A 117,814-nucleotide genomic window follows, 5' to 3' on the forward strand; every position below is an offset into this window, starting at 1 on the left:
GAAAGAGTTTTAAACTGAAAGAGGCTTCATTTAAACTAGATTTTATGAAGAAATTCCTCACAATGAGTGTGTTGGGACACTGGAGCAGGTTGCCCAGAGAAGCTGTGGATGACCCATCCCCGGAGCAACCGGTGTATCTAGTGAAAGATGTCCCTGCGTGTGACAGGGGTTTGGAACTGAAGATGGTCTTTAAGGCTCTTTCCAACTCAAAACATTCTATAGTGCCTTGATTACTCATAGGTAGGTAGACTGGAGAAATTGAGGGCTCAGAAGCTCCAAGCCAATGCACAGAACAGAGAAGAAAAGTAACGGGTTACAGCAGTGCAGGTCCTACCAAAAGCCTGTGGAGGAGCCTTCTGATTTAGCATCATCTGTTGCTGAAATAAATTATTTCATGATTATCTGATTTCTCCTGCATCCAGAAAATTCCTGGCTTTGTTGCAAATTGTTAATTAAAAAAAAAAATTACCTGGTTATTTAAGTCAAAAAGAATATCAGTGTTTATTAACATAAGGCTTATGTATCTGGGTGACCTTCCTGTTTGATGGCTTCCTTTTCTGCATTATAGTCCCACAGCCTGTGGGATTCCTGTGTCCTGCTGGAGTACTTCTGTCCATTGGAGTGTGGAAGGCGTTCAGCTCTCACCATTATTTTCAAGTCCCTGAGTCATCTGAGTCCTTTTTTTACTGGTAACCACCCATGGCTATTACGGGATGTGTGTGAACACTCCCTCTCTCCCACAGTCACAATCCTTCCTGGTTGTTCCCCTGATCTCTGCACAAGCTCACACCCAGACGAGCACATAAATGTCCACATGCACCACAGTGATATCTGATGTTGTCATGGCGGCCTCTCAGACCTTGCTGCTTATGTGTGCTGAGAGACAGAAGTAAATTTAGGCCATGTCTTTCCTCTCCTCCCCTTTTTTACAAGGATTAATAAATAGCTGAATTCTTGGCTTGACTTTTGTTCTGTTCTTAGGTCTTGCTTCAGTACATAACGATAATTTCCTGCTGAACTGCTTCTGCTGCACTTTGCCTGTTTCACTTCCCTTCCAAAAGAAGTGACTGCAGAGTAAATACCGGACCAGAACAGTGTGACTCCAGCCAGGGTTAAATCTGACCACAGAGCCTTGTGATTTTACCCAGCTTCTGATTTCAACAGCAATGGCTTCCAGTTTTGATCTAAAGTATGTTTACTGTGAGGAGAGCACTCAAGTTTTCAGCTGCGAATTCTCAACAATATGCAAAGAAGAAGATAACCTGTGCAAACTATCTACTCTTCTGAGCTGCAAAACTGTGAGAGAAGGGTAATACTACATTCAGAGTGGTTTGCCCTTGCTTTTTCAGGTCCTCATTTTATTACGAGGACTGGAAAACCACTTTGTATGTGTGAGAGAGCTCAGCATAATAACAATGGAAATGACATATTATTATTTCTGTGCTGGAAGTGGTGCTGCCTGTGGCTCGGTGAAAGTGTGGAGCTCTCTTTCCTCCAAAGCTTTAATAAAATCAGGAGGGAAGAAGAGCAACAGCTTGTTGCATTACTCACTGAGTTGTGGGTTTGGTTGGAGGGTTATGTAAGGGCATGTTTGCATACAGCCAAGGTGCATCATGCAGACACCCCCGAACAAAAACACCCCAATGTATGCCTCTGGCCAGAAACCCCCAAAGGCTGTTTGCTAGCCAAACAATTTGCAGCAGGAGCACGTGGCATACATACCAGCATGCCAGCTGCCCCAGGTGAAGGGTTTGCATCAAAGAGAAACAGCTGGAGCTGTGACACCCCAAGCCTGGGCTGATGGGGACAGAGCCCCTGGCAGTTCACAGGCCCTGGGCCAAGGGGAGCAGCTGCACCTCTGCTGCTGGGGGCTCCTGCACACAGCAGATGCAAACCCACTGCTTTGTGCCCGGCTCCCACAGGTGTAAATGGCTGCACAGAGACCCGGAGCTGGGGCCTGGAGGCGGAGGAGAGTTATTGCAGTGAGATGAAGGGCAAAGAGAACAGCAGCTTCAGCACAGCCAGGCAGGCAACAGAGCTTCTGCCAGGGCCAGGTGAGGACACACCTCCAGGCTTGTCATCCCCATCCCAAAACACACCACTGGGAGTCTCACTGCTGTCACAACAAATGGCCTTTAGGAGGGACTCAAAGAAAAGACAGCAGTGGCTTTACCTTCATCTTTTTTGGGGGATTGTATTTGGTGTGCGGACAGCATGGAAGAACACATGAAGTTACCTGCAGAAAAGCAAATATTACCATGACTTGGGCTGGTGCTGCTGGAGCTGTGGAAAGACAGACGCAAGGTGCTGAGATGGAGACATGAATAAGAAGGGCTGAGAAATGAAGAGTTTAAATAAAAGCCTGAATCTGAAATATGTGTAGAGGAAGCAGCTTTTGAGAGGGGTAGGATGGTCAAACCAAGTAGGAAAGCAAGAGGTACAGACTGGGAGGAGATGATGGGAGGGCCACAGTGACAGAGGTCACAAACAAACTTCATGGAAGTATCACAAACAAGATCTTTCTGAAGAAGAAGGTGCTGTGTTACAGACTAAGCATATTGAGATCCTAGGAAGAGACACAATTTCACAGACCATTATCAGAAATGCTCACTCTGCAAACTTCAGCTTTAACTGGGAAAAAATCAATTGCTGTATGATTGCAGACTTATTTACAGACTCTTTGATTACTGAACTATATTCAGATGTTTAACCTGTAGTAGGAAACATTGTGTTAGAAAACTTAAAAAAGACTTAGAGTTGAAGTAGAGGCTTTTTAATTTTTGACAAAAGTAGCAGGTGTTCTACTTCTCCAATTACTTTTCTGATAATTAGAAATTCATTTTTGAGTAGCATACTCTCATTTTTTCATAGTTCCCCAATTAGAGAGAGGGGGGGAAAAAACATTTTGCCATAATCTCCTTAATGAAATGCAGTCACCAAACTTTCAACATGTCAGCTATTGGGCAGGAGTGACAAACTCTACAATAGGTATTTCACATAACTGATCATACAGTAGGCCATATTCAGAAGGAAAAATTACAGTACAGGAGACACAGCCCTCCAAAAAACACCCCAAACCTCCTGACATTTTTTATTGCAATTTTAAGATCAGTTTTGGAGGATACCTTTCTTAATCAAATACTATTGCCTTTAAAGATTAGTGATCACAGCCTAATCATGCTGCACTTAGCTTAATTTGCTTTGCTATGGTCTCATTAAATTCTTTCTTTTGGTCAGAAACCCTGCCATGGCCTGGCAGAGAAACAGGAAATTTCTTCTCTGTGTTGGAGGATTGTGACTGCTCTTTCATTTTAACACACAGACTGGAGGGTGCTGCAGCAAATTACATGTGGGTCACCCCTTCTTTCCTATGTAAGGAGCTCACAACCCCTCAGAACACTTTGTCAGCTGGACAACTGGGACAAAAGGGAGAAAAATAATCCTTGTGTCAAAAATGTCTCAGATTGCCATTCTATCAGTTAGATTTAATGTTTAATTTTAGGTTACCTGAAACCTCAATGGCAACAATTCCTACAACTGATTGTTGAGGCTGCTTTTGTCCCATCTCAGCTTGTGCTAGATTCAGCATTTGGTGGTCAAGAAGAGACTTTCCTGAATTGCTACTCTCCTTTGTGCTGAGAAAGTGCACTTAAGGAACAACCTAGCAACATTACATGTTATTTGATCTGGAATCTGTGAACCAGAGTAAAGCACAAGCAATAAATAGTAGAGGTTTTGCACTATTGTTTTGCTGGCAGATGAGAAGTGTAAAAATTGCTTTCCTCACCAAAGTTTGGAAGTCCATTAAAAAGTTGTAAGCAGATATTTCACGATCATCCCTACACCTGCAGGAGTATGCAGAGAGATGTGGTACCTTGCAGTCTCACCTGGGTCCATGGAATGTGTCTCCTCACACAGATGGTGAGCAATAAGGAGTATTTTAATTGCTGGATGAGCTACTGGCAGGGATTAGATCTAACTAGACACCTCTAGTGCTGTCTCACACTTCACCTGCAGCTGAACTGAACTAAGAAGAAAGTCAGACTCTTTCCTATCTTTGGTATCTTCCAAGGAAACCTATTTGCATCCTGCACCAGAAAGGCATGAACTGGCTTTCAGAGGTAAGACCCACAAGCACATGTGCAGAGTCAGTAGAACAGGCAGAACTACACCTTTAGCAGTATACCTTAAAACAGTTGACTTTACCCAGTGGCGCAGCCATGGCTTTTGGTAGTGTACCTGTGTTCTGGACATGCAGGGCAATGCACTCACATGTCTTTCCATTTTCTGTACAAGCCATTGTATTTCAGAGACACTCATTTAGAGGAAATCTGTACATGTTGGCAAGGAACTACTTCTGCCAGTAAAGCCAATTTGCTCCTCTAAATGGAGCAAATGGAGCATAGGTTCTCTGTGCTTGAGATGGATTGCCTGAGAACTTTGTTGGCAAACTTATCAGATGAGGATTCTATGGGAAAACCTCCCTTTGGGTGAATGGGTCATGATTTTAAAGAAGAGTACTAAAGAATACTTAAGACGTTTTTGTACCACTAAACCCCTCATTATTTACTATTCGGGACCATTTTTTCTTGAAGAATTTAACTGCATAATATTTGCTGCTAACGCTGGACTCCCATTTTAATTCAAGTATTTAATGAAAATTTCCTCCATGATTATTTGCTCATTAATGCAGGTAAGTTCTAAAAGATTTTTTGTTTGTTTGTTCTTGATGCATTTACTAAAACTGGACTCACATGCTTTTATCAACTTTTGAATTGCAATAGTTTGGAGAGAACACACTGTTAACTTGAACTTTGCAACATTTGACTGTGAGCTTTACATATTATACCAATAGTAGTTTGATTAATTGGTTTCTACCTGCAGCAAAACTCTCTTAGGGAATGAATGTGGATTTGCTTAGGTAAAACCTGTGAGATTTTTCTATACTTGAAAAAGAATACAATTAGATTTACAATTGTTAAGAAGGACAAACTGCTTTCAAAAAGTATAGGTAATATCACAGAAAAAAGGCAGCATAGTGGGTACCCAGCTCTGAATAAATCTTTTCAAAAGATTAGAATTTAGAAGAATGAAGAAGAATTCTTAATTAAGAATTGCTAAGAATTAATTAAGAATAATTTTTTTTTAAATTACAAAGAATTATGGAAATCAATTTCTTTCACTATTTTTGAGCTCCAATATTATTTATTCTTTAAAAATTTAACTTACAGGACATCTAATCTACTGTTGGGGACTTGAACTAGCCTAGATGAAGATCTTCTGTCTACTCATCAGTTACAGATGTTAATTGGGGTGAGGGTCATGATACTAATCAGTTGCACAAATGACCTACATGTGGAAACAAATAGATGAATAATATTTCCAGGTCACAACCAGTAGTAAATATTGCTCTATTAAATATTTACATATACAGATGGAACATTGCTTGTTTGTTTTGGGATTTTGGTTGGTTGGTTGGTTGGTTGGGCTTTTGCACGCCAGAAAAAAACAAAAAAACAAAACAAAACCCACCACCAAAGACTCCTGCATTTGAACAAAAGGGATTGAAGAGAGAAGCAAAACTTTTTTTCTATTTCATGACAATGCTAGCAGGAATTACTACTTTAAAAAAAATCTGCTGGTGTGTGCTTCCTGTTCCAGTTTGTTTAGTCACAAGTCTGAATTAGATCTCTCTGTTGGTTGGTTTCGTTTACTATAAACAGGTCTTGTGCTTTGTTTCAATACATCAAAGTCCTTAGCCAGGCACAGACAGGTAAGGTAAAAGGGGGTAAGAAAGTTTACAGTCTTGCTTCATTGTTTCTCTAAGCGTTCCAGACAATGGTCAGGGGATCACACGGAGTTTAAAAGAAGGCTTGGTCGCTGTTTTTCTGTCTATGTAAACTGGTTTCTCTTTTGTTCCTTTTCTAGAAACCACATGTAACTTTAGGTCAGAAAAGTGTAAAATGTGGCACTTCTTAAACCAGCGTTACCGCTGCCCTGGGGTAACTCGATCAGGCAAAGGTGCAGGCTCCTCTCCCTGCTGTGCTGATGCCCGCTGCCGTCCTTCAGGTGAGTACCAGAGGTTTATTTTCTTTTCAAATATCCATCCACCTGAAGGAGGCAGACGGCTGAGAAGGGTATTTTCTCACGACTGACACTGCCAAAAAAAAAAAAAAAACGACTCACTGGTTTAGCCCTTTAGAGATAAATGCGAATCACTCCATCCCACAGTATTTTTAGTAAAGCTGCTCTAAAAGTTTGCTTCAAGCCCTTGCATCTCTCAAGGTTTTCTTCTCTGGTTTTGGGGGGTTTGACTTTTTTTTGGGGGGGGTTTGTTTGTTTTTTGTTTGGTTTTTGTTGTTGTTGTTTTGTTTTTGGTTTTGGGGTTTGGGTTGGGTTTTTTGTTTGTTTGTTGGGGGAGGGGTTTGCTGTTGGTGTTTTGGGGGGTTTTTGTTTGTTTGGTTTGTTTGTTTTTTTTTAATCTGCCCTCTTAAAACAACAGGAATGCTGGCTGGCCCTCAGCCAGCCAGAACTCAGCAAGCAGGGTAAAATTTCAGTTCAGATTTACGGGAAGGTGTTGGGAGTAAAAATCTGGTTTGGTGAGTTTAAGGCAGGGAGTAGTCCGGAGACAACCTTGCTACTGTGAGTGTGGAGAGAAAGAGAGGAGGGGGGGGAGGAGGATAATAAAAACCACCCAGGCTGGAGATTAGAGACCAATTTTTCCCCTGTCCGAGTTTCAGTGCGTGTTGCTGAGCTCCTGCAGCCTTATCGAGTTTGCAGGCAGAAAGCCGGGTCTGGGGGTGCAAGAGCTGCGCGGTGCCGGCAAAGAGCTCAGCTCAGCGCCCTGGAATGTGCGGCTTAGGGCAGGGGCGGCCAGGGGCTTTGGCTTAGCTGGTACTAATTGCAAGTTTTAGTGCTCAAAAATTCTGGTTAAAAAAAAAAAACCAAAACAAAAACCAAAAAAAAAAAATCCGAGCAAAGAAGCAAAGAGCCAAGAGAGGGGGTTAAGACTGGGAGAGCTGTTGCTCCAAGCAGCAGTGCAAGGAGTTGCTCAACTCTCACTTAGCAGCGCGGTAGGAAGGACAATGCATTAAGGTCGCTACCCCAAAACGCCGCCGCTGCTGCGAATGGTGCTGGGCGCTGAGGTGGGCTCCAGGTAGGTACCGCCGCTTCTCGGTTTGCTCTGCGCTTCATCCGTCCTTAGCTGTGAATTGGATTGTACTTACTCCTCTGTGATTGGGTTGACAATGTAAACGACCAGAAGTTCACTCAGAAAATACATTTTAAAGTATTTTTACGGGGGAAAGGCAAATGGAGACAACTGCAGAGGTTTTCGGTGGAGTTTTGGTGACTCTTTCCAATTGACAGATTTCTGGTGATTCTGAAGAAAGATGACAGGCGAGAGGCACACGCAGGTACTAAGAAAGGACAGATTGAGAAGTGATTTGCAAGATCTGAGAGTTTTAATTTAAAATATGTGTTTCTCCAAGTCAAAGATAAAGCACAGCGTGACTTGCCTAATGTCTTTGGAGTCAATTTCGGAAGTAGTGTTTCGTTTTATGGCTGTTTTTTCTTTTTGAACGCTTAAAATGCTGTAATTTGTACAGACCACAGAGCCGTGGCACAAGTGACAGGGAGGTGACAAGAGGGCTCTGAGTCTGCTGTCTGCCAATCTGTTATAGACATTAGCATAAGAATGGGACCTTATCTGTGAAAAGTTTCTGAAGACCATTTAGAACACATGTATCCATCAGGAGATCAGGCATCTTCTTCACGCTGAGATATGCGTGAGTAGATGAGAAATACTAGGGCTCATGTTAAAAGAAGCAGCAGATTTTAAAGTTTTTTTAGAGGTAAGGCTGCACAGCTCATTTCTTCTCAGGAACTTGAAATAAAACTTTGAGCTAAAGCCAATCTATTGTAATGGATAAAGATGGGCTGGGACCTTACAGGTCGCAAAATCCCTACCAAATTTTATCGGCTCAACTGGGCTGACCTGGCAGAAGGCAGGAGCAGCATCAGACGGGGTTGAAATGAGCCGCCCGAGGCTAACGCAAGCTGAGTATCGGTGCCCTGATGTGTCTCCCAGACTGTGCAGTTGATAATTTGGACAAGCCTGCAATTACTCCCTCCCGGTGCGGCCGAGCTGCCGTGGTGCGAGGGGAGCCGCGCGTTCCGCACGGCGGCGGGGGCGGAGGGCAGCGCGGACTGCGCGCCCGCGGAGCTGCCAGGCCGGGGCAGAGGTCGCCCGCGGTGTTAAGCGGAGCCTGGCGTAGAGCTGGGAAACTGGGAGGCAGCGTGCGCTCTCGGAGAGGAGGGGGAGATAACGCCAGGAATGGGCCGCTGCTGGTGTCCGGCAGGCTCGAAGCTAACAGACTGCTGGCTGCGAGATAAACCAAGAGACAAACACTCCTCCTGCACATTCGTTCTCCCTCCCGCCACTCCCCTGCATATTCCCGTCCTGAGAGAGGTTGTTCTCCGGGCTTGTTTCAGAGCTGTGCATCCTGCCGAGAGCTGAGGGCAGCTGTTCCCACCTCTCCTCGTAGCCTGGGGAGAGCCCAGCACCCTCTTCTGCTTTTGGGGTCTGACCTCTTCTGAGACACAGGCTCCGGGCCCTCAGTGATGTTAAGGAAATATTTGGAGGTTTTGGACTGGCGTGTAAATAGGGTTGCTAATAATTTCTGAGGGTCCCTGCTGCAGCTGATGATGCAAAATCTTTCTTTAACGTTTTAGAAAATAAAAGAACGTGCTGCCTTCAATACAACAGATTTTTTAAAACTCGAAAACATTGTAATAAAAATATTTAATATAGGCAGTGGAGATGGTAGAGTCTTCAGGGAATACTGCTTCTATGTCAGTTTGGTCTGAACCCTTGATCTTGCGTAGCCCTCACCTGGCCGGCTTCAGCAAAGCTGGCACCGGGGTCTGCTTTTGCAGCTTCCCACGTTTTGGAGTCTTGGCCTCCTCCACATGGCAGAGCCCCCTCATTTTGCTACCACTCTATGAAATGCTACACCATCTTCTGTGAAAGCTGTGGGAGCATCTGACAGCTAGAGAAGACCAGGGGTTACCCTGGAGTGGTGTGAGAGTACCTGTTGGATTACCATAGGGGCCCACTGCACTTCTAGGGTGACAAACTCCAGCAGAGGTGACACCACATTTATGGGTGAAACAAAACGGTGATCTTGGCTTTTTCATTCAAATGGCCCTGATCACTTGTGTGTAGTTTCCTGAACCAATATTGCTGTGATTTATTGAGAAATTTAGCAGGGGCAAGTATGCGCTCTTTGTGAAGAAACATGGGCAGATCCTGTTCTTGTTTAAAAAAAAGTCAATGATGAACACAAAGGTGAACATAAAGTTCAGGTTTGCTTTGTAGCAAGGAAGCAGATCTAACATAAAGAGTTTAAAGAGACCATCTCCATGCTTGTGCATATAGTTGCCTCTCTTGTCATGAAGTGGAAATCTCCAAATTACTGATGACTTAAACCAACAAATCCTTCCTTATATTGTAGTCACTTTGAAATTTGTTTCATAAGGGGATTTTTAGGTGTAATTTTCAAGTTCGTAAAATGGATCCCGTGAACAGGATATTTTTGTCTGCTCCCTTAGCAGAGGGAAGGACTCTGACCTTTATCTTTCCATTATGAGGCCTAAAATAATATTTCTTTCTGCTGTAGGAATTTTTTTTCAATAAAATGCTTCTGGGTACACCTAGCTCTTGCCAAGATCAGGAACATCTCAGTAGCCTTGCTGAGACAATGCAGGCATTGTATAGCTATGGCTGGTAGGGCTTTGGTGACACAGTAAACTCAACAGAGAAAAGCAACTTTTTAGTAACTGCAGAGCTGACTACCTGATACTTGAGGGCATTTTTGTCCTTTCCAGGCCTTCATTTGCCCTGATCCCAAGTAAGATTTTATTTGAAAAGAAGAAAGAGGTTTCTGATATTTTTAAAGTGTGTTTTACAAAATATGCTTAGAGTTTGGATATTATCTTTTGCTTAGGTAGGTCATAAAGCTGAGACTGAGTCAGCACAGATGGGCTTATTTGCCATGAGATGGAAAGAAATTACAAAGGCATGAGAATCCTCTACCAATAATAATGCGACAACAGTAACTTTCATGTATTTTCAAAGGGAGAACAGCTTAACCAGCCTCCAACAACTGAGAGGCTTTCTATCTTATTTGCCAATGGGAGAGCCATTGGAAGGTTTACTCTGGAAAAGCAGCACCCCAAATGATGTAGCTCAGAGTTTGCTTTCGTGTTTTGGCCTTTTGAGTACCCAATGGATGGGCTGGAGCTGCGCCGTAGAAATAAACTGAGGTACTGCTTCTGCCTTTTTGTCTTTTACCAGAGAAACTTAGCTCCACCACAAGTCAGGGTGTAGGCTGAGTTTCAGCAAGTTGAGTTCCCAGTAACATTCAAGATGTCATTTATGATTGCTGTGTCACAGAGCTGGGATTCCTGACCTGGGTGTTTCTGCTGCGGGGACCTGCTCACACAGGTGGAGCGGAAGGGCTGCCACTGCCATGTGGGGTTTGTGCACAAAATAGCTGCTGAGAGGCAAGGGATGGGATGGATGCAGGTGGAGCACAAGGAAATGGTGAGGGGTCAGCTGGGTACAGAGCCAGAGCAGCATGCCAGCAGGCTGGCTGCTGTTGGGCTACCTCAGCAGCAAGGGAGAGACTTTAGAAAGAATTTAGGAGAGGTGAGCAAAGTTCCTCTGCAGCTGTGATCAGGGAGGCAGTCCCAGTGAGGAATCATGAAGGAAAACAGAAGGGCATATGATGAGAAGCATAAAGTAGGTGTTCATAAGCTGCAAAAGACACCTGGTTGTACTATTCAGCTCTGCCTGCCTAGGCAAGTATTGTGCATAAGGACCTTCTATTTTATTTGTTAGAAGATGGAAAGAGGATCAACAGGAGCACAGAAAATGAGTGGCACATTCAAAGCTATGAAAATGACTCTTGAAATAATATTTGGAAGGTAAAACAGTGGATCAAGATTGTAGATCAACAGTGGATCAAATTACGACAGGGCAAAAAGGAATGAAACCATTAATGAGCTAATGTGAGGGTGAGACTCCAGGGAAGCATTTAGGTTTTGAGGGCAGATAGAATAGCCAATGTCTTTGACATGCACACAGAAAGCATCAACAGGTCTTAGCTGTACCTTGAAAGAAAGGCTGCCCAAATAAAAATTGTGCCCTGCCTGCAAACAGAGCAGTAATGGTCACTGTGGAAAGGAGAGAAAAGAAACTTTGGGTATTCCTTGAGAGGGGGGCAGTATTAGAGGCTCTGCTTTATCCACACATAGCTGGAAGTGATGGCTGGGTTTTCAGCAGACAGTGTTTCAACCTTTCTAGCAGAAGAGAAACAACTGAGGGGTGTTGGTTGGGCTGGATATTATAGGGAAGAAAATCGAAGAGAATTGAAATGTAGGGAGAATTTTGCAATTTAACTTGGTATAGAGGTAAGGGCTAAAAGCAAAAGAGAGGTCATGAGGGTTGATGGAATGGAAATTGCAAAAAGGCTGAATAGTGGACATAATGGGGGAGGCTAGTGGGTGGTGCTGAATGGGACCACTTGTGGTTTAGTGCAGGAAAAACCCAGCAGTAGATAGCCTCTGGACAGTGCATGCCAAATAAACAGTCTTTTTTAATGAGGAAAAGAAAAGGATCGGGGCAGAAGAGGAACAGAATTGTTAAAATGGACGTAGCATGACAGAGAGTGATATGGGTCATCAGCATAAATCAGCAGCAATAAGAAGAGAAAAATGGGGAATCAAAACCCAAGGAGGAAGGTGATGGACTTGGGTGAAGGGGAGGCGTTTGCAGGGCTCAGAAGAGAAGGGAAGGGAGAAAATGACAAATGAACAATCCTTGAAAAGAGGAGGAGGAGGAAGAGGTGGAGGAGGAAGGAGACAGGGGAGGAAAAGGTCAGTTCACTGAGTCTGATCCCCAAATGGGATCAGAAAAGCTGAGACAGAGGTGCTTTATTAGGGTTTGAAAGCTATGCTCAAGATTTCAGGACCTGTAAGGGTGGAATTATGAAGAGACTGTGGCTAATGGGTCTTTAACGCTGGAAGTTGTGCTGGGGTGACAAGCAGAGGGTATGAGGTGTGAGCAGTATGCAGGGTGCAACCGTGGGAGCTCTTGTGGCTGGGGAGGGAGGAAGAGCCGGCGTGGGGAAAAAAGCATGAAAGGCAAGGAGGGAAGATGGAGTAAAACACGATCATGCACGCAGGGACATGTCCTCTAGATGTTTTTGCAACAAAAGAGCACGTTCAACTCACCTCAATTAAATATTAACATTATTACCATGACTTAAGGCCATGTTTCTGGCAGTAAAATTTCTGTTGACTGTATGCTGAAATTTCACCAGAGTTCATACACTACTATCCACATCCTAATGTGAGTGTTAGTCCTCACAAGAAGCATTTCACTGTCATTAGCATTTTCATTAAAGGTAGCACTAATACGGTGCTGGAGGCTCACAGGAGCATAGTCACAGGTAAGGCTGCAAGCAGACCTAAACTTAATTGGCGAATGCGTTCAAACTTTTGGGACTGCACTATAATCTATGGCTCTTGAAGATGGATTCTGCCTTTAGCTTCTTGGCCTCATGAAGTTGGCAAGAAAAGACACAACTTATCTGACATACTGAGTGCACACTTTTGGTGAACATGGAGGTGCCTCTGGCTGGGTCAAGGAGATCTGAACGTGCTTGCTATTGCTGCCATTTGTGGTGTCTTAGTCAGTGTTTACAAAGTAAATGGGATGAGTAGATGATACTGACAAAGTTGTCTGCTCACCCTAAGCACCCAGGCCAAGGGTGGCTGCAGATGTACCCAGCAGCCTTGCACAACCCCAGGGCCCAGATGCAAGCTTCAACCTGGGCAGGGCTCAAACAGGCCACAGTTGTCCTGCACGGAAGGAAAAAATGTGATTTTCATAGAGGATAATTGTATTGAGCAACAATAAACAAAAAGGCTTTTACATGCTTCTTCCACATACTGGAGTCCCGAGTCTCAACTTACCAATGTGAGTCACAGGTCAGACTGTACGTGTACAGAATAAATCTTCCTAAGCACCACAGGGGTGGCAAGAGGTATCTGGGATGTCAGCACAGTGCCCTTCCTTCCATGGTGTGTGATCAGTGGGAAGAGGGTCTGAGACAGCTCTGGAACACAGCTGTGTCTGTGCTGCTCTGCCCCTCTCTGCCTTGTCAACTGGGAGCCCTTCCTGATATTTTAAGGTCTGTTCTATGACCTGCGTTTCACCACATGTGTTTGCAGGTCTTTGCTGGAGGTGGTGAGGTGTCTTCCCGTGGTCACTATTTCTCTTGGAAAGCTCTGGTTTTCTGCAGGGAGTTGTCTGCAAGCTTACACTTTTGGCAAGCAGCAAGACTGGTGAACAATTTTAGTTTTTACTGTTTGCTAACCTTATGAGTCTAAGTAAGAAAATTCCTGTGCAAATTCCTGCACAAATTCCTGGCCATTCCCATGGCCACCTGCCTCGGGGGAAGTTTATCAGGTACACTGTCTGGTTGATATACAGGGCACTGTATAAATCCTACAGCTCTGAGGAATGTGGAATGAACTGCCAGAAGCCCTGAGTAAATACAGCAAGTATTGCTAAACCAGAGGCACTGGTGGTCTTGTCTGTTGGCTTTTGCATCAGAATGAGAAAAGCCCAGGGCAAGCATTTTGCTTACAGAAGAGTTTCGGGGCTTTTTCCCCCTCCTCTATCTAGAGCATTATCTGGAGTTTCAACAGTGGCTTTTTGATTCCTGTCATCTCCCAAAGATGGGTTTATGGTGGTGTGCCAGTGGGAAGAGAGGCACCTTTAAAAAAACTCAGGGATTTGAGAGGTATTAACAATGATTCTGCTAGTCCCTGGGCTGTGGGGCTGCTGAGAGCAGGTTGTGGTGTCCATCTCATTGGCCTTTACCAAGGAGACTGAAATCTGAGTCAAATCCTAGCATTTCCATCTGTAGATCACTGAGGTTTTGGGTTGTTTGTGTGTTTTTAAAAGGAAAATATAGTATTTATATTTGTATATTTGTACTTTTATACAAACAGCATGTGCACTAGACGTATCAACACAAATCAGTCTCAGTGCTGGATTTTCTACTCCTAAAGCACTGTCAGTTACCATTTTTATCTCTGTTTCAGGAAGATGATCTTATGGGATCATTTTGCCCACTGTGTCATATTTTTTTTTCTCCTCTGTATGCCAGAAATACACTCTTGAGGAGTGCCACAAGAGATGAGCTGTAAAGATTATACTACAAATATAAAAGTGGTGAAGCATGAAGCATCTCTGCCTCTGTATTTTCCAACAGATACAGCAGGGTGTTTTTTTCTAAATAAATAAGTTGTGTAAAAAAATACAGGTTATCCAAAGGAAGTTTAAGCAAAATTACTGACAGTGAGGTCTACTTTCCCATGGTCAGTGTAAGAAACTTAATTTTATGGAAAATGCCGTGCATCTGTAAGCCTGGAAAGGTAAGTTCTCAATAAAACTTCATAATGGTAATAGTGAAAATCAGTTAAAGACCTCAACTCTCTGTGCATGCTGCCAGTACACAAGACATGGACTGAAGGAGGGGGTTTGTAAGCTGGGGTATCTTTGGATGTACCTTCATGTTTTTAATACATAGGCAACTAACTGTGTGCTCTCTTTTTTGCTGTACTCCAAAGCAATCACAAAGGATCCTGCTGCAGTTTGGGAGCTGTAATTGTGTTGGAATTGTGGATACAAGGTTACCTGTCCCCTGTGCCCCAGGAATACTCACAAATGGGTCAGACAAACCCTTTGCAGAGCTGAGGCTGGTGCAAAGAGGATTAGATAAATTTGTAGTTGTTGTTGCTGCTATGCAAGTTTCTTTCAGAGTTCTGTGTTCCAAGCTGGCTCACTGCTTTCCCATCTTCAGAGGTTCTGGCACTGGTGGCAGTTTCTGGGTCTCCATGCTCTCTGCATGCTCTGTGTCAGTCAGCGAGTCTGGCACTGTGGCCAGGGATCCTGGCACAGGATATGTGCTCTGAACTGGCTTGTGTGTACCCTGGTGCCCCACGGACCGCCCACTCTGCATCCTTGCAAACACTAGACAGCTGGGTGTAAGGTGTTGGAACCATGGAAAAGCAAAAGGGGTGATCCCCCTCTGGCCAACATCAGGATCTTTGAATGACAGGCAAGGTGGATGAACCAGACTTTCCTTTTCACTGCTTTTCTACATTGTTTGAATGTGGGTTTCAGCCACAGTACCAAGACACAGAGAGGGCTTAGCTTCTGCCTGAGCTCTGATGAGGGGACAGAGTGTCTCTAAATCAAGCACTGTAACATGAACAGTGTGAGATGAACATAATTTTGTTCGTCCTTCTGTAGATCCAAACCACTTATATCACATTTCCTCTTCATCTAATCTTATCTGTTTTGTGTTGCAATCCTTGCTGTGCTTCCCTATTTCCAAACCAAAGCACAATCTTTCTGAAAAAAAAATAAATCTGAAAGCTGCTGCCATTTTGAAACGTGGCCTTTTTCAAACAAAGAACATCAGGTGGTATTTGACACATTGGTTCATTAATCCTTACCTGGAAAGGAACTGATGCCAAAATCATTGCATTCTTAAAGCTCCTGCAAATGTCAATCACTATTAAATAAAGGTTTCTTCTGAGTTCACAAGTACTATTGTACACGTATGTGCAACAGGGTGTAGAACAAGCCAGGCAAGAAGCAAAAAGTATACAAATGACTGGTTTTGCAGGAAAAGCACCAGTATAAAACTTAGGAAACCTGGGTTCACCTCCTTGCCTTGCCATAGAAAATAACACACATGAGTTAACAACGGTACAATCCAGTGGTTTTTGTGGATATCTGTCTTGTGCTTGCTGTTCTCTGCTGGTATAGCTGAACATCCCACCAGGTTGTGAGGTCTGCTATGGCCACACTGTGGGGAACTTCAGCAAATCTCGGGAATTTTTCTGTGTTTGGTTATGCCTTCGTTTTGATAGGGTTGGGTTGTTGTGCTGTGCGAGTCCTGGGGAAGGATGAGGGAAGGTGCCAGTCCCAGCTGGACACTAACCCAAACATCTGGCAGCCCCTGGGCTCCTGGCCTCAGCTCCCCTTTCTTCAGTCCCACAGCCCTGGGGTGAGGGGGACTCCATGGAGCACTGCAATGGCTCGGGCTGCCAAGGGATGGGAAGGGGGCACTGCCAGCATTTCATGATCCAGCTCTGTCCCTGTGAAGTGAGAGCAAGGTCCTGCTGATGGAGCAGTGAGCAGCACCTGCTGTGAAACTCCAGGGACAGAGGAGAGCCGGGAGTCCCCAGGATGCTGGTGGGACAAGTCCCAGGTTTCTGCTTCAGATCACTGGTTTTGGAAAAGCAGTTTGAAATGTACTGCTAAAGGGCCTGTAGCTTTAGTGTTGATGAGTAGATATAACTGTTGTAGCCCACTCTAGAACTCTGTGGAAAAAGTGTCCACACAATATAACCTACAGAGATCTGGTACTGTAACTGCTCCAAGTGCATGACATTTACCATCCAAAAGTTTCCATTGTACAAGCAGATGTAAAAGGAAGAAGACAGAGCAACTCTGGTTAATAAGAACGTCCTTCATTTTCTATTAGGAAACCATGTTTATTTGTTCATGATTTTGCAAAGGTTTGCATTGCATGGCAAGATACCTGAGGCCTGTGAATTGTTCTGCATTTACCTGTATAGAGACCCAAGAGTCACTTAGCCTAAAAGTGTTTGACAATTTCTGAAAATCAAAACCAGAGAATTTGCTTTTTTTCAAACTTTGCAACTTCTTCCTAAGGTTTCCTAAGTACTTGACCTCAAGCAGGGAAGTAGCTCTTGTGGAGGGGTCAAAGCAGGATGTGAACCTTGAAAACTGAGTTTCCATGTGTTTACTGGAAACTTCAACTTTTAACGTCCAAGTCCCCGAACCCACTGTTGACACTGCCTATGCTCTGAGAAAACTTGAGTCAGAGTTCTAGCATGAGCCTGCTGGGCTCTCTGCCCTGTGTTCAAGAGCAGCTATAGGGCATCTAAAGATAAAGAAAGCAAAGAAACAGGTACTGGGCCATGGGGCTCCTAAAGAACAGGCTGAACCTAGTGGGAAGGGAAGAGGGAGAAGAGAGACAAAGAGGCAGGAGAGAGAAGAGCACTGTCTGCCTTGAAAAGCTGATGCAGAGTCAGAAGGCTGATGGAAAAGGGGATTTGATAACTCAGAAATGACTGGGAAGAGGTGGCTGGGCAGGGAGACAGCACATTTGGGAGCAAAGTCTGACATGGGGGGGCTGCACTCAGAGCCAGCCAGGCAGGGGTTCTCAGGGCTAGAGACAACGACAGGAGGAAGGAAATGTGGGAGTTTGAGGCACTGCTATTGGGCAAGGGCAGGAGCAGAAGAAAGGGCAAGTCATCCAAGGTGACTGGATGCAGCCCAAGCCAAAGCACTTTGGGATGTGAATTCAAGGGTTTTCACCACTCCAACTTTCCCTCAAGAAGCTGTAAGGAGTCCCACACTCATGCCTCTTCTTTCTCTGCTGCTGCCCTGCCTTTGTCATTTACTGTTCCTTTGTGAAACAGAAGTCCAAGCAGTAAATATCATGTGCTACCCCTCTGGTGACACATGCATCAGTAGGATGCCTCATGATGGAATTTGGGGTTGGGTTTCAGTTTGCATTAAAAAAAAACAGGGAACCTTAGGAAACCATGCACAGCTATATCCTGCTCATAAAAATGTGAAGTGCCAGATTTATAGTCTGCACAATACTAGTTTGCCTTCTGTTATGTATATTATTATAGTATGATCATGGCTTTTTGATACATTCAGTGCTGATGAGGTTTTTTGAAGGAGCCTTGCCATATGCCATCCATAAAAATGAGGGTGGACAATAAACTTTGAATATTTAAATTTTTTTTGTCCTGCTGTTTGGGATGTAAATGGTTCATGCTCTTGAATTCCTTTGCTCTGAAGAGAGATTTATTACTCTTTGGCTTTTTAGTAGTGCTCATTACTATAACATTTAAATACTTACAAACAGTAATGAGATAATCTGCAAAACAACCATTTGATATTTATTTACTAAAAAATAGGGATACAAGATATAAATGAAGAAGTTTGCCATAGTTTTGATTATACAGGTTTAGGATGCTAGGGCCAGGCACAGGTGAACTTGCTTAGATAAAGGTCATCTTCACTGAACAGTGTTCTTAAGGGTAAACAAGCTCTAGCTATAGGCTTGTGTCAAGCTAAGAGGTTGTTTTGGATGGTCACAAATACAGGTACACAAATAAGTTGATGTGTTATTTCCATGTTTTCAAAATTGTGCAATCACTTTTTTTTTTCTTTAGAGTGGAATTTTATTTAGAAAATATCACCAAATTTAATGATATAAATGGGGTAAAGAGTTCAGAAATTTAATATTTGCCTCAAGGCAAAACAAATTGTCCTCTTTTCTTGTTTTATTTGTACTTCAGCTACTAGTATAAGTCAGTCACCCTGCTCACCTCATGACTCTACTTTCCAGAAAACTTAGTTTTGCTTAAGATCCACATTTGCAAAATGCATTTCCCAAACAGTTCCCTCACAGCTCTAAGTGCTTCTGCAAGCAAATTGCAGTCCAGAAAATGTTCCCATCTGGAAACAAGGAACATGCCACTGGTCACCAGCTGTACAAAGCTTGGTTTAAATGACTTGTCCAGTGATACACAAGATCCATGTGCAGACCAAAGGGAGGAAGCTGTAATCAAGAGCCTCTTTATTTGCCTTAGCCGTGGATTCCCCTTTCCTGCAGTGCATCAGGTGCTGTCACCTCTGTTGTCTCTGGCAGAATGTTGGGGACAGCAGCCACTGTTGGTGTCTGAGCCCAGCTTCTCTGCAGGAGCAAGGCCACCTTCTCTACTGCATGTCAAGCAAAGGAGGCCCCTGTCTGCCATGAGGGTCCAGAGCAGTGTGAGATCAAATTTGCAGGTTCCAAACATGAGGTGCTCCAGGGGAGCAGCACATTGCACCACTCACCCACCCATGCACACATCTGCATATCCACCCAGACCCAGGCTGGCACCTTCACTTGGTGAAACATGGGAGTGAGGGCAATGGTACCTGGCACTTGTCAGGCTGGAGGGTACCCAAGGAAAGCCCTGCAATGCTTTTGTCCCTCTTGGGCTGTAGAGCTGTGTTGGGTACACCAGAAATAAGTGGCTGGGGTGGGGAGATGCCAGCCCCCTGCCACTGCCTAGTCAGGGATCTGTGGGGCCAGAAGGAGAACTCACAGGTAGAGACATCCTCATCACCAATGGTTGATTAGGTATTGGGCTGGGAAGGGGAGAGCCTGGGTTGTCATTTCTGTGCCATGGCCCCTTTCTGTGTTTTATCCCCATCCTCCATGTTGTGGTAAAAGAGGGAGGAGTGAACCATGGTTTCTCATGATGGGAGTCAGTCACAGTCTGAATTGTGCTGACTTAGGGGCTGGTTTGAGGATGCAGTGGTCCCACATTGGGACCATGCATCCCTGTTGGTCAGCTGGACATCTGATGAGACTGGCCAAGCAGGACAGTGACCAAAACCTTGCAGGGCAAGCCTCTTTTGCTGACAGCATTGCAGCTGAAAAAACAGATGAAAACATAAATGAGGCTGGTGTCCTCTACATAGTAAGAAAAGATAGGGGGGTAAAGAAGGAAGACATACAGTGCACAGTGTGCTGAGGACTGGGATATTACCCATGCTAGGTGTACTAGGGTTAGACATTCCCTTGCTTAGGAAATATGTTCAGCATGGCTCTGGCCACCACAGTGCACCTCTTCTACAGATCTGTTTATTAAAGTGTCCTGTAAAGTGGCAGAAGTCAAATGTAGCAATTCACCCTGTGCTGTTGTGATATTTTACTCTCCTTTTCCTGGTGGATAAGAGTTTCAAGTGATAGCTGCCTGAAGTTAAGCTGTTTTCAGGAGAGGAACAGGAGATTGGTCAGAGGCTGAGGTGATGGGACTGTGCACTCAGGGCTGCCCACCACACAGGGCTGTGTTTCTCCTTTGCACTTTGCCTTCAGGCAGCCTAGGGCTGAGGCACAGCTATACAATGGGGCTGCTTTCCCTCCCATACCAAAAGCAACTGTGACTCAAGAAAGGTGCAGGATCAAAACCTGAATGCATTACATTTCCTAAACAGTGCATATTGGCAAAGCTTTTGTTCTTTTTCAAGCAGAAATGGACAACTGAGAAACACTTGTTGCACTGGGTGCTGCAGATAGCAGAGGAAAAATATCCCTTGATCAACCAGCTTGAAATGCAGGATCAGAAATGAAGCACACAGAGCAATCTCCCTAATTCATAGCAAATGGCGAAGATAAGGATGAAAACTCCTGTTCCGGGGTGGGCTGCAACACAGCAGATTATGCTACAGCCTTCATTGAGCAAACCTGAGGTGTGAACATGTTTGTGGAAACTATTGGGTGAATGATTCACAAAGAGAGAAAAGGACCTCCCAAAAAAATAGAAGAGCATGCACCTCGAATAGGGGACAAAGCAATGATACTCCTCTCCTAATCCATGGTGGTAGCAGTACATTCCCTTTCATGCACCTGTGCTCATGCTTATCTGCACTTTCTCTGTTCTTCTGCAAGGCCACAGGCTCTGAGGAGGACCTGCAATACCTGGTGATTGCTTTATAACACAATAGCTTTTGAACAGATGCAGGACTGACATTATCATTTAATGTCTGTCCATTCCTCTGTTCATTTTATAGAGCAACCACAGAGAATGCAAACCACCCTTCTTTTTATCTCCAAAGCTTTTTTATCAGGTCTGTAGGCTGGCCCAGCTGTGTTGGCCAGATCATATTTAGCTCCTTCTTCTCTGTGTGCTTCACCTCTGCTTTCTCACACTGACAGTGCTAGGGGCCATACCTGACCACCATACTAGGAAACATTCTCTGTCTACTGGCCAGATTTCACCTGTCTAGGCTGTATGTGAAGTGTACTGATACAACAAACAGGGAAAGCACAGCCTGAGTTTTGTGTGAGCCAAGGCAGCTTGCAGGAGTGACCATCAAGCAGGTCACAGCCACCTGGGCTAGTAAGGAGAGCCTGTGTCTGCACAGGTAGTGCCCACTTATTTGAAACTGGTGAAAATCAGCATGTGGCTTTCTGGCTTTCAAAGCTAAATTGCTGTCAAACCCCCTGGAGATAGCATACATTATTACTGTAGTACTTGAGTGGGGTGAGTTTGTTTGGTTTTTTTTTTTCCTTTGTATTCCCTCTCTATTCAGACTTTGATTTAATATTCCTTCTCTCCCTCTGATTTGGTCACTTTGTGTCTTAGAGCTTAGAGATTTCCTGCCCATATATTGAAAGTTTTTAATGAAGAATTTCAGCAACACTCAGAGTTACCAGTAAAAGCCCTCTGCAGATTTTGACAGAAGGAGTTATATGAAATTACTTCTAATCTCTTTATCCTTGTCACACCACTCTGCTATGCAGTAATACACCAAAGAATTTCCAGAAAGCAGAGGTTGGCAACTTACAATACCTACTCACTTGGTTGAAAAAATAATTAATAAAGGAATTGGGATGTGAATTCAATCTGCTGCTTTGTTCGCTGAGGGACAAAGGAGGGGAAAATTGGGAAAAGAAGACTGGAAAAAGTAAATGTTTTCCCAGTTTAATTTTTTTTCTAATAAAAACTTGAGGCCAAGCAAGCCATTTCCCTCAAAAGTTTAGATCATGTTCTGAAAGTTAAAAAAATGAAGTGTTTTGGTTGACTTTATCATGGCAGCTATCAGTGGCATGTGGTTAATCCCTGTGGCAAAGCAGAGTGTAGAGTGGCAAGGCTGCAAGACAAATAACAGTATGTCCTTGAGTGCACCAGTTCTGTGCCTGACAGGTTTTCATTTTTCGCCCCTGTTGCATAACGCTGGCACGCACACCCGGCACGCAGAGTGTGAAACTGGCTGAGCAGGGCTTGGTCCTGCTGCCATTCAAGTCAAGGCCAGAACTCTTCCAGTTCTCAGCAGAGGCAAGGTCACGGAATGTGCTGGAGCTGACAGCAGCCCAATGGGGAAGCCAGGCAGCAATACTTTGGAATGGGTCAGCTGTCTCCTACTCTAGTCCGATCTTACCTGCACTTGTGTTAGGACTCAGCATTTGAAATCCCATGACAACTAATGGCTTCCATTGTTTGTTTTCTCGGATTTATTTCCTTGAAAATAAAACCAAGAAAAATAGGGGAAAAATCCTGAGTATTATTTCCTCCTGAAATACACACCTACAGAAAACAACATATTGGTTTTCTTGTAGTCTGTGTTTGTCAATCTTAGCCAAGCATTGTGTGTAGGTGTAATGTGATTTAAAAAAATAAGATGAAATGTGGGTGGGACTGAAAATGCAGTTGCTATTATTCATCTGTTTATGCCATCATACACGTGTGATCAGGCTGTGATCTTGTGCAGCAGCCTAGGAACCTATGGATTGCTTGAATCATCTTCTGTAAAAGAGCCAGGAGGTTTGTTATTTAATACTTCTACTAGATCAGCAAGATCTGTATATACTACATTTGTATTTCATAGCTACAGCCAGCCTCAGCCCACACATGTGATGAAACATCAGCATAGAAATCCATACCCGTGCTTTTTTCTTTACAATATGCAGGCTCATCAGGATTCCAGCTAGGATAAAAATATGTGTAAACAGCTTACATATTTAGCAAAAATGAAGATTTTGTAAAAATAAAACAATCTGGGGCAAGTTTGCAAAACCGACTATCTGTATAAAAATTAAAATTCCAAGGAAAATATTTCCAGTTTTCAATTGTGAGCACTTTATGTGAAATGGAAGGAACTTCTAAAGTGCTGGGGAAAAAATTAAACTGAAATAGACTTTTTATTTGGTTGAGAAAAGCAAGTAAAAAGAATTTTTCTTATTGCTGTTTCTGGGGTCAACTTGTGATATTAAAAAAAAATTAAGGTCGTTTCTACACCTTTAGTTTTGCTGCACCTCCTCAGAAGGAGTAAAAATGTGGCACTGGCACTTGCTTGCCAAGCCATCCTCAGCTGGGTAGAGCAGGCAGTTTTTCCATGGGAGTCCAGTCCTTAATGCTCCTTCAACTCTGTGGAAACTTACCTGTGACGTATGCAGACCATCCAAAAATCTTAGGTACAGATCCCTTATCACGTTTTTGCAGGCTCAACCACATTCCTGCTTCCACAGAGAGCAGTTCTTCTAGCTGCAGGCAGTACAAACTTGCAGTGCTAATTATTTGATCATCCGCCTCAGTATTTCCAGATGTAAAAGATTTCTTTATTTTACTTGTTAAATAAGGAGTTTGGTTTTCTATCTCTGTTCCCCATTAGCTACATCTCTGCTAGTAAATCAGATGTGCCCAGAATTGCTCTCTGGCACAGGGGCTGGCTGCCTCCAGAGGAGGATGCTGTGTCACCTGTCAAAACCCAATGGCTGCAACACCCACGCTGTGTGTAAGGTACAATGCAGAGCTCACCCTAAGCCTCAGTCTGTGCCTGGGAGAGTGATGATCTGCCCTCTGGTTTGGGCAACTGGTATTTAAATGACATGGGTCCAAAGTGTGTCAGCTGTTCTGGACCTTAAAAGGTGCAATTGGTTTCCATTCCAGCACCTAAGAATACTCACTGACATGGTTTGACTTCACTTACTTCTGTGGAGGTAGTTCTTACATCTCTCCCTTCCTCATTGGCACTGATCAGCTCAACAGCCTTCTTTCAGAGGCTCCAAAATCAGGTGAATACTTATTATGTCCCCAAGCAAAGTATTTGCATTCAAATAAAAGTATAATTAGTGCTAGCAGCTTTAGCAGGTGTTCTAGAATGAGGCTGCTAGGAGAGAATGAAGCCATCAAGATAAAAACCTGGGATCCATGGGATGTCTGCCCAGGAAGGAGTGAAACAAGGCAAAATGACAGGTAGCAGCAGATGCTGATGGAGAGGGCTGCTGGCTGCTGCTGAACTGAACAGTTTCACTGGGAATAAAGTCAAGAATTTCTAAGCAAGCATAAGACATGAGTCTATTTGCAGAGGGGGAGAAGGAGGAGTCTGGAGGCACTAATGGCCTGGATTTTGTGGGGTTTTTTAGGTTTTTGGTTTATTTTTTTTTTTTCTTTTTTTTTTTTTTTGTAGGGAGGAAACAAATTCAGCACAAATATGCTGTGGATCAAAGTTCAATTTTCCCTAACCTATTCTTACTGGGGATGCAATTGCAAGCAGAGCCCTACTGGAAGTAGAAAACAGTTGACTTCTGATTCCTATGAAAATGTAAAAGAAGCTGATTCTTTTTAACTGAGACCCCCCTGAAAGGACAGGGTAGAAAGTCTTTAAGAGGCACTGACTTCCCAGCTGGTCAGTACAACAGTGAGACTCATCCAGTTTCTCAGTGCAGTAGAAGACAATCTTTCTGACCAAAGTGTGGAATTGAGTTGTGCTTAGCCAGCTTCTGGGGCTATTTATATATACCTGTTTAGTCAATGAGCTATAGTAGTAAACCTATGGAATAATAGAAAGTACCTACATGTCCTTTGCAAGAAGAATACAGGAGATCATGACTAATTTTTACTAAAGCTGGTTTTGCCATCTCTATGTAGAATAAATATATTGCCCTGTTACATGGCAATATTCAAGGAAGCACTTTTTCTGATGGGATATACCTGTCATCTGAGACTTCTGTTTCACCTATTCATTTTGTTATCCACTCCTTCACCCGCACACAGTGGGGTAGCATTTTTAAGAATTAACAGCAGCAACTTTGTTTTCTCAGTTATGTCTAGTTTAACTAACATCTAATCTTCTTAGCTCTTATACCCTCACAAACAGGGGTTTGTTTGGCTAAAAACTTTTAATTAGCCCAATCACATGGAGCAGGTATTTAACAACCCCAAGGCAAGCCCATTTCAGACATCAGAAGTGTCTCACCACCAGATTGGGAGAGCTAATTCTAGGAGCCTTTTGCTGCAGGCTGCAGAACTTGAATAACAGGGTTGGTGAGTGGCTGGCACCCAGTTTTTCTACATAAGTGGGCAGCATTCTTTAATGGCAATTTGCTGGCTCCAAACAGCATTTCATGATCCTTCAGTAACCCCTCATCTCTGCTCTCCCTCCAAAGCAGCCCCTCAGTTTGTGCTTGCACAAGTCAAGCCAGCCCTGAAGAAAGGCAGGGATCTTCTCACGGGATGGTTAAGACCTGTGAAGACCTGGCAGGTTATTGGAACACATAAACACATAGACTGACTGACTGAGCATAGAACCTGCTGAACTTTTGATCTTAGTAATTTGAATCCAGGAGAAACATGGCATGAGCAGTACACGAGCCCCAACCCAGGAAGCACAGGGTCACTGCTGCAGGGCTAGACAAGGCTGGGGGGAGAATGCTGATGCCAACAGGACCTGGGCCTGTGGTGAAATCAGTGAGAAAAGGAGTGGCTATCACAAAGCAGAATTGATACTTGTGAAAAAGCAGGAATAAATGCTTGCATAATATGCTAAATGTGCAATTACTAACTTGAGACTAGTTCTGCCACAGAGCCAGGGCCCTGGCTGTGCAAAGCCCACCCATGGGCCCACCCATAAATGATTCTCAGGTCCAAGCTGTTTCTCCAGCAGCCTCTTTCAGAGGGGTCCCGGGGGCTATGTGAAGTGTTTAAGAGTGCTCCTCCAGCAGGTCCTTGGGGAAACCAGAGCAATATTGTGATCATTGAGAATGGAGGGAAAGACCATGAGTGGTGACTCACAGGGGTATCACTTCACTGCACTTTTACAGCAGTATTGTCTTCCTCTGCTGTGTCTGCTGCCACTGTGGTGTTTTGGAATCACCTGTGTCAGTAAAAGTGATGCTGATCAAGTCACCCCCATTGAGTGTGCTGCCATGGAGTTATTTCTGATTTATACTATCATCTTAAATTTGCTTTGGAAAATCGCTAAACATAAGTAAAGAAGTGAGAAAAAATATCAGCATCTTCTGTTTAAAGTTGTGGAGATGTAAGCTTTCTATATCCACCACTTTCAGCCCTGAGTTTGCAATATCATGAGAGCTTTCCTAGGCATTAGCTTTAATTGATCATCAATTAACCTGAGGTATTTGATACATTTGTCCCACCACTCTGCACATATTCATTCCCAACTCCAGCTGCTGTTTTTCAGGATGGGGAGCCCTGCCTGCCCTCTCCTGCCTCAGCAGAGGGGAAGATGTCTGGAAGGTCTGCATAGAGAGCAGGGCAGGATATGCTTTTGGGATGCTTCACAGATCTGTGAGGAATATGACTGGCCAAGCTGCTTTTTACAGATGTGGTTTTGATGAGCTGCCCTTGCTGTAAATAATTAAAAATGCCCTCCTGGCCCAGTGTGGGAGGTAAACCAGGTAGCCATATGGTGCACATGTAAACACGGGGTACCCGCTTTAAACATATTTGCTTGTGTTCTAGCTAGACATAAAATCAAATTTTTAAAGCAAATTATTCTGGTGAATGCATGTAAAATCAATTGAAGGTATCTTGCCTGAACAAGATCTGCTTGATCAGGCAGGATTTCCATTCCAGCCCACTTACTGAGAGAAGTTAAAATAGCAAAAACATAGAGCATTAGAAATCATTCCTCAGGAAGCCAGCTTTTAAAGAAGTCTGCTGACTGAGCTCATGAATTTTTTACTTTCAGAAGGCAACTGAAAATCTTACTCAGTAGCAACCCATGCAAATATTTGCAGGAAGCAATAAATATATGAGTGCTTGCAGTGCTGATGACCATTAAAAGTTCTGGTTTCTGGCTTACTTACAACTAACTGAAAGCAAACCATAAGGCAAATTAAAATGTGGCAGAATGATGTGATGGAAGGGAAACATGATGTCAGGCAATACAATGAAAAGCTACTGAGGGCACCTAAGTAATGAGGGGATCTTACCTATAATATCCAAAACTTAATACACTAGGTAAAGCAAAATCTTTGGTACTTTGCAAAGTACCAAAGATGAGAGCAATTCAGCACTCACACTCTGGCAATTAAATATTTGAGACCAGTGGCCCACACCAAGCTTTGCGTGGCTGTTGTGCTCAGCACGCTCAATGTCCAGCAAGTGGGTAAGGGCTGAAGTTTTGCCACAAGGATGTGCTGACATCCTGGGCAATAAGAACATTTTAGTAAATTCCCCAATCCCTTGGAAAAAAGCAGCCAAAACACATGTGATAGTCAGCCTCTGGCTGAGTAGGCTCAGGCTCAGGCAGAGATCACCACGGGGGTTCTTTGATTCAGGTCTATAAAATCCAGGGTGGTGTGAAGTGGGTGGTTTGGGGTGAGCTGTTCACATTCTCTCCCAATGCAAGAGGTAGTGACTGTTAGACAAAGATCTAGGAGCCATTTTCAGAATAAAAGGAGATATTTCTTCATGCAGCAAATACTGGATTTTTGAAACTCTTTATTTAAGATTATGACAGTTGCAGCAATTTTTTTCAGACACTCAAGGGAAGATTGGGCAACTACTTGGAAGAGAGGTCCACCACTGGGCAATCTAGACCAGGCTGGAGGAGACCCCTGAGCTGAAAATGGTTGGAGGCTGGGAGACAACTTGCAGAAAAGACCAATTACGTTCATCTTATTGTTGCTATTTTCCAGGGGTCAATTTTTGGCACTGCTGCAGACAGGTTACTGGCCTACATGAGCCCCAACAATCTGAAATAGTAACACTGTTCTTAATTTTTATTTTAATTGTGAGCCAATTGTATATCAGTTTTCTGATGTTAGATTAATTTAAGGTGCTCTGACTTCCCATCTATGCCTGAGCTGGAGGGGAGAGCACTGCAGGGAGCAGTGGTGCCACAATACCTCTGGGAAGCAGACCATTCTGTCAGCTACACCATAGGTATAGGGTATTCTGGGAAGCAGACCATTCTGTCAGCTACACCATCTGGCCATAGGTACCAGATGCATGGGGAGACATAGCAGTAGGGCTCAGTGGCAAGGGCAGCATTGCATGATAGTGTATTTTGTCTGAGGTCCAGTAAATTGCAGGCTATGCTTTGTGAAGCCATGTGCTATAGTGCTCCCATTATTTACACTAGGATGGTTTTTTAACCCTGTTAAACCAGCCTGACAAGATTGCCCTAGGCAAGAGGACCTTCTCTGTCTCTTCTGTTCCACTTTGTCCCTCTTTTTGTGCATAGGAAGACTCAGAACTGAGATCTATGCTTTCTTTTATGAAACTAAAATAATTTTTAAAAGTTTGTGGATTAACAAATGACCCCAAGTTCTTCCTTTGTCCTCCAAATAAGTAAAACATGGGTCACAGCAATACAGCAAAACTTGGATTGACCTTGTACTTGAGAATATATAGCAGGAAACATACTCAGTAGTTTAAATGAACTTGCTTATCTTCAGACCACCAGAAAAAAAAGTATTATTTATCCCCCTCTCTTATACAGCGGTAGGATAAGCACTTAGTTAAAAACATCAGTGCAATTCCATTGCCTTAAAGTCTAAAGCTGTGAGGAGGGGAAGCTCTGACAAGCTGTTTCTGGCCCGCTGTGTTTTGTGGGTTTATCATCTGAGTGACAATGTGGCAAAGTACATGCAATATGTGTTATGAAAAAAAGCCCCACTCTGATACTCCTATAGCTTAGTAATGGTAAAAATTATTTAAAGAAATATTCTAAACTTTAAAAAATATAATAAATATTTTTATTTACAAATACTTTTTCAAAAAGGAATACTGCAGGTTTTGCACACATATATACACAAAATCGTGAGAATTGTGTCAAATGCGTGCAGAGATGCATGTAGTCATAAGCTGTGAGCTTTTCTGTTGGGCTGCAGTGAGCTAAGGCATGTTTTCACATGGGCTTTTTTTGAGATATGTACATATCTTTACTGCCTGGAATACAGGCTTTTATAAAAGTTTTATAAGTGGTATATGCATTATTTAAGGTTTTATATAAGCATTAATTGCTATAGTGCTTCTAGGTTTTGTTTCAGAGGGGATAAAGCAACTTATTCCTGATATTAGTCACATTGCTTGAAGCTCTGCTGTGAACCCCTCTGAAACAGGAACTCTACCTTGACTCTAGTGGAACTGTGCTAATTTGTTTAAATGAAGAATGCAGACTCATTAGGTTAAAAGAAGTTGATCTGATATCCCAGGGATGTCAGTGGGTTCTGACTTACACATGAATTTTCATGACTGAGCATGGTATTTTTCTTTAGGTTAGAAATGCAGACATTTAGCTTGGATATTCCTTCAGCATCTTATTTACAAGGCAAAAAGGACACAGGTTTCTAAAGAATGTCCAAAATATGATAGGGCTGAATCCTCTTTTTCAGTGACTGCCATAGTCCCACCCTTTCCTTCTTCACTCAACTGGAATGAAATCAATAGAAAATTTATTTTCTAGAAACCAGTTTCCCAGGAATGTGTTTTTAATGAGGCTATGAGAATTCTTTTCACCTTCTCTGGAACATAATTTATCTTCTTTCCTTCCTTGCATATACTACTTCACATAGGTCTACAGGTGGCAAGGGAGGGATTTTAGCAGAGCTAAGAAAATACAGCCCCTTGCCTCCATTTCCAATTATCATATAGAAGGAACAGGGATGGAGTGAATTTTGTTTTAATACTAGCAATTCCTTGGTGCACCTCTGGGCTTATAAATCCATCTCTCCTTTGCTTCTCTCCTCAGAGATGCAGCATCACAGGTGAGAGATCTGCACAGCAAAGGAGATACACACTACCATTTTATTTACTGTTCCTTAACAAATCAAGCAATCAGCAAGATGCTAACACCCAAAACATTGACTAACACACTGATGAGAATGAAGTTTCAACAAGGCTTACTCCATTTTAGTTCAAAGGCTCACTAAATGCCCTGCCACACAGGCTGATTCACAGTCTGGAATTTCAGGCTCATACACAGTGTGATCCCACAAGCTTATATTCATCGATGCCATGCCTTCTTCATGTTTTTACTGGGTTTAGCGTTGCAAGAAAATAAAGAATTTCACTCATTATTTACTTAACCACAAGCAAATGAAATTATATTCAACCTATCAATAAAGTGACATCAGTAAGGAACAAGAAATGGGCTCAGCAACTTGGGTTCAATCAATAACTGAACCCTGGCATCCACTGTAATAACATCTAAGTGTCAAATGTACATGTGAAGAATAGCAGCAAATCCAAAAGGTGTATTTTTTTCCTCCCTCTGTGCTTCTATTTGTTTATTTATATTGTCTGAGTTGCCCTCACTTGTTTGTGCCAAGGAGTGAGGGTGTTCCAACATGCATTGCCATCACTCCTGAGAGCAGCCTCCGGTGAAGAAACACCTTCACCTTTGTCCTGGGTGTGCTGGGGTTACACCTCAGCCCAGGCGGGCAGCAGGCACTCCCCAGCCCTGGCTGCTCTCCCAGCCTCCTCGTGGCCATGCTGGGAGGGAATGCCAGGCTGGGGGGAGGATCCCAGGACATCTGCCTGGTGGCAGGCTTGCAGGTCCAGCTCTGGAAGGTGCCCCAGCCTGGAAGTCAGCTTGAGAGAGGAGTGAGGCTGTCAGAGCTCAGCTGGGAGGGCAGGCTCACACCAGCTATGTGCCATATCTCTGCAAAAGATGTTGCATTGGCAATTCTTACCTGGGCTGAAACAGGCCCAATGTCTAGCAGGAGACAATATATTTCTTCTAATGAAGCAAGTATAAGTGGCAAACAGGAAATATTTAGCAGCCTTGGCTGGCCCTGGACAAAACACAGCAGAGTCATTGCCCTTTTTTGTGCTGGACTCGTTCTTGTTCTCTGCAGTTCTTTGCTTTTGAAAAGTCTGGTGTCCCCACTGACAGCCCAAGCAATGAGTGAAGGTATGGAAAAGCTTTTCATGATCTGGAACCACTTTCAATTTTAATAATTAAATATATGACAGCATTCTGACTTTTCCTGTGATGAATGGTGCTTGCTGCTGGTATGTTTTGTCTGGAGACACTACTGCCCTTTAATAGGAAGAAAAATCTTTAGAGGTGGCCAAGACAGTTGGTTTCCCATCCCTACATTTTTAACCAGTATCTGACTAATGTGTGAGATCAGGCAAATGGCTATCCTATCACTCAAAATGGTCACAGTAGGCTTAGTGAAACCAAGTATTATTTTTAAATTTCTGACTTTAATCATTCCAATGTTCTCCTTCAAAGCTGACTGTATGTCAAAGGAGGTGAAAGCATCATGTGAAGAATGAGTGAGCAGGGATTCCTTCAAGGGAAAGGCTAAGGAAATGTACACTGTTAAGAGGATTTGAAAGCCCACAAGAACATAGGTGTAACATGAAATACCAATTATCACTGCAGAATACTGCCAATCAAGTTTCAAACTACCAATCAAGTTTCAGTCGAGACTCAGGTGATAAATTGTAAAAAAAAAAAAGTAAAGTGATCAATCATGAAAACACCCTACTAACAGGTTTGTAGCACTGGGACAGGACACTAACAGTTTGGGTTCAGAATTTGGTATTTTGATGGTGATAAATTGAGTGACTTAGACTCTGCCTAGAAACCTTTTCTAAGGTATCATCAATGACCTTTCTCATAAACTGGTGATGCTTGGAGTCTTGGTAATCATTAAATACAATTCATCATCTCCCTTCACAGTGGTCCATGATATCCATTTAGGACTCCTTGTATGTTATTTCTGAATGGCTGTTTTCATACATCTACTCTGTTGTTTAAAAAACAGGAAAAAAATGTAGCTTTCCATGACTGATGTTCAGTACCATAAAAATGACCCAGCTAGGGGTCCACAACATAGGCAAAATTTCAGTGCTCTTCAAAGTCCTTATGGAACAAATGGAGTTGTGTTGAATCAAATGAAGTACTTTCAAGTGTTTAAGTCCTCACTGCTCAGGGGACTGTTTTGAAGACAAAAAGTGCACTCTCAGCACATTTGCAGATGGTGCCAAGCTGGGATGCAATGCCATCCCTGGGGACCAAGAAGTGGGTCCAGAGGAACCTCACGAGGCACAAGGCTGAGTGCAAGTGCTGCACCTGGGTAAGGGAAGCCCCTGGCATCAAGACAGGCTGGGGGATGAAGAAATTGAGAATGGCTCTGTGGAGAAGGACATGGGGGTGCTGGTGGATGAGAGGCTGCACGTGAGCTTGTTATACGAGGCAATGTCCTCTCAAAGACCAGTAAGCCAACCACAGGCTGGGCTGTATCAGGAGAAATGTGGCCAACAGGCCAAGGGAGGTGATTCTCCCTCTCCACCCCTGTGAAACCACACCTGGAGTGCTGCATTCAGTTCTGGAGGTCTCAGCACATGAAGGACATGGACCTGTTGGAGCAAGTCCAGAGGAAGGCCATGAAGATGATCAGAGGGTTGGATCACCTCTCCTATGAGGAAAATCTGAGTTCAGGTTGTTCAGCCAGGAGAAGAAATGGCTCTGGGGAGGTCTTATAGCACCTTCCAGTACTAAAGGGAGAAAGATGGGGACAGCTCTTTAGCAGGGCCTGTTGCAATAGGACAAGGGTAATGCTTTTAAAGTAAAAGAGGGTAAATAGATATATCTGTATCTATAGATATATATATCTATATATAAAATATCTATATCTATAGATAAAATATGCAGACTAGATATAAGGAAAAAACATTTTATGATGATGGTGGTAAAATGCTGGAAGGTGTTACCCAGAGAGATGTGAGATGCTTCATCCCTGCAAGTGGTCAAGTTCAGATTGGCACAGGGATCTGACTAACCTGATCAAGTTGAAATATCTATTCACTGAAGGGACTGGACTAGGTGTCCTTTAAAGGTCCCTTCCAACACAAATTATTCTATAATTCTATAATTCTAGTATTATAAGATCTTGCTCTAGTACAGATGAAGCTAAACTCAAATGCAAACTCTTGTTCTCTGAGAAGATTTGCTCTAAGCAGAAGACTTGCAAGAACAAGCTGGTCCTGAGAGTCCCTCCATCTTGTGCAAAGATTAGTGAAATCATAATGTGTAACTCCAGCTCTAACATAAATTAAGTCCAAGCCTCAAATCTGGATTGTAGCCTGCAGCTAAGCCAGACTGAGACCCAGCCAACCACAAATATCTGTGACTGTGCTTCTAAGTAGATAGCACTTTTTTTTTTCACTGAAATACATGTATAGAATAGCTTCTGATTTCATAGTGGTGAGTAGAGCAGGGTTCTATACATCAGTTCTCAAAATACATTGTCTGCCTAAGATGAAATGTCATAAAGTGAATTCTGCATAATCTGGTGAAAGGTTTTTAAATTCTAAAATCTTAAGGGGGAGCAAGATTAATTTTGCAACTTGGGAGTTCGAATCATGATTTTCTCACTAGCCATGCTGCTTGCCTCACAACAGCCAGATTGAAGATCAATTTGCCACTGAGCTCAGAAAATGCATCAATGTGTTTGCCAGAGTAGGCATTACAGATTTGCTCTCAAATAATTTCTTTGCATGGAAAAATAAATCCACTTTCACTGTTACTAGAAGGTTTAAAAAATAGAAATACCATAAAATTACTCTGGGGAGCTGATAGAATGGCTAAATGCTGCAGTTTTCTGGTACAGAACATTGTGTTACTCAGCTCTCTAGTTTTCATACAATAGATGGGAACTCTACAAGCATAAACTATTACTGATTGTGTGTGCATAGGAGCAAATGATATCTGCTTTAGTCCTTACATAGAAATAAAAAAGTTTAACCACAAATTTTGTTCGCACATGTGATGTAGCTATTGTAGAGAAGGTATCACTGGTTCTCCTAGGAGCCTTTTATATGAATATTTTTAATTAGTATGAAAATCTGCTTGGGGGTATTTTCATTATAAACAGGAAAAAGGTTCATTTGGCATTTTTCTTCCTCACCCGTTACCGCTGCAGTTCCTGCTCCTCCTTTCACCCTGTCCCAGCCTGGCCCTGCCCTCCCCAGCCCTCCCCAGCCCTCCCTGCTGCCCTGCAGGGGCCCATCCCCATCCCCAGTGCCCACCCATTTCTGACACTGCTCCACCGATTGCCAGCAAGGGTTAACAAGCTCGAGTCCCTGCAGACTGCACCCAGCACTGCCTCTCCTTCCTCCCTCTGCTCAGCCACCTGCCGACAGACTGCTCCCCATTGTTTGCCTCCCAAAATGTTGCACCTCAGGCTCTCTCCTACTGCCCCAAAGATCTCTCATTTCTCAGCACAGTGACTGTCATTCAATGTCCCATGTCCCTGTTAGCTTTCTACCTTCTCAGCCTCATGGCTTTGCTTGACTTCTTGAAAGTGAAGCAAGACTTCACCCTGGTCACAAAAATGCTCCCTAACTGATCAGATCCCCATAGGCAGTTTATTTTCTGATCTTCAAATCTCTGAGCTCTCATCACTTTGGTTTTCCCACCAAATTCAAGTCCCTCTTGAATAGTTTGCATCCTTACAGCTTCACCACATGAAGAATTTTGTCCCTAATATCCCTTTTTTAATGTGATCAGGCTCCATTGCACTGTCCCCTCTGACCCTTTCCCATTTCTCTCTCTAGACGGACTCCATTTCTTCAGCTTTTGAGCAGTGTGGCTTCCTGCACCCAGTGCAGTGGTGCAGGATGCATGGCTTGGAAGCACACTACCCACCAATTCTCCCTTCACCCAGGGACTAGATGTCCTTTTGGTTATGTTCTTCCAATACACCATTATTTTACCTGACTCACAGACACTCCTTCAGAGCCACCATCTGCACATCCTGTATTTGCTACCTCCTCTTTCCAATTCAACCCTCATTTTCTCCCTTCTCACGAGCATTACTGTGTCTCATCAGCTGTCCCTCCAAAACAACTTCACTTCAGCAGCCATGTTGCCCTATCCTATTTTTTTTCCTTTCAGAAACTGTGGATTTCCTCTGATCTCTTGATATAGTAACTTCTTTGTCTACTCACAAGATGCCTTCCAGCTCTATCCCACTTTCCTCTGCATCTATCACTCACCCCGTAAGCAGTTCCCAATATCCTGCTCCTCCTGAACCATATGTCTGTTAATCTCCATGATTTTCTCTTAACTTCCTTTCAGACAATTATCAAGTATCTCACTCTATCCTTGGCATCCTCAACTAACTCGTGTTTTTGTGGCAACCCATCTACCTCCAGCTGTGTCTTAGCCATTCTGCTATTTCTAGGCAGGAAATATTTGGGTTCCACCAAAAGAGAGAAGTGAGAGGCAGCCAGACACCTCTTACCAGCAGCTGATAGGAAAACCACAAAGCAAGAGGTCCACGTGTGGGTCCAGCCTTCAGATCTTCATCCCATTCCTCTACAAATGTTTTTCCTTGTGCCTCGAATTTGGTGATGAGGTGGATATGCTGTAAAAGGCATCTGTGTACTGAATCTTTGGGATGTTTTGGGCTGCATGGAGATAATTAAGTAAATAATACCTTCCAAGTACGTAAGTACAGTTCTCAGGAACTGGCCTCACAGAGATCCATATCAGTATCTCCTCTGAGATTTTGAGAAAAGCAAATAAGAATAAAAATATTTCATTCATCATCTTGGCAGTATGTTCTGGAAAGGCTGATTCAGACCCATTCTTTTCCATTCTGCTGTAAAATCTCTGTATGTATTATCTTCTTATGTGTTATTTTAAATTAGAAACATTATTTGTCTCCTGGGGTTCATTCAAAGCAACTAGCTGCACTTGTGGAGTCTAATGAAGGTTCTTTATGTCATCAAATGTCAGGAACTGAATTTGAGAGCAAATATTTGCCCAAATTTAACATAAGGTGCTAAGGACAGTGTAAGAAGAATGCTCAATGCTGAAATGGCTACAGGCTAGTTTCAGTTCCAATGTAAATGCCCAAGAAAGTAGAATTAAAGTATTGTTAGCAACACGTGTTCTCTTTTATTAGAATAACTCTAAATTTTTAGAGCTCCACATGTCTAGTCAGCTCTTACAAAGCATTTTGAAACCTAATGTATCTTGGCATAAGGCTAGATAATGGATAATAGATAATAAATAAATTAATGTCATGGTCCCTACACACCAAACCCCACAGACACTGCTATCTGCAGCCAGTGCCATCCCAGTGGCTGCCAGGGCAGGTGTGCCTGCCAGGCAGTTGTGGTGCCACAGGTGCTCCTGAAGGCATCTCCTCCCAGACCTGTCCATTTGTCCTCTGCACCTGGTATCCACAACTGGATACAAGGGTCCAGGGATAAGATGAGGACACTGTTAGAGCATCCAGATCACAAATACCCTTCCCAGCTGTCCAGTGAGAATCCTGACTAAATCAGCACCACCAAAGCCTGAGCTTCACCCTTTTTACGTAAAATTGTCCCATCAGCAAATCCCAGAAGCAGCTTAGACTTTTGCATTAAAAACAAACCCATGGAGTATGTACATCCCTGATTTTAAAGCACTCAGTTTCCCAGGTCCTTTCCTAAGAGTGACTGTGGGTGGCATCACAAAATGCAGCAATACATGTAAAAGTGGTTTAACAGCTGTGTGTTCAGAAGAAGGGAATGTTTTGAAATACTTGTCCACAGTGTGAAGTTGCCAAATCACAAGTGTAGTGTGGTCTTACAAAACAAGATAGAGTAAAAATGGGCAATACTCCCTGAAAGCTTTGGATGATAATGTTTCGCAATACTATTTTTGAAAAAAAACCTACAAATAAGGGAGTGAACAAGAAAGGTGGGATATGTTGGTTTTTTTCTTGAAAAAGGCCTCTTTTTGTAGGGTGTTTTCTAGCCTGATATATAATTTTGTATCAGTGTTGCCCATTCTTTGTTAGCAGCTCTACAGAAACTGCTTGCTAATGTTCTTTCCTATCAACATTTGGTTTCTCTGTGAATCATGAGCAACTTTTCTTACATATCTTGTGTATTTTGCAAGGTCTGCTCCCTCCAAGGGAATAGTGATGACTTCAACTCCTATCCAGTGAAACCACAAGCCAAACAGCTCTGGGATCAGCTAGCAGCAATGTTTCAGTTTCCTTACCATCTCTTTTGTCATCCAGAGGAGTATTTTGTCAAGTGCAGAGGACTCATTCTCTGATAGATGAATATCTACAGGGCATTTTGATCTGAAAGCTTAGCACAAGATACTAAATTATGGACAAAAAGGATGAGTAGGTATGGCAGGACTGTAGATCTTGCACTGCTGGCACGTCCAGGTAAGATTTCCAAGAGCCCAGACACCCAATCAGACCCACAGCTGGCGAGGTGTCTTCATGTGTGCAGCATTCAGGCCACTGTTGAAATAGTGCTCTCAATTCATACTTCAGGTCTGCTGTTTTACTGTGATAAAGATCTTCCACAGCTCACAGCCATTATTTTCTCCCTCCCACCTGCTTTTTAGCAGCAGCAGGTAGTTGTTAATCCTTCTGCTCCAGAGAGGGGGATGTAGCTCCTGTTGGAGATCAGTGCTGTACCTGTATTTCCTGGGGAGGTGGTTTCGACACGTTGCTTAGGGATGGGTCTAAACATATTCCTAATAGCCCCATGTGCTCAGATGCAGGCTCTTTACTGGGAATGGAAAATTTTCAAAGCCTCTGCAGCAGCCCCTCTGGATCTACCTGTACTCTTTTCCAAAGCAAGTGTGGCCCTGCAGGATGAAATACAAATGCATCTGTTGAAAGAGAACTGGAACAAAATTAAGCCCTATTTAAGAATCACAGAAATTTCCCCTCTGTTACCTGATACCCACGTTTTAGTTTTGTTGTTTGGTCTCTGTGTTGTTCAGGTTGTTAACAATTTGTAAGTAAATTGGTGTTTCATTGAAGGAGCTTTGTGAATTTAGGTGCTTTCTCACTTTTAATATCCCTGTGTATCTAGTTGCTTCCAAACCAGTAGAAGTTATACGATGTCTGTATCAAATTAATGTTTGACTTTACCGTCTGTATGCTGTCCAACCCGGCACCTCCTCCATCCACAGTGAGTAAATATGCAAGTGTTACATTGCCCTTGAAACCTGTGCTCTGTGACAAAGGTTGCAGGCTGAAAGGAGACTGAAATGCCAAGTTTCCATGAGCCCCAGTCCCTTCTGTGAGCCGTGTGTTAATCAGAAACCCACCCCACAGACCTGCAGAAGCCTGGTGTGGCACACTTGGGACCAGGTGACACCAGGGCAGACTTGGCCTCCTCAGAAGCATCCTCCTCTCTCTGAGCCCTGTGGAAACCTCATCTCTGAGAGAGGAAAATGTGTGAATAACAGACTGATTTTTCTCAAGGTGATGGCTATACAGGGAAGACTCTTTTTTTTATTTCTTGTGCAACAATGAAAAAAAGGTTTGGTTTCTGTTGCTTTATATCTATCTAGCCAATCTACAAGGGCAGATTCAGAGAGAGGACCCATCCAGTTTCTCACTGCTCTATTTGCCCTGGGGGACATGATACAACTTTAGGTGTGCTGTAGTAGAGCCATCATTTTTCTGTGGTAGCTATACCTGGCAGCTACAACTGATCACTGAGTTTCTTCAAAGTCCTCTGGCCTCAGAGTGTAAATACAACACACTATTTGACTTTCTTAGGCTTGTACCAGGCTAACATGATTTGTAGAAATGTTAGCACTGTGGAAAATTGAGTGTTTGTACAACCTTCCCATAACAGGCAGTAACCTTGTCTATGCTGCCAGGCAAACTAAATTTGAGCTGGCTCCATAACCCAGGTACAAGTATGCTGCTCTTCTACTCCCAAATCTCACCACTGCATCCTCAGTTTTCAACTGGCCAAAGTCCAGACCATGACCTGGAATACAGCAGAGACAAAAACCTTATCTGATGGAGATGTGTGGCCAGGTCTCCTCCAGAGTCTTCTGTGAAATGCTACTGCAACCAGAAAATGTTAAACTGCCAAAAGTAAATCTTTTCACAGAAACATGGTCTTTTCCAACTAGGTTTTGTTGGGAAAATCTGAGAGATCTTGAATGGGCCCCTTATCCAAACTGAAGAGAGAAACTGCTTGGCTGGACCTTCTCCCTTGCCTATCTAGTGCACCTCTCTGAGACCAGCATTGGTTACCAGGTGGAGCAAGACTGCCATGAGAAGTTCCTGCTCCCCAAATCTGGTTAGTCAGGGTCTTAAGCCTAGATAAACTCTTTCAGATAAATCCCCTCCTTCTGCCTGGGGGTCTTGGAGTTGATGGCCACAGCTGAGACTCCAGGGAGCTCCGTGGAATAGCAGGGTGTTTTTACTCCTACTGCAGTATCAGCAAGGCACAAAGAGGTTATCAGGATGTGGCTTACAAGGCTGAGAAACTGGCAGAAGAAAATGGATCTCTCCCTCCCCTGCACAATTATTGCACTTTTCCTCACAGGTTGGGAGCAGATGCTGTAAAGCAGCTGGGAGGGATTTTCATCCAGAGGGTATAAAAATTGCTGTTGGGAATTCATAAGGTTCATTCAGAAGGTATTGATCAGTCTTGCAGATTGCCCTACAGCAGCAGGATTGTGTCTAGCAGCTGTAGGAAATTCCACATGCCTTTTCTAATCATGCCAGCATCCTGCTCATTCCCAGTAAAGAACCATCCTAGCAGGCAGTCACAGGCTGCTGCCATGGTGGCATAGTACAAAACCCATGAGACATTCCCCTTCTGCCTCTCCTTTTCCAGGTTAAAGGGGAGGGGAGGTGAATGCAGGAGGGAGCAACACACCAGAAAACACACAAAGCAAATGGACCTTGGAGAGCTGAGCAGACTTTTGTGTGCTGGGTACACTGGGCATCTGGTGTAGGCTGTAGCCACAAGGCTTGTGTTACTGCAGCAAGTGGCTATGCCTCAGCCCCTGCAGGTGTGCCCTGGGCTCTGGGCAGTCCTGGCTCAGGGAAGGCACTCCTGATTCCAGTGACACATCTGCTCCAGTCAAGCCACAGCCCATTGCTGAAGCAACAGTGTCACATGTGTGTGCAAGCTGTTGAGCTGGATGAAGCTGTGCTGCTGGCCACCTGTGATACACACACAGCAGTGTACCCAGCAGGCAGAGAGTGCCTCTCCAACCTGACTGGACCCAGATGGTGTCCCTCAGCCCAGCAGCACCGGGTATGGACATCCCCAACCCTCTGCAAGGCTGTACAAGATCCAGATCAACAGCAGCCCCATTACATGGACCCCATTATAGTGATCATTGTTGCACCATGTGTCTTAGCAGCTACAACAATTAGTCTTAGCAGCTAATCTGACTAGCTGGAGCAACTGTGGTGTAGATTTTCTCCTTAAACATATACATTAAAATACATACTGTTTAGGCTGGGGATCCAAATGAGATTAAATTAATTGCTCTTCCCAAACCAGGATTGAAATCTCACGACAGATAAGGCAATATCACAAAACCAGAACATACAACGTAGCCTAGATTTTCCCATTGTTCCTACATGAACAAACATCTGTGTACTAGGTCCAGAAAATGTCTCCCATGCTGGGAGCAGCTGCTCCATGTTGAGTCCCAGCCTCTGGGCGCTTCCCAAGTTCAGCAGCTACCCTTTCCTCCTCAGGGAGCAGCAGTGTCACCTTATCAGCGCTGTGCTCAGTTGCCAGCCCATTTCGTCTGCCCTCTGCTTGTAATTGTTAACTTCCTGAGAACAGGAAACTTCTGTTTAGCACAGGTGGAGCTTTAACTCTGAGGCACTCCTGAAAAGCCACGACACAGGAGTAGAGCGAGGTGTTGCAGATTGCTTTGGCCATTTCTTTCCCCCATCTTTGTGTTTAGACTCCCTTTGCGTTATTTCATCATGAAGTTCTGGTCTTTTTGTTATAATTTTGGAGTTTTAGCTGTCATTTGTCTGAGTGCTCTCTTATGCAAAAGATCTACTTGGAAATTTATGTGCTCCCACAAATCAAGCATTCACTCAGCCCTCAGCAAGGCACGCCTAGGCTTGCCTGCAACCTCAGAACAATACAGAGAAAGGTTATCATGACTTACCTGCCACAAATTATCTATTAATAGCACCACTTATGTACCTTTTTTTTTTACCCTTCACGACATGCTTTCCCTAGATCTCCCTCTTAGCAAGCTTTCGTTTTCTTGAGTGCTTTGTTTTCCCCGTGGAGAACAGGGCAGGTAGAAGAGCAGCGACCTTTCCAGCCCTGGCTCTGCCCCGTGGCCCCAGCGCTGCCTTCTCGCCCAGATGTTTGCCAGGAGGGTGGGACACACACGGGCTGCTCCCAGCCTGGTAAAACATTGACCAGTGGCAGGCGAGGCGCTGGGAGCGCAGCGCTGCCCAGGCAGGCAGCGAGAGCCCACGGCAGCAGTGCCCACGGGAACTCTGCAGCTTCTCCCCAGGTACCTTTTCCACTTTCATTTTCCCGGCCTTGAAAGGCAGAAGGACAATGGTGCTGGGTTATGGGGTTTGCCAAAGCTTGGAAGTAGTAAGAGGAGTTAGCCTTGTTATTTTGCAGTTTGCTTTTTTCAGCTGTAGTTGGCTGAACGGGGTCGTCTAGAGCATGGGTTGATTAACTCACGCTTGATTAGCTAGTTGTTTGGATATTGTAGTGTCTTCAAACAAACAAAATTAGTGCATAATCGTGTTTGAAAATGTCATGGTCTTCTAATAAAACCCAAAGCTGCCTTCTGCTCATCTTCTAACTGAAGAGTAGGAATAATAGTCAGAGATTTTAATGATAATGTGTAATCCAATTATTTCAACTGAGATGTGGGCAGTGACTCATGCTGAAAAACACTTGCTGATTTTTGACCAAGCTCTGCAAAAATAGGCAAAGTGACTAATTTTTTCAAGATTATTTCCATGTTCCTTGGAACATGGAACATGGACGCTAGGCGCAGAAAAAATGCCAGGATTTAAGTTCCTAGTATGCATATGCCACTCAGACAGGTTTAGATGAATGGATTCGAATAATTGTTTTAATTTTGCTCAGTGACTGAAAGTTTCTGCCAGGCAGTGGAAACTGACTCATTTACGCAGGAGCCATCCTCCATGTGTGCTTTGCTGATCTGGATGTACTTTTATAAAAGTACATATCGTGACTCCTCAGAAATTACTTTTTACACCCCAGGCAACTGTCAAATAATCCTGAAGAGGGCTCAGTGTGAAGTGAATGATATGTTGTCTGTATTCATGATTTATCATCAGTATGTTTTGTGTGCCAAACAAAATGCAAGATATTAAAAAAAAAAAATAACCTGTTGCTTCCAGTTTATCCATGTCTGGCCCTGGCTGTGCTTGCTTCATGTTTAGATCCTTCCTGATGTGACAGAGATTTTCTTGATGTGTTTGCTAACTGTGCTTGCACACTACATGATATTTATGCTCAGTACATGCTCTGTGGTGTAAAAGTGTAGTAGAGTGTGGTAACACATTTACTTTATTAAAAGTAGTCTAAGTGTGGCTCTAACTCTTAGCAGTACTAAAACTCCTAGAGAGAAGTGCTAGGAAAGGTTGCTGGCTGCTTTAAAGGACTGAAATATGATTCAATAAAAATTTTGGTAAAGGCTGCATCATGGTTTCAGTCTGTTGGTGAATTTGTAGACATAGAGCATGACTATGATTAAAACCTGGGATTTTCATCTGTGTCATGGTGTTGTGGGATTTTTGCCCTTTCCTCCCAGGAACAGTATTTGACAGTAAATTTGGACTGATGTAAAAGTTTCTTTTGCAGTAACAAAAAAAAAAAAAAAGAAAAAAAAAAGAAAAAAAAAGAAAAAAAAAGGTAAAATCTTATCTGACAGTTCACAGACAAAATCTGTTCAGTCTTTAAGTCCTGTTTGAGACAACTTTCAGGATAAGGGAACCATGACAATCTGTAAATTGTGAACAATTTAAATTGTTTCAGTAAATAGTAACATATCAATGAAGCAAACCGGTTTCATCCCCTGTGCTTGATTTTCAGCTCAGCTGTTTACCAAGTTTCAGTTGGTTGAACTTGTGTACATAGACTGAAAGGAGCAGGGCTGCACAGGATCACAAGGACAATCTGGTCTGCAAAAACTTTTTCTGGATATACAAGGCAAAAAAGACTGAGACTAGAGTTTAAACTGGGCTAGTTATAGAGTTGCTAGTTAAAAACAACTCCCTCTATCTCTACCCTTGAAGGCAGTTCCTGTGACACAGGCGTTAATGCTAAACCTATATGAAATAAAATGTCCTGGATCTCACAAAGTTCACATAATGCTGCTATTTTAAATTTCTAATTTATATTTGAACCAGAAATTACTATGGTAAAAGGGTATATTAAGTGGAAATGATCTCTTCAGTTACTTTGGGAGTGATGCTCCCAATGTTAGGGCCAGATATTCGAATGGCAAAAAAAGAAACCCTGCCTAACAAAAACCCTCATGCAGCCAGGATTGCAGCATGGGCATTGCAAAACTCTGCTGTCTCCTCCCCAGAAAGTGTCAGGATCTCCCAGCTTGCCCATGCTTGCCAGGGCCCCACAAGGCGAGCAGTGCCCCTCTGGAGGCTGGGATAGCCTCAGTCCCTGCTCTCTGTGGGTGAGTGACAGGGCTGTCACTGGGAGGGTGCCAAGAGGAGCACCCAGACCCTGTTTTCAGTGACCTCCTGCACTCGAGCACTCGTTCTAGTGGCTTGCATTTCCTTACTGCACTTGTTTGTGTAGCAGCTATCACACCTCTGGTGAGATTCCCCCTTACAAAGATGTTAACAAATCACCTGGATCAGATGGGTCACTTGTGTCTTTCTGTGCTGGACCTCTTTGTTTAAGAGCCTACCCCAAATGACAACTTTGTAGTTACTTTTTTCCCCCCTGACAGCCATGTGGCAGCTGATTATGGCCACTGCAGATGCTTTGGGCTTGGGGCAGAAGAGCAAGAGCTCTGCAGTCTCTGGCAGAAGACTCATTCCTTCTATAAAAAAAGCTACTGGCTTTTCTTTCTAAATATTGGACAATCTTTTCTATAGAAGTCTACTTGTACATGACCCACACAACCAGAAAAAGTGGAGGTGTCACTCTGGGAGCAATTTAAACCACTGACATTTCAGTAGTTTATTTCCTTAAGGCAGAAGTTTAAATCTTACTTGGGGGCACTTTCTTTTATAGGAGTAAGAGTTTTCTGGGGGAAGCTATTTATTTTTTCAGAGCAAATTGAAGAAGCATATTTTGAGACAATAAGCTGACTTTCCTCTTTCTGTTGCAGTGAATGAAATTATCAGGTAAAATGCAAACATTAGAAGACAGTGATTAGAGACAAGCAAACTTACCTTTGCACATTTCTAGCTGAGCAGAAGTACTAGTGATGCATTAAAACCCCAGCTTTTCAATTTTGCTAAAATAACACAAAGTTAACCTATGAATTGCAGCTGAATGTGAAATACAATTTCCATAAAATTAAGTAACTTTAATTATTTTAATTACAAAAATTATTTTGTGCTGCATGCATGTATATATGGTTCCCAGTGGTGCCAAAGAGGAATGAGTGCTTAGATCTTGATTTAGTTTTTCCTTCTTTGCAATGTGTGCTTTCAGTGATATTTCTTTATGCAATTTTTGCTTCCTGTAATAACTTTCAGAACTTTTATTTCCTCCAAAGTCAGGTGCTGCACAGATCAGAGTGCAGTACAGAGTTGATGATCAAGCATATCCATCCAGATGAATGGCAGTTCTGCCTTCCCCTCCCTGATGCTGGGCCACAATGTTTCCCTTTAATTCCAGCATTAAACAACTGTCAGTATCAAACACCATTTGCTTGCACATTAGAAGGCAGAAGTAGAAGCAATAACAAATAATTGTGCATAGATGTTTTTTAATGGCTGAACTAAAGCAAGGCTTACCACTCATAGCACAGTATTCTCACTCCCTGCAACTCCCAGGCTGTAAGGGTGAAAAGCAAAAAGACACTGAGCAAAAGTGCTATAGTGCCATTGAACCTTTATATTTTGAAAGAAGCAACTTTGAGAGGTCATCAGGTTGTATCCCTTGCATCTAATGAGTATTTGGATTAAAAATTAAATGCATTGCTCAAACCAAATCTTTTTGGTCTTTGAGTGAAGAATAAGCCTCTACCAACTTCTCATCCCTCTTGAAGAACTGCAGAAAACAGTCATTATTCCAGTCTTTCCTTCCTCCTGTGAAGATATTATCAGACAAAATGCTGTGGTGCTATAGCAGCACTGTAGTTTATAATGGAGACCAGAAAAATTGCACATCCTCCTCTTATCTTCTTTCCTCTGGGAAGTCTCTGTTACTGCAACTGGAAACAGCCCCCACAACAGCCCTTAAACAAACTGTTAGCTGGGATCATGCTGAGCTTTACTGAACAGAATACTTTCACCTGAAAATTTTGGGATGCTTTAAAAGGAACATTGCTATGTAAGTATAGTGTAATGCACAGAAACAGCTTTTGTTACCCTTGTTTATGGCACTTTTGTTGATGCTTCTCCAAGTCACAGCCACTCTATTATGAAGCTCTTCCTTGAATGGTTCCCAGAAATGATCAAACCACATCTGTAATTAGCTCTGTATGGGCAGACAACTTTATAAACATGAAACTAAGGACTTGACAATAGAAAATGTGTGGATAGGCTTCTTCAGGATGAATTTAACAGGACTACTTGCTCCATTGATGTTAATCAATTGGAATAATAGATAAAATCTTGATTCTGCAAACCCTCTTCTACCTGGTGGCAGGTTTATACCTGTTAACTTTATTCTGGGGGCCAACATTGCAATTACATTCCACATACTGAAGGGACTGTGCTCATGAGTAAATCTGAAACAGCAATGCATGCCTGGGTCATTATATGGACGTAACATCAAGGATAGCTCTGAATGGATTGCCAGGGAAAAACAGGACCAAAAAATTCATAGGATGTGCCTATGGACTCCATTCTATAAATTCCTATGTTTTCATCTCGACATTTTTATTACATCTTCTTGTCAATCAGTATAGAAGTGCAAAGCTTAGCTCTGTGTCAGCAGTCAGGTGGGAATCTCTCAGCAGAGGGGACGCTGTTTGAAATCAAGTAATGGTGTCATTATCATACCACAGTGCCTGCAAAACCAGTATCATAAGGGAGAGTGGGAGATGATCAAGTACATCTATCCAAATGAGCACTACTGATCCCAGAGATCTCTGTGGAGAGGACTTGATATGGTGGTGGGTTTGGGGAACCCTGCTGCCCTTGGTTGAGAGAAGGCTAAAAGGCAGGAAAAGGGCTCTGGACGCCTGTCCTGTGTCAGGAAAACATTGAGAAAAATTCCATGGAAGGGAGCAATGTCACAGAAACAAGCAGGGAGAATGGTGGGAGAAGGGAGTGGGGGAGCAGTAAGATGGGCTGATGACCAGCTGCCTGGCCTTCAGAAGAGCTGCCTGTTTCAGGGATGTCTCACACCTCATAGCAGAAAGTTGTCATTTGGCTGGAAATCCAGGACTAGAGTGCTGAGGAGCAATATAAAGGGCCTAAACAAGCCTGTCTACTTGACAACAGGCAGCAGGCTCCTCCTTTTCACAATCCAGAGATAAGGGGAATGGTCAGTACATCCAGTGCAAATCTATTTTGACAGGCTCAACAGGCTACAGTCCTCTTCCTCAAAGCCCTGATGGGGTTTCTCCCTGAACAAAACTCAGCACAGACCCTCCTGATCCATTTTGTGTTGTGTAGTTGCTCCAATGAGGCTGAAGAAAATTTCTTTCTGATCAGCCACAGTGAAAACTACCACTATGATTCTGTACTACCACCATAATAACAGATAGCCTGTACATTAAAGTTACAGTCATGCACAGCTGTTGAATATGGTACTGTTCTATATGCTAAGTTTTTCACTCTAAGAGTACTGCATTTTGTGCTGCAGAATATTTTGATGTAAATGGGAAGCTAATGTTGATGTTGGATACAAATGCTATGACTTTCACTAAGTGGAATATGTACATGTCTGCAACTGAGCATTTTTCAAAGTGACTGCTTTCTGCACAGGTGTAAAGGACAAGTTTCAATGAAGAATGTGTTTCTTTTTAGTTCATCTTAAAATGGCAAATGGAAAGGCGAGCAGCCCTCTGTAAATAGAAAGAGGATACATAGAGAGATTTCTTTTAAACTTTGTGATGACACATCTTCCTAATAGAAGAAGGAAGGCATGGAAATTAAATCCGGTTAAGGCATTTCAATTTATGTTCATTCAACACTGTAGGCTCAGCTCTGCTCTTCATTTGCATTTAAACAAGGAAGTGTCAATAAAGAAATTGTTGAATTACTTGGGAGTGTCTTTAGGGCAGTGTGAAAAGACAGTGAAACTCTTCTGTTCATTAACCACAGTGGTAGGAAGTTTACTGAGACTTCTGGCTACATTCTGGAAGATGCAGGGAGGATCCACCCCCAAGCACATGTGTAGTTCTAGACACAGCATAATTGTGTTAATGTGATGAAATTTAAACTGTTTGCACTTGCTTAGATATTTTGCTGCATCAGGAGTCTAATTAGATCTTTGTTTTGTGGAAAACTAAAGAACTAGGTTAAAAACAGGTCAAGAAGGAATTACTTAGAAACACACACAAAATAAACATTTTTAGTCAAATTTTAGAATTTCTGATGGACAATAGCAAAACTGATAAACTCATGCTTTCAATAATTCTTCCCTCTCTTTCCTTATGGTGATGAGCAGCCTTCTTAAACTCCTACCTGATGAAGTGAAGGGACTCTGTGCTAGCACCACGTAACAGAGCTTCATGGTGCAGATCTCCATTAGCCCTGGGTATGTAGGACACTCCAGTGACCTCACTAGACTTTGTGTCCAGAGTCCATGATTGCTCTCCTTGGCAAGTTATTAACTGGCACTTAATTTTATAATGGTGCTGAACTTTGAGGCCTGATTGTTTTGTTCTTGAATATGCCATAAAGGTACATGAAACAAAAAGGTGGGGGCAGGGGGGAAGGGGGCAGGAAGGTTATTCTCAAGAGGACAGATTTTTACAGGTTTTTTAGGAAGTAAATTTTTTGGAATAGAGTTGTGTTAATATGCCAGGCTATGGAAGATAGAATCTGTGTCTTCTCTTTTTCCTGCTTGTCCAATCCAGTTCCAGGGATTTTGCTGTTTTGTTTAAACTCAGGTTTTCCAGAGTTGAAATTATGTAAATTATTTAATGTTAATATTATGTTTCTGTGAGTGAACTGCAAGCAATTTTAAAAAGGGTTATTCTATCTTGTGGATTAGTTTCTGTGTCAAGACAGCAGACACTGGAAACCTCTCTGCTTTGTGTCCTTCAGGCTGTTAGCAAGTAAGATCTCTGAGTTTGTGTGAGGGGGGCATATGCAAGGACCTGACAAACACATGTGCGAGCAAGTCCCTCTTCTGCTCCTCTTCTTTAAACCCTCTGATCACCTTGACTCTGGAAGGCAGTTAATATTCAATATTCCTATATCTGCAGGCAGAGTTTTGGTATTAGAGATTATGGCAGTTCCTAACAGAAAAGTGATTGCACATAGTTCAGCAATTGGCATTTAACCATTCCAGATCTAACTTTCTCCTGATCAAAAAAGAAAAAAAAAATACTATTTTTTTTAATTAAGCTACTTTACAAATGTTAAATATTTTTAGCTGTGAGGGCAGCTTTTTGACACCTCAGACTAGCATATTACATTGGTGGTTTTCTTACATGAAATAGATTTTCCTGTTTGCTTACAAAAATATCTGGGACTGGCAGTTTTTAGTCATATAGTTAATTCATATTGTCCATAAGTCTCCTGTCAGCTCTACCAGTAACAGATCAAAAGGGTCAAATATTTGGGTTTTGCTGGGGGCTTTTTGGAAAATTAATGCGGGGCTGAGTAAAGAGTCTGGGAGGTGGTTTTTATGAAAACCATCACTAGCACAAATGCACCCATCTGAATCATCTCTTCTGCTTTCAAACAGGATTTATTTCTGATTCCTGAACGTGCTCTATTTCTCATTTATTCTTCTTGCTGCTCATGTGAAAAAGAACAGACACAAATACCAGGAATATGGGACCCCTTCCCCAGCCATAAAAGCAAGGAAAGTTCACGGGAAAGGACAGGAGAGCTGCAGCCCAGGTCACAGTCCCAGCTGTCCGGAGGGCATGTGCAGGGTGACTCCAAGCCCTGGCCCATGACCAGATAGGTCCAGTGGAGAGGGAGCAGTTTTGCCTTGCTGAGGAGGACACAATGCACAACCATGATGGATGTTGACTGGGCAGGTACTGAAGGGGGAAGCTTTCAACCCTTTGCAGCTTCTCAGATTATTACACAGCAATTAAAATAGCTCCCCCCATGTAAAAGCATGCCATCAGATAACAGGACACTCTGACTCATTAAATGAACCCTTGCCAAGATTGCTTCTGGAGTGTTCCAGTTTCTTGCTTGGGTCATGATGTTGAATCATTGCTTGCACTCAAGTTCTATGAGCCAGCTCTCTGGTTGAATGGACCCATAAACACAGCTGTGCTGGCAGCTACCTTTTAACAGGTTTTCTCCAAGCATTGGGCTTCACTTTTAAAAATAGCCTGTTTCTTTTGCACAGCCTCTCATCTTCAAAGCATGACCTCCTTGCTGAAATCTGGTTGTGAAATATGACTTTCCCATTCACCTGCTAGCAGTGGGATGCTTTCTGTGCAAGCTGGGTGTAATGGCACAGTATTTCATTCCTGGTTGGTGATTTAAGGCTGTCAGCACAGGCTGTGCCATGATGTGCCTCTCTCTCCTCTGCTTGCCTGTCTCTTCCCAGGGGAAGATGCCATTTCCATTTGTGTGGGGGTTTTTTAACCACTTGCCCTACAAATGGCTATGAGAGGGGGGCAGACAGGAGTGTTTGCATCCTCTAACTGGTCCAATGCTAGATGCAAGTTTCTGCACATTTGTAAATGAAATAACCTTTTAGTTATAGGCCCATATTTCATACAACTACTCCACTTCTGAGAAACCAGGAGGAAAATAAATTTTGCCTCACCTGACCCCAGGGTAGGTTTTTCCTGGCAGGTTTCAGTAGAATCACAGAAAGTCATTTGGAGGTATGACACCAAACATGCACAGCTTGCACCTCAGACTTCCAAATTTATTTTGCCTCCTAGATATGGTTTTTGTTTGGAGTAACTTTTGTAACCAACAGTTTTCACTGATATTTACTAACTATGCTGTGTTGCTTAAGGAAAATAAAAGTAGGTAGCAGACAGTTTATTAATTTAAATTACTATCAATGTAGTATTTGTGTCAGAAGCTGGGGGTGGCCTGCTAACCTCTCTGGAGCAGGCTGGCTTATCTGTGTAACAGGTATCCCAGGTCTTCTCTAGCACATGTGATGACCCTCCTAGTTCTAAGCATAATTACAATTTCTCATATGCTTTTTGCTTGCTGTCAGCTCCTGAAGTATAACAGAGAGTTGTCATGAAACTGAAGATGTGCATTTGACCAGAGCATAGGGTCACACAGGGTCACCTGGGAGTGCAACAATCTTAGAAGATTCTGCTGCATCAGCTCAGGCAGCCATTCCTGGCACTAGCTGATCCATTGTCTGTCCCTGGAGCCACATTTAGACTTTGGTCAGGAAGAATTGGCTGATTCTCTCTAAAAGAGGATCTAAAAGAGAGCAGAGGGGTCCGTTGGCTGGGAGTGGACAGGACACATGTACCACTGCCTTGGTGTCTCACAGGTCAAGTGGAGGTGCAGCACAGGCAGTGGGCAAGTCCATCCTTCATCAGGAATCTCCTCCTAGGAGTAAAAGTGATCCTTGTTCAGAAGGGAATTTCTGCAGGTCTACCTCAAGATATGAAAGCTAAAGTCCAGGTGATGTGCTTATGCTATGGCCAGTTGAGAATTTTTTTAAGCAAAACACAGTTTTGGTGCAGAGCATACATGATTAGAACCAAAGATGTACTTTTAAGAAATAAGTTTTGATTGAACTTTCATGTCCAGAATGTAATTTATGGGCCAAACCAAGGGTAAGAACTGCTGGAAAGCAGGGCAGAGAATCTATTTGAGTTGTGAGATGCCAGCAGTATTCTCTATCCCAGCTACAAAAGTTGGGGCTCTTGTGTGCCCCTCTACACTGAAATGCAAAGTATTCCTTTTCCCCATGCCACATCTGCAGCTGTTGGTTCCTTTTTCTGAGCTAAGAACTGACACTGAGTTTTATAAAACATTGTGCTTGTAGCTTGACAGCACTTAGAGAAACTCTTAACAGGTTTTGCTGCTATCATAAATTTGCCCTGCTTTCACACTTTTCCTTATTTTCTTTGATAATCCCAGTCTAAACATATAATTATATTCATTCTGGCTGTGCAGCTGAGGAAGCATTGACTTCCCTGTTCTGATGAGAAACAAGAGCACTGTTGATATTAAACAGTATGTTGTTTTGGTGCTTTTACTGCTTTTGAGTGTAAGGACATCAGAAACAAAGCCCTATAATGGGATAATAAATAAAGTGTGTTTTCCCTTTGCTGAAATAAAGGCACAGTAGCATGCAGTACATTAGCTGTCAGAGGTTTCCAAACCAACAGGCAGAAAAGCAATGGGATTTTTCCCTTATACATCCTTATCAGAAGATATCCTCTGCTCTCCAGATTTCTACCTGTCCTCAGTGTTTCTTCCTTGTTTCATTATAAGGTCAGCTCATCCAGAATATGTTTCTTTAAGCCTAGGTTAATTTAAAAATTATGCCTAATGAAATAAAGTACATCATAGTCTAAAAAAATTGATTTTTACTCAGGGTTAGAATGTTACTGTGTATTTTTTTTCGATAAAGTTTCTGTGACCTGGGCAATATGTGAGTTATTCAAGTTTGTGTTTGAAAAACAGAACAGGTTTTTTATATGTTGCTGTTTTAAGACATGAATAATTAAAGTCAGACCTCCCAAGCCCAGTACTGAGGCACCCATACAGTCTTCAAAGGCTCCTGAGCATGCTTAGTTTCTACTTATCTCAGTGTGTATTTGACAGACAAGGACTGGAGGATTTAAAATTATTATAGCAGGCTGATCTATGACTAACACAACTTATTAAGTCTGCTTTTCTACAATACCACTGTAGGATTACAGAGCAATTCCAGCTTTAGTCCAGGTTCCCAGCAATTCCCATCCTCCCAACCTCTCCCCTGTCCTGCAGGCTGTGTGGCTGCTGAGGGCCATGGGTGCCATCACCTGCACGTTGTACAGCCCTGCTGGCCACTGCTTCCCCAGATAGCACTGGGGGAAAGCTCAGCTCTGACTGCTTCTCCCTCAGCTTCATATAAATGTAATTTCAGAGTTAGTCCTGGCTTTTCCAAGGCTGCATGAACTCCCTAAGACCTCTCCCCACCCATGAGTGGCTTGACTGCATCTGGTGCAGAGATCCACATGTGCGAATGAGGAGATGAAAGACTGGAAGATATGTCACAAGTTTGTAGGCCCTGCAAGGGCAGGGTGTGGGACCATTTTTAGGAAACCAGGATGGGAACACCACACATTCAGCCAAACCAGGAAGGGCATGCAAGTATTAGGATGTGCAAACAGGGAAATTAACTCAGGCAAAGACAATGAGTCTATTATTGCCCGTTTGTGCAGCTACGGCAGCAAACATTGTTTGTCTTCTGTGCCGAAATGCACTCGTCTCCTCTTCCAAATTTTACAGTAGTTTCTATGTGCGTGCTTTCAGTGTCACAGCAGCTTTACTGCTAGAGCACCTGCCATAAGCCAGAGTGGCTTTAGCCTTTTAACCATGAACTACTGCTGGACTTTGTCCGCTTTGACGCACTAACCTTTGGCCAGCTGAAGTAGCAGAGAAGGCTGGCTGCTCCTGGCAAAACACGATCACAGTGTACCCAGGAGGAACCTTTTGTAAAATGCCCTTTAATCAGTTCCAGTCATTGTTAGGGGTTGTAATGATTTATGTTTCGTTGATAGTTTCAGTAAAAGAGCATCTGAAAGCACAAGGTCTGTCCTACTGCTTCTCTGCAACCTCCAAAGTCCCTGGCTGAGGTCTTGAAGCAGTGGATGGCCGGGTGCTGGGGACACCCTGCTGACAGAGGCACCAGGTGTGTGACAGCTTAGCAGGGCACGAACCTCCTTCTGGCAGCCAGGTGAGGAACGACCTGTAGGTTAATCACCATAACCCATGGCAGTATTGTGGTCATGGTTGTATTTCCTGTGGTATTTAGAAGGGGTTCAGGCTGTGTCAAAGGGAGCTTGGACAGTGAGAGACATGTTTCAGTCTCTTGGTGTTGCAGTAGATGCCCTAAAATGCAATGTTCATTGAGGAGGGGATTATGGAAAATCTTGTTTCAGAAATCTGTCTTCTTAGCTACTAAATGCAAGAGACTGTCTCATGCTTTAGATGGGAAAGTTGATCCTTTTGTGAAGCTGACTATGCTCTGAGCATGACTGAGAATCCCTGGTAGAAAGAGGCAGGCATTGTGGAGGCTCCTGTTCTTCCAGGTCACCAGTGCCACAGCACGTACAGCAACCCCCCATGCTGTCCTCTTCAAGTGCTCTTTTAGTGTTATGTTTCATGTTCTAAGGTGATCAATAACAGAACAAAAGTTTTTATACACTTTTCAAGTGTATAAAATGGTCTTTTCTGGAGTAAATATTAATTTTTTCCTCTCTGAAATGATACAGCTCAGTAACTGCATAAAGAAATTACTTTTCTTTTGTTGGCATCATCAAGACAATTTTAATCCACTTAGATTTCATTTCTAGCGATAACTGCTCCCAAAAGTATTGAGAGTTTTCAAAGAAAAACAGTTTAAAGCCTCAGAATAACCTTACTACTCTTCATTGGTCTTGTGGTGCATCTTCAGAAAATAATTTTGCTTCACTTTTCAAAGGCCAGAGATTAGAACAAGGCAACCCTCACCACCACCTGATAGTTTTATTTGCTTTTTCTGGAATGTGCTCTCTTTTACATATGACCAGTTTCATACCATGAAACACACGAGAAGTCAAGTTGAAGTCCTGATATGACATAGTTCATGTCAACCATGATGATGTGGCACCAAGAGTGTATTGGTTTCATTCAAATAAACTTAATACATCAACAAAATTTCAACCACCTCTTCATTGACACCTCTAAATATAAACAGAACAAATACTTTCTCCTACAGATAGAAAATTCAGACCTCAGAGGTGACATGAAAGTCTAAGTGTTTGGACAGATGACAACCTGGTGGTTGGCACATTAATCTATGTGCTAGATAGCAATATATTACATATTCATATTCAGACATTCTGTGCTAATCTTATGGAATACTCACCGGTGAGGCAGCAGGAAGGACAATGTGCTCATGCATAAGTCTCTGCCTACCTCCTTTAGTTCTCTGAGGACAGCTCACAGCCATACAAAGGTCACATTTCAACCATTTTAGCTTGCATAGAGACAGCTGCAGCTCCTTCTCTGGATATTTGGTAAAATGGTTACTTTGAAGATGTAACCTATAAATATTCCCTCCAATTAAATGTGCTTCCTTTAGGAGTGAGTTTATCTTGCTTATTTTTAGGAAGGGCAAAGTCACTTTTAAAGTTCCTGAGAAGATTTTTAATTTTTTTTCCAAAGAAATGGAGTATCTGCATATTAACAGCCATTTGTCACTCATTTAACACACTGACAAGCTGCAATTTCCTACTTAATTGCAGATGCATCCTTGCAAACAGCTCATATCTCAGGTGCATGGTGAGCATTATTTCTGCCCCACAGCAGAACAGTTGATCACATGACTTATATCTTTTCTAACAAATAAAACATGCTGGGGTGTCTTCCCTGAACCCAAAGACAGCACAGCAGACAACCTTTTAGATGAAGCCTTCTCCTTCCCCCCAAAACAAGGTGGCCTCAACCACAGGGTCAAGCTTGGGCAGTCCAAGTGTCTGCATCCATCCTGCAGAAGAGAAGAAATCTGAGAGAGAAACATAGCAGAACTGAGAGTGCAGATACTGCTCAGAGCATCTCATTGTGTGGCTCCTGCCCTCCTTTAACCGAAGTAAAAGTGTCTCCCTGTCTCAGGACCATTTCATGCAGCTTCCAAGTCTGACTGAAGTCTTACTGCTAGTTTGGAAATGTCCTCTTGAAAATACAAACCTTCTCTCGAAGATAGGAAGGATGGGGCTTAGGTTCTTCCTGAATGAGACATACCTCCTGCTTAGGTGTTGTCAATGGCTCAAGAGTGGCAGATCCTGGGTCATTGTAGGGATATTTTCTTTACTGAGAAAGGGAAAGAGCAATTTGGCTAGTGGATTTAATAATTACTGCCATTCAGACCATTCTTTTCATTCCTAACTATTTCAGCTATTATGGTCCTTGAAAACCCAGACATTTTGCCTGGTTTATCTTGTCAAATATCTATTGAGGTATGTCACCAGCACTCAGAGATTTTTCTTTGAGAAAGAAGCATTTTAATAGTAGAAGTGTAGTTCTGTAAAAAAATCACCTCACTGTGGTAATGGAGAGCTGCCCATTAACACAGCCTTTGAGCATTTTCAAGTTTAATTAGACTGGCTCTGCCCCACGGGGTGACCTGGGCAGCTCTGGCAGTCAGGGGGATGATGCCTGAGGGTCCCACACCAGCAGTGGGCCCTGGCCCAGGTGCAGCTGCAGAGGTGAAAATGAGAGCTTTTACCACAAGGTTGCAAAGTTTCTATCAAGAGTCGCTCACGTTCCACTTCTGTTTGTGTGCCAAGCAGGTGGCTGGGATAGATGTAGACACTTGCCTGTGCTGTAGATGACATTTGGTGGAAAAACAGGCAAATCCATCCTGTTTCCTACACTGCAGAAGCACACCTTAGACTGGCAACATAGCTGAAGGCACCCCAAAGTGTGGCTCAGGAACAGCATGCCTGCAGCTTGTTTCTGGTACAATGCTGGCTGCAGAGAAGAAAGCTCAGCTGGAGAGAGGTTTGCAGCCCCAGTCCTGCCTGCCCTAGGGAAGGTCAGCAGTGGAGAGGAGCAGACAGGACGCAGGGGCTGGCAGAGGAGGAGCCAGAGTGCTGGGCTGAGCTTAGGTAAAGCATGTGACAGCATGGGTAAATCTCTGCTGGACTGCATGGACAAAATCTGCTGTGCCATGGACCAAGAGGAGTGACCCCACTCTGGCCTCATGGCAGCACCCACCACTGATGGGTGACTGAGTCACAGCAAATTCCTTCCTTGTGGAGTCCTATCACAGCCTGCTCAATACAGACTTCTCTGGTAATGGTGCCTTTGCTGTGCATGCCAGTGCAGACTCTGCCAACGTCATCAAAAGCTGCTTTTTCTAATCCTGATAGTAAACCAGTTTTCTGAAAAATGGAAGTGTGGACATGTAATAAAATAAAATATTAGAGATGCTGGAGTTAACGGATATTTTAAATTCCCCAGCAGGTCATTCAGTCTCCTGTAGTCTAAACTTTTCCTTCATGTTACTGGGAAGCAGAAAAAGAAATTTGCCTTCCTAAAGGAAAGTCTGCCAGTTTCCTTATTGGGTAACCTTTTTTTACACGCAATTCCCATGTGATGCTTATTGTTTCATTTTCAATAAGACATTAAGAATGAAAATAGGAAAGCTTATGCCCTGACCAAAGATGATGTCTGTTGGTTGGAGGAAGAGTTTTTCCCGTAATATCCTTGTATTCTACTGTGAGCTGTAAAAAAGCAGAGCAATTACTAGAAGAGACTGTGTGTGCTAACCACACTCATTTTCATATCCTGATTCTGAAAGCTCCTGTAAATATATGTTTGGAGGTCTTTATTATCCTTCTTGTGAACATGTATCACATAACCCTGTGGTTTTCTTTGCAAAAAGGCCCTGCAAGGAACCAGCAAGAAGGTTGTTTGCCAGGAACCTTTTCATTATCAAAATTGGTTGGTACTTGGTTGGCTTGTGCTGGTTGGATATCCCTGCTAGCCACAGGAGGTGGCCACTGGGTACCTTTTGGTGACCTATTGAGCTCACACTGCTGTGCTGCCCCTCCTTCCTTGGTTCCTCCAGGACCTTCAGCCCCTCAATAGCTACAGTACCAAAATTCACCAGCTGCATACAGACCTATAAAGAGTTGCAATTTGCTATTCTACCCTCTGGTCTCCCTGAATGATTCAGTGAGCTCCTTGGTGTTACAGAAAGGCTGTCATTTACCCCACGGTGCAATCTCATTGGCCTCCTCAGAGGAGGAGCTGTGCTCTGAAACTTGATTCAGCAAGTTTTAAAAGAAACCCTTCCCCTGTTTTCCCATGAATTTGCTCAATGCTGGTGACTTGATAAATGCATTAAGCCAGCAGTGCTGGCACAGGGACAGGTCCCACCCTCTTTTACCCCTCTGCCAACACAGGTGCTCAGGTGGTGTGGGTGGGTGCATGGTGCAGCTGCACAAACCCTTGTGGCATCTGCCCAGAGGCTGCAGTAAGGATGGAGAGGGACCCTGTGCAGCCAGCACCAGTTTAGCATGTTGGTGAAGCTGTGGTGTGAAAGAGTGGTCTGGTGCAGCCACATCAGGCTAGCAAGGGCAAAACCTTTTTCCTATGGAGTGTTTTATTTACCCTAGGACTGAAAGGCAATTATTGTATTAACCTCCCTTGTAGATATGTCTATCCAGAACCCACCCTGTATTTATTTTAATGGAAAGCAAACATGCCACAGAAATGTAATGGCTATAGCTATATAAAAACAAAAAAAACCTACTTTGTGTTTTGCTGGTTTCCTTATGTTTTGTGTGCTAATTAAAAAGCTATTACACTCAATGGGTTTATTCAGTATCTGTCTTACATTTTGGAACCTAAAGCCTGCTTTCAAGTTTAAATGAAAGCACAAAATTCTACATGTGGAAACTGAGCCTGACTGTTGCAGTGATCCTCTGTGCTGACTTTCATTGCAGATTGACAATAAAATAGATTTTTGCTAAAAATAGAATAAAAACCTTTGCCTAGTGACCACAAAGGTTATTAGACCAAATCCTGCTGCCCATGAACTAGAAAAGCCTAAAAGTAAAAAACAAAATGGGAAAGCCCATTTCCCCCTATTGGTACTCCACCTTCAGGTCTGTGACTTTGTCATCTCCATGGTGGGATAAGGCATGTGGCTGCTGGCAGAGCAGATGGGGAGTCCATCTTTCAAAGGGTCATTCTTTGTGATGTGGCAAGGTAAAGATCAAAACATTGACATAGGTTATGCATAGAAGAAGCTTGGGTGTGAGAGAACTTGGAAAGCTGTGCCTGTTACAGACTTTATGTTCTCTGAAGGATCTTCCCAGGTTTTGGTCCGCAATAGTTTAGGGAAGTCAGGAAATGACAAAATCTGCCGTGTTAACTCACATTGTATAAGAACACGTGTAAAATAACATGTTATTAATTTAAATAAAGTGGTGTTGTCCCTTTAAACATTCAAATAGGCAATAAAATGGTTCTATAAACATGTGGAAACCTGTTCCACCAAATACAGAGTGGCTTTGTTAAAAAGAGAAGGAAATTATAGAAAAGGGAAAAAAATGCTGTTTGTTACATTATGAGATCCCAATTTTTGTAGCAGTATTGTGACTCATTTATGTGTGAATATAGTGATCAAGACTTCTGAGGCTGAGATTAGAGACCTTGCTGGTCACTCTTAGATTCACGTGTCCTTTCAGTGAAATATTTTACTTGGTACATTCCCTCCTCTTTCTCAGTAGTTTTTGAAGAGCAAATAAAATCATAAAGGCCAACCCATTGTTCACTCCTGAAAACCTGTTTACTACCATAATCATAAAAAATATTCACTCTTATCTGGACAATGACATCCCACCAATAAAATGATGAGCCTGTGCTCAGCCTCTGGATCTCCCAAAGCATTTGGGTTTGATCTTTCTAAAAATGTCAGAAGCAGATCCAATGCTTCATTAGAGGTTGTCATCACACTGAGGAGCCCAGTGCACTCCATCTGTAAAGGCCAGTTTATGTGTGTACTTGCAGAAGAGAGACAGCTGAGGGGAGCACACCAACTCCTTGGAAGTCTTTTCTGCATCAGGATGAAGGTCCCCATTCACAGGCATTACCATATTCCAATGAATATCACTTTTCTCCTTTACATTTCTTTTCTATCACTGTGTTCAGGAGAATAATTATTTAGGAAAAATCTTTCACCTGCAATCCCACAAGGAAAGAATAAAAGGCAATGGGAGGTTTGAGGGAAACATGAGCATGGACTGGTCTGGACTATTCCCTTTCACATCTCTTAGGATTTAGCTCCTGCTTCACTGTCAATAATTAAAATGACAAAACAACGAAATATATATGTTACTATTGTAACAGTGGGTGGGTTTATATTCATTGTAGTCAGCTGTACATTAGGAAAGAAGTGCTTATAATTTTAGTCCAGAGCAATGGATGCTGTACAAAGAGAGGAACATGTGGTGTACATACAATCCATTCTCCCTGCTGCTTGCATGGCTCTGCCCTTAATACTTTCCACTCTTCCTTACGTGCCATCATAAAGAGGTATATGAAGAGTTGTGCAATCCTTATGAACACAGTGGTTTTGAAGTCAAAGGAAACCAGGTGTCTAATGTCAGGGAAAGCTGGGAGACACACTGCGGAGTTCTGCCCTAACTTCTGAAGTTTCTTATAAAAGCACAGCCTGCAGGAAAAACTAGTACATTTTTAAATTCTGCCACTGGGAATGGTAACACCTCAGAATACCCTCAGATAATCTGTTTGATGATCCTTGCCTTAAACAATAATAGGAAAATAACTTGGAAACTAACAACAGGATGCAGCTAAAAGTGAACATATGAAATGAAAGCCATGGGTTTGAGAGGCCTCCCTACATGATCCTAATTGACATAGCATTGAACAGCCTTCTGAAAATGAGCCCATCAGCTCACTAGCATCAGTGCTTTCTCGCTTACATCAGAGGACTCTTCTCTAGGCATTCAAGTACACACACAATTGTAGCTGATAGAATTCACTTTACAAGATTTTTAGCTTGATTTGTTTGATTTGTTTTCCAACAGAAAAAATATGAAGTAAGAGAAAGATACTGAATTTTAAAAATCAATTAATTTGGAGTTTTGCAAATTCATAACTTCTGATTCACTTTTATTCACTTTCTTGTGGAGATCAGTAGCATTGAGGCATGGATCTTATTTTGGCAGAATCTCCTAGATTTTTTCCCCAGTTTTGACACTGATTTTTTCCATAGTCTTGGGTAAACCATTTAAATTTCCATGCTGCAGCTTCCCTGCCTGCAGGGCAGTACCTGCTTCTCTGCAGCTCTTACAGCTTAACATTTGCAGGGATGAATTCTAAAGATGAAAAGCTTGCACAGTAGACTTGGGCTGCCAGCACTCTGGGACCAGGATCCAGGCTCCAGGTGTGTTTGTACAGTGCCTAACACACCACAGCCCAGCGCAGTGGATAAACAAGAATAAAAATCCAGAACAGAGTGATTGTAATCACCCATTGGTTTGCAGTGGAAGTAGAACAGGTCTCCTTCCTGTTTGCTTTCACAAACCACCACAAAGATGCTTCTTTTGCCAGTCTTTGCCATCCTCCACATTTTTCTAACTTGGAGCCTTCTAATATTAGAGTGCTTATCTCTATGCCCACTGACTCCCTTACCCCTCTTCCCTATTGACCAGCCTCTGACTTGGCAATTTGAGGTTATTTCTTAAGTTTTACATGCCCAGACTAAAGGACTCAGAGGACAAGAATAAATTATTATGTAGGGCCATCTCAAACAAACTGATTCTGCAGAATATACTTGTATTTATGATTTGTCACTGAGAGCTTAAGACACTTTTCCTTGCACATGTGGATGCCCTGAGGTTGTTGCTTGTGTGCTTTGGATGGAGGTTTAGATCAAGCTTTCTTTTTGGGATCGGAAAAAACAGTAAAAAATGAGAGAAATAAGAAAGAAATGGTTATGCCTGTAAAAAACACCTGGGAAAGGACTGAAGACTGTAGTTGTTTTGCTACTGCAATATGCTGTTTGCTTTTCACCTTCTCCAGGCTGTCTCCTTTCCCCGAAATGAGCCATCTCCCAAGGTTTGCCCTGCTCCCTCTTCTCCCGCCGGCTGGCTGTGCACACTGCTTGCCAACTGGGCAAATCTATCATCCAGAGAGTGTTTGGGAGCAGTTCCTCCTCTTGGCTGCTCGAGAAGGTGTGTTGTTTGCTTTGCCTAAGTGCTCCCAGGGCCTAATGCTCCGTTGTTATGTACAGACCATTTCTACTGTCATGAATCATGTTTTACCACCCCTGTGCTTTTACTTCTGCACCAGGTGCTTTTTTTCCTTTTGAGCAAACACATTGGAGTTTCCGTGTTTACTGCTGACACAGTGCATGTCGGGTACACGGCACAGGCTGAGTTATTCCTACCGTCCCACTGCCGACATGTTCAGTAAATCTGCTTCTCACTCCAGGAGCTGCAGATCCTTTGTTTTTCCTACAGCCAAAGGTAAATTGATTCAGCACAGCCTGAAATAATTTTGCCAGACACACATGAAGAAAAAGAAATATTTCACTGAAAAAGCCTCATGCAGTCAAGCAAAATATGCCCTTTTCTTATCTTATCTGTTGTGAGTAACCCAAGCTATTTGCACAACGCCTTGTGCTAGGAAGGAGTTGTTTGTACATGTTTCACTCCTCTTTTTCCAAGTTTTGAATTTTGAATGAAATCTTTCTCCTCAAACTCTTTTTACCTGTGAAAATGTTACAATTTCTCGTTCCTGTACTTCCCTGAAGTTTGGACCCAGCCCTCCCTCCAAAGATCCCTTCGCTGCAGATAGTTTTCTATTAATCTTCAAACCACTTTGGAGAGCTCGCCACGTCTGGCAGCACTAACACCCCCTCTCCCTCCCGTCCCACCCACTTAGCCTCAGCCTAAGAGCCCTTAACAAATGACTCCCAAGGAATTTAAATGGCTAACGCTCGCTGGCCAATAAAGAGATGCATAAACTCTATAACCTGGTTGCACAGCTCTTGCCATTAGGAAGAAAGGTTGCTCGGGCAAAGGCGCGAGTCCCCTTAACCTGTTGCACTTCGATCGCAGGAGCGGAGAGGTAAGGGAAATCTTGTTTGCTCTGTAGGGCTTTTTATCTGGTTTTCATTTATCAGGGAGTTGAGACCAAAACTATGTCATCATCAAGGTTTGGGTTCAGTGGTTTGCCATCCTTTAGAGGGTCCTAAGGGGTTGTTTGAGAATTAAGCAAGTGCTTGTAAGACTGTGAGATCAACATGTGAATATCTAAAAGAATTTGCATAGCAAATACCAAAACAAATGTCAGAACAATGAACACTGAACCACAGATATTTTAGACAGAAGAAAACAAAATCATGTTTCTGAGATATCTTTTCTGCTATATTAAATTAATGAAGCAAAAGGTAGCCAATTGACATTGTGTTTTCAGTCAGTCTGTCTCTGCCATTGTCTGTGCCGCCTGGTATTTTGTTCTGCTTTTTCAAGAGATTGGCATAAAAAATCAAACTTTAAAAGTGGATTATCAGTTTTTGTGCAGAATTTGGGGTTTGTAGATTGAAGGTGGATAGGAAGGTTTAAGTAAACAGGGTATATATGCAAGTATTATTAATAGAAATTAATCTATAGAGCTCAATGTGCATACTGAAAATTTGAAAGCATTAAAGAAAGTCAGCTTTGATATTCATATTCTACTTAAGCAGCATGTGAAATGTGTAAGACTTGTATGTGACATTGGACACATGATGCTAATCTGTTCACCCTTATTTATTTCATTATTAATTTATTGCTTTATTGGGGTCAGTGCTGATAACAATAGCAAAGTTTGAACTTAAACCAGGAAAAGAATAAATGCAGTTACTGAAAGTAAGGTTCAATTAAAACCAATGACAAAAATGTCAATTTACATGTAGACCAGATGCAGCAGCTGTACATAATGGTGTCCTGTCCTGAGCTTGGTGGGATTGAAACCATGATTCAAAATATATCTGTAAAGCACCCCCTCTCCCCTTGCACATCCAAGGTTGCCATGGATGACAGCCTGTGCTCAGAACATTTGAGGGATGTCATGGCAAATGTTACTGCCGTGCCCTGCAGTGCTCCATGGCCTGGCAGACTGGGCTGCAGAAAGGACATCCTTTGCAGTGTTATCACAGCTGATCTCTGAAGGCCTTCACACCCAGTGCAGTCTGCAGTTGGTGCTAGCTGATGGTGTTGCACAAAAGACCTTGCCAGTATAGGAGTTGAGAGAGGTTTCTAATTAAATTGACATGGTTAATCTAACAGAACATCGAAACATGCCCTTTGTGTTTGTCAAGGCAAGGCCACATGACTGTCTGTCAGGAACTTGTTGTAATGTTGTTGGTCTGATTATTTTTCCATGGGTTTCTCATAAAGCTTTGCACTGTATAATCAAGTTTAGATAATATGTTGCATAAAAATAAAATTAACAAAGGAGTCACCATTTTGCTACACTTTTTAATGATTTCCATTCAATTCTGCATTTTACCTCCAGTCTTCGCTGAAAAAAATATATTGAATCAAATGATACTTGTGTTCTTTCTTCAGCTTCTAATTAAAAGAGAAATAATCTCACTTAAGGTCAGCAAAAGGTGAATTTCAAATTATATGTGCCTTAAACCCCACTCATTTTCTGGAGTGAACAGAAATTTCATTTCAAAACCATAGATATTTCCAAGTGAGCTGTAATTTCAGTAGACTTAAATTGTCTTGAATTAACCCAGCACAGGAGAGTTGCTCTCTGAAAGATTTCCTGCCTTGGTTAAACATTTTTTTAAATTTATAATATTAACACTGGGCATGGGTAACAAGTGCTGAAAATCTCTTCCTTGTACTTGTAAACCTTGTTTCTCAATTCTCCAACCCAATGTTCAAAGGTCTGTACAAACTCCTTAGCTCAGAGGTCAGGTACAAATTGGTGCACTTTGCAGCTCCTTTCTGCCGATATGACAGAATTTCACAGGAGGGACGATTGCCTTCCAGCCCCCACTCCTGTGCACAGGCAGTTAAAATGGTGATATGCACAAGTCAGCCATTGGTACCTCAGTTTAATTAATAACTAACTGGGTTTCAGCAGTGCAAGGTGCATATTATAAAAAGGGTCAAATGTCAGTGCACAAAGGAAAAAAAAAAAAAAGGACAAAACCCCAGCCACTGACTAAGCCAAATGCTTTGAGTTTAATGTACTTTCAGCAGTGAACATTCATATATTCACATCCCAACTGTGGTTTGCTTTATGTTGATTTTCATTTCGGTGACCTGAGGGGGCGGGAACATGTTGAGCCACTTTCGGCTTTTCCTGGAATCTCTGCCTCCTGCTGAAAGCAGGGTTGCAGGTTGGGCCCCCTGTTGTTGCAGAGTTCACGTGGTACACACAGAGTTTAGAATGTTGCAATGAAAGTAGTGCATGGGATTAGGGTAAACTCAAAATTCTGAAGCTATTTTTATTGTAATAAATTTGATAAGCAAGTAGACTTTATATGAACAGGCAGAATGTGTTATGTTTCACTCTGAAATCTCCAGGAGAGTTAGAGGAAAAAGTTTGATCAGAAAAGCTGTAGATGATGAACTTTTTAAGATACTATTGGTAGCACTGCAGAGTGGAGCATACTACTGTAAATTTATGTAGACAGACAGATAGATACTGTGTTATAAATTCCTGTACCTCAGAGTTCAGCAAAGACTTTGACAGACATTTTCAATTATTGAATTAAATCATCGTGTTCATATATAAGATTTTTCTTCAGAAGAACAAGAAGCGAAATAAGTGAATGTGTTATCTTTCCCATGTAATGATTAACAGATGAGTCTAGCTGTGGTTTTGTTTTTCAGTTGCAGAATATTGCTTCTCCTGTCCTTCTTATGGCAAAAGCTTGCAAGCTTCTAGTCGATCCTGAATGAAACTTTCTCCCTTTCCAAGCAGAATGCTTTCTAATGCAGATAGTTAATGGGGAGGACACACTTACCTGTATCAGCATTTCTGCAGAGAACAGTGCTGAATTTCATTTTTGGTAAAGAAATGCTGCAAAAAGTTTCCCATCAAGTACAGCTTATCCAGAATAGGAAAGAGTACACTGAAATTTATATATCACGCATTTTCCTGTCTGATCATGGTAATGATAGATTTTATTGACTAGACTGAAATATGGGCATTTGGGGAGAAGGGGATGGTTGTGCTATTTCCTGATTTAGACCACTGATAATATGATTACACAAACCATGTCTCATCTTCTTGGCCTTCCTCAACGTGTGGCTTCAATACATTGCAGGGTAATAACCTCAGCCTCAGCCAGTAAAAAGTCCTATCAAAACAGGGGAGAGTTATGAATTAGCATCAACTGGAGTGGGTAAAAGATGGAGCTGAGGCAACCAGGATAACACAGGGGTTACACAACTTGTTGGACAAAGTTCTGAATGACTTACAGAAAAGTGCATTATAAAATAAGGGGGGGACTAGGTTTTGCTTACCCAAACTTATTACTCATATCTCATTGAATATGATTTTTGCAGTTTTAAGCAGAAGGTCAGGTCATTGAGGGACCTTCCTCCTGGGAATGTTCACTGCTAGGCATGGATAGTGCTTACATAAAATGCAAGTGGATCACACAACAGATTAAATACACCATAGAAAGATGCAGAGAGGGTTGGTAACAGGATAGGCAAGATGTTTGCACAACACAAGGTGCCTTTATTTTGTATGGGAATCATAATTTTAGCTCCATTTTTAAAATTGTACATAAAATTTCTGTGAGGCCAGATTAATACACTATGGGAACTGATATAATAAGGTTAGGGGAATTAGATCCTTAATTGTTATTTTTCTAATGATAAAGGTGAAAATAAGAACTTTAACCTTCAAATCCTAGTTTGAAGCTGTAGCCAATTGTTGACTGTACAAATTCCTTGTTGAATTATCTGATTAGCATTCAAGTTTTAACCTGGGAAATTCCAGGATATTAAATTACAGGATAATTTCAGGTGTTTTCCTACTAAAAAGGCACAAGAGTAAAAGAACAAATTTCTAGTAATTTTGTTACAATTTTTAAGGCCAAATACATTGCTTTTGATTGGTGTCTGGAGAATATAACCTGTCTCTGCAGGACCTTTAAAGCAGGATTTTCTGTAGTGCCCATCCCTATCTTAAATATATCCCTCTTGCAGCCATTAGAGTCTTGTAACTGATGTCAGGGGAGTCATGCTACATGTGAGTACTGTCAGAAATATCACACTTTATTTTCTGTTTCTTTCTTTGAACCTAATACAATCCAAAGTCACAGTGAACAGATTTTTGGTGAGTTTTAAATGGAACAAACAATTTTTAACATGTTTAGCCACTTAAGACAAATTTAAGCAACTGAAAACCATGCACAGACCCTTCCTTCCTGCAGTAAATCCACCATGAAGACTGCTTTTCAGGCCTTGAACATTTACTTGCCCCATACAAAGTGAACATAACTGACCAGAATAAAACTGAAGTTTAAGCATGAAATACAAACCCTTGCAATCAATCAGAACTCTGATGATAGGCTCTAGATTAGAACGCTAATTGTCACCATAGTAGAAGTGGGAATTTCATAAAATCATAGAATCTTTAAGTTGGAAAAGACCTCTAAAATCGTTGAATCCAACCATTAGCTGAACACTGCAAAGCCACCACTAAACCAGGTCCCTAAGTGCCACATCTGCATATCTTTTAAATACCTCTGGAGTTGGTATTTAACCACTTCCCTGAGCAGCCTGTTCCAATGCTTGACAGCCCTTTCGATGAAGAAATCTTTCCTTCCCTGGCGCAACTTGCGGCTGTTTCCTTTTGTCTAATTTCAGCGGCTAGCCGCGGGATTTAGTAGTCTGGTTTATCCTACCTCTCAGGCATTGTTGTTCTCTATATTTAAGCATAGTACTTCTAGTGGGCAGAGAGCCTCTGCTTGTGCATGTTCTTGTCTGAACATACGTGGGAAATTCGTGGTGCAGCAAATGCTGCTCCATGCACATCTCATTGTGTTTGTGCAGCACCTGAGCCAAAATGTTCCTGACCCTGGCTGGAGAGGGACAAGTGCAATGACCCAGTTGAGGCATGCAGATGATGATGAGAGTAAGCAGTCCTTTAGCAGTGCTGGCAGGAGGATAAATTGCACAGCAGACAGACATGTCATTGTCAATGATCTCTGAGGTTACTTTCTTCCAAGCCGTTCATCACAAGCTACTCATCAAGCCTCTCGCCAGCCGTTGTTCCTGCCCCTTCAGGTCTGCTGACTCAGTTCACCACTTTTTCCACTGAGTTTTGCCAAAATGGTCTTGATTATGAAAATTCACCTTTTCAAAATGTTTCGCCTAGCCTGGGGCAACTTCTTCACTCAGTTCAGCTGCAGGTGAAGATGTGTCTGACACACTGCAGACATTGTCACAGCCTGTTGGCCTCAGGTATGGCTTTTTTGTAAAAGGGTGAAGGCATCATCCATCCCATCCAACCTTTCCTTTCCTGCTCAAAAGACCTTCAGAAAAGGGCCTTGGCCAAAAAGCTGTCCTGAAATGCTGCACCTCTCTTGCACTGACCCACCACAAATTTCAGCTTTGGACATCTGAATTTCATTAATGGCAGAACGCAGGAAACCAGGTGTGATCCAATTCCTGTTGATCCCCACACTGGCCCCAGATCCTGCAGCTGGGCATGCCATGGCTCAGCTTTGGCAACAAAGACACCTGCTTTGTTCAGCTCATTTATGAAATTAATGCGGAGGAAAAGAGTGACAGTCTTGTCAAGAAAGAGCAAAGTGAGGTATAATGATACTGTAATCATCTTTAAGCAGGGAGGTAACTTGCACAGGACACTTGAAGCAATGCACAAGTCACTACCTTATTTAGAATTGATGAGGCTGTTACATTTTTCTCTTCAGCCAATAGATCTCTAAACAGGCAAACTGTGTTTTCAGCAGGAGCATTTCTGGGGTGTCTGATGTTTGTGATAAAATTACACAGTTGTTCTTAGTAAGCTTTGGTTTTGTATGCATTTTATGAATATAAAGTGTCAGGGGAATAGAGTCAGGATTTGAAAATAAAGAACTTTAATGACAGACATGCTTTTAGAGCTGATGTCTATCATCATCATCATCAGGGTCAACATTTTCCCTTATTATTTCAAGTAAAATACCAGGAAGGTCACATTTAAACCAGTAGCTGTTATTTTCCTCTGTCAACTGGGTGTATTTGAAATTTCAGCAACTGTCTTTCCCTCTGTGGTTTAAAATGCAAAACTGTGGCAGTTTCTTGAAGGGAGCAGTAGCTGTGCAGAGTCCATGAGGACACACCCTGTCAGCTCAGTGGGAGTTTGTGCAGTACAGGGTCTGCAGGTGGGGCACAGGTGTCCCCATCCCTCCCCTGGACAGTTATCACAGAGACAGCACATCTCCCTGGTCTCTCCTGTTGCCTGTGGTGATGCTGGCACCTGTCCCTAGGCTTTGTGACTGCCAGCAGTTGTGTCACCCACAGATGATGCCACTAAATCCATGTAACACAAAACTGGAGGCGTGAATTAAGTCCAGACATAAACAACCTCATTTTATAGGAGCACGTGAGTGAAGTGGACGCGCAGTTACTGCCACAAGGACCCTGGCTGTGTCCCTGTGTTTGTAAAAGCCTGTTTGACCACACTAGAATCAACAGAGAGAACGTGTCTGCCTAACTTCACAGGGCACTGCCCAGTGCTGGACTAACCCAGGGATAAGTTCCTTTGTGGACTTTGGGCATTGCTTTCTCGATGGGGCCCCAAGCTGCCTTTGCCCTGGGACAAGGGACATCACCATTTGGCCCCGCATTGCTGTTGATCAAGGTGTGGTATTTCTACTTAATAAAATACCTGCCTCAGTTAATCAGCCTGCTCACGGTATGCTTTAGGCCAGTCACTGCCAACGCAGTAAGCTTGCCATTTAATATTCTGGGATGTGGGGAAAAAGTGCCTTTAAAGAGATGGTAATTAATGTTTAGGGCAACAACTATTTACACTCTTCCTACTGGCAGCAGAGGAGTTTCACGAGCAAGGTGAAGTGAAATTTGAATGGTTTCAGTGCAACATGTAAGTCTGCTAGTTCATCTGTGCAAAGAAGTCCTTGGAACAGAGGACTGAGGGGCTCACTCATGCCTCACTCTTGAGAGGCTGGTAAGCCTCACTCCTGGTAGGCTAGCAGATGTTAGCATCCATTTAACCTGGTGTGAACAATCAAGCAGGATTTACCTTTTTCTAAAAAGAAGCGAAGGACTCATCTCAGTCCTGATAGTGAGTCATTTAAAACTTGTCTGTCTCCAAAACACAACCTTTCTTGTTAAAAATATTTATGTCTGTCTCTCTTTTTTTCAATCTATATTATCAAGATCAAGTGTGCCTTCCTCCTAAGAGTCTAGAAACCAAGCACTTATATTTCACAAGACACTGCATTTTAATGGAGATTAAATTTTTGCTTTTTCTAGCATTAATCTCACTTATTGGATGCTGGAAATCAGTTTGGCTTTATTAAGGCCACTAGACCCATATTACCAGCCTGTGCCTTGTGTAGACCCACAACACAGGGTAGCAGGTTTTCATGACCAGTTTACTGTTGACTTAAAAAATGTGCCAGCAGGTTTGAGCTCTTTGGAAACTGGTATTTTCAAATGTTTTCTTGAGAGAGACTGCATTTCAGTCTGAAAAGGGTTAAATTGTGTTGGTAGCCCATTTTGAAAGGCAGTAGCAGTAGAAGAGAAAAGCTCTCAGACCAGACAGGCTGTGCATTTTCTCATCAAGCTACAGGTGATCACTGATGATAAATGTTCTGGTAACATTTATCAAGGTATTAATTGTATGAACTTAGTCAAGGTGCTGATTGTGTAACATGACAATGAACAAGTTGTTAAGTGTGTATTTAGTTACAAAAATTAGGGCTATATGGGCTCTATAACTTTCTTAGGTAGTACTTACTTATGAAACCCCGCTCTATGTAGCTGCACAGGAAAAAAAACTCAAACCACTCTTGATCCTGAATCTTGATTCAAAACAAATTACATAGGGATAAACGCATTTTAGGTTCATAAGGAATTTTTAATGATGCACTATCACAAATGGTGTGTGGCAGTGTCTGCAGCAACGGTGGCCAGCAGCACTTAGAAGCAGCTTCAGGTACAACTTGCAATATGAGAAATCATCTTGCTGGTGCAATGCAAAGTGCTGGAGAACATGCAATCACCTGCATGGCCATTGAATTACCAACTGGTTTCTGGGGGTCAGGGGAAATTGTTTCATCTCCCCTCACTCCACAAAACCAGTCACCATCTGTAGCTTTCCAGACTATAGCCCCAGACACAGAGCCCTGCAGATAACAGAGATATAGAGACCTATTTTGTAAGTTGACCTAAAACAGGTGGTTTGAATGGAATTGCTAATTTTTAAACTTAGCCAAACTTGGGGTGATAAGTACTTGACTTGCCAACAGGTGGCTCATGTAAAGGTAATGATTATTTCCCACCAAAGTGTTTGTATAACCAGCTTTGCTTTTATTCCAAGAAAGGTGAAGTTACACTTCTAGGAGCAAACTATCAAGTGAAAAATGAAGCTGTTTTACTCTGTCTTAAGTTTCTTAATTATTTCGAATAATTCCCAGGAATAAAATTAAAATGTCTGTTAAAGGGTGTCTGTTAAATAACTGTTAAAGGGTAATGTTTGAATCTGAGAGAAATGTGTATCAACAGTTCAAGAAGCTATCCGTGACAGATCTGGCTTCAAAGGAATCGTGTTTAGTAAAGTATTGCCTGAGCATCAGCATCACTTTTACTGCCCTCCACTTTCTTTATCTTCTCCTCTGCTCTCCATATTTTTAAATTAAAATGGCTCAGAAGCATCAGCATGCAACACTCATAGCCAAAAAACACGTGCAGGATCAGGTCCTACCACAGACCAAAGCTCAGAGGTCTGGTTTCCCAATGCCAAATACATTTAAGAGATGAACCAGGCTCAACAGTGTTTGCCCTGCCTTGTGCAGAGGCACCTCTGTGTATAGACCAACATAATTCTGGACAGCTCAAGAGCTTTACTGAAAACAAGCTGAGGTGCTGAGGTTACTAGGATTTTAATAGATTTTGTGAACCATACAAATCAGACTTTGGTGCCTAAAATTTGTGCTGATATTTTTGTGAACTTGGGCTTGCTGCACTAATGAAAAATCTTCCTTGGTGGTGACCAATGCAATAATGGGACAGAGAGAAACCTATGTCTCACTGAATAAGAAAACTGTATAGAATAAATAAATCTCTCTGAAGCTTCATCCTGTTTTATTTAAAATAAAAAATAACCCTGTCAAACCCATATATTGGGAACATTTCTTACAGCGGCTTGCAGTGTCCTACAAGGGCGAGTGTATTTTGACAGTTGCATCAACAGACTGCTGATGAATGCAAGTCATGACAAATTAATCAGTGAAGGAAAGACTGATGGAGTTGTAAAACACCATGGGAAGGAGCCAATTGTGTAACATTCAATAGGTGGGACCTATTCGAAATGCAGTTGGGATAGGGCTGAATGCAAGGTTGTGGTATTCAGAGTAGTAAACACAAGTCATGCCTGCTACATGGGACATAACCAGAGCACGTGGTGCTTCTATAGAGGATTTGAGGTTAGAATTGAAAAAACCCCACCCAACTCCATGGGACTTACTAGTGAGAAGGTGTGAAGAAGCAGGCTTTGGCAAGACAGACACGGGGAGAAGAAGGAGGGATGATCCTCATCCCTGTATATAGCAAAAGTGAAAAAGGCTGAAGCTCTAGAGAACTGTCAAAAGACCAAAACCCAATAATTCTAGGTGAAAGTGACTAATTGTGAGCTTAGCCTGCAAGTTCTATTCAAAAGACAGACTTGTGTTGTGATTAAGTGACTTAAATATCACTAGAAGGCATCAGCAGAGGTCTTGAAAGATTGTTTAGTCTATCTAATCCTGTCTGGAAGCAAAAGCCAGAGAAATTCTCATGAGAAATATTGCACACTTACTTGTATGATGGAGTGGTTAGCAAACAAGCCATACAGGGATGTGTGGTCCACAGCTCTCTGATTCCTTACAGCCAAGGTCTTTGTGGAAGATACAATTTACTCAGATAAATGCTATAGCACCTAATGTGCAAATAACACTAAAATGTAATGGTCCATGTCATATGCAATCACTTGTATTAAATTGTCTGGTGGACCAGTGCAGCTTTAAAAGTCAAGGAACTAAGTACTCTCAGAGTCCAAGGTGTCTTATTTAATTGTGCTCAGAAAGAAAGCTCGCTCGCTTGCAGTTTTGGCTGTTAGCATGGTCATTTCCTGTATGTCTACATTTCCTGCTCTCTGCCGGTGTTCAAATGCAGAATAAGGTTTCTGAGATTTGCCTTCCTCTTGCAGGCTTGCAGTGCCGTGCTTGGTTTAAAGCACAGCCTCTCATAAAGGAGTGATTCTCTTCAGTTTTTGTCAAGTCCTGCTGCAATAATGGAAGAGACAAACACATCAGACATTGTAACACAAGCAGAAGGCAACAAAGAAGCTTGTCAGATCACTCTTTGCACAAAAGAACAAGAATTGTCCCCTACCCCCACTGCTAAAGTGTATTTATTATTTCCTACTTGACTCTTACTGCAGAGGTCTAGAGGAGCAAGGGGTTGTTATCAAATGGAAACTGTCTGGTGCTTCTCATGCATTTGCCACCTTTCGCCATGGAATATGGCACCTGGTGCTTGTGCTGTTCAGGAGTAAATGGATTCATTGATGAGTGACTGAGAGGGAAGAGAAGGCTCTGTAGGGTACCTCTGTCTTCCTGTCAGTATCTTCTCTCTCCCAATTCTGTGTAATCTCCTTCTTACCATTTCAAAGACGTCTTGAGATTTTGGGATACTTGGTGGCATCCATTCACGTGCCTTTGGTGTCCTGTGACAGCAGCTCTTGATACCTGGGATGTGTGAGCAGGTGATCCTCGACCATTCCCTCAAAGAGGAACTTTGCCTATGTCCAGGGTGCACTGTCCCTGCAGTATCACCTTCAGGCTGGTGTCACTTGTTCCTCTGTTTTTCTGCAGCCTTAGTCCCAATTTGAAAAACACACTTGCAGAACAACTGCAGGAAAATGAGAGAGAGAGGTGAAATTCTCATGGTAGCTAATAGCTTTTAACGAGTGTCCTCCTTCTTCATTTGCCCAGGTTTTATCACGCTGTGAATGAGTTTGACACCATGACCGCTGAGGATTCCACTGCAAGGATGAGCAATGATTCCACTAATGTGGCCACCACAAAAGTGCCCGAAGGTGTTGCTGGTGCGCCCAACGAGGCAGCTCTGCTGGCCCTCATGGCCCGCACTGGATACAGCATGATCCAGGAGAACGGGCAGCGCAAGTACGGAGGGCCTCCTCCCGGCTGGGAGGGCCTGCACCCTCCGCGGGGCTGCGAAGTCTTTGTGGGCAAAATCCCCCGCGATGTCTATGAGGATGAGCTCGTCCCCGTCTTCGAGTCTGTGGGCCGCATCTACGAGATGCGCCTGATGATGGACTTCGATGGGAAGAACCGTGGCTACGCCTTCGTGATGTACACCCAGAAGCACGAGGCAAAGCGCGCCGTCAGGGAGCTGAATAACTACGAAATCCGCCCCGGCAGGCTGCTGGGTGTCTGCTGCAGCGTGGATAACTGCCGGCTCTTCATCGGAGGCATTCCCAAGATGAAGAAGAGAGAGGAGATCCTGGAAGAGATTTCCAAGGTGACAGAAGGCGTGCTGGATGTCATCGTGTATGCCAGCGCCGCAGACAAGATGAAGAACAGAGGCTTTGCCTTTGTGGAGTATGAGAGCCATCGAGCAGCAGCCATGGCCAGGAGAAAACTCATGCCAGGAAGGATCCAGCTGTGGGGACATCAAATTGCTGTTGACTGGGCAGAACCAGAGATAGATGTGGATGAAGATGTCATGGAGACTGTTAAAATCTTATATGTGAGGAATTTAATGATTGAGACCACAGAGGACACCATTAAAAAGGTGTTCGGTCAGTTTAACCCTGGCTGTGTAGAGAGAGTGAAAAAAATACGTGATTACGCCTTTGTGCACTTTACAACCAGGGAAGATGCTATTCATGCCATGAACAACCTTAATGGTGTTGAACTAGAGGGCTCGTGCCTGGAGGTTACCTTGGCCAAGCCGGTAGACAAGGAGCAATACACTCGCTACCAGAAAGCAGCAAAAGGAGGGGCTGCAGCAACCTCCGAAGCAACGCAGCAACCTAACTATGTTTACTCTTGTGATCCATACACACTAGCATACTATGGATATCCATACAATGCCTTGATCGGGCCCAACAGAGATTACTTTGTGAAAGGTTAGTAAGCACAATTAGGGGATGTGATGGGCAGGTTTGATCTTAGGCTGATGCCAGAGGTCTGCCTCAGCCAAAGGACAGCTAGTGCCACGCAATTTTTTCTTAATACTCTTGTATAGGCCTTTATGTCATATTTCTGTTGGGTCTTACTTTAGTTTATGACTACACAAAGTGTATTTATGTATAAATAATTGCAAATGTGCAAGATAGTATGAGAGAGGTATCAAATATAGGGTTAAGAAGAGGTAAAAACCAAGATGGGGAACAGATGGATCTGGGTTTTTTGAGTGATGTACTAAGTCTGAGCAAGTCTAAGGATTCCATTGTCTGATGTCTCCTTTCAAAGAGCTGGATCCTGTGACAGAGTGCTCTGGAGGCATGGGTATGGTGACCTATCCAAAGGCAAGGAGGTTAGGGAAAGCCATAATTAGGAGCTCTCTAGGTGTCATTTATCTTCCACAGTAAAATGACAGCAATGCTGTCCTTCATAAAGTCATTTGAGAACTACAAGCAGAAGGAATCATGTGAGTGAAAAATAATTATTTTATTATGTATACCTTAATTAGTTATTGGTTACAGTCATTAAAAATTAACCAAAAATCACTTATTCATAAAAAAACTCTAACGGCTATAACTGGTATTATAATTACAATTATCCTGTACTTACAGGAATTAGAGTTTCCTGACATTTGATGTGTATTTCCATAGAAGAAGCAATTTAGCATAAATATATTCTTAAAGCACCCACATAAACCAAGAAATATTTTTAACAGTAGTCATTCAAGAATGTCAGCTTCTTCTCAATTTCCAGGTTTGTACTTGCAATGAACTATGACAGAGTTGAGTAACAGTCTAAATATTCAATTAGATCATCATAAAGTACATCAATGCAGCAGTGTTCAAAGTACTGTCAGAACAGATGTGGAGTCACTAAGATGAATAAAGGCAATATTATTGGAAATGGGTTATATGCACCTAATAAAATAGCAGAGAAAACAATTAAACAACGTGAGTGAAAATATATGCAATCATGGGACAAAGTTGATTAAAGGGCAGGTGTGATGCTGTGCCATCTTGGCTGAGTCCCATTGCAGCCAGTTGACAAGTTTGGTCTCCTCTGGAGGACATATGAAAGCAGAAGCTGTTCCTAATGCCCAGAAATCAGCCAGAGGATCCCCTCACTCTCTACTGACTGCATTGAACCTGTAACACTTGCCACAAGAGTTCCATCAATATAAATGAGCAGTTAATATATGCTCACAAATTTCAAAAGCTAAACAAGCACAGGTTTACTGGATGCTTCTTAGGCACTTCTGTTTTCCTAAGCAGGGTCACTGAGACTCAACCATGCTGACTTAAGCAGTCACATTTCTGAGTGCAAGCCTCCGTGTTTCAGCCTGGGGTCACTCGTGCTCCCCATGGGGCTGTCACTCTCCATTACTCACCATCTTCTGTGTTGTTATCATAAGCAGGCAGCATACGAGGCAGAGGGCGAGGTGCAGCTGGCAACAGAGCTCCAGGTCCCAGGGGCTCCTACCTGGGGGGATACTCCGCCGGCCGTGGAATCTACAGCAGGTACCATGAAGGCAAAGGAAAACAGCAAGAGAAAGGATTTGAACTGGTTCCCAACTTGGAGTTACCTGCAGTCAATCCAGTGGCCATTAAGCCTGGTGCAGGTTAGTATGTGTAAGGAGAAGAGGAAAGGGCAGCCCCCACTCCAAGCCCTGTCTCAAGCATGTGAGAACCCCTCCAGGGCCACTCCACAACTGCAGCTGCCCCAATGGGGGTGGCCCCAGGGCTGAGGCTCAGTGCTCCCTTGTGCTCCCTTGTGCCATGGCCAGACTTTCTTCACACAAGAGGCACACAGCGGGATAGGGGGACACAAATATTTGGGAGTTCTTCAGACCAAAGTAAAAAGGACTAATAGGGGACACAAATATCTGAGAGTTCTTCAAGCCAAAGTAAAAAGGACTAAAGCAACTTTCACTCCTCCTCTCCCCTTTTGCATTTGTTTATGAGGAAGCAGACTTTCCTCTCCTTCTAGTCCTGGGAACCAGAACATGGTGACTAAGATCAATCTTCCTCTCTTTTAAGGTCTTCAATGCTAATTTCACCCCGGGAGATTCCTATCCTAGATTTCCAGCCAGGCTGGAGCCCTGCCCTGTTTAGTCCATCTTACTCCAATGGTATGAGGCTGAGAAAAGGATCTGGGGCTTTCCCATTGCAGGAAAGTCCCTGGGTGAGGCAAGCTCCTCCATCTCCATCAGTGGCATGGGGAAGGAGCAAGGCAGGGAGCCCTCGGGGTCCATCTTTGCAGGTGTGCAGTGCCTACAGGAGTGCTCTCATCTCTGCTGGGCTCTGATGGGCCAGTCCAAGGGCTGGGGCAGGGATTGCCCCCTTCTGCTGCTTTATCAGCTGAGAACCCAGCCCTTGCCATTCCCAAGTGAACAAGAGGAAAGCTGAAGCTCTGCAATTCCTCAAGATCCTGTTTGGAAAGATTTTTATTTGGAAAAGTAGCCTGAGGAAGAAGGTCCTTAAAGGGGATGGGGACCCCATCCTGAAGTCCTGATGTCTTCTCCTTCATTTTTCTTTCCAAGTAAACTGTAAATGGCAAGATTGCTTAATAATAGAGCTACTGTGGTTTCCCAAAACATGTTTCATTTATGTCAGTGAAAATTACAGCTTGCATCTAATGAAGTCTGTGAAGAGTTCCTCATAACAGCTGGATGAGATAATATGAGAAGTCTAGAGACAAAGGAAGGCTGTTAAGATTAGAGTTGGAGAAAGATCGGGACAGATCCTGGGAAAACTACCCACTCACCACCAGAAAATATTACTGCTACGTGTGTTTGCAAAGATACTTTAGGAATTCCAGGTATTACTAAAGGATGCTTGAAAAGTGAGCTTGGAAATGCATGCTAATTAGTGGTGTCTATACTTCATTTGTCTGCCAAACAAAAGCTTGAAGCTCAAGTCAAAATGTTTCTACACTTGAAGCATGTTGAGATTCAGGGTTTTTTTATCAGACCTTCCCCTGTGGTATGGTTCCAGCACAGCCTCTGAGCACAGAAGCACCTGGTCTGTTTTCCCCAGTCACATCAGCTGATCTAATAAGAGGTACCTCATGCAAGAGTTACCTCTGTTATTAAGAGGGTATGACTTTGAAAGCACGTTACCAGAACAGAGGAGTAGAAATGTACTGACTGCAAAGTTTCCTGCCTACTGTTTAGACCAACCTTAAAGCTCATTTCTTTGCAAATTGTTGGAATACTCCTGAGAGGTCACCCCAATACCCCAGATGCCTGTTACAGTTTTTCTGCCAGAAGTTATTGCAGAATGGAGCATGTGAGCTCTTTGGCTTGGTGAGAAATTATCCAGAATATTTCAACTAGAGATAAAACCGGTTTGACCTGACCAGGTGGACTCTGTGTAAAAGGAGAACTGGAAAACCTCATGTGTTAGGGGTCTCTGCTTGAGGAAACAGTGGTAGTCCACTGGTGGAGAACACATTTCTGCCTGAAAGATATCTGATCAGCTTCCTTGCTGCAGTCTCCAGGATCAGAGCAAGAGTACTGCTTTCTGTCACCTCCTTCCACCAGGCATAACTGCACACTATAACATTGCAAAGTTTCATTGCACAGAAATAAACCTGTGTACGTATTAGGCTTCATTCTGGCTTAGCGGCTGCACCTCCCATAAATGCTAACGCCACCTCTTAGTCCATCATCCATTATTTATGGATTTCTTTGTTTTCTTTGTGGATAGCCTTACTGCTAAAAAGCTAACAAGCTGAATGCTGAAGTGTGCAATATGAGGCAATGATGGAAATCACAGCATCATAGAATGGTTTCCGTTGGAAGGGACTTTAAAGATCGTCTAATCCAATGCCCCTGTCATGGGCAGAGATGTCTTAAACTAGATCAGGTTGCTCCGAGGCCCATCCAACCTGAACTTGAACACTTCCAGTAATGAGCCACACAAAACTTCTCTGGACAACCAGTCCAGTGTCTCATCACCTTTATTATAGAGTATTTCTTTCTCATGCCCAACCCTTTTTCAGTTTAACCCTGTTACCCCTTGTCCTATCACTACAGGCCTTACCATAAAGTCTTTCTTATAGGACTTTCTTTAAGTACTGAAAAGCTCCAGCAGAGGTCTTTATCCCAGAGGCATCTTTTCTCCAGGCTAAACAACCCCAACTCTCCCAGTTTGACTTAACAGCAGAGATGCTCCATCTTGTTTAACATCTTCTGAACCTGCTCCATCAGGTTCACATCCTTCTTATATTGGGGGCTCCAGAACTGGACACAGCACTCCAGTAGCAGACAGATGGGATAAAACACATTTAGCCAAGCTAGTCCAGGGAAATGCTGGTAAAAGAGCTGATATTTTCACAGGGTTGGCCAAAGGATGGCATGTGAAGCAGACCCATTGCTGCCTGTAATTTCTGCAGTAGAAACCACAACTTTCTGTCCTGGAGCAGCTCTTACTATGGCAGCTACATATTCCTTGATGTCAACAGCTGGAGCAGGAACTCACTGGGACATTACACACTCTTACTGCCTGTGCTCAGGCAGCTCTCAGCCAGAGAGAAGGACAGCAGTGGTCAGAAGGGGTTGTGTAAATCTGGGTCACAGCTCCCAGTCCCCAGGAGGACTCTGGCCCTAGGATACTCATGGCAGGACCATGGGGGAAAATGCTGGACCAAGCAGCACTGAGCCTGTGCACTGTGCAGCTATGGTGCTCCCATACATGGGAGGGAAGAGGTGCCCCAGCTCCCCTGCCTGCACAAAAGGCTACCTCCCCTGATAAGAGCAGCCCAGGATCACTGCTGGAGAGTTGGCGCAGCTGGGAGGGAGAGTCTTTGACAAGAGGTCATGGAAACTCTCTCCCAATGTATCTGATATGTCTGGTCTCTCCTAGTGGCCATCCCTGCCATTGGTGCCCAGTACTCCATGTTTCAGGCCGCACCACCAGCCAAGATGATGGAAGATGGCAAAATCCACACTGTTGAGCACATCATCAACCCCATAGCTGTCCAGCAGGACCCAGCTAGTGCAGCAGCTGCCGCAGCAGCCGCAGCCGCAGCTGTAATACCAGCTGTGTCAACACCTCCTCCCTTCCAGGTGAGCTCAGCACAGAAGTCCTGCTTCCCATGCATCCTGCTATGCATACCCAGGGTGGGGGAAAGCCTGGTCTCTTGCCCTGTTCCATTCAGGACAGGCTCTTGAGGATGTCACAGTGCCCAAGAGCCCTGAAGTACATCTGACCTGTCAGACATCTGCACATTGGGCTGTTGCTTTCCCCGCTGTGGGGACCCAAGCTGTGAGGGGGGAGCAGCCTCCCATGGCAGCATAACTCTGAATCAACAGGGCACACACTGCCTACCATCTCCATTACCCCCTTCCCTTCTGGGCGTTTGCCATTCAGGGCATGGAAGTGGGGCGCCACAACAAAGCACCTTTTGTGAGGTCTGAACCCTTTCCTTCCAGGGCCGCCCCATCACACCGGTGTACACCATGACTCCCAGCGTGCAGCGGATCCCTGCCGCCGGCATTTACGGGACAAGTTACGTGCCCTTTGCGGCGCCGGCGGCGGCCACAGCGACAATAGCCACGCTACAGAAGAACGCTGCCGCCGCCGCCTACGGCGGGTACGCCGGCTACATCCCGCCGGCATTCCCGGCCGCCGCCATCCAGGTGCCCATCCACGACGTCTACCAGACGTACTGAAACTGTCGGCAGAGGAGGGTGCTGGAGAAACACACACTGAAGGAATACTTTACTATTTATGAAGAAAGAACTGTCTGCGAAAGAGTAAACGTTTGGGCTTGGTAAAACAATGCAGAAAGTGAAGAATGTCATAGAAAAACGTGTTTGAAATATTTTCTATGCTTGAAGTTTTCACTAACTTTTTTAGGCTATTTTTAAAAATTTAACATGCCTGTATTCATACATTTCCAAAGGACCTCGGTGCATCCAGCCCACCACTGACACGCATTTATATGCACTGCAGTAGGGTTGCACAGGGTCTTTTTTTTTAGCAGTTATATTTTCAATATATTTGTGGTATGAAGGTTTTTTTTTTTAGTAATTTCTGCACTCCAGAGATGTCTATTTTGTAGTGCCTTTAATAATATATCAGCTATATATTAAAAAGCACACCTGAGCAGCTAGGGAAAGTTTTAACAATATATTTTGAAGAGTATATTCAATATTTAAATACATACCTTAGTGTTTTGTTTTGTTTTTTGTTTTTTAAGAAGAAAACAACAAGTATCTTATTTAAAAATTATACTGGAAAGTGCAATTTGAAAAATGTGCAAGACCTCTGCATTTTTTGCTGGCATTAATACAATCTGCTCATTCTTATTTGAAAACACAAGTAACTAATATTGCCTGTTTGGAAGAAAGAGAAAAGAAAAAAAGCCTCCTCACACATACCTCTTCACAGTGTGATTTGCAGGCTTGTTTCTAGCTAAAGAAAGGCTCCAGGTTTTCCTTAGCAACTGGATTTTCTATTTATTGAAGCTACTTGTAGTTGCAGCACGTACAGAAACGAGTAGCTGACATTTCACGCGAGGTGTCTTGACTTAGATCTTCATCCAGTATAAAGCCAAGGCTTTTTCTCAATGCTCTTCATTTTATTCTTTGAAGTATATGTTGTAGTGACTGAGAACACTTTGTGTTGCTGTTAGTAAGAGTAGCCACGCTCTCGCCAAGAGGATGTGCAGCATTACTTACTCATTGCTCCATCATGCTCCATGAGAAATTTCAAAGGTACTAGGGGTGGTAGTGATACTGGAATTAGTGAAACAGGGCTAGCCTCCCTCCCAGCTTCCCTTCCACTCTTAAATCCCCTTCTCCACAACTGGAGTTGTACATGCACATCAGGGCTGGGAGTGATTAGACCCAATGATTTTAAGACATAGACCTTGTAAATATCTTTTAATATACATTTTTAAAGTCATTTTATGTTGCAAATTTACATGGTATGTGGTTTGCCACAAAACAAAAACCTTTTATTGCAATGTTATAAAAAAGTTTGTTTTATTAAGAAGTAAATATATTCTTGCAGTGTTTTGTGGCCTGTTTAAAGGCTTTTATTTAGTAGTACAGTGAATGTAAAATAGAGTAAAATGGTAAAAAATATCTTGCCCTTTGTAAGAAGTGCATCAGCTCTACAAACACAAGTCTGGTGACAAAAGGTGAGAAGCAGGGAGTCAGTAAGCAATATTCTTTTACTTTTTGAGGTATAAGTACATACCAAAGGAGTTTCACATTGGCCATATTTTGACAACTGAACTACTTCCAGACCACATTGAGCTCAGTTAAGTGACCTTTTTAATACACTGCTTTTGCTTGCCTCAAAATTGAGCAGTTGTATTTTAGGTGCTCTTGCTCAGACAATCTGAGCTCCCCTTGACCCTGCCAACCCATTAACAAAAGCACTGTGAGGTTACCCATTAGGTTGGACTCTGCCCCTCCACGCCCCTTCCCAGGAAAGTTTTATTGTCTGTACCTGCACATCTGAAAGCACACCCAGACCTCGGCCCCAAGGTCCTGCCCTTGTGTAGGGTGAGAGAGGAGGAGATCTGGGCAAAGCCCAAGGGCCAAGCCCCCGGCCAGAGTCCAGCACTGCCTCCTCCAGTCTAAGGTCTTACATGGCTCAACACTAAACGCCAGCGTGGGTCCTTGGGCCATGCACAAACAGCGCTGGGGCCAGGACAAGGCACTCCAGTGGTCTGGGCTCTGCTGGCCCTTCCAGCCCCACGCCATGGCTGACCCCCAGAGGAGAGGGGAAGGGTGATGGCTCCCTTCCCACTAATCCTCTCCCTGCCAATAGGACAAGGGACCTGCTGCTCACAGAGATGGCAGGAAGAGAAAGGAGCCAATGAGGGAAAACCGTGAGGTGTCCCTAGCCAACAGTGGATGCTGCCCATGCCAGGGTAGCAGCAGGCAGTACCCAGGGATGGAGGCAGGACCCAGGCATGCAGGTAGCCAGGTCATGCTGAGCCTCCTGCCCATGCCTGTCTTGACATTTACTTTTAAACCATTTCATGTACACTACTACTGAGGTAAGTCTATTAACTTGAAATGTGAACATCTTTAGGTTAAGAACAAACTATTCTAAGAAAAAAAGTATATATTAAAAAAAAACAAAGCTAGTGTGCCTTATTCTCAAAAGAGCTGATATTTTAGATATTTTATTGTATCTCTCTTCTCTGTATTGTCAGAAGCCTCTGAGTTTATTTAGTTCTTGCTCCATTTATGGTACATTTCTAGGATGTAGTGAATAAAGCATTCTTTAAAAACAGAGACTGTTACTTCATTGCAACATCCCACTCTGCCAAGGCTGTGCTCCCCTCCAAGCTGGGAAGAGGGTTTTAGGGCAGGAGGGAAGCAGGGCACTGCAGCCAGCATCCCTGCAGGCTCCTGCAGGGAGGGGAGATGAACTGTCCCACTGACTCCTCTGTCCCACCACCTGCAGAGGACAGTGACCTTCCCAGCATGCCCACTGGGCATTTCTCCATTCTTCCAGCATCCTCTGAACAACCCAAATCTCTCCTTGTATGCAGTTTAGAGTCAGTGCCTAGATGTGGATGGAGCTGGATCTAATATCTCTCTGTGCTTTCCATCCACCCAGTGCACAAATTCCTGTATCTCCTTGTATGTCCTCGCGGCCAGGCAGGAGCACTGGGAACTGGTTCATCCATTCTTTTCATTTCAGCATGGTTCAAACACACAGAAAGCTAAGCTGCACCTCATTTGCAGTGTTCTAGACTCCCTGGCTGTTTCCTTGGTGTAAATATACCTGGAGAAAATTTGCTGCAAATACCAAGTCTGTGGAGAAGTCTGAGACACTAGTCCTGGCTAACCAGAGAGGTCCCAGTTGCTGGAAGATATCAAATCTGACAACTATCTACAAGAAGGAGTGGAAGGAGAAACCTTCCAAAAGAGAACTATCAGAAGTGACCCACTTAGTTGGTGAGGCAAAGGCTGTGGAAGTTGTCTAACTTTATTTTAATAAAGCCTTTGACACTGTCTCTCACAATTCTCCTGGAGAAATTGGCTTCCCATGGCATGAAGGAGCATGCTGTTCACTAGGTAAAAAACTGTCTGAATGGCCAAGCCCAGAGTTAGACCCATGGATGGAGTTACATCCAGCTGACAGCCAGGCAAGAGCAGTGTTCTCCGGGGCTCAGTACTGGGGCAAGTCCTGTTAACTGTCTTTGTTGATGACCTGAGCAAAGAGACTGAGTGCCCATCAGTCAGTTCACAGATGACACCAAGTCAGGTGGGAGTGTTGATCTGCTGGAGGGCCAAAGGCTCTGCAGAAGGACCTGCACAGGCTGGATCAATGGGCCAAGGCCAACGCTATGAAGATCAACACGGCTCCCTGCCAGGTCCTGCACTTGGGTCACAACAACCCCAGGCAGTGCTACAGGCTGGGGCAGAGTGGCTGGAATGTGGCCCAGTGGAAAAGGAGCTGGGAGCACTGTCTGAGAGCTGCTGAACATGAGCCAGAGTGTGCCCAGGTGGCCAAGGAGGCCAATGGCATCCTGGCCAGTGTCAGAAATAGTGTGCCCAGCAGGACCAGGGCAGTGATTGTTCTCCCAATACCAACAGTGACACATCTTAAATCCTGTCCAGTTCTGGACCCCTCACCACAGGCAGGACATTGAGGGGTGGCTGGAGGGAGTCCAGAGAAGGGCAACAGAGCTGGGGAAGGGTCTGGAGCACAAGGCTTGTGGGGAGCAGCTGAGGGAGCTGGGGGTGCTCCCAGTGAGAAGCACCTGGAGAAAAGGAGACTCACAGGAGACCTGATCACTCTACAACTGCCTGAAAGGAGATTGTAACCAGGTACGGGTTGTTCTCTTCTCCCAAGTAACAAGTGACAGGGCAAGGGGAAATGGCCTGAAGATGTGCCAGGTGAGATTTAGATTGGATATTAGGAAAAACTTCTTCACTGAAAGGGTGGTCAGGCATTCGAAAGGCTGCCCAAGGAAGTGGTGGAATCAGCATTCCCTGGTAGTGTTAACAGAGCATATGGATGTGGCACCTGGGAACATGGTTTACTAGGGATCATGGCAGTGCTAGGTTAGCAGGATTCAATTATTTCAAAGGTATTTTCCTGCCTTAATGATTCAATAATTCACTTGGATGAGAAAAAAACTACCAGCAAAACCCAGCCCTTTATAGTTTAAACACGAGGCATGACCTTCACAAAAAGCAGTTTTCCAAATGAGATGAACTCTGCCACATTGAAATGTTTCTGCTCTTTCCTTTTTCCCTTTACCCAAGCTACCCAAGAAAATTAATCTACACAACTTTTTCTAAACATACACTTTACAAGATTATTTCTTTATTTTTCTAGACTGCTGGTTTCTGTCTTCAGTTTTGTAAGATCTTAATTAATTATTAACTCATCGTAAGGTTGAAATACGCAAGTCATTCTCAGGATATTAACATAAACAACGCCAGAGAAATGCAATTGTGCTTTCAAGATGACCTTGCTCCCTTGGGAATGTCAGGAGCTCTGCTGAGGCCTTGGGCACTGTGACAACTCAGAATGCTGGTATCAAGGTGATCCCGTTCCCTTTTTGAATGTCTTTCTTCATGGTCTTGAAGAACAGATGTGCTCTTCCCTGGCCGGTATCATCCTAAAAACCATGCTAAAAACCAGCTTTGGCTTTCTTCAGGAAACACCATTCCGTAGCACAACTGTGATACAACTATTACATGAACAGATTTAGAAGAAATCCAAGTTCACCACTCTGATATGGAAACATCTCATCTATAAAAACACTCAGAGTACATGTAAAATGCATTTTTCATACATACAAAAAGGTGGAGGCAGTACTTCATCTCCTTCTCTGTGGCTGGTGTTACACCCCTAACACTTCTGGTCTGAATGAGTCCTGAGCACTTACAGGACTCTCTGCTCCCTGGATGCCAATCAGCCACAAAACTGGCCCATCATGCTGACCTGTAAAATAAATAAACCCAGGACCTACATTGTAACAAGAGAAACTACCTCTGCTGTGCATCTAAAAGCCAGCAATATTCAGGTTTTATGCTCCAGTGTGCCAATTAAATGCTGAATCACACTTGACTGAGTTTTAGAGCCAAGTCCTGCCTGGCAGCAAAATGGTCAGGATGGTGTTGCAGGGAGAAGCTGCAAGCTAGGGAGTAAAAAAAAGTAGTTTTGTGGCACCGAGTCCCTCCCTTTTGGCACAAAGACAGACTGTGCCATGCAATTATGATTGTTCAAGTTGCCAAAGAGGAAAGAGACAACGGAAAGTTTTAGAAATTTGGAACTGTAGAAGTACTTCTACATGAAACATTTTCTGTCAAGCTGATGACTTAGACCAGATTTTTTTTTCCTCCAGTCAGAAGACAAGAACTGGAGTTCACTTGGTTCCTAATCAAAGAAGACAGAAGTTCTGTCTCACAGTCCTCACTCAGGCAAAACTGTAAATCCTGCACGTGGGAGATGGCCAGTCAAGGACTGTCTGCACCAGAAAACTGTACAGGGAAAAATGCTCAGGTGTGCTCAGCTTTGTCCCACATGTACCATGCCTGTGTCTTCCCAACAGAGTGTCAGATGTCTTTGTCTAAACAGGCTGTGTCAGTTGTCAGACATTTCCATCTGACAGACTCTGAAAGTTAAAACTCTGCCCCACAGTGGGGCCTGGGGCTTCACCTCCTCTGACCAGGGCTCCCCACAGCCACCTTTCCCCAGGGCATTTGGAGACACACCATCACAAACCTGGTGCTCACCCTGACTGCTCCTGTGCTTCTGCATGCAGCTGGTTTGTGGGGTGGTGGCTGCCCTGGAGGGAGCTGGGTCACTTTTCATGTTTCGGCTGACACAATCATACTTTTACTGTGAAGAAAAATATGTTTGTGTTCTTTTTTTTTTTTCACCTCTTTCCAAACACACACACATAACTTCTGCAAGCTAGGTTGCACTTTGAGCCCATCCTTGCATGTTTTTGCAATGTCACAGAAGCTCTTCATTTGGTCAGCCACTGCCTGCAATCTGTGCACTGGTGGGAAGCAGGAAGCCACAGGTAAGCCCAAAGATCTTCATGAAGCATGAAATAAACCCCTGCAAGCAGCCTACACAACCCACAGAAGTGACCTCAAGCTAACTAGCAGAGAGAAAAATGCACTTAAGTCAGTCAGAGGCAAAACACCCTACCCTTAAAGCAGGTCCTTTGTTCCAAATCTTTGAAGCAATAACTACAATAAGCAATTCTCACTCCTGTAACAAATCCATAGGTTATGGACCAAGGTGTCTTACAGTCACTCCAAAGGGCATGTAATGACAAGGGATTACTTATTAAAGCTGTTATGCTTGCATTGGCTGCACACAGGGCATCCTTAACTTCTTGAGTCTTTGACATTTCAGATGCTGTCCCTTGCAGGAGGCTTTCTGGACATGTGGATAAGCTAAGAATTCCCTCAAAGCTTGGCTTCACTCCAGTAGATGGATCCCTTGGCTCATCAGCCTTTGTGCAGGACACAGAGGGACACAATCCTAGTCAGCAGCCTAGTCCAGGCAGCAGTGGGGCAGCTAAGGAGAGCTTGGCAGAGCACTGAAGCACCAAAGCTGCTTCCACCATAGCGAACATAAGCTGCTGCTCATGGATAAATAAGTCATGGAAGTCTGCTGGAATTTGTAGCTGGGAAGAAAAATCAAGTCTTGTATGGCACTGTACTGTCTCTGAGTCCCAAACTGCTCCACATCCATGACCCTCAGGAGCCAAATTCCCAAACGCTGATTCAAAGCCCCAATCTCCTCAGCGTTCTGCCAGGCAGGTGTTCACCAGGTTCAGCCAGCTCGCCTTTGCCTGACCCCCTGCCTGGGTCTGTAGACACCCCAAAAACACAGGGACCTGCCCTGCTCTTTCACAAAAGGCTACATGGTGCATGAGGGTCTCACCTCACATTTCTGGGCCCACTCCTTGCAGCTCATCTGGGGTTTTGAGACACACTTAGATGAAGTGACTTCATTACACACTTTAGCTTTTGTATGAGTTTTTTTCAGTCTGTTCCTTTTGAATTTGGGACTGGGACAACAACAAGGTCTAAAAGGATTAGATTTAAGGATAATAAATGGTATTTTAAATTTACACTAAAAAAAAATCTGCCTCCTGAGAAAATGAACTTCCTTGTCTTTCTGTGACATCTTTGTGAGCGATAGGAGGGGAGGGAGAACACGGAAATGTACAACACTTGGCACTGGCTGCACCTCAAACTGGTATTTCAACATTTTACAATCAACTTTGGCCATGCGACCTATGTGGAAAGATAAACTGAGATATTTAATCCTATTTTTCTTGTCTTTTTTTTTTTTTCAACAGAAGGAAGTGAATTTCATGAGGTTGTTGTTAAATTACAATAAATTATTTGCCCACAAGAGAGAAAAAAAGTATTACAGAATTGGTTAACATAGGTAAGGCTGGGACTGGGCATCTGTTTGTGACCAAATACTCTTTCTTACCTTGAAAACTCTCAATGAGCTTCACTATTTCTCCCTGGCTGTGGCATTTAGGGACACGTCAGCTCGTCACAGGTGAGGATTGCCCGCCATTTCCTTTTGCAACCAGAGTATGAATAACAACTTCCCAAAAGCCAATTATGTTTTGAGATAGAGCAGCCACAACTACTATAACTTCTGCTTCATCTCCAGAACATCATAAACTGTTGAAATGACAGCGGGGTGTTTGGTGAGCTGCACACTCTGCTATACTGTGACAGGGAAATCCAGTTCAGACCAACCAGAGGCACAGGTCTGTCACCACCCTGGATCAGGAGCATGCTCCAAGAATGTGTGGAGATGCCAGGGTACACTCAGCAACTCCTTCCTAATGGAGCATCCTCAGGGACCAGCATGCAGCTCTGAAGGGACAAGGGCAGTCTTAGCTCCTGAGACACAGTAGGTGTGGTTATGAGCCCTTGGCAAGGCAATGTTTAGTCAGCATTGTCAGCTGAGATGAGGACGCAGGCTGGGGAAACCTTAATGGGGACAAAAGATGTTCAAGAAACTCTGCAGACTATGCCCATGACTTGCCCTGGTGCAGTCTGGAGGGTATGCTCTGATTTTCCTGTTAGCACAAAGAACAGACCTCAAATGACTGAGGGGTGCAATAGCAGCTGTCAGAGTGCTGGGCACTGGAGATTGTCTTCTTCAGCACCTAGGGTGGTGTGATTTCTGACTGTGGCTTTTTGCTTTTGGTGGGTTTTGTTTGGATTCACTCCCACATGCTAACACATGCTCACATCTTCTTTAGGACAACCTTAGTCTCATCATATTATTTAAACAGCTTTTTGTTGCAGTCCGCTCAATCCATGGAAATGTTGGCCCAAGCGTGATAACAGCTAAAGATGAAGTGTACCTTTGTAAAGGCACTGCTGCAATCTCCTGGGACCTGCCAGCTGGACACCCATACAGGCTAAGCAGGGCTTTTCATCTCAGGTGTTATGAGAGAATGACATCCAGGTTTCCAGACTGGAGCTGGCTCAGCTTTGACCAGCCCAGAGCAGTGGCAGGTGAGCCCCACACCCCAAGTGCCTGTGACCAGCCCCGGGAACCCCTTCTGCCAGCCCCGGTCTGGCTGCCCCAGCTCCCACCGGCCAGCAGGACCCAAGGGGAGGAGCGAGGGCTTGTGTTTAACCAGGCTCAGCTCCCCGATGCGGTCTGCCACGTCCCCACAGGAGCCATTGCAGGAGGCAGAGGGCTGAGCTGTGCAGCCCAAGGCAGTTCTGCAGGATCAGCCCAGCGTCTGCTCCCATCTCAGCCTGCCTGCATCCACAGGGAGATGCTGAGGGCACAGCAGCGGCAGCAGCAGCACACCGAGCAATGCCCTGGCAGGTAAGCGTGGCACGGCAGAGCAGTGTGAAAGCCCCACCTTTGGCACAGAAAACATCTTGTACATAAAATTGGGCAATGCCACAATGCACTGTGACTCTGCCTGCCAGGTTGCTTCTGGTGCTCAGCCCAATATTTTCTGCTATGACCCTTTTTTATGAACTGGCAGCTTTCCTGCTCCCATTTATTCTTGTGAGTAGGTTTATTGCTAGGATAATTCTTGGGCCCAACACAGCCCCCGTTCCCCGACAACTTACTCCACCAGGCTCCTCTCATCTCTTCTGCTGGCTCGCCCGCTGCTTGCACAATGGCATTACACATCACCCCAGGGCTTAGGAGGGGCCACAGCAGCAGCCACCGGTGAGAGAAAGATCAGAAAGATCGAGCACCAATAGCTTTTTTTCACACGTGGGCGCTGCCATGGTGTCAGCACCCGAGCGATGGCAGTGCTCACACACACCGCGACCACCGCTCACCTGCGAGGGGTTCGCCCCCAGTTCACTTGAGAAATGGATTTTCATGTCTGCAAACAGGGGAAGCTGTGGGGAGACCTGGCCTGGCTGTTGTGATCCACAGAGGCTACGTTGCCTGTAATAGGGAACAGACAAAAATATTAATGAAAAGCAAAGGATGAGCTGGCCTCCTGGGGCATCGCTCCTCTGTGGGTCTGACTTGACTGGGATATCAGACTGCACCTGTGCACAGCTACATCCTTCTCATCTTACCACAACCGTGGAAAATTCCTACCAAGAAGCATTTCAGGATTTGACTTTGGCAGAACTTAGGAACACCCTGGAACAGATTGTATAAGATAAGGGATCACATGTAATAGTCTTATATACACATAACTCAATGACTTTGTGTATTTCATGACAAGTCTTTAAGAAGAGATTACTAAGACATCCTAGCACCACATGTTATGCTGGGGAAAAAGGAGAACATGCCTGCCAAAAAGATGTTCAGAAGAGCTTTCTGATACTTCAATTATACATTTAAAAGCATTGTTATAAATTAATCTTGACAAGCTTTCTTAGGGTCTTTCCTGTTTCCCCATTGTCAATTCCAGTCTTACCAGTAGAGTCCTTTTTCTTTTTTCTTTTAATTAGTTGTTACCTGGCTATTTCTTAATTGGCCAATCGATAAGCCCCAAAATGAGTAGAGGGGGTAGAAGTATAGTCATCATCTGACAAAATTCTGTCTATGTGCTCTTCCAGAATGCTTTTCCTTGCAGTCTGACATTACAACCTCAGTGTAATGAGCAGGACAATGTGACAGGGTTGGACAGGGCTTAGAGGTCTCAGGTCTTGTCCCCTGCAAGTTTTCTGCTGTTGTTGAGTTTGATGGGAAAGCAGCACAAAAGAGCCAGCACATGAGTGCCCATGGAAACACACACCTCCCAAAACAAAAGATGAAAGCTACTCTTTTAATGAAATCAGAAAGGGGAAGGAAAAAAGTGAAGGCAGAGTGGAAAAACCTGCAAGAGGTCAACAATGAAAACAAAGGACAGCTTTATGAAGCAATTTCACTCCCGAAATGGCAGAGCAGGCTAAGGAGCTGCTACCCAGTGTTTTTAATATAGAAATTCAATGTAATTAGGGCTTTGCTTGATCCAAGAAGATAATGGCAACCCAAAATATAAGATTTAATAGTGATGAAGCTAAAGAAGGTGGAGAAGAGAGAAAATAGACAAGGAATAGACAAGGCTCTTGCTCTTCTTCTCAAAAAGCAGAGGAATGCTAAGGAAAATGGAGGTGATTCTCTACATTTTACTTTTTCACTTTGATCAGAAGGAACAAAAGCTTTTGATGACTCTTATAGGATCTATTGATCAAAGACAAAAACCAAGTCCAAATGAGCTAATATCTGATTGAAGAGTAAATATAGCAGATCACAATTTTCTAGTAAGAAAGCAACTTTTGGACATCTAGCAGATGGCATAAGAGGCTCAAACTGATGAAAGCTAGAAATAGATATATTTAAATTGACATTAAAGTCTCAATAACAAGGATAAACTGATACAGGAACTATGATACAAATGATAAAGCTGGGCAAATCATTGTAAAATTTCTGACAAAAAGCTGTTCAGAGGCATCCACTTGAGCTGCATCCCAATCAGGACAGACACATTGAGTGAGCAGTGCTGCACTGGGCAGCCACAGCATCGGCCCCCGTGCTGCAGCCCTGACCCATCACTTCTGCTCCCATGGGCTTAAGCTGCCAACACCTCCCCACTTGGGAAAGAGCTACCCTGGCAGCTTGCTAGATGACAGCTTGCTAACAGGCTGTTGCCAAAGCAACTGTTCGTGTGAAATTTTGATTTTTGGTTGGACATTCCCATTATAAGGAGCCTCATGCAATGGCTGTTCTGGTCCAGTGTACTCTCTGCCAGAACAGAGACAACTGTGACTACCTTGAACTCTTATTTCTACATTTGCTAAGCCCAAACTGCAAAGCAGTTTGAATTTACTCAACTTGCTTGCTACTAAAAGGAATGCTAAGAGAGAAGATGGTATTTCAGAGTAGCCCAAGATAAATAGTGGAGAAGAAGCAGGAGTGATGGATTTACTTCCACACCTTTTACAACATAGGAGGAAATATATTAACTCTCCAGGAAGGTATTTCCATCTCTTTAGCAGCTGCACAGTCAGAATTTATGGGCATTTGTGCTGAGCCTGATGCAGGATCCATTTAGCCCAAGATTTAGTGTCCACCACTGTCAGAAGTCAATAAGCAGAGAACAGAAGGAACAGGACAAGTTTATCTACTGTTCCCCAGCATCCCTTCTACCTCCAGGCAGTTCCAGCTCGGGGGATTTCTGCAGATGAATGTGTGTTCTATTTATTTAGTCACTGTCAACACACAAGTACTCTCCCTCTCAAATAAAACAGATGGAAGCTCAACCAGATATTGTTCCTTTTTATTTTGCATAGGTACTTAGTACACTCCCTCTACCTTCTGTCATTACTTCCATTTAAACTATACATGACTTTCCTGGGCCTGAAACACAGAAGGAGAATAATGTTTCATTGTGGGAAGGTGGGAAGGGACATTCAACTTTGGAGACTGTGGTAGTTACTCTGACCCAGCAGCATTTCCTCTGCAGTTCTGAAGATTTAGCCCCCATTCTGTCTTGGCTTTTGAGGCACTAAACTCAGTTTAGAGCAATGTGCCCTTGAAAATCTCATCTTGAGCATTTCTGAGCATGTTGGTATTTGCTATCACTGATTTTAAGGAAGGAGTTATGGATGAAAGAGCTACTTTCCACAAGGCAATTCAAATTGAGAAACAGCAGACAGTCCACAGGAGCAAATAAAGCTTACAACAGCCCCAATTTTGCAAAAAGCAATTTGTGTTGGCAGGCAGGTGGCAACTTCAGTGCCAGGGGTTGCCATAGGTGCTCAGGCTGTTCAGATCATGCCCAAACACTGTACTGGTGAGGAACATAGCCTGACATCTGGCAGAAATACAGCAGATGTAATGGACAGACTGGGCAGAGTACTGCTAATGTATCAAGTATGTCCTGTGCACAAGGGCCAACAAAGTCTGGCTCCAGCTGGGAATCTCACATATCCAGGATCAAGGAAATGCTGCAAATGATTTCCAAGCTGGGAAATGATAGAGCAGAGGAACTGTGAGGTTGGGCTTTGGAAAAATTAAGTGCAGTGACTAAGTAAAAAAGGAGGAGACATGAGGATTGGACGTTCTGGAAAGAGAAGGCAGTTGCATCTTAAGGATAATTTTGAATGTTTCCTTTAGATCTTGCTTGGAGGGCCTTTTTTTTCTAAAGCTGCCCTTATTTTCACTACAGTGAAGTGCCAGAAAAGCTGCTTCAAAAATACATTTAATTTATTGTATTCATAAATTCTGTGCTAAAACATAGTCCAGCAAAGACCCTGGAAACAGCTGAAGTCAGTTTTTCCCCAGTACAACAGGACACAGATGTTATAGAGTATGTTTCTTCTCCAAATGCTCTGCAAAACCCCCAAAGGCTTGGACTTGCATGGAGAAGAGCAGCCAGGGGTGGTCAGGCAGCTGCAACACTCTGGCCCCAGCCCCTCTGCCTGAGCTGGGGTTCAGCACTGGGAATTGGATGAGCGAGAGAGCTGTAAAGGGACTTTTTACAAGGCTATGTAGTGACAGGAAAAGGGGAAATGGCTTTGAACTGAGAAAGGGTTAATTTAAATTAGGTATTAGGAAGAAATTCTTCCCTATGAGGGTGGTGAGGCACTGAAACTGGTTGCCCAGAGAAATTGTGAATGGCCCATCCCTGGAAATGTTGAAGGCCAGGCTGGATAGGGACTTGAGCAGCTTAGTCTAGTGGGAGGCGCCTCTACCTGTGGAAGGGGCTTGGAAGTAGATGATCTTTATGTCCTTTCCAACCCAAACCATTCTATAATTCTATAAATGCAATGATTGTATCTTGCCTTGTGATTTATATAGCCACATGTGTACTGTATTGCTTATTTTAAAAATTATAATCTACATTTCAGAGGTACCACAATGGCTCTGCTGCAACTGTCTTGGAGATGATCTTGGTAGGAAAGGCAAGGCTGCAATGCTGGTCCATAGTACAGCAAGGAGATATTTGAGATGTCCCTGGGTTGATTACCTCTGCAGGTAGTGGCCTTCTCTGCTGCAGTGGCTCTGGGGAGCTTTCTAAGCTTCAGTAAGTGTCAGCACATCACAATCAGCTATACTCCAACAGCTCCAAAGAGCTGCAGTGCCAGCTTTGCAATGCTGTGCCCAGTGAATAAGCACAGTAAGAACCACCCCAGCAAAGAACAGCAGGAGGGGACAGCCTGCAGAAGGGACAGGGGCACTTGCTTTGCACATCCTCCCCAACAGCTCACATCAAGGGCTATTCTGCATGATCTGGTATTAACTCAGCTGTCCCCACCCTGCTGGACTCTGGCTGTCAGGAACAGCAGTGGAGATGGCATTCCAGTGAAGGGAGCAAAGGCTAACTACGAGTGCTGGATGTAAGGAACAGCCAGAGACCAGCTTTCTATGACAACATTCTGGTACTAGCTTGCTCCTGGCCCCCTCAAATAGGAATAGGTTAATTTAGGGCACCAGATCCCCTCTTGGCACTCAGGCATAACTTTGGAAAGTGTATCTTATGCTCAGAAGCACACATTTTCATGGGTGAGTTTTCTGCAGGGGACAGAGTGAACACTGAATGCTGGTTTGTGTGGCTTTAGACAATAAAGCACTGTTGTTTTATTCTCAGGTTTTTTTTCCAGTTTTATTCTCAGGCTTTTCCAGCCCAGAGATGTTCCTAGCAAAGGCAGAAAGTTTAGAGGGAAAGCAGAAGCAGCAGCATGCCTTCCAGTCCTATGAAGCAGAGGAAGGCATCTATGCAATACCCAGTTCAGGATCAGGTTTATGTTTGACAAACAAACTCTTTCTACCATCTGATTGTGCTCCAGTAAAATAAGAGGTTTCTAACCCAGCTCTGAGATATGATGCAAAAATTTTATGGAAGTGAACTACAAAGGCAAAAGAGTTGTTCTTTATGATGAAACCTCAGAAGAGTAATTAATTTAACCAGCAGACTTCAACACTGCCTTTCATAACCTGAGATGTGCCAAGAGGTTGAGCTATGGAGGCCAATCTTTATCTCTGTGACCTTTACCACCAGGAAAATTTACAAATGGCAATTAGTAGATTCAGAGGCCAAAAAAATTAACTCAGACAGAGAGCATGTAATAAACCTCTGGCATTTAAGTCAGCAAGGTTGAAAGCAAAGAAGGCAAGACAAAAGTTAGGCTGTGCAACATCCACCAAGAGCAGCAAAAGGAATTAGCATTGGTGTCAGAAGAAGTATGCAAAACACCACTTGCTGTATACTGAGGTCATAAAAGTAAACTTATTTCACATGGGATCCAGAGCTGCTGGACAGTATTTAAGAGAACAAAAGCAAACTATAAGTGATTGTATAGATCCTTGATAAGATACTTTTTCTCTTAGTTTTGCCATGAACCTTGGAACTTCTAGCTCCCTACCAGAGTAAAACCCTTTTCTTTCAATAGCATGCAATTAGGTGAATTACCTGGTATAGATAAAGCTGCTCTTTGGAGAGATCTTACTTACAGTGAGACAGCATGAGCCACAGGAGCAATAAAAAGAGGGGAGGCTCACATACCAGGTAAAAAGTCAGAAAATTCTTACAAAGCTCTGTTTTGTGCAACACCCGCTCCCCACCACAGCTCTTCCTGGACTAAATGAAGTCCCTATTCCCTTTCCCTACAGATTTAATCTCTTTTAAGAGAAATCTTTATCTCTTTATTAGAAATTGCCTGTGTTTGTTTATTCATCAGTAATGCCTGGGTGCACCTGAAGGGTAGACACTGAGAGCTACAGAGCTGTAGGAAAGCCTGCCACACTTTTGAGATAATTCCCACTACCAAGGCATGAAGCACCTCAGCAGGACCCAGAACTTAACCAAAGCAGCTATTCTAGCTCCATGCCATCTCTAAATTTGTCAAGAGACACTTAAGAAAAAACAGCTACAGTCATTAAGTAAAAGGAATTGGGAAATCACTACCAATACGCAGTGTCCTAGCTAAGCACCCCCACTAAACACAGTGAAGTAGGCAATGAAAAAAACCCAATATCATTCTGTTTTGTCTTGCATTCACCCCCATCTAGAGCAATTTATTCATACATCCTGCCAAAGAAAAAAAACATAGGTTGCTTGCTGATGTACAAGCCACAAGAGCAGGCCTCAGTCACAGCAAGACAAGCAGCAGCAGGACCATGGCCCAGAGCTATAATACTTTGCTGCCTCATCTTTAAACAAGCATCTCATTAAAACTAGATGCCACACCACTGCAGATCTGCCCACTGGTTCTCTCCAGTCTGTGATAAAGCCCCATCACCTGTGTGCAGAACCTGCAATTTTTACGTCCTACAGCATTCTCACAAGGTTTCCTTTTTTTGAGTTAATTGCTTTTCTGATGTCAGGAATTTCTGAAATCAGAAATTGTGCCATGTTCCTTCTCTATAGGGAAGGCTTTGTGTGTTTAATGGATTTAAGACAATTTTCATACAGGTCTGATTAATGTTTACCTTCTTATTCCCACTATTTTTTCTGTTTGCGGGTTTTTTAAAGAAAATACAAGTTACAGAAGAGCAATGTAGCAGTCACAGCAGCAGCACAGTGGGAGTGAACAGTGACTGATGTTTTGCTGCTGCAGAAGATGAAGTCCTTGCCCCCAGGCTGGTCATATCACCATGCCAACAAATACAGCTAGACTGGTGACAGGGTCTGGTAGTGCCTGCAGCCACTCTGCCTGCTCAGCAGCACAGCCTCCTCCCCTCTGCCATGTGCACAGAGGGCTCCAGGTGTGACTCCTCTGGGATGGAGAGGGAAGGGGAAGGAGTCACCTGCCTGGCTGGGCTCAAGAGCACCACCTACAAAGCACATCAGCAGGTCAAGTGGAAACAGTGTCATGGGGGAAGGTTAGAGCATAAACCAGGCACAGGCAGCAGTTAGAGTGCTCTGGGTCTCTTGAGCTGGACCAAATTACCTCCAACACGGTCTTATTACCTCTGTTACCTCACAGGAGCAGTTGCACAGTCTCTACACTTCAGGAATTCTCCAGAGGATGGTAACCTGGGGCAACAATGAAAGTTTAAGTTGGTATGGTGGGTTGACCCTCACTGGACACCAGGTACCCACTAAGTCACTCTTACCATTCCCCTCCTCAGCAGAACAGGGAGGGAGAAAATAAACTGGGGAAAAAAACCCCTCATGGATAAGGATAAAGGCAGATTAATAAAGCAAAAGCAAAGACCATGCATGGAAGCAAAGGGAACAAAAAGATTTATTCTCTATTTCCCATCAGGAGATGATATCCAGCTTCTGCCTGGGGAGTAGGGCTTCACTACACACAGCAGTTGCCATGGAAGAAAAGTTCCCCACCCCCTCCCTACCACCACCCTCCTTTCCTCTTTTCTCACAGCTTTTATAGATGAGCAGATGTCTTGTGTTATGAAATACCCTTTGATCAGTAGGTCAGCTGTCCTGGGTGTGTCCTTTCCCAAAATCATGCCCAGCTCTGGCCTCCTTGGCAAGGGGAATGCTGGGGAGACCGACTCGATGCAGTGAAGCACTGCTCAGTGACAGCCAAAGCTCTGGGGTGTTAGCCACACTTTTCTAGCTACCAATGCAAAACATGGCTTTGTGAGGGCTCTTATGGAGAAAATTACCTCCACAACCTGGTCAAGGGCTCAGGTTTCTCCTGTCATAGCTCCAATTGCCTCCAGCAGGCATTTTCTCTTGGTCCCAGCAATATACCAGACTATTCTGACCAAGTGTAGGGATCAACCTCCACTGCTCGTGAAACCTCCAACCTGCAGTACTTCAAGGACTAACAGCCTACCTCAAATCAGATCTCTTCCTGAGACTGTTGGCCCCTGAATCACACTATAAATTAAAGCATGGCTGCTCAGGAAGTAATGAAGGAGCCTTTCAGAATAGCAGTCTTTGCTCTTACCCATAGAATAGAATTCTTCATTTTCTTAGTCCTTAATAAAGGATTAACAGGAGCAGCTGGGCTAGCAAGCCTGCATCACTTGTTGCATCTTGGAGAAAACAGCACATTTAGGGTTAAAAAAAAGAGCCACTTTTTTTTTTGTGGTTTTTTTGTTTTGTTTTGGTTTTTTTTAATTGCCTTCAAGCATGGCCTTGAAGCACCCCAGCAACTAGAACAGTACTTGTATGACCCCTAGAGGTCTCAGGATTCAGATGAGGAACTAACTCCTCAGAAGGAACTTTGACAGCAGACACTTGGGCCCTGGACTTATTCTTTCCAACACCCTTCACCTCTCTACCATTCCCCTGAGGGCAGGACCCCCAGACTGGTTTGCTGCTGGTGCCTCAGCAATCTAGAGTCCTAGCATAATGCTCCTGGAGACACAAAACTTGCTGGCTTGAAGCACTGCTGAGGATTCATGCAGCTCAAGGGTGCTGTCCCAAATAACTCACTTATCCAGCCCAGTCCACTTTGAACCAAGGTGTTGAGAATGCTCTTTGTTGAAGGTCAAACAGCCTCTGCAGGGTAGTGGACATGGCACACCAAAGCAGAACTGAGACACTGTACCTGAATGTGACCAAGTTTCGCCCATACCTGAGCAGCATACCCCTGAGGTCATTTGCACTCCACTACTACTTCAGAGTGAGGCAGTAAGAAGCCAGTTCACCCTGGGCTTGGGATGTTAGTGGTAAGCCTTTTTCATAAAGGTTTTCATAAATTCTCATCCTTTAACTAGGAGGAAAGAGATTATCTTGTGACCACCATTCTGTTTGCAGCTATGTTTAAAACAGTAGCTAAAAGCAACAGAAGTTTAATTTACCACAGATATCTTGCTGGCATTCACCTAGAATATTAAAATGCTAATCAAAAGTAGGCACAACCTGCAGGACAAGAAAATACACCTATAACAGCTATGAACCATGTCAGGCCTCCTTTGGAGGAAGCTACCAGGTTCCTGTGAAAATGTGGGTGAGCTGGACAGAAAATTATTTGAATAATCATGGTGCCAGAAGGAACTTAGTGCCATCAAGTAACCCAGAGAAAGCCAACCTTCCAGACTGTAGAAGTGACCATTTTCCTGCTGAAGGCCACCAGACACTTTTGGGAACTAAGCAGAGAGATGAAGTAGATGTGCTTCACCAGTAGGTGATGACTGTGGGTCCTCAGGGTCCCACCAATCCATAAGCCAGTGAAGGCTTGGACACATCATCATGATTTGGGGTAAGCTGGCACCCCTGTCCTTGACTGAGACAGTCACCCCTTACCCCACAACAGAGCCCCTGCTGTGATGCAGCCCCAGGGTTGCCAGCAGCCCACCCCTGCACACAGGCTGCCCAGTGAATGGCACATGTAGAATTAAAGGAGCTATCCCACAGCCTGAACAGCTTTAGTGAACCCACAGGTGCTGAGCAATAGTGTCAGTAATTTTACATTTTTCACTTCATGTTTAGTCAGCTTTTCCCATCTCTTTCCTCTTCTTCATTTTGCTAACATTCTGTGGCATTATTTTGCAGCACAGCTGTGTCTGCTACCATCCCCTAAGCAATTGTGGCCCTGTGGAAGCCAAACCAACACTTCCATCCCCATGGAACATGGATTCCACATTCTAGCCAAATGCTTTCTCTGTAAAGGTCTTTTCTAACTACTGGAGACTGCTCCAGATGACTTTACCATCTATTTACCTTTATTGTTAGGGTATGCTTTTGCTCCAGTGTAACATTAACAAATGGCACTCTTGTCACTGAAATGTCCTGAGCAGCTTGGTAGTGCTCAGCTAGAACTGAAAACACAGAATGAATAAAACAACCAGATCTATGACTTATCTATGGCACACTAACAACAGAAGCATGCAGAGGAGTGCATAAATGATGCTATCATTCTTTATTTGTTCATATTATATTGCCCCAAAAAATTTCCTGCTAACTTGTTGTTAAGCATGCTAATGGAGAATTCAAAAGCAAACAAAACCAGAGTATGATGTGATTGTTCAGCATTTAAGACTGCTATTAATCAAGTTGTCTGTTAGTGATGACAAACACATAGAAAGCAAATTCCCAGTGAATCCAGTTTAATAATTCTATCCAGTGAAACACTCTGCTACAGTAATCTGGGTTAAATTTAAGTCATTTTTTTAAAGCATATGATTTTTTGCTCCACTCTTCTTTTGACATCTCTGGCATTGCATTTAAATTAATCAAAATTAGTGCATTCTTCAAACAAAAGTGAAATGTAGGAAGGACTGTGGTGTGCAGTCTCCCCAGCACTCACAACACCATAGATAAAATCCTGTTCAGTGAAAAGTGATATGAATAAAAATAATGACCTATGAAAATCTGTTTCAAGTTCTTTTAAAATAGAGATAAAGTTTTGTTGTGAGTAGCTGTGTGAATGCCAAGACACTGAACATGATAATGGCAGAGGAAAAAACAAAAATACCTGCTCCCCAGAAAAATCCATGATCCTAGATGGGTTACCTAAAGGGTAGTACTGGACCACTTTTTAAATAAATGTTTTCAGAAAGTAAAATAGAAACCCTACTTGAAATTATAGATGCCCTTTTTAAATCTCAGTTTGCATTTTCTGGATGTTCAGTAGATGGACTTCTACTCTGAAGCAGGAATACCCAAGAAGAGACCTGCACCCCAGGTAACCAGAAGGCATCACCTGGTGCTCACCTTTGTGCTGCAGTGGCCTCCAGGTGGCCTTGCAGATCTTTAGTGGTCTGTGGCCTGCAGACTAGGAATCACATGCACCAAAGTGTTTAGAAAGACAGACATAAGAACAAAAGTGAGCTAGGTACTCACTACTTCTGTTACTCCTTACTGCAAAGGTGAAATGGAGTTTTTAAAAAGTGTCTGGAGACAATGAAGCCCTAATTTGCACAGCACAAACTAGATACAAACACCGTCACTACCTTCTGTGTCCCTTCCACAGAGTTGGACTTGTTTCTAACAATGGAGAAAGATTTCTCCTTTTTAGTAGACTTCAGAGAACAGTGAGAAAAGAGATGTTCAGCCTTTAATTGAGCTCTAGGTCACCCACTGTGCCTGCAGGTACAAACGAGGTGGCTGCACACAAACTACAGAGGTCACCTTTGGTCCTATATATTGCCACTGATGAAAACATGTTAAGAAAGAAAACAAGAGTCAATATATTCTTTTCTTCAATGAATAACAGAATTGGATTCTTCATACTTTTTTAAACAGAATGAGAGGAGTTGCCTTTCACCACACAGTCTCCTTTTCCTGTCTCCAAAAGAATCATACTCAGGTCGTCAGCTCCTCAAACTGGGACTGGTGCACAATCAGGAATTCTTGCACACTCCTGCATTTCTTGAGAAATGACTGTGAGACCTGTATCATAATCCTGGCAGTGTCAGAGAACCAAGCTTTGCTAAGCAGTGGACAAAAGATGTAGATACTTAGAATGTGACATCTGAATTCCTGAAACATGGGAAAAACCTTTTCTCTCTCAGAATGTCATTTATTGTTCAGGATGATCCTTTTTGGTTTAGTCTGAACCCTCTTGCTTCAATTTCCATGAACACAAACAGATTTCTTAGGTTAGGAAAGACCATCTGCCTTTCTGCACCATTGAAAATTCAACACCCCAACATCCCATTACACTTGAGCTCTGTAATTCTGCTTCTGAAAAGAGCAGTGAAGGCATTACAAGAGACAGTTTCTATTTTTCCTCATTTCAACACTGCAGTGACTCAGTACACGAAAGGAGAGTTGATCTTTCTGGCAAGAGATGGTGCAACAAAAGAATCTGTCAGCTCATCCCTCGAAGGCCTCTGCAGCACACAGACCTAAAACAGTATTTTTACAGCATCATTGTTCTCCTCAGTAAATAAAAAGTCACCCTGCTGCCTTCATGGTAAACAGAAAAACGATTACTCAATGCATAAATAGCTAATTTTCTTTTACTAGAATCATAGTTATTAATAATTTCCAGATTTCATCTTCCTCTAAGATTACTGGTTCTGAGCACGAGGCACACAAAGGAAAGAGGAAGAGACCAAGACAGATAGAATTAGATTAAACAGTCCTGTCTCACTCAGCACTACAGCTCCCATGTACAGTTCTGCCTAGTCACGCACAAGGCTGATTTAGAACAAGTTTCTTCTTGATGAAATTTCTTCATGGAAAGGGTTGGCATGAACTGCCCAGGGAGGTGGTGCAGTCACAATCTCTGGAGGTGTTCCAGAAATGACTGGACATCATATGATGATCTCAGAGGTCTCTTCCAACCGAAATGATTCTGTGATTCTGCAAACATTAAGATCTAACCTACTGTCCCTACAGTTTAGTCAGAAACTCCTGAGCTAGCTTTAAAGCAGGCAGCCCTTGCATGGCAGCAGCATGGGTCATGGCCTTGGGTCAGCCTTGTCACCAGAATCATGGCATGCAGTGTCACATCATGTTTTTTACCCTGAATGATGATCAAGTCCAGGGACATGAGTTAAGGGTCATAGCATCACAAAAATTCAGGGACCAGCTTCTACTGGCACTCATCATCTGCTACTCACAATCTTTATCAAATCCAGAGCTCTTACAAACTAAAAATGGAAAAGTCTTTCTGACAAGATCAAGAAAAATCACCTTATGTAAATAAAGGGTGAAAGAAACACTTGACAATGTCTGATGATCCAAAGAAAAGGATAAAAATTTAAAAGCAAATTTAATAGTTAATAAGTTTGAATAATTAGAACTATTTTTCAAATCATATTCTTGCAAGGAAGGTATTTCTTATACCATCACATCTTCACATAAAAAGTATTAGGGAATTGCAAAGCATGATTTCAACAGCATCATCCAAAATTTTCAGAGTACTGAAAAGCACCAGCATGAGGGAGGCCCACAATCCACCTGTGATTGCAAACTTTCCCTTACACATGGAAAGCCCACAACTGCAGCAGCTTGTTTTGAGCAGAGTGACATAGACAAAATCTGAATTTCTAAGAAAGATATTCTGAGTCAGACTAAAGAGCTGTCAAAATCTTGAAGCTGCCTCCAGTGGATGTCATCAGTGGGATGAAGAGCATTGAAGAACATGTAGTCATGAATCCCTAAAATATTGCTCCTTCTTTAAATGCTTGGTGACTCTATTTAGAAGTACGCCAGTAGATTTTTCTTTTATTTTTTCCCTTAAGTCTTGAAATCCTTATAATCTTTTGGCATCCACCCATCCTGTTGCAAAGAATTCTTCAGCCTTATCACGTTGTACAGACTCTTCCACTGCCACACACTGTACATTTCATGTACCCTGTTCCTACATTGTAAGAGACTGTGAAGAGCAGCTCTTTATGCCACCCATAAACCTTAAATAAACCCTTGGTCATCAGTTTTCCATGCTGAAGGCTCCTGTTCTGAATATTTTACCCTTATCTTTAAATACCTTACTCCCTCAGGTTTCCAGACAATAATTTTTTCCACAAGGAAGAGCAAACCAGTTTCCTCAAGCAGGCAGTGTAAGTGCCAGACCCTGAACTATGTGGCAAAGGGATGCAATTGTTTTTCTGCACAGTGAACGAAAATGAACAGCTTGTCTTCTAAAGGAGCCACTCAAAGTTACCCTGGTTGAGTGGGAACTGATAATACACAGGGAACACACTTGAGACTTTTTCCACATACTGAGTTTATTCTTGGCTAGACACCCTGTTTAGCTTTACATTAAAACCTGGACTTTGGGCTTGCATTATGTATGAGAATCCAGATAAGTTTACAGTGCTAATTATTCCACACAAAAGAAAACCTGCCATTAGCAATTCAATTCACATTAGCAATTCACATTAGCATCATTTACATCATCAAAATAAAAAGAACAATTCCCTTTCTTCTAATAAATTTGGGCATAACAACTGCATCACTTTACCAGTTTAGCTCCTTACTCTTAAGTTACTGATTTGCAGGTGTGCTCCTATTAACTGCAACAATTATGAAAATTAGTTCTATCACATGAACTTTTGACTGGGATCCATTACAATGCCATTCTGCCTCTCCCACTGCATCTAGTATATCATGGTTTCAAAGTTCAGGGTGCTTTGCAAAAGCAATTTATTTGCCATGGGCATGCCCGAGGTACTGGTTTCTTACTTTACTACAAGAGACATCCTGCAGAGCTCTATCAGTCTGAGAGGGTTAACAGAAATTAATGCACAGAACAGGGGGTTTTGGTGTTGTCAGCAACAAACATTTCCCCATATATGCAAGAACTAAGGTGTTGAGCAAGGACTGTTGATTATGGCACTACTTTAAAGAATCTGTAAATCATAATTTTGTGCTAAGTAATGCACAGAGCAACCTTGGCATTCCTGTAAACTGTTTAAAATTTAAGTATTAAAGAGCTTGTAAGAGTGAACAAGGGACACAAAGGGTGAACACTGGCAGGTAAATACAGTGAGAGAAGACAGAAGTCACAGCCTCCTATTTTAGCAGTCTCAAGTAACATTTAAAGGCACATCTTGAACAAGTGCCCAGGGCAATGAGACATGTAGGAAGGACAGGAGAAGTTCTTCCTATTATTAGGCTCAAGAGAAAGAATTGAAAAGAGGCTCTCTGACTCAGTGAGGAAGAAACCCTGGGAATCTGGCTTACTTGAGCCATGGTGACAACACAGTAATATTCTGCAGCAGAAAATGATAAAGAGGAAGATCATATTCAGTAAGCTCAACCATATTAGAAACTAAAGGAACAGGAAGCAGAGCCTATGAAATGAACAGTGATCAGTGAGCTGGAACAAAAACCATAAGTTTTCAAGTCAAGCTAAAATAAAAGGGAAAAAGGCAATGCCATGAGGGGATGACCTCCAGAAAATGTCTCCATATCACAAATACACTTTTTTTTTCCCTGGAAGAGAGAAAGGGCTGATCAAATTGCAAAGTGCAGAGATGCAGCCCTGTGAATACAGAGCTCCCTGCAAGGCTGTTTGCTCCACTGCTGCAATACTCTGGCCCAGACAGCCTGAAGTCATGGCCACCACCCACCAAGGTGGAACACTGACTGCTTATCCTGCAGCCTCATCAACACACCCATACTGAAAGGCAAGCTCAGTCACCAGCAAAGTCTCAGTTATGCTGTGTCTCAACTCACTGTCACAGCCTACAGAATCTATTTGTTTATTGTTACAGAATGCAAGACAGAGATCTCAAAAGCACCCCTATCACTGAACTCCTCCTAAACAAAGTAACATAGAATATTCAGATTTACAAAAGGAACATATTCATTTTCAGTTAAGCAGCTTTCCCAATGATCAGCACACTCATAAAAAACACCATGATAAAGAAAATCCACATGAAAAACCTGTCCATCACTTTTGCAACTTTTTTCCACTCAATTCCTTTGGCCCGGTTTGCTTTATGATCTCTAACACAATTAGCAATATACTCAATATTTTTAATCAGCATTTTGTAACAAGAACAGCAATTAGCATTTTCACCATGGACTCCATAGCTTTTATTCCAATTTCCATTGAGCTTCTCCTTGAGATTGCTGTCATCATTCCTACTGGAAAGAGGACTCCTTACCTCTTTGTGCCTCCTCTGACCCCCATCATCCCCCTCTAACCTACATTCTTCTTCCTTCTCTCTTTTGGACTTGTGCAATTTTCACCCACATCATAAACAAAAAAGATTTTTGACATATAGTCCAAAATAACCACCTTGGCCCACTGTGGAACAGGCTTTGCTTCTGAGCCACAATGATGGAGATTCATTATAATGATTGTCAATGCAGTGGAAGCTGTGATCATGGTCATCGTTGCTATGTAGTACTTCCCTAGAACGCAAAATAAAATTATATTAAAGATATTACTCTAATAAAAAAAAAATTCAATGAGAAGCAACAGTGTGATAACAGGTGCTAAGCATAAATGCAAGAGAAATAAAATTTTAATCACCCTAATTCTCTTAGATCAGGATTCACCATTTAAAAACAAAGATAAAAGCCATTAAAATAAAATCTCATACTCGTTACTGGCATGTCTTTATCAGATGAGTGTATGACTACTGTATTAGCATGGTAAATATTTGTGAGCTAAAATCTCTGACTACTTGAAACACATCCATTCAGAAAGCAGCTCAAAAATGTTTCTCAAGAGCCTTGTTCTTTTCATAGTATCTGCAAAATCCCCATGCCAATGGCTTCAAACGGCACCTTGGAGATCCCATTTTCTCAGGTATTAACAACAGTGATGACCACACTTTGTTTGAGCTATTGATGGAGCCCACCAGCAGATCCATGCTCTCACACTCAAACATGTGAATAGGCAGACCTTGCTGGCATCCCCAGCCAGTGTGCTGCCAGCCCCGAGGTCAGAGCACAGAGCTGGAGAGAACACAAGCTGTGCTCCTCTGCCCTTGCTTTTGGCAGCTGAAGCACACAGCTGAGCACCCAACCAACCTGTGCAGAGAAGCAGCTCCCAGCCCTGCAGCTCTCCAGGAGAAGCAGAGCTGACAGCAGCAGCACAGACAAGTGTGCCACAGACAAGTGTGACTGAGCCCAGTTCCAAAGGGGTTGGGACGGATGGCAAGGGAGAGAGTGGGAATAGAGACAACAGACTGAACTAGGTTCCTTTCTCTGCACATGAACTTTCCTGAACTCCCAGACATAAATTAAATTTCAGCATAATGAATTCCCAGGAACTATAATCCAATGTAGCAATTGTCAGATATTAAGTCAACTGTGAGTGTGCCAGCCAGGCCATCCAACCATCTGGATCTGACAGAAACATATCTTGAAACAGTCTGACCTTGTGCTTATAGCTTTTGATTATACCTCATGTGTTAGTTCTAAAATTGTTTTCCATTACCAGCTTTATTTCAAGATGTGATAGCATAATTCAAAATCTCTAACTATATTTAATAACTATAAAACAGCTAGCTAATGTATAATTTAAAATAAACACAAAATAACTTCTAAAAACTGCAGCATACCTATACAGATTCCACATCTATTTTAAGTACTTCACTATGTTCCAAAAATGTAGCAAATTTATCTTCCCAGAAATCACAAATTACATGAAGATTCCCTGACATACAACTCTGCTATTAATAAGTCATGCTTAAAGACAAAGTGTGTAAAGCTCACCTATCAAAGGTACATTTTCAGATGGGGGCATGATCTCTGCAACCATCAGCTGGAACACAGTCAGAGCAAGAAGAACTGTAACACCCAGAGACACTTTCTCACCAGAGTCTGCAGGGAGATAGAATCCCAGCGGGGCCAGGAAAGAGATCAAAATGCAGGGAAGCAACAGATTAAATATGTAGAAAGAGGACTTCCTTTTCAAAATCAGCATGAAGGTCACATCTGGATAAGGCTCAGAGCAGCAGCCATAAGTGATGACATTCTTAACTGCTGGCATTCCATGAATCTCCCATTCCACATCTTCTATGAAGTCGGAGAGGTCACCACTATCAAGAGAATTGATGAGGTCTACCTGATTACCATTATAGGTCCAGGACCCAAAGGTAAGGTTGCACTGCTGGCTGTCAAAAGGAAAATAAGACACATCCACTACACAAGAGCTCTTTGTGATAGCAGGTGCATCCCAAGTGATTTTTCCGTCATATCTCAGCACTACGTTAGTATTTACTGGTTCTGAAAAGTCATCATCAGCCCTAAAAGACAGAAAAATGGCAGTCAGGATTGACAGACAAAAACTTAAGGGTGAGGGCCAGAGAAGGTGGGCAATGGGGAAGACCCTCCTTTTACAACATTAAAAGCATGTTTCTGAAATCATATTTACACTGAATTTTAGTAGGAACTTACTAGTAACCATTATTTACAGGTATGAATGCCCATGAATGCTAAATGTCAGTGCTGCTGAGTTATGTTGCATTTGTTGGCCATAGTTCCTTCAAACTTGACCTCAAACAGAACACAGTAGGATAAGAGTCCATTAAAAGATGAAAACCGTCTGCAGGTCAGTATTGGCCTGGGAGAGCAGACAGGAAGTGCAGCCTTTATGTATCATCTTTTTGTGGACAATCTTCCAGAGTTCTCTAGGAGCCTTAGCAGAAAGCACCTCAGACAGTCAGGGTATTCAATTCCCAGTGCAGAGAAATGCAGAAAAGCTTTGTTGTATAGCATAATTTTCAGATCTTGTCTATAGCTTTATTGCAAAATATTTAGATTGTCAACAACAAATGTTAAGACAGCAAACATACCCCTTGCTAAGGTAAGGTAGAGAGGAAAGTTCAGAGTCTGTAGGCCAGTTTCTCCTTTAACCCCCTCCCTCCCTCCCTCAAATATGCAAGCTGATTTTCTCCAGCCACACTCACTTGTTATATAGGACAATATCTGGTCTCCAAACCAAATTGCTTGGAATCCTGATGGAATCCAACCCATCATATTTATCTTTGTCCCATCTGAGGTATGCATCATACCAGCTCTGTCGAATCCATAAGTAAGCTGACAAAATTTGGTTCCTTTCATCCTGCATAAAAATTTAGAAATATTTCTAGCTGAAGGTGACAAAATCACATCTTAGACACAGACAGCATTTGTGATGTGCCTTTGATGTAGAGCTCAAAACAGGCCAGAATACTAACAGGACACAAAATAATTCTCAGACAGGAATCTAGGCCCATACACTGTACAGGAAAATCACTGGTCTGGACTTTCACTTGTGCAAACCTTCACCTCTCAGCACCCTCCCTAATTATAATCACAGTATCTAATGCTCCCAATTCTTCCTAATTTCCTTTTGCAAGCTTCAGAATAGCAAATAGCTAACAGATCCAGGCTCAGAAATTCTTTGAGAGCTTGGCGAGACCTTGAAATTATAATTCAGAAGTCACAAAAATAATCTTTCCTTCTCCTTCCAGATACATTTTCTTTTGCCTTAAAAGTGTATCTAAAAAAAAACATATTTATAAAAATTACTGAAGGCTAATTTTAGGGATTTTATGTAGAAATTATTGCCACTTAGAAAAAGCATTTGCTGTATTTAAAACTCAGCAAAAGTTGCCTGGAGGGTGTGATACCAACACCTAACTACAAAAGTCTTAAAAATTCAGCAGCTCCAAGTTTCCAGACTCATAATGGAGGCCTTAAGTGATGCAACCAGAGAAGAATGTACAAAATCTGGAGAACAGAACACACCCCCAAGCCCTCAGCCCTCTCCCCTGCCCCTGAGGAAGCATTCCTGAAGTTGTCACAACAAACTGAAGGCTGCTTTTCCTACTCCAAATGAAAGGCTTACATCTAGTATATTCCTGCATATTTTTAGAAAAACAGAACTCTACTTTTACTCACCATGTCTTTAATTTGGGACAACGTGATCTGAAGGGTGACATTCAGTACTTTATCTGTGTCTTCCACTGGTCTCAGAGCATTGGAGTAGTCTTCAAACAGTTCATTAAACAGCATGTGAGCGTATTTCCCTTTGGCTGATTCTACAGCTATAAAACATGGACTTGTTCAGTACATGAGATTAAGCACTGAGCAGCATCAGAAAACACCTTCTTTCTACTGCTTCAAGCAGTATTTGCTATAACCATATTTATCATTCATATATGATAGAATATCATTAGCTCAGATACAGAAGGGTACTTGATGGAGTTATTCAAATAAAGACAGCGTTCACCTGGAGCAAGTGAATAGCTAACTTGAGCTTTTCACACCCACTGAAAAATATTGGATATAGCAATCCTTACATTTTTTGAAAGTAAATATAATTCATTTTATGAACTACTCTCACAGGCAGATATTACTGACTTCCAGTCAGCAAGGTCTGAAATGACACTTACTCACAGGCTAATGGCTTTTGGTATGTCCCCAAATGCAGCACTGGTAAGATTCCTGCTACTTCCAGAATTTAGTATTTTTCTTTTTAAACTACCACCTGTAAAATGTCTGAGCTGCTTTTCTTCACAAGCTGGCAATTGCTTAATGTGTGAATACATCTGTGCACCAGCATCTTTTCCAAACCATGTATTTGGAGATGCTGCTTGCTATCCAAACTTAGATACTAAAGATAATTGACTGAAACTTGACGTTTTAAATTATACTTTTGCTGTTTCATACTGTTTTGTACATCACAGTTTCTCTAGGTAGCCTCTTTACATAGGTACACAAATTTCTGCAAGCAAAGGGCAAGGACAACAGAACAACTCTGTAACAAGCCACCCCTGAAGGTGGGGTAACTGAGGTTCTTCATCATAGATCCCTTGGGATGGGTAAGAGTGAAACAACACTAAACAACTGGTTGTGTATAAATGCACATATTTATGAGTGGCAGGTTTATTTTAGAACAATTTGATGCAATGCTGTCACTGAAACTACAGGGAAAACAGAAACTCTCCAACGTCTTTTCCATGTTGGAGAATTAGACATTATTCTGGATGTTATTCTGAGCAGGACTTGCAATGGAAATTACTTCATCCACACATGCCCGGGTTGTGCAGTGAAAATCATTCCATCCTACATGGTTCTCTACCAGACTTTTCACCTATTTACACATAAAAACCCCAAAGTAATTCACGTTTACTCGTTTTAAATTACACAGTTCTTAGAGTTCAATCTTTTATTGGTTATTGATCCCTTTGCCTACCGATACAAATTCGGCTCTCATTCCTTGGTTCTCTTATCAACCTTTTCCCAGACCAAGTGTCTCCGGGGCAGTAATGCCCGTTAATGTTCCTTTATTTCCTGGGTACCTTCTGGCTACTCCCCAGCTGTAGATGTTAAACCCATCAGACCTCACCCGGTGAACAGTCTTTTGAAGACTAACTTCAATTCCCCTCCCCCGGGCAAAGGCGAGCAAAGACCTGACTAAAGTTACAAAAACAAATCTTAAAAGTTGCCTCAATTCCAGTAATGGGAAAGAGGTACATAGTCGTATCGGGTATTAGCTATAGAAAAGAAACAATATAAAAGCATAAAATTTGCACTTAAGAAAATACAGAAGAAAGAAAAAGAAAGAAAGGATGAGAGTAGATAATGGAGAGGACCGATATCACCATACATGATAAGAAGCATTATCCCGTCTCACAAGACCTGCTTTTTATCGGTGTTCTCCATTATCTGGTTCGAAGCCCAGCTTGTTGCCAAACAAGGGTTAATTTGTCCTGGCGATCTCTGGTGATGGGTGCTCACCCGCTTTGTGCCCACCTTCCTCCCCTTTGCAATCCGGCTCCCCGAGCACCCGCTGCTTTTGCAAATGGCCAATTGTTGGAGTCGTTATCACTCCAGCGCTCCTGCAGGACTCGAGCAAATGCCAGGCGGCAATTCGTAGGGAACAAGTGCTTTGGAGCACATCTCTGGTCATTCACACCTACTTCCCGGACTAATTAGGAGTTCAAAGCAAATCTTCCTGACTAAAAAGGTATCCCAACAAATGAAAACTTCCCGAAGAGCGCTGCAATTCTGGTCGTACGTGATCGTTTTGTCTATGCATCAAACACAGAGTTAAACTAAACAGATCAAACACTTCTGGGGCTCAGCCAGGTAGGGTAGATCAGGTCACAAGATCCTGTGTGAATAAGATAAACTTCAGTGCAACATTTAACTAGCAAGCAGTATTCTCACCTTTGAGTATCACTGCTGTGAACAGCAACCACAGAGAGACGTAAAAGGAGGAGAGGCTCCCCATCTTCATTTCTGGACCTTAAATAAAACTGTTCACCCAAGGGCACAGAAGTGTTTACCACCGTCCAAAACTACCCAACGAAGTAAATGAAGCTGTACAGCAGCATCCAGGTGCTGATACACGGATGCGGTTCCAGAAGCAGCTCGTTCGTCCCTCGCAGCTGTCAGAGTCGTGGGCTCTGTCCCTGCCACCGCCTGGGGCTCTGCTGAACCCTCCCTCTCCGAGTAACCTGAGCGCTGCCTGCTCCCAAGCCGGGGCTGAGACAGAAAACCAACACATTGGGTATCAGTGCAAAAACTGTATTCCATAGCAATTTTACTACAAATGCAAGATTTCATCCCATTTATGACAAATCCTTTTATAGTTCTTTGGAGGGCTTTGTTTTATTGCACTTATATTCTGCAATAGCCCTCTCAGAACCAGTTCTATGGAACTTGTGGACCTTCACAAGAAAGTGATCTCAGTACTTTAATAAGAATAGTAACAGTGTACATCACAGTTCCAATGTCACACAGAAAAAACCCCCAATGCCCACGGCCACTCCCATGCTGATAAAACCAAGTTTTCATTACCAAGGTGTTGCCACATGGAAGAGAGGCAGTTGCACCAAAGTCAGAAAACACATTTAATATTTGCAGTAGCCCAATATCACTGTGCAAACAAGAACTTTAACAGGTCTAGACAACTTGGAGACCAGTACTCAGCACAGTAAATCAGGAGCAAAACTGGACTTTGCAGGTAAAATGCCATTTCCCTTATACAGTACAATTTTTCACGGGCGAACTTGACAAAAAACAATTACATTTACTGGATCACACTTACATTTAGTCAAAAGAGTTTCAGGAAAAAAATATGAACATGAAACAATACCTCACCTGGCCTTCCATCTCACCCTGATGGTCAGAACTTCAACAGCTCTGTCTATATTACTCATGTTGTCAGGTTATCTTCCTAGTACCACAGACATTTTCTTCCAAGTTTCTCAGACAAGAGGAGATTACTTCCTCCTTTCCACAGTCCAATCCATCTTTCATGATATACTGCAGTCCATTCTACCATCCTTTTAGAGCAGATAACAGAAAACAGTCACTAAAACAGAAAGTGAAAATATAGAATGAGCTACCAGGGAAAAAATTGGTCCAGAATAGTCCTGATCCACAGAGGTCATAAAATATTGTTGTTTTACTCTTGCACGGTCTTTTGGCCAGAAGAAAAGTTATCCCTCCATACACATAATTTCTATACAGCAGCACTACAAGCAGTCACTGGCTAATGTTTGTGCCTTTGTGGGATTTGTAAATCAATTACATTTAGGGCCAGGTTTACTAGGTAAGCAATAAATAATTTTGGTCAAAGCTCCTGTAATGAAATCCATCGCTGTCATTTAATTTGAAGAATTGTCAAAGGAGTAAAAAAGTAGAAAACTGTTTAGAAGTCAAAAAGGTCAGAACAGCCCCTAGGCAGTATGTAATAACTTGCATTCTCTGTGGGATGAAAGTATGTGAAGCCAGAGACAACAAATGTTGTGGACAGAAGAAAGATTTTTGGGTACAGTCAGAGAAGTGCATTCTCAGGGGATAATTTTAGTCTACAATGAATTGCCATTCTGTCAGCAAGGAGCTACTGCACAACATCTCTTACTATAATCACAAGGGTGATGAGGGGTACTGCTTTAAGAGAGTTGCTACAAACACTGCTGGAACCAGGACTAGCCTTGCTCTGCCACAGGCTTGAGACAACCGTGTGACCTGTTACACCAGCAATACACACATGTCAAGCAGTGTGGACTGATGTACTTCAATCAAACATACAGACAGGTAAACATGAGCACACATATATATCAGACATGTTTGTTACATTTGAGATGCTGCATTGATTGCACAGTGCTTGCAAAAGTAAACCAAAACATCTCCAAAAGCCTTTTCAATATTGAAATTTAACAATGTTAGTATGACAGACCATCTGGCTTCTTTATGTTTGTTCACAAGACATCTGATTTGTATTTTTAATCAAAATATCCCTAATGTGTATATTTTGTATGAATGTCGAGCATTAACATTAATTTCTCGTTGATCTGAGAGATTCTTCTACAAACCTACACTTCTTCAAAACATAGTTTTTAAGTTTTGGCGTGTTCTAAGGCAATACTAGCCCCAGATCAAACATCCCATTTAACTTTTCAATGAAGCTTAAATTTATAAAGAGTTGTCATTCTTTACTGTAGAAAGTTCTGCTACCTAATCAGAAATGAATACAAGATACGAAGCCGCTAACAAAGATAATTTAAGAGGAGTGACGGGTGTTGGGAGGTTAGAATGAAGCCATCAAGCACTCCCAGAGGGAGAGTCGCTCCCAGCAGAGCTCCCCGGGATGCTGTCAGAGTCCTGTGCCAGCAGATGGCCCTGTCACCCAGCCTACCGATCACCCAAAAATCCCATCGCCTTTCAGCCTGCTTCCATCAGCTTCGCGGATCCTTTGCCTTACATTTGATGTAAGCCACGGTGAGCCAAGACGTTCTTTTAAAGAGAAAGACGAGCAGAAGGAACCAAACCGTTCGGGTGGCTGAATCCGGGCTCTTTCCGGACATCCTTCTCGGCAGGGCTGAGCCCAGCCACGGGAGGCTCCAGGGGAGGGAATTCCAGCCGTGCCATCCCCGGGAGCCGGCACAAAGCTGGGCACAGGCTGCTTCTGCCCATGCGGAGAGCGACTGAGGCACATGGCACAAGGGCCAGCCCCGCTCCCACGTATTTTGTTCCAACATTTGACTTCGTGGGATGAGTCTGGGCTATTAACAGAGCAATTAACACTCAGTGGGACGAGAATGGACCATTCATTGGTGCACTGAGCTTGTGCACCACTCACATAACACCTGAAACTTTTTATGCTTCTAGACACACGTATAATGTTATGTAGACAGCATCAAAAAATAGAAATAGGACAGACTGGAGATGACATAAGAGAGATCTCTTTCATATTAAAACTTCCAAAGTTAGATATTTATCTTAGCCAAACTACAAGCAATGTAGGTAAGAAGTGTAAAAACATATTTAGAATTTTGTTCTTTCAATCCTTCTCCTGCATAAAATGATAATTTGCTCTTGAGCCTAAAGTTTTTACATGTACATTTTCAGAATTTTTTATGGATTCTTACCCTTTTTTGCATAAAAACCATTAAGAGTTTTCAGCCTTCAACTGGAAAAGCTGCAGATACTGTACAGGCCTCAAGGCTGCCTGTACCATTTATAATCCATCCCTTCATCAGAGAACAATAAAGAAGAACAGATTGGTTTCTAAGCACAGTTTGTAAGAAATGTCTCACAGTCTGCTTCTACTTGCCTTCCTGCCAATTTTTCCCCACAGAAGCTGTTGCATTCACTTTCTTCACAGCATTTGCTACTGAATATTATCTTGTGATAGGGTCAAGCAGCACACTAACTGTTCAGAGTCAGACTTCTCTCCTTAGACTAACTGGTTTTAACAGCATGGGTAACAACAGCTGAGAGCACACAGCACTTCATTTAGATGCAACATGTTTCTCTCCACCTCATTTTTTCTCACCCACCTACTGCCTCCTCCTTCCTTCTCTCTAAAAATCCCCTACCACCCGAAACCAACACACTCATTCATATTTTCTTCCACCCTGCTGTACACACAGAAGATAGGAAATACATTAGGAGAGTTCACAATTCTAGCTCATGAGATAATGAAGAATATTAGCCACATTTTCCAGAGGTGGGAAATCCTCATTTGCCTGTTACAGTTCTGGGGTTTTCTGAGTATAAATTTTTTTGGTGCACTTACACAGGGAGCTCTGCCAACCACCTCCCAGCCCCTGAAGAGAAACTTTCTGAACCTAGAAATCTGATGTGATCTAATATGCAGCAGGTTACCCCTTTTCCAGCACAATGCTTACAAGCTCAGTAGTATTTTGTCCATCAGTATCTGGGCAGGGTTAAGGACAAAGCTAGTTTATAATTTAAGGTATCAGAAAGCTATTTTATACACTGCTCTTTCTCATTGGGATAATTTCCAGCTTGGAACATGCCTTTGAATGGCCAATTGCAGAATCTGAGCCCTACACAAAGGTAACCTCTGGGCTTAGACACAAATCACAAGTTTGCTCTGACAGGCAGCCTGATGCTCCAAACCAAGCTGAATTAGGGAAAAAATTCTAGGCTGTTACAAGTGTGCTGAACATCTTCCTCCTGATGGTCACTCTTGAGCCATGGAAGGCAGCACACTACCTCAGCTTTTGGAGCAGAAGGAAGTCTCCCAGCTCCCACTGCAGGCTGAAGACAGCTCTAGGTGTCCCAGCTTGTATGCACACCACAAAAACCCCCAGACATTAAACCAATGTCTGAAGAGGCGAGACTGAAAGGCAACATTTTAGACACTAATTCAAAACTGAAGTTTCACTCTCTCCAAAATTTAGAGGTTGATAGGAACACTCCTTTAAAACACTACCAAAACTCATCATGGCCACAGGCATACCTGCATAGAGGGTTTAGCATTCCCTGAAAACATATGCTTTCCTGGTAAACTCACATCCACCTTGCAACACAAAATATGGCACAACTGCATAGGGGAGGACACAACTCTAAATTACCACGATGCCTTTAGGCCCAAACAAATCTCCCTGTGGGATAAAGCAAGCAGCAGCTACTCATCTCTGAGGGAAAAGAACTTTTGATAAACCATGGGTTTAGTTACTGAAACATCTTGTGGTATACACGGGCACTGACATTCTTTAAAATGTCCTAGCATGAACAACCTACATTATGCTGTGGTTTAAGCAAAAATATTTCCTCTTGAGCAAAACATTGTAGTAAACCTGCTGATTTATTCAAACTCTGCAGCTATACTCATTCTGGCACAAGAGAGTCATTTGTATCTCGTGAACAAAGCACCACCATTTCAGCTGAAGATAGCATCACTTTTCTGAAGTATCTGTAAGCAGAGTGGCTCATTTCAATACATTTGTTATGGGTTGAAAAGAAGAAAACAATATAATGTTTTTGGATGATTGCTTGGAATTTTGCAGATGAAAATCAACAGTATGGATACAGCGTTTCTAAACAATTAAAAAATTAAATTAAAAAAAGAAATTAAAAATTTAATTTTTTTTAAATTTAAAATTTAAACAATTTATAAAATTAAAATTAAAATTGTGTATAAGGACATAAGATTTACACGTGTTTGATTCGTACTGGAGTAATGGGCAGGCGACATTAGTTCTGTCATCCTAGGGACTATGCATTTGATATAAGCATCACAATCAGAATGGAATCAAATGCATACCAGCCAGGTGTAGAAGAAAAATTTTTGATCTTTTGAATGAAAGAAAAACCCCTAGGCACAGATACGTAAACCAGGAAAGGAGCCTCCAAGAAGGTGTAGCCTCCCTGAAAAACAACGTTAGAAAATTGGTAAAAATGGATGAGGAAAAGGCTGAGGTACTCAACAAATTTTTTGCTTCAGTCTCTAATATCAGCCTTTCTTCCCACACCTCTCGAGCAGGTGGGCAGCAGGATGGAGAGTGGGGAGCACCTGTAAGAGAAGATCAGGTTTATGACCACCTGAAGAACCTGCACTCACAGAAGTCTGTGATGAAATGCACCCCAGAGTCTTGAGAGAATTGGCTGATAGAGTTGCTAAGCCACATTCTGTGATGTTTGAAAAGTCATGGCAGTCAGGTGAAGTTCCCTTTCCCACATGACTGGGAAAAGGGAAACATTGTATCCATCTTTAAAAAGGGTAGAAAGGGGAAACTGCCAACCTGTCAGCCTCACCTCTGAGCTAGGGAAAATCGTGGAACAGATCCTCTTAGAAGCTGTGCTAGGGCATGTGGAGAACAGGGAGGTGATTTGAGGAGCCAGCACAACTTCACCAAGGGCAAGTCCTGCCGGGCCAAGCCAGGGGCCTTCTACAATGGAGTGACTGCCTCAGGGTACAAGGGAAGGGCTACAGACATCATTTATCTGGATTTCTGCAAAGACTTTGATAGTCCCCCACAACATCTTTCTCTCTAAATTGGAAAGAGATGGATTTGATGGGATGGACTGCTAGATGGATAAGAAATTGGTAGAAAGGTCACATCCAGAGGGTAGTGGTCAATGGCTCAGAGTCCTGATGGACATCAGTGGTGCCCCTCAGGGATCTGTACTGGCGCCAGTGTTACTTAATATCATCATTAAGGACATCGATGAAGGGATTAAGGGCACCCTCAGCAAATTTGCAGATGACACCAGGCTGAGTGGTGCTGTTGACACTCCCAAGGGACCCGGTGCCATCCAGAAGGGCCTGGACAAGCTTGAGAAGTGAGCCCTTGTGGTTTAACAAGACCGATACAGGGTGCTGCACCTCAGTCAGGACAGCCTCTGGTATCAGCCCCATCTGGGGGATGCACAGATCCAGAGCAGCCCTGCCAGGGAGGATTTGGTGATGCTGGTGGGTGAGAGGCTGGACATGACCCAGCCATGGGCACTCCCAGCCCAGAGAGCCAAAGGTGTCCTGGGCTGCATCCAGAGCCCTGTGGGCAGCAGGGGAGGGAGGGGATTCTGCCCCTCTGCTCTGCTCTGCTCTGCTCTGGTGAGACCCCACCTGCAGGGCTGCAGCCAGCTCTGGGGTTCCAGCACAGGAAGGACATGGACCTGTTAGAGGAGGGCCACCAAGTTGATTAGA

General features: G+C 43.1%; 2 protein-coding genes across 2 annotated transcripts; one reads left to right on the forward strand and one right to left on the reverse strand.

Annotated features, from left to right (window-relative positions):
• Positions 1-7,070: 7,070 nt before the first annotated feature.
• On the forward strand, positions 7,071-80,098 carry RBM47 (RNA binding motif protein 47). The gene is made up of 5 exons (XM_036382331.2): positions 7,071-7,156; positions 72,958-74,117; positions 75,590-75,793; positions 79,041-79,243; positions 79,610-80,098. The coding sequence occupies exons 1-5, from the start codon at positions 7,128-7,130 to the stop codon at positions 79,847-79,849; spliced, it is 1,836 nt and encodes a 611-aa protein (XP_036238224.1). The 5' UTR covers positions 7,071-7,127; the 3' UTR covers positions 79,850-80,098.
• Positions 80,099-104,771: 24,673 nt separating this feature from the next.
• On the reverse strand, positions 104,772-111,142 carry CHRNA9 (cholinergic receptor nicotinic alpha 9 subunit). The gene is given in 6 exon segments (XM_036382613.1): positions 104,772-105,130; positions 105,133-105,315; positions 106,627-107,159; positions 107,823-107,977; positions 108,799-108,944; positions 111,073-111,142. Coding segments are annotated over 6 exon segments (1,446 nt in total).
• Positions 111,143-117,814: the final 6,672 nt, after the last annotated feature.

The sequence above is a fragment of the Molothrus ater genome, chromosome 4, assembly GCF_012460135.2.
Source record: "Molothrus ater isolate BHLD 08-10-18 breed brown headed cowbird chromosome 4, BPBGC_Mater_1.1, whole genome shotgun sequence".
Taxonomy (NCBI): domain Eukaryota; kingdom Metazoa; phylum Chordata; class Aves; order Passeriformes; family Icteridae; genus Molothrus; species Molothrus ater.

What these genes read in the sequence shown, in the direction of transcription:
- RBM47 (XM_036382331.2), top strand. Translation starts at nt 7,128, where the DNA reads ATGGTGCTGGGCGCTGAGGTGGGCTCCAG. An exon ending in GGCGCTGAGGTGGGCTCCAG is followed by an intron (nt 7,157 to 72,957) that starts GTAGGTACCGCC and finishes TCATTTGCCCAG; the next exon opens with GTTTTATCACGCTGTGAATG. An exon ending in CAGAGATTACTTTGTGAAAG is followed by an intron (nt 74,118 to 75,589) that starts GTTAGTAAGCAC and finishes TATCATAAGCAG; the next exon opens with GCAGCATACGAGGCAGAGGG.